Genomic DNA, 121,896 nt, shown 5'->3' on the forward strand with positions numbered 1-121,896 from the left:
AAACTCACTGTCAAGCTTATGCAAAGTACAGGATCAGGTTTATTCTTATTTACAATTTTGATACCTTTTCATCACGGATTTTTTAGGGATCAATTTTGACTTTTTAAAAAATATTGTGTCTTCATCCAGTCAGGCTCTGATAACAAAATATCTTAGACTGGTGACTTACAGACAATAAAGGTGTATTTCTTAGAGTTCTGGAGGCTGAGAAGTTCAAGAGCAAGGCGCTTGTGGATTTGGTATCTGGTGGGGGCCTGCTTCCTCACAGGTCACTGTTTTATCACTGTATCCTCACAGAGCAGAGTAGGGAAAGGAACTCTTTTGGTCTCTTTTACAAGGACACTAATCCCATTCATGAGTGCTCTTCCTCCTAACCACCGCTCCATTTCCTCTGATCCTTGGGGGTCAGGATTTCAGCACACACATTTGGGAAGGGGGAATATACATATTCATTCATTGCTATTTAAATATTATTTGATTTTTATTTATTGCATTAAAATATTATTTATTTCAATTTATCTTGATGACAAGTCTTTGACATCCCCTTAAATTTTGTGCCTGAAGCAAGTGACTCACTTTTCTTATAGTATTTCTGGCCCTATGCCAGCTTGCAAGGCCTTCTCTAGTTCACTGCCACCTGCAATCCATTATTTTGCCTGTTTTGTACTGCATGAGCTGAGCAGTTGGCCACTGAGGCCACTGACCAGTTGGCCATGTGTCTCTGGTCCTCTTCTGGAGGCCACTGAGCAGTTGGCCATGTGTCTCTGGTCCTCTTTCAGTAAATGTGTCCCAACCCTCATAGATGCATGTCATGAAAATGATGACTGAGGTTGAGCTCAACTTTTGCCCCACATGTCACTTCCCTACTGAGTGTCTGATGCCTCTGGGAGGGGAATGACTGATTTAGGGCAAATAATTGGGATAACACTTCTTGGTTTAGGGCTTTGTGTGAACAGGGTTAAATTTGAACTGGAGATTCAGTAGCATCCCAGCAACCCTCTCTTCTTCCTCCTCCTCCTTTCTTTTTTTTAATTTAATTTAATTTAATTTTTGAGATGGAGTCTCGCTGTGTCACCCAGCCTGGAGTGCAGTGGCACGGCCTCCCAGGTTCATGCCATTCTGCTGCCTCAGCCTCCTGAGTAACTGGAACTATAGGCGCCCGCCACCATGCCTGGCTAATTTTTGTATTTTTAGTAGAGACGGGGTTTCACCGTGTTAGCCAGGATGGTCTCGATCTCCTGAGCTCGTGATCCCCCCACCTCGGCCTTCCAAAGTGCTGGGATTACAGGCGTGAGCCACCACACCTGGCTCTTCCTCCTCCTTCTTTCTAAATCCCACAGGCAACCTCCCTCATGGTCTCAATAACTTTGAATCTTTCATTTCATTATTATTTCATTTAACAATAATCACCACTGTTACTGAACACTTAACATATGCTCAAAAGAACATAGCCAGGAAGGTATGAAATCTTCATTTAAGCTCAAGACACCTGGCCATGGCAAATTGATTACAAACCCTGACCCTCAGTTCAGCCTACTGCATTCAAACTGCATTCAAAATCTAATTTGACCATTTTCAAACTAGGTGACTTTGGGGAAATTGCTTAAGCCTCCCTAAGCCTCACTTCCTGTATTACTCCGATGTCATACTGCTGTAAAGAACTGTCTGAAACTGGGTAGTTTATACAGGAAAGAGGTTTAATTGACCTAGTTCTGCATGGCTGGGGAGTCCTTGGGAAACTTACAATCATGGAGGAAGGCAAAAAGGAAGCAAGGCACCTTCTTCACAAGGCAGCAGGAAGGAGTAAGTGCCAATCAAAGGGGGAAGAGCCCCTTATGAAACCACCAGATCTTGTGGAAACTCATTATCACAAGAACAGCATGGGGGAAACCACTCCCATGATTCAATTATCTCCATCTGGTCTTTCCTTTAACACGAGGAGATTATAAGGATCATGGGGATTACAATTCAAGATGAGATTTGGGTGGGGACACAAAGCCTAACCCTCTCTCTCTCCCTTCCCCTCCCCTCCCCTCCCTCCCCTCCCCTCCCTCCCTCCCTCCCTCCCTCTCTCTCTCTCTCTCTCTCTCTCTCTCTCTCTCTCTCTTTCTTTCTTTCTTTCTCTTTCTTTCTAGACAGGGTCTGTATTAGACAGGGTTTTCTAAAGGGACATAACTAATGGGATATCTACATATATATATCTATGTATCTATATTTGAGTTTATTAAGTATTAACTCACATTATCACAAGGTCCCATAGTAGGCTGTCTACAGGCTGAGGAGCAAGAAGAGCCAGCCTGAGTTCGAAAACTGAAGAACTTGGAGTCTGATGTTCAAGGGCAGGAAGCATCCAGCACAGGAGAAAGATGTAGGCTGGGAGGCTAGGCCAGTTTCTCTCTTTTTTCATTTTTCTGCCTGCTTATATTCTAGCCATGCTGGCAGCTGATTAGATTGTGCCCACCCAGATAAAGGGTGGGTCTGCCTTTCCAGCCCACTGACTCAAATGTTAATCTCCTTTGGCAACACCCTCACAAACCCACCCAGGTAATACTTTGTATCCTTCAATCCAATCAAGTTGACACTCTGTATTAACCATCACAAGTCCACCCCTTGTCAACTTGAACCCATACACATCTTCTGAGGTCATACATAATCTTCAAATGAAGACAATAATAAGGTCATAATTACACCTAACATAATAAAACTATCCTTTGTACAACCAGAAACACACCAATCCCCAAACCAAATCCTATTGCATAATGTTAACAATACTTAAATGCCGATGTGAAGTCAACAAATGTATGTCACTTGATAAAGGAGAAAGGAAATAGAATGAAGATACTATCTTAGTACAAATGTCTACATATGCAAACATGTTTTTAACAAAAGAAGGAGGAAATACTCATATGACAATCACAGTTCTCGTTTCTGCAGCTGGTTGTGTGGTCGTAGCTGCTATTGATGACTACCTTCTTCTACTACCCATTCTGTATTCCCTTTGCCTTCAGCAAGCACCTCAGCAGGTCATAGTTTTTTCCCAGGTGGAGTGACCCAAACCTTCATTCCTGAAGGGTCTGGGTCATTTGTAGTCCTGCCTGGATTGGGCTGTTGTAGTTTCCCATTGACTGTAATCACAGGGCGTGGTAATACTAAGAGATGCCCTAATGGATCTCCTGTATTCCAAGCGTACTGTTCCTTACCTCTGCTGTGGAGTGGTAGACTGATTTCATCTTGATAGTCTGGGTCAATCACCCCAGTCAACACTGTAACTCCCTTCTTAGCCTGTTGACTTAAAGGTAGGAGGAGTCCAAAGTGTCCATGTGGCAATCTTAACTTCCAGTTTAATGGCATTGTTGTTGTGTGTGTCTCCTGGTGGCAGTGTTCCTGCCTCTGGAACTAAGAGCTCTAGGCCAGTAGAATGAAATGTTGTGGGAACAGGAAGCAAAAATTTTGCTAGTGGATCTCTAGGGGTGATGGTGAGTGGTGCCATCTTTACTTCCACTCCTTGATTCCTAGAACCATGAATCCTGGCTATGGGAGAAACAGTACCCTATATTGGACACTGATTCAGAGCATACACAGCCTTCTGGAGGACTTTGCCCCAGCCCTGCCAAGTATTGTCACCTAGTTGGCATTGTAATTGTGACTTCAATAGGCCATTCCACTGTTCTAACAATCCAACTGCTTCAGGATGATGGGGAACATGGTAAGACCAGTGAATTCCATAAGCAAGAGCCCACTGCTACACTTCTTTAACTGTGAAGTAAAAGTGCCTTGGTCAGAGGCAATGCTGTGTGGAATACCATGACAATGGATAAAGCATTCCGTGAGTCCATGGATGGTAGTCTTGGCAGAAGCATTATATGCAGCATAGGCAAACACATAACCAGAGTAAGCATGTATTCCAGTGAGGACCAACTCTGCCATGTCCATGATGGAAGAGGTCTAATATAATTAACCTACCACCAGGTAGCTTGCTGATCACCCCAAGGAATGGTGCCATATCAAGGGCTCAGTGTTAGTCTCTGCTCCTGGCAAACTGGGCACTCAACAGTGGCTCTAGCCAGGTCAGCCTTGATAAGTGGAAGTCCATGTTGCTAAGCCCATGCGTAACTTCCATCCCTGCCACGATGGCCACTTTGTTCACAGGCCCATTGGGCAATGACAGGGGTGGCTGGGGAAACAGGCTGAGTGGTATCCACAGAATGGGTCATCCTATCCACTTGGTTATTAAAATCCTCCTCTGCTGAGGTCACCTGTTGGTGAGCACTCACATGGGATGCAAATATCTTTATAGTTTTTGACCACTCAGAGAGGTCCATCCACATACCTCTTCCCCAAATTCCTTTGTCACCGATTTTCCAATCATGTTTCTTCCAACTCCCTGACCATCCAGCCAAACTATTGGCTACAGCTCACGAATCAGTATGTAACCGCTCATCTGGCCATTTCTCATTCCATGCAAAGTGCACAACTAGGTGCACTGCTCAAAGTTCTGCCCACTGGGAAGATTTCACATCACCGCTGTCCTTTAGAAATGTCCTAGAAAGGGACTATAGTGCTGCAGCTGTCCACTTTTGGGTGGTGCCTGCATAATGTGCAGAAACATCTGTGAACTAGGCCCTAGTCTTCTCTTCCTCTGTCAACTTATCATAGGGAACTCCCCCCCTTGAGGCCATAGGTGCAGGCTGGGGGAGAGAAGGCAGGGTGGCAGGAGTGAAGACCATGGACATTTGAGCCACTTCCTCATGTAACTCACTTGTGCCTTCAGGACTTGCTCAAGCCCGATCACACATATACTACTTCCATTTGATGATGGAATACTGCTGTGCACAACCCACTTTATGGCTAGGTGGGTCAGAAAGCACCCAGTTCATGACGGGCAGTTCAGGTCGCATGGGGACTTGATGATCCATAGTCAAACATTCAGTTTCCACCAAAGCCCAGTAACAGGACAAGAGCTATCTCTCAAAAGGAGAGTAGTTATCTGCAGAAGATGGCAGGGCCTTGCTCCAAAATCCAAGAGGCTTCTGCGTGATTCACCTATGAGGGCCTGCCAAAGCCTCCAAACAGCATCCCTATCTGCCACTGACACTCAAGCACCATTGGATCGGCTGGGTCATATGCCCTAAGTGGCAAAGCAGCTTGCACAGCAGCCTGGCCTTCTAGAGCCTTCTCCTGTTCTGGAACCCACTTAAAACTGGTAGCCTTTCAGGTTACTTGATAAATGGGGCAGAGTAGGTGACCCTTCAGAGAATCAGACTCAACCCCAGAACAGAAAGGGCCTTAAAAATCATTTCATTCTTTATTATACAGTGTGTGATCTGAGGCCCAACAGCATGAATATTACCTGGGAGCTTGTCAGAAATGCAGAATCTGAGACTCTACCCAGCCCTATAGAATCAGAATCTGCATTTTAACAAGATTCCAGTCGGTCGAAGTGGCTCATGCCTATAATTTCAGCACTTTGGGAGGCCGAGCAGGAGGATCACTTGAGGCCAGGAGTTCAAGACCAGCCTGGGCAACATAGAGAGGTCCTCTCTCTCTCTCTCTCTCTCTCTCTCTCTCTCTCTCTCTCTCTCTCTATATATATATATATATATATATATATATATATATATTTATATTTATTTATTTATTTATAAAATTAGCTGGGCCTAGTGTTGCACACCTGTAGCCCTCCCTAGTTGGGAGGCTAAGGTAAGAGGTTCGCTTGAGACTAGCAGTTCAAGCCACAGTGAGTTATGATTGCGCCACTGTACTCCAGCCTGGATGACAGCGGGAGATCCTATCTCTAAAAATAAATCAATAAAATAAAACAGAAACAAGCTCTCCAGGTGGTTTGGGGCACCCTTACAGCATGAGAAGCACTGATCTGTCCTGATTCTCTCCTTGTCTCCCCTCCCAAGTTCAACACCTCCCTCGCCTCTCTTGTTGCACTGCTCCTTCCCTTGGTGCCACCATCTCGCCTCTCTCATTGCACTGCCCCTTCCCTTGGTGCCAACATCTTGCCTCTCTCGTTGTGCTGCCCCTTCCCTTGGTGCCACCATCTCGCCTCTTTCGTTGTGTTGCCCTTCCCTTGGTGCCACCATCTCGCCTCTCTCGTTGCGCTGCTCCTTCCCTTGGTGCCACCATCTCGCCTCTCTTTTCACGCTGCCCCTTCCCTTCGGTGCCACCAGCTAGCACTCTTTTTTCTCTCACTCTCCCTCTGACACCCCCATGGGACAGAGGAATGGGCAATTCAATGCCACCCTTTTGAAAAGTTACTCACCTTCCAATCCAGGCTCTGAAGACACTCCTGCCTCGCCTCACATTCTGGATGTCCCCAGTCCATTGGGCTTGGCTCTGACTTGGACAGGGACAGTGAGAACTTTTGTGGAACTGTATTTGCCAACTTCCGCATGAGTAGGGGCTTGTTTCTGGTGAGCCCCAGAGGAAGCTGTTATTGACATAGGTGATGGGAGGTCTGGGGCTAGGCATAGAGAGGAAGCTCGGTGAACCAAACTGCTGGGAGAGCTGAGTGACAACAGAACAGGGCCTTTGACCAATGTCACATCAGCCAATCCCCAAATCTGTCAACAGAGACCCAGTGGATACTATCAGAAAGACCAAGAGGTGAATCATGTAGAATGATTATTTCAGAGTTTGCAAAACTCAAGTTGCTGTTTGCTCTATTTCTCTGTATATAAGTTAAAGTTCAACTTCGTTGAAAGTAGCGAATGTTTTTTGAGCTCCTACTGTATGCTGGGCTGTGTGCAGGGTTGAAGAAGTGATGGTCCCTGCCTTCTTGTTCACAAATGGAGAGGGAGACATTTGCCAATAACTGAAACTGAAGAGGGCCTAACTGGAGCTGTGGAGTAGACACAGAGATGGTGGGAGTGATGGATCCAGCATGAGGGAGGGTAGCAGATGCCCCGGCTGTCAACCCAAAAGCCATGGGTCTTGCTTCTTTCTCATTAACATCATTCTAATTTTGTCCAGGTATTGGGTTATCATGGGTTTCAAGGGAGTTGGAGCTTATGTAATTTTGGCAAGCTTAACAGGTCAATGTAGAAGGGGAGGATTTTAACTTTTTTCAAAACATATCACTACTGGACGTAATTATATTCTTTTGTCATCTCTTTATGTCTTTTTAAAATCTGTCTCCTCCTATTGGAACAGAAGACCCTTGACAGCAGGAATTCTGCCTGCTTTGTTCAGGGCTGTTCCCGTAACACTTGGGGAACAACTTCTGGCATGTGGTCTGACATTCACATGAAATATGTAGACCAACCCAGTCAGGCAACTCATTTCAATTCAGCAAATAGTTACTGATTTTCTTTTGTGTGCCAGACCCTGTGTTGGGCCATGGGGACCTGGTGAACAGATACAGATATGAGAAAACAAACGTAAAACTAGCAAAAATGCAAAGGTAAACAGAAAGTAAAGTAAACAGAAAGTAAAATTTCTGGCCTTTCTGCTATAGAGTGAAGAAAAATGACTAAAATCAAGTAAAACCAACCCATATGATTTGACTGACAATAAAATGTTTACCATCACATGGTGCAGCTGTTTTTTTCAGGAACATAATGTCACTCATTCATGAGTGACACATGCTGTGGATATGTGTTACCTCTTCCTAGTGGACCACAATTGCCTGTAGTCTGTTTGTTTTGTAATAATTGTAGCCAAGTCAATCCCCAATTAAGTTATGGTAGGTTCAAACAAACAAACAAACAAAACAAAACACAAGCTTCTATAAGAGTGATGAGTGTTACAGGGTGACAGGATTCAGGGAGCTCAAACTAGAAGGATTTAACCCAGTGCACACTTTAGACTTCAAGGTGTCAGGAAAGGTCTCCTTGAGGCATGAAGGAGGAGTAGAAGTTATGCAGAAAAACGGAGGTGGAATTGGCAGGAGGAAGAGCATTGCAAGCAGAGGAGCCAACATGCAGACACTGAAGAAAGAGGACACAGAGTAAATTCCAGGGCACGAGAGATGGTCAGAGTTGCAGGAGAACAGAGAGTGAGGGAAGGTGGGTGAAATGAGAATGATGTAGAAAGTAGAGTCAAAGTGGGTCACATGGGTAGAGCTGGCAGAGACAGAAGGGAAAGTAGACTGGGGGCATGAACTGGGCAGAGTCCAGACAGGGTCAGATGACTATGGAGGCTGCAAAGAGGTGAAGGGCAGTGCTGAGTGCTGGGCACTGCAGTCCCTTGTGCATGACCAGTACCTGCAGGGATGATGACCCCCATGGGCGTCCTGGCCCCAGGCCCACTGCTGAATGAGTGGTGTGAATCCACTCTAAGCGAAAGAACATTGGCAGTAGAGTCTCACTGACCCCAGTAGTACCACTGGCAGGAACCTCTGGGGCTGAACTCATGGTGGTGGGCAGAGAAGAGGTACTTTGAAGCACAGCTCTAGGAGCTGAGTCAGCATCACTGTGTGGCATTGAAAAAAAGTGCTGCATTTATTTCTCATTGTTTTATTGATGTGTGCTCTTAATTTTAATTAAAATACTAGGAGGGAAATGTCTGAGACCTTTCCTGGGGCAGCCCTGAATTTAGCTCCGTTGATAGGGCTATGGAGACAGCAACTCTGTCTTCCTTTCCTCAGTCTCACCAGACCCATATTTCTCCAGAAATACTTTGAGCTTGTCAACTTAAATAACAAACACAGAGAGGCTTTCTAAAAGAAAATGATATTTATTTTGGAATACAGCATTGCGATGGGAATATGCATGCACAGTTAACTATATGCGTATTCAGGGAGGTAAAGGAAAACAAGTGTTTTTAAAGGAATAAATAAGGAGGATTCTGTAATTGTTTTGAAATAATTATCCTTGGCTACAAAGATCAATAACAAGGATGATGCCAGCTCAAGGTTGGACAGGCAGTTGCTGGGCAGATGTCCTTGCAGAAGTATTATTTTTTGTGTGTAAGGTTGAGATGGCCTTCGTTCAAGGTTGTGGTTCTTGTAGTCTCTTTTGTCATCAGGCATATAAGCATGAGAATCTGCTCTTCACGGCCTTCCTGGAGTCTATATGTCAAGGTTTTCTTAACATTGGTGACTCCATTTTGATTCTGACAACTTTAACTCTAGCAGGATTTGCCATTTTAACTCAACTCAGTAAGCATTTCTTGAGGCCCCACTATGTCAAAGTGCTAGATACTGAGGGGGTTATGAAGATGAATGAGACTGTCTTGGCTCAAGAGACTGGCACCTTAGTTAGGGAGAGGTATGGAAACAACAAATCTGGTACAGGGAGGAATAAGTGGACGCTCTCTCTCATGGAGTTCAAATAAAGTGTCCAGGATAAATGGGGGAAATGGAACCTGGGGCAGGAAAGGTTTCACTGAGGGGTGACCCTTATACTAAGCTTTGCAGGCTCATGTTGTCATGATAGGAGGGTAAGAGAGTTCCAGCAGAGGAAACAGTTTACACAAGGGTCTACAGGAGTAAATCCCAGTTACTGAAGCGTGGGGGATGGAAAATAATTTTTTCTTCAGCTGTCTCAACTTATTAGTTGGAATGGAAATTATAAGAACAGACAGATCAGTAAGAGAAAAAAAGGAGTGTATTAACATACATATCCCATATATATGGGAGACATCCAGAGATGAGCAATTCTCAAAAAGGTGAGAATCCCAGCTTATATAGCATCTTCAACCAAGAACAGTACATTTTTAGAGAAGTGACAAGATGAAGGAAAAGAATTTTGAGTCTCTAGGGTCAGTAAATTGTGGGAAGGCAAATAAATGTGGGAAAAACTAGTTGGGAAAGCTTGTGAATGTAAATTTCTCTGGTACCATCTCTGGGCTGATAAGGGTCTATGATACTGTGAAATACATATTTGGTCTTGCCCTGTCATACAACTTCTAAAACCCTTGGAATCTCCAAAGTACGCTAAGGAACTGACTGTTGGCTGGTCACTGGAAAGACAAAGGGAGGATGAGATGGTTGGAACCTTCAGCCCCACTCTCAACCTCTAAGGAGGGAACAAGGGCTGAAGGTTAAGTTGACTACCAATGGCCAATGATGCAATCAATCATATCTACATAATGAAGCTCCTGTCAAAACCCAAAAAGACTGGGTTCAGTGAACTTCCAGAGGTTCCTGAAGGGTGGCACGCCTGGAGCTTCCCCCATACCTCATCTTACACATCCATCTCTTCATCTGAGTCCTTTTTCTATGATCAACCGGTAAATGTAACTCTTTCCTTGATTTCTGTGAGCTGCTCTAGCAAATTCATCAAACCGAAGGTGGGGGTCTTAGGATCCCCAATTTATAGCTGGTTGCTCAGAAGCACAGTCAAAACAACCTGGTGCTTGCAGTCAGCAATGGAAGTGGGCGGATGTCTTGTGGGACTGAGTCCTCAACCAGTGTGATGTGATACTATCTCTAGGTAGATAGTGTCAGAGTTGAAGTGAATTAGAGGATACCCAGCTGCAGCCTGCTGCAAAATTGATTGTTTACTTGGTGTGTGGGTAGAAATCCCCACTTATCTAGTGTCAGAAGTCACTCATCTAGTGAGAATATAGTGGGAGAAACAGAGCTTGTTTTTTCTACTCAGGGTACAAAGTCGTCTTTAGTGGTTAATGTTTATTCTCCCTGGTGGGGTTGGAGGGAGTTAGCTTTTGTCTTCAAAAATCTATGTTCTGCTTTTAGGCAAATAGAGGAAGGGCAGAGAGCTTTCCTACATTTTCTTCTTAATTGCCTTCAGCTCAACAATCCTTCATATTTTGGGATGGCATATTCCAGTCTCCCATAGAAACCCATAGTGGACACCTGGGGGGATGCAGCTTGAGAAGTAGCAGAGGCCCCATGGCAATGGCTTTACATGCCAGGCTCGAGAGTTAAAATCCCCTCAGGAGGCACTAGGGATCCATGGTGGACTTCGTAGGAGAGAGTGACATGGTCTGATATGTGCTACATAATGATAATCTTTCCGGCAGTGCAAAGGGAGAATTGCAGAGGCAAGAATTTGGAAATGTAAGGATTAGGGTGGGGGCTGGCAAATAATAATTTTGGAATCTAGGCAAGATTTTAGAAAGGAGGAGTGGGTCTGGAAAAGAAAGATTAGCACAAGGTATAAAAGAGAGCAGTATTATCAATCCATCTGAAATAAATTTTACAAATAGTGTAATGAACCTACTCTTAATAATTTCAGAAATTATAAGTGTAATATTCAGAAATTATAAGTGCAATATACAGAAGAAGAAGAAAGAAAGCTATTTACAATAACAAAGTATGCATTTCAATGTGAAGTAGTCAGATATTTTCACCCATACTAAAATCATCATAAGAGTGACAACTGCAAATACAACGTGATATAATGTAGGATATTTTATGTGGCATTTCGAATACCTTGAGAGACATCACCATGTACGATGTGGTTTTTCTGAAATGTTGACAAGTCTGAAATGTGGAGGAGCAAAGATGGAGAGAATGAAGGAGACACCAGGTGCCCTGAAGGCAAGGTGAGAAAGCAGGAGGGGTTTAAGATGCAGAGAGGAAAGCGTGGCCTCCCCAGAGCAGGGAGCTCGAGAGTGGAGGGTTAGGTGGGGAGGCCCTAATGCCAGTGAGAGCATGCAGGTAAACGTTGGTTCAGGTTATTGGGTTCAGGCTGCCCAGTGGGTCTCTCTGTGTAGCGCTCAGGAACTTTCTGGAAACCCATGAGCTCCCACAGCATCCAATGTGGCAGAGAGCTTGAGGAAAACGAAGACTGAGATGAGGCCACTGACATTTAACAACAAAGAAATATGGTAGCTCAGGACTTTGAAAAAGCTGAGAAAGTGGAGTTGTGAGGAATGAAGCTAGAACACACAAAAAGAAAACCTTACATTAATGAAGTACAAGCAGCAGGTTTTTACAACCAGGATTGCAGTAACAGACTTTCTCCTTGACCTAACCTGTGTTAGGCTCTCTAAGGTCTTGTCTCAACAAGGCTTCAACTGCAGGCTTCAGTGACTGTCCTTGTGGGGCCTGCATCACCCAGTTTTAGCAAGAATCCTCCTAAGTCAGTTTAGGAAGAACTCTTCACCCTTGATATCTGATCACCCTCAATATCTGGTCAAATTCCTCATCCCCTAGGGATACACCTGATCCACCTGGCCTGCCTTGAGCAAGAATCCTGTTAGGTCAGTTTATTTATCTTTTGAGACAAGATCTTGCTCTGTCACCCAGGCTGGAATACAGTGGTCCAATCACTGCTCACTGCAGCCTCCACCTCCCAGGCTCAAATGATCCTTCCTCTCACATCAGCCCCCCAAGCAGCTAGGACTACAGGCACACACCACCACAACTGGCTAAGTTGTGAATTTTTGTAGAGACATGGTTTTGCCATGTTGCCCAGGCTGGTCTCAAATTCCTGGTCCCAAATGATCCACCTGCCTTGACCTCCCAAAGTGCTGGGATTACAGGAGCGAGCCACCGCGCCTGGCCCCTGTTAGGTCAGTTTGGCAAGAATTCCCCTGCCTTGCTGTCTCCTCTTAGTAATTTTCTATCTACCACCCTCCTCCCCACTCTGCTCCTTGGCTGTAAATTCCCACGTGCCATGGCTGTATTCAGAATTGAGACCAGTTCTATACTGAGGTCTTTTTTCTTCTACTGTAATTGTTCTTCAGTAAAATCTATTTTCACCGCTTTAACTACCGTCAGGCTCTGGATTTCCTCAGGCTCTGGATTTCCTTAGATTTCCTTGTAAGGACTGGAGAGTAGAAAATGAGTGTGGGTACTGTGTGTGTGTGTGGTGGGGGCAGGGGGAGGGAGACTAATGGGGATATGGAGTAGGGTAGATGCGGATGAATTACAATGCATTTGACGTGAGTTCTAGTTACAAAATCTGTTGAATTAATAGAAAACCATATGAAGGTTTTGTTGTTGTTTTCTTAGGAAATTTAAGAGGCACCTAGCCCAGCGCTCCTGGATCACGCCACAGGCACTTTGTCACTTGTCATTTGAATCCAGGCGTTGGGTTGGCCTTTCAGTAAAACAAGAGGTAACTTACTTAGAGAACGTGTTGGAAATGTGATTATTGTTTTCCAATGACCAGGCCAAAGGATCACCTGTGGTCATTGCGAGGGCCAGGACTAGCTGGATTTCCTAGGCCGACTAAGAATTCCTAAGCCTAGCTGGGAAGGTGACCACTTCCACCTTTAAACATGGAGTTTGCAACTTAGCTCATACCCGCCAATCAGATAGTAAAGAGAGCTCACTAAAATGCTAATTAGTGAAAAACAGGAGATAAAGAAATAGCCAATCATCTATTGCCTGAGAGCACAACGGGAGGGACAATGATCGGGATTTACACCCAGGCATTCTATCAGGATATAAACCCAAAGTGCCGGCAACCCCTTTGGGTCCCCTCCCTTTGTATGGGAGCTCTGTTTTCACTCTATTAAATCTTGCAACTGCACTCTTCTGGTCCATGCTTGTTATGGCTGGAACTGAGCTTTCACTTGCCGTCCACCACTGCTGTTTGCAGCAGTCGCAGACCTGCCTCTGACTTCCATCCCTCCAGATCCGGCAGGGTGTCCGCTGTGCTCCTGATCCAGTGAGGTGCCCATTGCCGCTCCGGATAGGGGTAAAGGCTTGCCATTGTTCCTGCAGGGCTAAGTGCCTGGGTTCATCCTAATCGAGCTGAACACTGGTCACTGGGTTCCATGGTTCTTTTCTGTGACCCACGGCTTCTAATAGAGCTATAACACTCACTGCATGGCCCAAGATTCCATTCCTTGGAATATGTGAGGCCAAGAACCGCAAGTCAGAGAACACGAGGCTTGCCACCATCTTGGAAGCAGCAGCCGCCATCTTGGGAGCGCTGGGAGCAAGGATCCCCTGGTAACAATTGGAGTTTTCTCTCCTTGAGGAGGTGACGGACAAATCACAGGTTACCATTTCTCCATTTAGACATGGGAAAAGGACAATGTGATTTTTTAAAAAGATTACTCATGGGCACCAGGCAGCAATGCATGTAGGTTTTAGTTGTGAAATTAAAATATTTAGAGCCTGATCCCCAGACCTCATTCAGGCGGCACAGCCCCTCTGCCCCTCTTTCCCAGCCCGCAGCAGAAAAATTCACCTAATCCCATTTTACCTCCCTGACTTGCTGTGCTTATTATGTTACCTTTCTCCTATTCACCAAATTGTTTAGCACAACTGAATCAGGCTGACATTTTGATAATAAACTCCAGGACTAGTGGAGTTTTCAAATTTGGTGTCTCTTTCCCTAATACGGTTTTCATTGATCCCGAGAGTTGCTGGAGCAGTCGAGGCTTTTTTATAATTCCCAGGCAGAGACTCAGATATTCTTCTGAGTGGGTGTGCAAGATCACTCTCTTTGTGCAAAGATGGCTTAGATTTATTCACAGCTTCCTCTCCTGCAATAGCTCAGGAAGCATAAATGGGTTGGGGGTTGGGGCGTGTGTTGAATGAAAATGTTTTGTAATTTCAAAGCAACCAAACAGAATAGATCCTTCAGAATGGTTTTATTTTCTGTGGCAACATAGTTGTGGGCATGAAATCTCTTTCTCTTCCTTAACTTGCATCTGTAGCCTTTTGCATTACCTCATCACTAGCAGAAAATAGGATTTTTCACCTGCAGATGGTGAAGAGAGAAGAGGCTAGCCTAAACGTTAGGTAGAAATTACTTGTCAAGTTTGATCACTTCACAGAAAATCCAAATCCCCTTTGAAAAGGCACAGTTGATACTCAGAGATTAGCGGGGATGTCCTTATAGATCCATTGTTTGGCTAAATTGTCTGCATATGCAGCATGTTTGCTAAATGAGTGATACATTTGCATCTAAATGGTCCATAAATAATTTGATTCTGCTCCAGACAGTGCAATAAACAAGCCCCCTCCTCCTGTTGGGCTTATGAGATGTGCGAGTGTGGACTCTGCTATGGCTTTGACTGTGCTATTATTTGACAAGGCACTGGGGAAGGAGTACATGAATCTATTAACGAGAACCAACTTCCATTATGAGCTGAGATTTGAGTGAGCAGGCAGAGAAATCTTTCATAATGTGCTGCTTTGGCCTCCAGCTCTCTGGGCAAAAAAAAAAAAATTTAAGGTAATAAATAAGAGCAAAAGCTTGGCCATGAAGCCCAACACCCCTCTCTGTGCTGCTGCCACTGTAACAATTTGCATGTTGGGGAAGGAAGGTGTGAGGTGTTAATTACCATCTGCCTGCTGCTTTTTTATAAGTGCATTGATTACCCATTCCTCCCAACCAGTGGCACCATGGTGAGTATTTATAGTACACATGTGAATGTGGGGCCCATGATCTACATTTGAGTTGATCCTTTGAGGGCTTTAGCTACTCTGCCGGCATGGCCAGGTATGAGGATCACGCAGCTCTCTCCTTCTATGTTCAAACAGATGAGTTCCAGCTCTTAATTTGGAAGGCTGGAAATTGAACAATGGCATCGACAGTTGTCAGTTTCCATGTGCAGTTATGTGATGCCTGTTATGTCAAAACTGTGACTTTTTATAGCCTCCTTTCATGAGATTTGTGATGTTCTGTTCTTTTAAAAGGCTCCAGTGGGACAGTATACCTTGATTTAAGAAAGTTCAATATATTAAATCCAGTTTCACAGGAAAGAAATATAGGAGAATGGTTATTCACTTTGCAAAAGAATTCACAATGGGATTCTTAAAGTGATAAATATTATATGTGGCACTTAGCATGTGATTTAGTTCATTGTTTCGGGAATGTGTCTATGGGCAAAAGGCTGTCGACTTAGAGAGTTCAGGTGCTTCTTACTTCAGGTGCTTCAGCCTTTGTTCCCCAGCTCATGCTGGCATGAGGACAGTCAAGTACTCAGGTAAAACTCCCAGTGGTAGTTGCCTCTAATCCCCAGTTTTATTCCTGAAACTCCAAGTTTCTAATATTTTACTGTGGCAGATAGCATAAATTGGCTCACTTAACCCAGGTTCCAGTGCCCTTTTAATTTGCCTGCCTGAGCTAGAGTGCCTAAAGGCTGACATCCATATTCCCCAGTTTCCCTGGCATTTAAGAATCCTCATATGATTTAGAGACTTAATCTTCTGGCAGGCATAGCTGGTTCTTCTGGGGCAGCTGGGGTAGAGTTTCTGCCCCTAGAGTTCAGTCTCTCGCATCAAGGTGCCAAGCAGCAGAAAGCAGCAGCAGTGGCATTTCTGCTGGAATAGCTCTGTGCTATAGCTGGGTGTTTCCTCTGGCTGCTTTGCCCCTGGCTGTCACTCTCTAGCCTTTCTGTGGTCACAACAAAGGGAACTTTCTCTCCATCCTCTGAAGGTTGGATAATTGAGTCTGTTGACATAAACTGACAATAGGCAGATTAACAGGAGAAAAGGCATACAAATTTATTAATATGCAAACACATGGGAGTCACACAAAATATGAAACTCAAAGAAGGGCCAGATTAAAGCTTACATGCCTGCTTCCTAGGGTAGAGGGAAGTGGGGAGTGTAGGCAATTTTAGAGGAAGAGTGAATAGTCTCCAGGGGATAAGATAGGCCTGAAAAACAAATAATAGCCTGGGACAAAGTTCTTCTGGGCTAGTGGGGAGGTGGTGACAAGTTGTGGGAAGGTGAGGGGCAGAACTGCACTGGGAACAAAGGTTGTCTTACAATGAAGATAAAATTTCTCAGGTACTATCCCTCACAAGAATAGATTAAAAGTCTGTCTGGGCAGGGGTGTGGTGATGACCTTTGTTTTCATCTTTGGTGATTAACTCTCCCTGGTTAATAAGATTTCAGGCAGGGATTAAAGACAATTGTATTTCTTTTGGAAAAACTTCCCTCAGTCAAATAACAAAACTTCAGAGAAAGACAGAGAGAGAGAGAGAGAGATCCCTTCCCTACCCTTGGGGGAAAAACAAGATAAGAGACTAATTCTGAAGCAGCTTCTAAGACCTTCCAATTTTCTTTAATTCAGAGTGCTTGGCATGTCAGAGCACCATATATTGGGGTACTGTTTTCTGAGCCCCAATGCTATAAATGACCTAATATTTTCTGATTGAACTAGCTAAAGTAGATTTTGTTGTTTGTAACTAAAAACCTTGACTGATATAACCTCCCTTTCTTGTGTGTCCTGGGCACTCAGACTCAGGACTACTGTACACAGTTGTGCAGATAGTGCACTGTACAATCCAGAGGCACCATTCACATATGCTTACCAACATTGCCTTATGAACTGCTGTCCTCTTGAAAGGCTGCTTTCTTTCTTTAAGTTCTTTTTTTGCTCCTACTGCCTTAGTTTGGGCCTCTATTTCCACGTGAGTGTGAAGGAAGAGATTTCTACAAAGATCACAATTCTTTCAGCCCACAAGACCTCCAAGAGATTAAGCTCTTTTGGGATATTGCTGCTTTTGTCCACATTCTTAGAACAAAATTTTTGAGGGGTTGGGTATATTAATCATTTATTTTATTTTCCATATTTTATGAGGCTTTGACATCTTGGGGCCTTGCAGACCTAGAGGGCATACTGCCCATCCCAGGGTTAGCTGATTGCTAGAGTGAGCAAACAGTTTACCTGAGAGCATGTATTTAGTATACAAACCAACCAATTCGGAGTTCACACCCTCACCATCTTTACTTTATCTGCTCCTGCAGGCTGTCCCCCTGCCCTAAATCGCCTCAGGGCCAGGAACCAGAAAAATAGAGCTCACCCCATAGCTTAGAGCCTGCCAAAGTTATTGAAACTATCCAATCCTCAGCCTGCTCGGCTGCTAACTCTGTTTCACCCATGCCTTCTGTGAAAACAACAGTAAAGGTTTCGCCCATGCTTTTTCCTCATCCTTCTGCTTCCTGATTGGCCTCGTTCTTCCCTGTGTGGCCCCACATGGTGTGACATGCCCCTTCCTCTTGGAAACTGTAAGTCATAAACTTTTCTTTTAAAAGAGGCCATCTCCATGCCTGTCATCTCACCACATAGTATCATATTCCAAAGTGTTTATCTCTTATCATGAATTGGATTTCCCGAGACAGAGCCCTGACATTTTGACTGTCTTCTGTCTCAGGAAATTTACTTGCAGGATTCCCCAGCAATGCCTTCCTCCTCGTTGCTATGATGCCTTCCTCCTCGTTGCTATGATAACTTCATCTGGATGTTAGGGACAGGTCCTGGGCCATCAGACTCAAAGCCTCTTTTATCATTGATTTCAGGGAACCTACGTGCTACCATATGAGTAAGATTCTGTAGCCTGCTCTACTCTTGTAGAATCTTGAATACAAATACATAGATTAAGTTTCCACAGTACTCTGACTTTATTCTTATATTTGGGGAAAAGCCCAGAATGCCTTTATAATTTGTAGTTACTTCACTCAATCCTTAAACCTTTAGGGAATTTCAGAGTGAAAAAGAACCCTAGGAATAACCTCATGAAGGTATTTTCTCTATTACTTTTTTTGTTATTCAGGGCCTTGCTATCCAAACGTCCCCTTAAATAAATTCCTTCTACCATTTCCTACAATTGATTATCCTGTTGCATCTGTTTGAACGTTAATTGCTGTAAGTTCTAATGCAGAGTTGACAAACCATAGCCCATGGGACAAATCCAGACTATGCCTGTTTTTGTAAATAAAGTTTTATTGGAACATAGCCACCTTCATTCATTTACATATTGTCTATGGCTGCTTTCACACTATAATAGCGGAGTTGAATAGTTGTGATAGAGGCTATATAGTCTGCAGAACCTAAAATATTTATTATCTGGCCCTTTACAGAAAACAGTTGCTGACCCCTGTTTTAGTGGATAAAATAGGCTGGTAATATTGGACATTATTTACAAGGTCTTCAGGGACAACCTCAAGTTCTTCCTTGATAAAGCATTCTTTAACTGTAATAGCTGCCATCAAGCTCCTTCTCAAACCACATCAGTTAGAATCTTAATCATTTCATTAACTCTTCGTTATATAAGGCTGTGTGTTGCTGCTGGGAGACAATTGTCCATGAATCTCATGTTTCTACGTGTCTAGACATGAGCAATCAATTGCTCCAGAGCTATCTTTTCAGGAATGTTTGTATAAGCACGGAAACAGTGATTCACTGAGGAACAAATTTATTTATCTGAGAATAGTAAAGATAGAAGTATTCCCTCCTCAGAGAGATTTGCTTATATTCCAGGGTAATAAAAATAGTTTCTTTCTCCACAGCATAAGATGCAGGCTTGCTTGCAGCCCCATATAAGATCAGGGTTTCTTTCGTAGTCTCAGGATTTTTGTGCTGTCTGTAATGCCCATCCACTGCATGTGCAGGCAGCACCCAGACCTTGTTTTGTTGTCTTGTTGGAACTGGAGCTCTGCGAACCTGCACCAAAATGTTTCTGTTGCTAAATCAGTAAGTGTTTAAATACATTTGTGCTCATTTTCTGCTTACTGGCCTAATCTATGGAAGTGTGCAAACCAGCCCAACTATTGCTACTTGGCTGCTGCTCAGGAACTGATGGACCACTTGATAGTTGCTTGATGCAGGTATAAATGCATTTGTTTTGTCTCCTCAAGTGCACTGAGAAGCTCCTTTAGGGAAGGGACCAATCTTCTCTTTTCTTTGGATCCTCCAGCAAGCCCAACATCCAGTAGGCGTTCAGTAATGTTTTGTTGCTCAAGGATACATCCTGTCCTGAAATTCTCTTCTTAATAGTGCACAAAGACTTGGAACTACTTTCTAAATTGCCATGGCTTCCCTCTGCACAAGTGTCCATGTTATCCGAAACTCTGGGATCTAAAGCTATCCTGGCCTTGTTAAGACTTAGAGTCAAGTTCCACCTCACCAGTGATCACACAGAAAACAGGCTTATAGCATTTCAGTCTTGTGGCTAGAGGTAATTGGCCACACACTTAGCTCCCCAGGTTAGGGGCAGAGTTGGCAAGCAGGGGGAACTCTCCCTTTTGCTGCTTGCTTCAGATAGCCACTTATGCCCACAATGAAACCAATGCATTTTGTGGACATTGTTCTCCTAGGTTGGCCACATTCCACAAATAAAAATAGAGGACGTCCAGTTAAATCTGAATTTCAGATAAATATTGAATGCTTTTTTAGTATAAATATGTCCCAAATATTTAATGGGCTATATTTATACTAAGTTTTGTTATCATTGTTTATCTAAAATTTAAATTTAACTAGGTGTCCTTTATTTTACCATGGAAGCTTATTCTCTGCCCTCTTTCCTCTAGAGCCCATTCCTCAACTGTGCCTCATCCTCAGATCTGGCCACTTCTCTAAACTCTCTCCTGTGATCATGGGGTTTTTGTTTGTTTTGAGATGGAGTCTCGCCCTGTCACCCAGGCTGGAGTGCAGTGGCGCGATCTTGGCTGACAGCAACGTCTGCCTCCAAGGGTCAAGCGATTCTCCTGCCTTAGCCTCCATGCCCAGCTAATTTTTGTATTTTTAGTAGAGACGGGGTTTCACCATATTGGCCAGGCTGGTCTTGAACTCCTGACCTCAGGTTATCTGTCTGCTTCGGCTTCCCAAAGGGCTGAGATTATAGGTGTGAGCCACCGCGCCTGGCCATGGTCATGGGTTTTTTATTCTTTTTTTTCAATAGAGCACCTTTCCTGGTTGGTGAAGGTGCAGAGCTGGATGTTTAGGAAATACGCACAGCCTTTCAGGAGAGCTTTCTTGAGTTTTGCTGATTGGCCTAGATTTTGTCGCTGTTTGTAGGACCGTGAGGTGGATGGTGAGCTCACCTTGGAATGGCCTGGAAGCATTTCAGTTTTGGGGTGATTGCTTTTCTGTTTGTGTTTCATTTTTTAAATCTGTAATTCCCAGAGTTGTTTGCAAAGTCAGATCTAAAAATCAAGACATGTCTACCTCCTGTGTACTAATGGAAGTTGATTTGGAATCAAGGAAGAGGCAGAGAGAATGGAAGATTCAATTACTTCCTAAATGGGTGGTAATCAAAGCCCCCAACTTTGATACTTAATATATGCTTTTCCCATTGGCCCCCTTGCAGAGCGTGCACAGAGTCTATCTTGTCTACCTCTAGGCTAATAAGGAACTAGTTCAGGGATTTCCTTCTCCCTCACCCTGTAGGCAAGGCTTATGTGGGGCTTAGCTCTGAGCTGCCAGAGAAAGAGGTCTGAAAATTCCCACTCCCCTCGGAGGGCCCTGAAATGGTGGCCCCCTGCTCAGGCGGCCAGGGGAGATTTGCAGGATGAATAAATGCCTCCCCAGGGATTTGCTAGGTAACTCCCTGTCAAGGCTGGGAGCAGAGATTTAAATATGAATTACCATCCCAACCAGGCAGGGATTTATCGAATGAGCCCCTTTTTGTGCTCACGGGAAGATTTACACAGCCACCTCATCAGCACCAAGCTGTGGGGACTGTGACTGTGTGACACTCAGCAGTGGGACTGCACCACATTGGCCTCACAGCCAGCTCCAGTCCATCTGTCACACTGATGAGGTCCTGTGTCTGGATCTGCCAGGACGACCTCCCCTTGCTCCTCTGTCCCTTTCGCCTTCCCCTCCTATATCCAAATGACAGAAGTCTAGTGTTCCCTCTAGCACCGGGTAACAGGGACCTCCTACCTAATACTACTCTGCTATCTTCTCTGGACTCTATTTAAGATTTTCTTGCTTCTCCATCAGAATGCAACTGTGGCCATTTCCAGTCACTTTCCTGCCTTCCTCTCTCTTGCAGAAGCACCAGCTCTCTTCTTCAGGTGACTTTACCTACTTCTTTGATCCTTGTGGACGCTTGTCTCACCAGACGCCTGGCTCTAAATTTAAGAACCTAACGTTCATCCAAATACCCCCAGCAGAATCTCTCAAGGGAGGCTATTAAAAATCAGAATGCTGGCCTCCACTTGGACCTCCTGAATCAGCATCTCTAGTTCTGGGGCTCAGAAATCGAGTTCTCCAAGTAATTCTCAAGCACACTGACATTTGAAAACCAAAACCCTGGATCCCAGGGTTGGGGTTGGGCTGGGTTTCTCTTCCCCTGCTTCGTTTCAGGAGGGCCACTTTCTCCCTTCGTTCAGGGAAATCTCTCTCTCCAGCACTCAGCAATCATGGTGCAGGTCTTTGAGGGTATTTTGAGGGAAGAGGTGAATATCTAAGACACTATAGGGGTGCAGAATGGCCCCAAGAAAGGACTTGGCCTGAATAGTATGCTGCCTCGTGAATATTCATGCTGGCCATGCGGTCAGTTTTGATCACTCAGATCAATTCAAGGCATTTGCTATAACCCTTTGTGAGAGCAGGAAACAGGTCTTGGGAGTAAGGAGGCAGGGAAGAAGATTGAGGTTAAAGTGAATTGACAGGCAATAGGATTAGAACTCTGCTCAATCCTGATCTTGCCAGTAACTAACAGTGGCCTGAAATTAAAGAATTAAACCATGAAGGCTGCCTTGACAACTGATCTGATAGGCCCAGAAGTAAATTTCAGGGGCAGCGTTGTCAGGCAGAGGCAGGGAAGAGCAAAGATAAGGGACCCTGGGGTGCTTGGAGTGGGAGGGAAGCCCTGTCTCTTTCTTTACAATCCAGCAAGAGGCTTTGGTGTCTCCACTCAGGGCAGTGCCATATGCTGGAATAGTTTCGGGGGCAGGTTAGTTGCCAGGGCTTCAATTCACCTCTGGTAGCACTTTCTTCCTTACATTCAATTATGACTTTAAAATGGAGGCAGAAAAGAACAGGGGAGGAAGATAATGAAGCACAAGTCAAATGTGGCAGCTGGCAACTTCCTGATAATTGCACTTTCCCTCGTAGCATTTCATTTCTATTCCTTCATGCTGCACAACAGCTTGTGGAAGGAAAAGAAACCCGTCACAGAAACAACTCCAAAGGGTCAAAGGAAACAATATCAAATGCAATTTAATGACATTTTCTATGAGAGACAGGGCAGAGATGAAGTAGCAGTTCGAGTTTGTTCAAATTATTGTCTTTAACATTATAAGAAAGCCTAGAAAATTATATCTACACTAATTCAGGGCAAGTAAAATGCTTCTCAGTTTCCTTTCTCTTTCTTATCTCAATACCCTAAAAGAAAAGATTGAAAAAGGTTGAGGAGTATTTATAGTATAGCGGCCAAGGTGAAATACTTTCAGAAAATATTGGAAAAGACTAATTCTAACTCAGGTGGGTAGTTCATGTGATGACCTGATTTGGGGGGAAATTAATGTTTGCCTATACTCGATCTCTTGGATCTCCTTTCAGTGAAGGTTTTCTTCAGCTGACTATTTTCCAGGTGAACACAATGGGGAACTCACCAACTCTTGAAGAAAATCTTATGATTTTCTTCATAAAAAAAAAATTCTGAAATTTAACAATCTGACTAGGAGATGCCACTAATGATGCTATTTGCAGCTGAAAATCAAAGTCTAACTCTTTGGGGTCCCACCCACGATCTCTTCCCCTTTCCCTTAGAAATGCATCCACGTAGGAACTTAGCAGCCCTCACTTCTCCATCTCTTCCGCTGAAACCACTGGGATCAGAGTAACTGATGCACTATTGACCTTGAAGATTCTGCCTGCTTCAAGGGACTTAGCTGGGAGTTTCCAGTGACTCTTGTCCTGGTGGAAACTGTGCCCTGGATTTAGAAAGAGTATTGGTCTGGGTAGGCTATGGATTGTGAACAGGGTCCTCACTGGGTTGCAATAAAGTGAAGTAGCCAAGTAGGAAAGTAAGGCCCTGGGCCCTGTTCTTCATGTGATGTTCCTTGGCTCATTATGTTTTCTGTCCCTCAGCGTCATGCTTTACGGGGGTCCCACTTTTGTGGTAATGCATCTTATGTGGTGTTTGACACCACTGCTTACTGTGTCTCTTGAATGGTGGATAATTCCAATTTCTAATTTCAAAGTAAAACATTTCTTTAGATTAGGTTTTGGCCAGCATGTAAGAAAGAGCTAGGGAGGCTGACCTGTAAGAACAAGTAACAAGAAATTTGAGCTTTATAGAGCTGGTTTTCCTTTTTGGATTGGGATAGCCAATAGGCTGAGTTTGCAGAGCCCAATTTTTCCATGAAAGCCACCAAATAGAACTTTCCACACTAACAGCAATAGGGAAGTGTCCGGCGGGAGAGCAGAGGGTGCTCTTTGGCAGAAAATGCTCTTGAAGCTGCTTAAGCCTCAGAGTCCCTTCTCCAGAAGAGTTTGTGTTTTCCCAACAATTTGCTGTTCCGCTGACTTGGCTATCATTTATGCCCTTGTCAGTATGGCCTTCCAGGGCCTTGCTTCTCCTTCCAAAGCCCCCTCTCCCACCCTGCTGTGCTCATCAGTAATGTCTAGGCAGTGGTATTAAGTCAGCCCTCTGTGTCCACAGGTTCCACACCTGTGGATTCCACCAACTGTGAATCAAAAATATTCAGGAAAATAAAAAGAAATAATACAACAATAAGAAATAATGCAGTATGAAAACTATTGACATAGTATTTACATTGTATTAGGTATTGTAAGTACTCTAGAGGTGATTTAAAGCATATGGGAGGATTGCGTAGGTTATATGCAAATACTATGCCGTTTTATATAAGGGACTTGAGCATCTTCAGATTTTGGTGTCCACGAGATTCCTGGAACCAATCCCCCAAGGATACTGAGGGATGATTGTACTGTTAAGTGGTTAACAACTGGCTTTCTAGGGAGAAAAATCCCTATCTAGTTGCATTTGCTAATTTCCATGGTGTGAATACTTCCACCATGGCTAATTTCAAGCAATCACCATGGCGTCACTCAATGTGGAGCTGGAAGATGCAGTGCAGCATATTATTATATCGTATGTTCATCGTGCAGATGTGATAGATGTAAATAACCCCCGGAGCATAGAGGATAAAAAGAGTAGTGAAATAATTAGGAAGTGATCAGTTTTAAGTACTTTCAACCTTTGCTTTAAATATAATTTATTTAATTGTAAATGTATATCATTTTTAATACTGACTGTACTTAAATAACAATCAGCTTACAAAATTCCTGAAAGATTAACAACCAGAATGCAAGCCAACTCTAGTACTCCACTAGGTCTTGGGCTGAAAAAAGAAGGAGAAAAAGGAGAGCTGAAAGGCCATATCGAGTATGAAAGCACTAAAAGGCCTCTATGCCATTCACACTTTATGACTCGGTCCATCTGAGCGTTGGGTCCATATGTTTATAGAAATGACATGGTTGCTGTTGGTCAGAAGCCATACGTGCCCGGTCCCAGGCCCAGCTCTGCCATTTGCTAGCTGGGTGACCTTAAGCAAGTTGGCTAAATTCTCTTAGCTTACGTTTCCCACCCGTAACATGAGTACATAAAGAGCACCTGCTTGCTAAGGTTGTTATGGGGATTACATGAGCTACTATATTCAAAGTACGTAGCCTACTGGATCATATAGAAAAGCCTCAATAAGTGGTAGCCATGAGTACTATTATGATTACTATGCTGATCTAGTCCTAAAATGTCCAGAGTAGCCACAGCTAGTGATGGGGTACACCAGGTACAGATTCATGCAGATACTGATTGTTAAAGACAATCTTCATGTGGCCTGACCTCCATTTGGGCATCAACCATGTATGTAGGCTCAGCCTCAAGGGGAGGAATGCTCCTCTCTCCACACCTCCTGAAAAAACCTCTGGCAGATGCCTGAAGTTCAGATACTGGTAACTGTTAAGTGCTGCTGTCTCTCGAGGCCTTCTTTTAAAAGGTAATTACTCCTTAGAGAGTGAGTCATTAACTAGCACCTTGGTGTGAATGAGGCAACCAGATCCCAGGGTTCTGTGCAGGGACTCCTGGGACTCTAAGATGAGAAACCTGGGTGTGGGCAAAGGGATTCAGAAAGGGCTTGGCACACTGAAACCTCCATATGCAGCCCACCCACTTCCTGGGCCCCCTGCTTCCAGGTGGACTAGTGCTTTTTTTTTTTTTCTAAAGAGATAGGGTCTCACTCTATTGCCCAGGCTGGAGTTACAAGTGGTGCAGTCACAGCTCACTGTGTCCTCAACCTCCTGGGCTCAAGCCATCCCCCTGCCTTGGCCTCCAGAGTAGTTAAGACTACAGGCTTGTGTCACTATGCCCAACTGATTTTTTTATTTTTTGTAGAAATGAAGACTTGCTATATTGCCCAGGCTGGTCTCAAACTCCTGAGCTCAAACAATCCTCCTGCCTTGGCCTCCCAAAGTGCTGGGATTATGGATGTGAGCCACCATGCCTGGCCTAGTTCTTAAAGCAGAGATGCTTCTAAAAGCAAATCCACTCCAGTCTTTCTCTCCCTGCTCCCTCAACCATTCCAGGACCAAGACTCAGTTGATTCTCAGGTCCTCAGTCCACTGGTGAGCTGGCAAGATTGCTGAATATTTCGGGTCAGTCTTGAAGTAAGCTTTAAGAACACCAAGTTTGCAGTCAGTTGATCTGGGTTTTGGTTGTGGTCTAACCACTTGATGTGTGAGCTTGAAAAGATCACTTCATGTCTTAGAACCTCTATTCTGTTAGTATATTGAGGATGCTAATGAGGATTAACCTGAGACTCAAATGAAAGAGCCGTTCAGAAACTATGAAGCTCAAATACAAACTGCTGTTACTATTTTCTAGTCCCGATTCTTGGTTGCTAGTTTGCTCCTTCTTCTCCAATTCTTCACATATGGACATGGAAAGGCCTTTGGGGGAGCACCATAGCTGGAAGAGAATAATACATTTCCCATGCTTTGTCCTAAAGGTTTCTAGGAACCAACATAGGAGTTCCCATCTGGGATCACTTATTCATAATACAGTCTTGTGTGCAGTGAAAATAACCTGAAGTCATTCCCAGTGTGGCTCAGGTAACTTGGCACAACCAGAAGGCAAAGGTGATGTCTGCCGGAGCCCTAAGGCCCTGTGAATGTTAGTTATATGCTTGGTGAGGTTTTGTTTGTTGATCTGGAGCACCTGTGATGCTACACAAATGCTTTCAAAGTGGTTGAGTCTCAAAAACCAGGAGAGGACCTGTGGCTTCTAAAGGCATCAGACTTACAGCCAAGGGGGTCTTAGGTTCTGGGAAGGGGATTGGGGATGCAGTGAGAAGGAAGACAGCCAGTCTCTCCACGCGCAGACGGACCAGCCGCAGGTATTCTTGAGCATCTGTGTGATTGGGGGGGAGTGGCTGGTGCCCTGGCAGAGCATCTGAGCGCTCAGAGAACGAGCAGGCCCCAATCCTTTCCTTGCGACTGCAGCATCTGACATGCACCTCCATCTGTGGTGATGTTTTTTGCCCCTCTCAGGGCTCTGATGGAATGCAGTCTCTGCCCCAGGGGCCCAGCGATTACTGCGTGACCAGAGCAGCCTCTGTTATTAAATCTCCTATTGACTGGCACCACCCTTCTGGTGCGTGGGGTGTAAGTTGGCAGCAAAAGTGGCTGCCATTAACCCAGTTGTTGGGGGAAGGGTGTTCTGTTTCAGGATCAATTATTTTTGGTGGAGAAAAGATTGCAGATGGCCAGCCAGGGCAATCTGCCTGAAACTTAAGTAGTCACTTGGAGGCCCGCCAGGACCCAGCTGAGGGGGTGAGGTGCAGGAACAGGGCATGGAGAGTAATGTCTGGTTGGCCAGAGCTCCACTGGGCTGTCATGAGGATGTGCTGGGGATGGGTGCCTGGCTTCTGCAGTGTCTGGAGAGCAGCCAGAGGGGAGGGACAAATGCGATAAAAAGGAGCTAGAAGAGGTCCTACTGGGAAGGCTTAAAGGTGTCCAACTTAGAAAAGACAAAGTTGACTAAATATGCTGACTTTCTTCAAATACACGAGAGACTTCTACAAGAAGATGTTGATGACTTGTTCTGACAACCAAATAAGAGAAAGCAGCCTGCGCAGAGGCAGTATGGATCTCCGACACTGTGTCATTCACACTGCAACAGGTGCTGAACACAGACTTGAGCCGTGGTCACATCTGTGTGCTGAATGGGACGATAGGAGCATTTTAGAAAGTGAGGAAAGGGAAGAGAGCCTCTCAGGTTTGTAAGTGATGGCCAGCCTGCCAGGTCAGAGATCCTGGGTGCCGCCCTCTGAGTTCTTTGCATTTGAGGCTGAGTCCTGGTTCTGCTTTTTGCATGATATGAAAGAACTGCACCCTAGGGAGGAACTGATGGATTTTATAACGTGATAATAAAACCCTCTGAGGAGGGAGTGCCCTCTCAGAGATGGGAGATTAATTTTATATTCTCTTTTTCCTGTTACTTTTCATCCCCACCCCCTCTTGCCTATTCTTTTCTACTACTTGCTCAACAGAGGGCAAAGGGGTTTTTAAGAAAGCACCAAAAATCTGAGGACTTTGATTCCAGAGCAGGAGAAGATGGCACAGCCTGGGAACAAGGTGACAAGAGCCCGTCACAGGAAGGTGGGCCTCTGACCACTCTCCTGAACCCCAGCATCAACCTGAGCACTCAGCACACAATGACACCTCTAACCCAGTCTCCAGCCCTGCGGTGGAGACACGATCTCCTCATGCCCGGGTAGCTCAGCTTTGACCTTGAGATTCCTGGGAAGGTGTCAGAGTCATGTCTGGTTGGTCTGAAATGTGATCCATCTCTGAGCTGGGCCTATTCCCCAACCTGCTGAACGCACAGGTTCAGATTTAGCTTGCTCTGAAATAGACTGAAAAGAGAAACAAGAAATGATTCTCACACTAAGCCTCCTTTCAACCCCAACAGTCTGCTTGATGGTGTTTTGATCCTTTCGAATGCAGCGGAGAAAGGAATTGGAGGTGACAGGAAAAAACTATTCTGATTAAATCTTACAAACGTTCCATAAAATAACACCAACAAGACAGGACAAACGTCACACCAAGATCTTAAATTACAGGATGTTTACATAATATAATGCCCATGGCAGACAAAAACTAAATCCCACAAAGTACCTGAGACAAAATGAAATAAAATAAAATAAATAAAGTAAAATAAAATAGAAAAGAAAGGAAGGAGAAGAATAAAAAGGAGTCTGGAGTCCTGGCATTGAGAGGTCCGAGGTGTTTCCTAGGGAGGCTGTGTGGGGAGCATCCGTGGCTCCTGGCCTCACATTTCAGCTTCTGAGGGTCGGACCTCTGTCGCGGTGATGGCAATCCCAATGGCAAGGCTGCCATTGTCAGAGAAGAGCTGTGCCAGCGAGGTGTTGAGGACGAGGCAGTCCCCGTCCGTAATCACTGAGTCCACGCACTCAAGGACAGACCGGGGGGTGGCCTCCCACTTGAGGCGCCGATGGTTTCTGTTGAGCTCCAGGCGATAGGTGAAGCAGTCGGCCTGGGTGGGGGTTCCAATCAGCATCATGGTGGCAAAGAACTGGGGGTGACCTTCATGCCTCTCCTGTTTCCTCAGCACTAACAGAAAGTGGTGGCCGAGGCAGGAGTGCATGATTATCCAATCAGCCGGCGCGGGGAGGTGCATGTCCGTGGCCAGGAAGACGATCTCAGCTCCCTGGAGGATGTCAACACTATGGATCTGCCGCAGGTGGGGCACCACCACCTCCAGGTGGCCTTCCCACTGGCAGGAGAACAAGGGACACATGCACAGGCATGGCGTCACCGGGGCGGTGTGCAGCCCCACCTCCTGGTGGTGAAGGTGGTGGGGGTGGGCGTGGTGGTGGAGGTGGTGGTGGTGGCGGTGGTGGCAGTGGTGGTGGGAGAGATGGTGAGGGTGGAAGCTGCCTTGCTCTGGAGCGTTCTGAGTGACGGCGCGCCGACTGGACACATACTGTAAGGAAAGAGAAGAACGTCAGTGCCGGGGTGAGGCCCATTTCTCCCTGGCCGCCACTCCCCTGATGTTCAAAGTGTTAAAAGCAGATCCTCCAGTGCAGGCTGAGAAAGATTCATTTCTTAAACAACAACAAGAAAAAAAAAAAAGGCAGAGCGGGCACCTTGGGGTTGGGGGGTGTTGAGATTCTGAAAACTCAGTCCAAGAAAATGCAGTATTTATGCCTTTCTGGTTCTTTAATAAGATACACAAGCAAATGGGCAATTTCCTCCTCAAGTAACATGCAGTAGGATGGTCATCAATCATAAAGAACAAAGACAGCTTTTTTTTTTTTTTCTTTTTTGATATTGTTGATATTTTTGTGCAGGCAATGGAGGTCAATATATTTTTTTTCTATTTTGTCATAGTTATTAATTTTAGAACAAAATTTACATAATGCCCATTTGTCCTTCTAGTGTAGCCATGGATTGATCTGTCTTGGGCGCCCTTCTCCTGCATCCTAAGGCATCTGGTGGGATGCAGAGCTGACTGTGTGCAATGGGACTACCATCCCTAAGGAGAGAGTCCCCGCTGTGACTCCTGAGACCGCCGCACCAGGCACACATCTACCCCATTTCCAGCTCTCTGCCCCAGAGCAGCTTCCCAGAGCCTCATCACCAGGCAGCCTCCACCTGGAGAATCCCCTCACCTTCTGTTCATCATGGCGGTGTGCCCACAAGTGCCCCCCCAAAACACCAAGAGCTGTGAGGACACCTTCTGATCAGGTGTCTGTGAACATTTATTGAGCATCTGCTGTGGCCAGGCCCTTGCAGGGATACAGCTGTGAGCACAACAGATACTGTGTCTCTTGGTGTGGGTAGCACAGACATTATTACACTTATAATTAATGACAGTTTTGACAGAGGTCCTCCATGTGACATGAAGACCGTGATTCATATTTTTCAGTTGAAGAAAGCGGCTTCAGTAATAAGGTGACAGAGCCTGCAAAACTGGTAAGTGAAAGACTGGGATTCATTTTCACGCCCCCTGACTCAGAACACAGGAGCACACCCCCATCCAGTGAGGCCTGCCTTCAGCTCCCTCCTCCGTTTCCGGAGTCCTTCTTTTCTGTAATTAACCTGCATGATCTAGGTCGCACAGGGGAGGTGGCAGCTCTGCAGTGAGCTCCAGACACGAGTCGCTCACCTTGCAGCCGTTTCCTAGGCTGTCCTCAGGTAGGGAGTGTCCCTTCTGCCCTAGCTCTCCAAATGCTTTCTGGACTTCAGATGCCTTTGGGCATTTGCTTCCTCACCCTGCTTCAGTTCATTCCCAAAGAACAGAGGACAGGGGTGAAGGTCCCCAGCCACTGCTGCCGCCAGAGTTTCTGTCTCCGCTGACTCCTTGTGGCTCAAGCCAGCTAGCTTCCTTTCTTTAGGGCATTCAGGACACACATACACGTACATACATGCACAGTCATGCACGAAATACACATGCATGCATGCGCACACATGCTCAGGACACATGTGCACACACACACACCCCCCCCACACGGTGCACCGGGATTGTCACCCTAGTGATGGAGGTGACCTGGAGGAGGCGGGGGCAAGGTCAGCTATCCTCTCCGGTTGTTAGTTCCATCTGCTGGCTTCTGCATTTTTCCCCCAGAAGTGTGTTCTACAGGGGCTCTTCCAGTAGCGCCTGTCCTGTCCTGGATGGGAGCTGCTGGGCAGTCTGCTGTCCTCCATCCTGCAACTCCACCTGGTTCCCCTTCCCCAAGGGGAACAGTGTGTCTTCAGCTATGAAGGAACAAGCTGTGTTCCAAAATCCTGCTAGCGATGAGTCTGGCTTACCCCTCAGTGTTAAGTATGGGGAAGGAAACTAACTAATATGTAGCATCTCTAAGTGTCAGCTGCTATGGAAAGGAGGTATTTTTTAAATAATTATTTCATTTAATTTTTCACAGAAAAGATCGATTTCCTTATTAAAAAATAAAAATCTGGCCTTTGTCCCCACCTGCCTGCTGGTGGCATGGGCCATTTAGTGACTGGGTTGGGGGGGTTTCTCCCCTCTCCTGGGATCATGCAGGAAGTCCAGGACCCACATCTTCCATCAGCCAGGATCAGGACCCTCCCATGGACCTTCCCACTGTCTGCAGGCCTGGTAGGCAGGCAACTTCTCCTGTACTCAAGAGGACCTGGTCTTGGGCTCTCATGAAAAACCCAGATGGTGTCCCTCTTCCAGTCTCCGAGAAGGCCCCTCTCTCCCAGTCTTTACAACAATCAACAGAGAAACATTTTATGTTTGTCTTACAGATGAACAAACAGAGACACAGAGAGACAGTCAGTGGCCCAAGTCACACAGCTCATAAGGGCTGCAGCTGGGAACAGGGCCCAGATCAGTTAACGGTGACAGATCGTAGACTGGGAAGATCACAGGCTGGAGGTCAAAAGACTAATCTGTTTCACTGTTTACGTGGCCAGCAGCCTTCAGTCAGTTCTCTTATTGGCAAAATATTTATCTCAAGGGCATGTTAGAAGATCAAATGAGAGCATCCCTGTAAAACGGCGTTACAAACTTTATCAAGTGTTACCTCGAGAGGGCATTTCCATTTAGATGTGGTTTTGGGTGAAGACTTGACAGCCCTCCACTGCAGTCTCTGCCTGCCTGTCTCCATTCTGATCAACTCACTTTCACACATGAACAGCAATCTGGGCTGAGCACAGGCCACCACAAAACCTGGAGAACCCAGTCTCACACTTGGCCTGGGACCGCCAGTCCCAGCGCTGACCTGTGAGGACAGATAGAATGTCCTGAAATCCCCATTTACAAATAACCTCTGGGCTTTCCCCTATTCTTTGCCATTTCTCCATATTCTTCCTCAGATCTATTTTCCATCTTCTCTGTCCTGACCTGGTCAGCGAATGTCAGAGATGGGAGGTCAAAGTAGTAGGGAGGGAGTGGGAAGAAATACCTGGATCTTCCTCTCTCCCCCTGCCAGTGCCTTCCACTGGTGAAACCCATGCAGAAACCTACCAGCAAAGGGAGTCCAGCAGGTGCACTCAGCAAAGGTTGGCTCCCTTTGAAAGTGGTACTGGGTCAGGCAGATGGGTGAAGATGGGTGAATGGAGATATTTGCACTTGCAATATCTTGCAGCATCTTATGTGATGCTGCTGGTTTGAACAGGCTGGGGCTCTTGGGCTGAGTTCTGATGGGGCTTATGGCAGGGGAAGAGACAGAGATGTCTTATAATTCATTAAGCCATTCAGCATACACGTACACACCACCCATCATGTGCGAGGGGCTGAGAATACTGAACAGAATAAGCTCCTTGTTCCTGCCTCACTAGCTCACTGTGATTGTGTGAAAGCAATGCAGAAATGCAGGGTACGCCAGGGGCTCTGAGAGCACCAAGTAGGGGAGGCAGCTGTTCTAGCCAGTGTGAGGTGACATTTAAACTAATTGAAGCGTGAAGGGTGAATTCTCTAGCAGAATAGGCAAAGGGCTCACCGACAGGGAAAACAGCAGGTTTGAAGGAGCTGGGTATGAAAGAACATGGATGTTCAATAAGTGACAAGAAGTCCCAAGTGGCTGATAGGGAATCCGGTGGAGATGGAGAGGAGATGTTGGGTCATCATGCCCAGGCCTTGTAAGCCAAGCTGAGGCTCTGAGATGGCACCCAGTGCACGGTGGATATTAGCAGGACTATCCAAGAGACCCAGCTATGTGCGTTAGGGAGCTCCTGTGGGTAGCACGATGCCCCCTACGCCCAGCAGCACAGCCTGCTCTAAGCTGCTGCTCAGAATGGGGCCAGCAGCAAGACCCAACCCTTATCTAACCAGCAGACCCCAGCAACAGTCATTCCCCTGGACTCTCCCAATGCTTCCTTGTGGCTTCATCTTCCACTAGCTTTTTGTTTTTTAATTGCTGCCATGTTACAAAGCAGCCAAGGGTATAATCCAAAGAGCCTGAAGTGAATAACTATGCAAATAAAGTGGAACGTGATACACTTATTGAGACCTGTGTACTTGCTGTGCCCTGGGAAGGCGCTCAGAATAAACGCAGCCTTAATTTTTTATTTCTTCCTGCTCCATCTTCTGATGCAAAATATGTTTCATTTAAACGATCCTCGGGTGAGTGAGGTCACAGGGCTGCTGGCAGGGAGAAGGGATTCGTTTAATTGGCAAAATGCTAATTGTTTCAGAATATGAATTCCAATCTTCCCATCTAATACAGTGGATGTGTGAGTAATTACTTTCCTTCACTAAACTGTTAATGCAACATTAGCGATTACACTAATTAAAACTAATGAACTCTTACAGACTGATAAACCCCTCAGTCAGTCAGTGGATGCCTTTCTTCCATTGGCTGTGTTTAACTTCCCATTTGGAAGAGAGATCTTGAATTAACCTTTAGAATAATGCGCAAAATTGGGTTTAGCAATGTTAGGCTTTATAGGCTGGGGATAATACTTTCTCTATGCATTAGTGAGACCATTTCCACTGAGGGTGTAATTGAATTTAAAAACACATTCCTTAATTTGATCAGCCACACTCCCATGGTTGGTAATGGCCCTCCAAATCCTGGCTTCTGAAGGCGAAAACTGCCTCTGGAATACCCCATGACCCTTTCTGTGGCCTCTGCTCCTTGGGGTCAGCAAACTCACTTAGAGGATTGCTTTTCCTTTCCACTTGCTTCCAGGAACATTGCCATGCATTTTAGCTGAAAGAGACTTTTGCCCCCAATTCTACGTGGCAGGCACTTGCTTCGAGTTTGCTCATTCCCTTATTTGTGAATATTAATTAACTGAAGTTTTTAGTCCTGGGTGAAGTGGGGAAGGCAGCAATGCTATCGATGCATTTCACACAAAGCGAGAATGAGCAGGTTGGGGTGGAGGGTAGGCATCAGGGTACTGAGGTAAAGTCCACGTCTGAGCCAAGCTGGGAGTCAGGTCTGCTAGGAAGGGAGAACTGACTGCTCCAGGACTGTGCCCTGCACACAAAACTCAGGAGGACTCTAGATGCTTCCAAACAGGTAAGAAATAAGTTAAGCCAAGAGAGAAAACAACCGTAAGACTTCTACCACATGGGACAGGAACATCTTAATTAGAAAATGTATCTTATACTCCTCCTCCATACCAGATTCAGCTCTTGCTATGTAGATGGAGGAGATCTTCATGCGGACAGTAGGAGCATCTCTGCAATTTCCTTTAAAATACTTTAGTATAGAGAATGTGATATAAATCTATAAATCAATCTATCTGTCTATCTATCTATCTATCTATCTATCTATTTATCTATCTATCTATCTATATTTTGAGACAGAGTCTCACTCTGTCACCCGGGCTGGAATGCAGCGACATGATCTCGGGTCACTGTAACCTCCACCTCCTAGGTTCAAGTGATTCTCCTGCCTCAGTTTCCTGAGTAGCTGGGATTACAGGTGCCTGCCACCATACCTGGCTAATTTTTGTATTTTTAGTAGAGACGGGGTTTCACCATGTTGGCCAGGCTGCTCTCGAAGTCTTGACTTCAAGTGATCTGCCTGTCTCAACTTCACAAAGTGTTGGGATTACAGGCATAAGCCACCACATCCGGCCTAAACCGTACGCATTTTTAAACTATACTCTAGGGCCTGTCAATTCCTGAATCGGGAATTCAAACATCAAGGTAATCACCTAACATTGTATTGGAAAAGTCCATATCTGAGATAATGACTGCAATGGCCTCAATTAGTATCCATATTTCAGATTCACATCAGATGCTGCTAGTTAACACTTCCACAAATGTTTTGGTTGGTGAAATTAGTAGTTTGTTAATCAGCATAATAGATGCTAGAAGTGGGCTCTAGTTGAGGAAATTAGTGGTTTTCGAGCTGTAAAGATGAGTTAAAATAGTGCAGAGAGATTTCTCACTTTATGAATGGGTCTTGAAAGCTGGTTCCCTAAATATCCTGTGTCCAGCTGCTGAGTCAGGACTTCTGGTGCTCTGATGCCACTTCTTAACTGTATTGGCATCTTGCCTCTGAAATACCACTGCACACACATTTTCTTTACTGGTGATCAAAATTATGTAACTTGAGTGTGGAGACATTGCTTAATACACACAGAAGCCTTGAGTCTTGACCTATCTCTGCCATTGTTTAGCTAGAAAAGAGGCTAATAGGCTGTGGCTTTGAAAAGATGACAACTTTGTGAACAAAATTATTTAAAACCAAGACCTATGGGTCCATGCAGATGAAAAGGGTCCATACAGATGTCTTCATAGACACTGGTCCCATGATCTCAAAAGCCTCCTGACCAAGCTGGTCTTCTTATAAACACATTTGCCAGTCACATGGGAAGGAATAAATGGATGACACTGAAGAAAAAAATACATCTCTGAGATCCCAGGGCCCTTTAGTTTCCAGATCCTTAACCTTGGCTGGCAAGCATTAGCTGATTTATCCATGAATATTTTCCTGCTTGCTGAGTGCCTTCAGGACAGGGACTAATTGTTCGTGTGTCCTTACTGCTAGTACAGTGCCCGACATGCGATGTATGCTTGCCACATATTCATAGCACAGATCAATGCATTAGTAACAGCTTCCAATATGAAGATCACACTGGTTCTGTCCTTTATATCATTCAGGTGTGCCAGCGACTGTCCCACCTGGCATTGTCTGAGACAATCAGGTGCTGTAAGACAGGAATGCTGCCTCCCTACCTGACTTGTGAAGTAGTTAAGCAGCAGTTAAGGTCTGTCCACACAACTCACTACTTATTTCAACTTGCACTGAAAATCACTAGTTGTGGCCAGGTGCAGAGGCTCATGTCTGTAGTCCCAGCACTTTGGGAGGCTGAGATGGGCGGATCACTTGAGCCCAGGAATTTGAGATCAGCCTGAGCAACATGACCTCGTCTCTACAAAAAATACAAAAATTAGCCAGGCAGCTGTGGTCCCAGCTACTCAGAGACTGAGGTGGGAGGATCAGGTTAGCCCAGAAGGTTGAGGCTGCAGTGAGCTGAGATCATGCCACTGCACTCCAGCCTGAGCATGGAGTGAGACCCTGTCTCAAAGAAAAAAAAAGAAAAACAAAAAAAGAAAATCACTAATTGGTAGCCTTTTCTCCTCAACTAGGTTGGAAGTCATTGAGGGCAGAGGTTGTATTAAGTCTGCCCAGTGTTTAGTGCAGTGATGGACTTGCATTGTCTGACACGTAGTAGACTCTCAATAAATGTTAGGTTAGTGCAAAAGTAATTGCGGTCTTTGCCACTACTTTTAATACATGCTGCTTGAATGAATAAATGATTCATAAACAGATCCCTGTTTTGGACCATATCAGTGGAAAGGCTGTTTGTCTTCAGTCAGAGGCTCTGTCCCCTACCCTTCCATTTCAGGTGCTATAGAAATACGGTGTGTGTGTGTCCGTGTGGACAAGTGTCCATGACTGTGAGCTCCTCAGGAAGGTGCCCTGGCAGCTCCTCACCCAGAATCCAACAGTGATGGGACACAGAAGCTGCATTTGACCCTGACCAAGAGGAGGGTACTGACACATGCCCAGCTGCCAGTGTGAGAAGTATGATAAAAACTTTGAAGAAGAAATTTCTCCTGCCAGAGAGGTACTTGCTTTGCTTTTACTTTTTACTGAGATTACTTGATGCCTCAGGCATTTACTTTTTCAGTAATGAATTGCTTCTCCCAATTTAGGAAGGACAGATTGCTGGGTTAACTCAGCCAATCAATCTGGCCACCTCCCAGATTGCTCTAGGCCCATGTTCCCCTCCTGCACCTTGGCAGGACCCCTGACCTAAAAAGGCTGGATGCCTTCCCACTTCCTTATCCATTTTCTGTCAATAATCACCAGGATGTAACTTTAACCCAACCAAAGATTACCGTAGCTCCTCCAGCTGTCCCTACCCATGAGATGAAGAGCTAATGGGTTGTACCCACACAGAACCCCAGAGCCCACCCTCTAGACCACACTCCGCATAAGTGGGATGCTGGAATTCCCTACCCAGTGTCTCTAAGTCAGCTTCCTGCAGCCTGTGCTCTTTCTGGGATCCATCTTCTGGAAGGCAGACCATTAGATGTGGGAGATATGGCCAATGGGTGATGATTTCGGGGGTGGGGGTATAAGCAGAGCTTGAATGTGTGGGCTGGGGTGTTCGCTTGCCTTTGTAAGAGACTCATCAAAACCCAGGATGAAGCCGGGTTAGAAAGAAAGTGAGACAGGTTGCCACCTGGGAGCTGCCGCCATGCGACTCATTATGAAGGTATAATTTTATTTTTTTTTGAGATGGAGTTTCGCTCTTGTCCCCCAGGCTGGAGTGCAATGGCATAATCTTGGCTCCTTGCAACCTTTACCTCCTGGGTTCATGCAATTCTCCTGCCTCAACCTCCCAAGTAGCTGGGATTACAGACAGGTGCCACCATGCCCGGCTAAGTTTTGTATTTTTAGTAGAGACGGGATTTCACCATGTTGGCCAGGCTGGTCTCGAACTACTGGCCTCAAGTGATCCGCCTGCCTCGGCCTCCCAAAGCGCTATGATTATAGGCATGAGCCACCATGCCTGGCCATGAAGGTATAATTATTAAGGTAGGAGGACAGAATGTATTTTGAGAGTCTCATACCTTGTTTTTTCCTTTTTGAGTATTTATATAGACAGTATGTGGACCACCATGTGTACTTTTGCCTCCCATCTTGCAAATCTTGGGGGCAGGCTTGCAGTCAAACCACAAAGAGGAATGTTGCCCTGTCTCTATTCTTTGGCTCTGCTTTTCATCTGTGGGGTTTTGAGTATGCTAATGAATCTAATCAATCTTGTAGATGAAAGACTTTTTCGTCAAAGCAACTTTTTGTGTAGTTAGACTTTCATATCCGTAATTGGCAAGTGAAACCTGGGGCCTGCGTGAGCAGTTTAAAGGTTAACCTTTTTATTACCCAAAGCCACATTAACTATGAGCCTTTCTTTAGGATGACTTTAGAACTACAGCAGTGACTGGACACCATGTCCAGAGATTGTCCCGCCAATCTGGATACCCTCAGATTGTGGGCAAGACTGTTGCTCACACTGTTGTGGCTGGAGTCAGTGCCGTGACCTTTGAGAGGAGGCAGGTTGCTGCAAATGGTTACACATGCAAATGCAAACTGCAGAAGCAGATGTGTTAGCAGGTTACAAGTGGGCAGAGGTGTGTCCTGGGTGGCCCGAAACAATCTGATACCTCCAGGCCACATGCCATCCTTGTTTCTCTGAGTTCTTCAAAAATGTCATGACCAGGAACTCCACAGTTTCAGCTCTCTCTGCCAGAACTCTCTTGCCCTCTGTGTTCCCTATCCCCAGATTAAGTTATGTTCATCCTTCAGGGGTTCCTTATTCTGACTAGGACAGGTCTGTATGTTGCATGCTCCCTTAAAACATGCAACAAACTTGTTCAACATCTAGTCTTCCTGCTAGACCACAACAAGGGCTCCAGGTGGGTGAGTACTGTATTTCTTCCCCACTGTATCTGAAGTATCAGCACAGTGATTGGAACATGGTAGGTACCCAGTAAGTATGTGGGGAGAGCATGAATAAATGACTCCTCCCCGTTGACCTGTTACCCTAACACAATTCAACCACTTCTCACCATCTGACAGCACTCACCCTCATTGCTTCTCTGGGCTACACAATAGCCTTCTAACTAGTTATGATAGGTTAGAAGACTGCCCTCAAAAGATGTGTTCACATCCTAATCCCCAGAACCTGTGAATGTGACCTTATTTGCAAAAATTGTCTTTATAGATGTAACTAAGTTAAAGACTTTGAGATGAGATCATTGTGGATTGTTCAGCTGGGCCCTAAATCCAAGGACAGTGTTCTTAGAAAAGACAGAAGAGAAGAAGACACAGACGAAGAGGAGAAGGCCATGCAAAGATGGAGGTAGAGATTGGAGTGATGTGGCTGCAAGCCAAGGAACACCTGGACCCACCGGAACTGGAAGAAGCAAGGAGAAATTCTTCCCTAGCACCTTCAGAAGCTGTGTGGCCCTCCTGACACTTTTTTTTTCTGAGATACAGTCTACTCTGTCGCCCAGGCTGGAGTGCAGTGGTGTGACCTCGGCTCACTGCATCCTCCGCCTCCTGGGTTCAAGTGATTCTCCTGCCTTAGCCTCCCGAGTAGCTGGGACTACAGGCACTGTAGACTGGGAATGGCCTTGCTATCAGGAAATACTGAGTCTACACACAAATGGATGTAGCCTATAGGTCCTTCCGAGGATGATTATCAACTCTATACCCATGTGCTAATACCAGAGATACAAAGGACATTGTATAGTGCTTAGTCCAGAGCAAGAAGGCATAAGCAGTAGATGTGGTTTGGCTGTGTCCCCACCCCACCCCCGCCGCCAAATCTCATCTTGAATTGTAGCTCCCATAATCCCCACATGTTGTGAGAGGGACCTGGTGGGAGGTAATTGAATCATGGGAATGGGTTTTTACCATGCTATTCTTGTGATAGCGAATAAGTCTCATGAGATCCGATAGTTTTATAAAGGGCAGTTCCCCTCCACACACTCTCTTGCCTGCCACCATGTAAGACGTGCCTCTGCTCCTCCCTCACCTTCTGCCTCGATTGTGAGGCTTCCCCAGTCATGTGAAACTGAGTCCATTAAACCTCTTTTTCTTTATAAATTACCCAGTGTCAGGTGTGTCTTTATTAGCAGTGAGAGAATGAACTAATATACACATCTAGCTGATTGAGGTGTAAGCTAAGGAAATGCACTCTCCATAATTTCTAGGATCATGTATGAATAAGATTAAATCATAAAAACACTAATGTCCTTCCATGTCTCCCTTGAGGCCTTCTAGCAATTCTCACCAGGACCATGTTTTTTTTTTTTTTGTTTTTTTGTTTTTTTGTTTTTAAATCTTGCTAAGCAAGTTTCTAAGATTAGTCATTATAGGTCACTGTGTCTCTCCTTTTTAAAAAAATGTTATTTTGATCTTTCCATAGATAACCAGTAGTTGTTTAGAATGAGAGCTCATCTTAAAAAATCTTCCTTTTGAATACAGCTAATTTATTTATTCCAAACATGACTCAAACCAATAAGCCTTTCATGGAGAGACCCAGAGGTAATTTTCCCATTGAAAACACTATGGCATTCCCAGAGTGGGTACAGAAGATGTGAGCCCCATGATCCAAGAAGCTCACTCCCAGAGATACACAAAGAAACCGAGAGACCCTTGTTGCCACAAGCATTTAAAGATGATGTTTATGTGAACAGCATCTCCGTCACCCACATTCCTCATGGCACCGTGTGGGATGTCACAGACCTGCTAATGTGTGACACCAAGCAGGTGATACTAGTATGAGAGTTTCCCAGCACTCAGCAGGCAACAGAGGTTGAGATAACAAATGCCTCTGTATAGACTGGGGCCTGTTTATTAAGATAAACTCCCCTGACAGCTTGGCATGGTCACATAAAGAGTATACTGCTTGTACATTTGTGCCTTGAGTTCCTAGCCTGTCAGGGCTAGCTGCTTGGCACAAGCTGACGCTTTGCACCCCTTCATCTCTGATGCAGGAGTCTCATGTCTTCTACCAGCATCCATGAAACTGTAGCAGGTCACCCTGTGAGCTTGCAAATAGGGGGGTAAGATCTGAGCCCCTTCACAGTTATAATCAATACCTGACAGATATGAGCATTATGTGATCAGAAAACATGCACACGAATGTTTACAGCAGCACTAATTCATAATAACCAAAATCTAACAGTCACCTAAATGTTCTTCTAATGGGTAAATTGTGATATATCTACACAATGGAATATCATGCTACTATAAAAAAAGAATGAGCTACTGCTATACCCAACAACATGGATCTCAAAAACATGTTGAATTTTTTAAAAAGCTAGACACAGAAGAGTACGTGTTTAAGAATTTTGTTCGAAGTTCAAAAACGTAAAACTGATCTATAGTGACAGAGCTTGAACAGTGGTTATCTTTGTGCATGGACATATTGACTTGGTGGGATCTGAGGGAGCCCCTGAGGGCTGCATATGTTATAATTTGTGGTCTGGGTGGGTGGTGGCTCTGTGGATATGTATATATGTATTTATATATATATGTGTAAAAATCCATCAAGGAATACACTTAAGATCTGTGTACTTCACTGCATGCTATACATCGAAAAACAAAATAGAATGAAAGAAAGAGACACAGAGAATGGATGTAAGTGGCCGTTGCCTTCAGGTCAGTGTTAAATGGACATATTTCATGGGACTCAAGAACCCTAGGGAGTCTTTTCTTTCATTATTTCACTTGTTCATTTGGCCCGTCTGTAGGTCTGGTTGCATCAGGTTGCCTGTGATACCAGTAGCTAGGGGGATTGGAGGATGGAGATGAGAGTCAGATCAGGGACGGGCCCAGGGAGCATAAGCTCCCCGGCTTAGAAATGCAGGGTCATGGCTGACACTCCCAGGGAGACACAGGACCTGGAAACCAGAAGATAAGGTGCTGAAGGTGTTCATGCCATGCCTGGAGTGGCACAGGCCTTGCCCTTTGGTCCTAGAGGCAGAAAGCTCCTCTCTGAGATTAGACTCAGGGGCTATGGACCGACACTAGTGCCATGGCCTGGTTGTAGTGTCACAGGAGGTGCACGCTGACTTTGTGTAAATGCCTTGCTGAATGAATGGCTCCTCCTCTCTGCAATGTGGCTCTCCTCACCCCAAACTGAGGGACACAGCAGCCACAAAAAGCTGCTGACAGCTCCAAGTAAATCCCCTTAAGCGAGGTGGGGGCAGGTGTTTTATTGACTCTCAATCTTTGCCAGTAGCTGGGAACATATTTAATAAAAATCTTAGGCTTGGGGGGCAGGGATGGGAAGGCAGAAGGGAGAATTCCTGCCCCCAGGGCTTGGGAGGCTGGCAGGCTGGCCAGTCCCTAATAATTCATTCATCCAATATTCATCTTTGGGTTATTATAGTCACTGAGTATCTCTAAGGAACAAGTTTATTAGTGTCTGCTAAGATAATTAGCCTAATCTACTTCAAGGCAATTCTAATAGTCTCCATGTAGGATTTTTTTTTTTTTTTTTTTTTTTTTTAACACAATTCACCATGACTACATTTCAACATTGGTTCTATTTTGTTCACATTTCCCCCATTGGAGGTATTCAGTTGCTACAAGAGTGCCATGCTCTCCAATTAGCCCAAGGGGAAGGAGATTAAGTCCCCAGGCTCTAGCTCAGCCTTCTCCCAGACCAGGTTTGCTCCAGCCTGCGTAATGCCTGCAGCTTGGGTGACCTCTAGGATCATCCTGAAGGCTGGACTTTCTTCCTCTCTGTCTGCATTTCCCCATCCTCTAAGGGGATATTGTAGAAGGGAAGGTACATACATAGCTTCAACGGATCCAAAGCACTTGATTTTCTGTCCTGCACTTGGAGAAATCTCTCATAACTTCCCTTGCAGCTACACAGGCCGCGAAACTCTCCATTCGTGAGTCTGCGGAGAGGGTTAGACCAACAATTCTGAAACGCCGTGCAGGGTGCACGCAAATCACCTGGGCATCCTGTTAAAATGCACACTCTGATGCAGCAGGTCTGGCATGGGGTTGAGGTTCTGCATTTCTAACCAGCTCTCAAGGATGTCAGAGCTGCTAGGTCACAGACCTCACTGTGAAGGGCAAGCAGCTAGATCCACTCATCCTTGCCCACTGCCATTATGCCGGGCATCCTTCTTCCTTCACAAAAGCCCTAACATCCCTTTAGGAATCCAATAGCATATTCTTAATAACCTCAGACATCTCTTTCTAACACTGATTCCTTAACAACAAATCCCTGCAGGGTCCATAGTTACTTTCATGATGGCGGTAATAGGGCTGCCCTATTCCAGGGAGGGAACACCTTGATTTGTTAGTCATGCAGTGTCCCCTTGCAGACAGCTTGGTAACACAGGACTTCACTAGGGGCAGAGGGGAAGCAGAGCTGCGAGGAAATTCTTAAGCAGAAAATGGGAAGTTTATCTTCTTTCTTTTAACAGTATTTAAATTCATTTGTTAAGAGAGAACTTCACTTTAATAAATAAATTCTCCATTTTTATGGCTACTCGTAATTCCCTACTATTTAGTTTAATTGGGTTTTCATGTTTAGAATTTAGAAGCAGCTTCCTCTTTTTTAGTTTTAAATGGTAATACATAAACAAATAAATATCACGCTTTTCAGCAGGGCCCATTGATTTCCATCCCATTCTGCTGTTACACAGTAAATCCATTCATTCAATCAATCACACAACAAATACAAATTCATCACTCACTATGTGCAATGGGAGATGATGGGTATAAAATGGTGAACAGAGCACATGGTGAGTGATGAATTTGTATTTGTTGTGTGATTTGTTGCGTCCCTATCCTCAGAGAGCTTCCTTTTCTAGTAGGGGGAGGAATTGCTTCCGGGAGTCAGGACAGGCTTTGTAGGGGAACGTTCAGGATGGTATCCTGTCCAGTGTCTTGGAGAGGTCTTTTAATGTAATCAAATGTGAGGTAATTTAGACTACCAATCACATGGAGCCAACTGGTATTTAGTTAAATTGTCTTGAACTTCCCACTGGAACTGTCCAGATGAGGCAATGCTTTAACTGTAACCAGTCTAATCATGGCTTTGCTCACTTTGGCACTGGCCCTATAGAAGCTCTCCCTGCAGTCACCTCCAGCAAAGCCCCGAACCACTTTTGGTTTGGAGCTTCCTGATTCAGGAATTGCTGTGTGCACAAATACATTTTGAAAAATTATGATGTACCAAAGTTTATCTTTCAACTGGTCCAAGTGCAAATTGTCCTATCTTCTTCCATGATTCTTATTTTGGTGACTAATTCTTCTGGAAGACAAATTGGTGATGGCACTAAAGCCTTCCTCTGTAAACACGGAAATGACAAGTCCTCCATCCCAGATCTACTAATGTACCAGCCTCACGACAAGTAGTCAGAATGAACCAGGGCCTCTTCAGTTCCTCCCCACTGCCAGAACTCTGAGTTTCCACAGCACTAGATCCTGGCCAAGCACTTAACAGTAATTCCCTGGGTAATCTTCACAAGTCTTTATAGACAGGCCTCAGGATGAAACTTCAATTTCCCTGCATTGACTAAGACAGTGAATTGAGGCATAAAGAGACAGATGGGGTTGGGGCAGGGGCACGTGGCATGAAGGTGCATGACAAATGGAGATATGGGTCCAGGTCTTCCACTCCTTACATGACCAAGGATAGTTCCTTTCACTTTTTTCAGACCTTAATTTCCATGTCGATAGAATAAGAACGATGATATCTGCCTCCCTCCTGGATAATAGGAAGAATGCGTTAAAATGTGTTTTAAATGGTGAGATCCATTTGGAAGAAAGTATCATATGGATGCAAATCATGGAAGAGCGTGCTTGAAATACGGAATGGTTCTGACAGACACCTGCTGAGTGTCTGTTCTAAGCACATCACATGCCTCATCTCACTTAATCCTCATGTGACCTCCAGGAGGTGGGCATCATTATCACAAGCAGTTTGTACCCAGGGACACTGGAGTGCAGGATGGAGGAAGGTCTTTCCCAAGGACTGGGGGTTGGTGGTAGGGGAGGTGGGCTTTGATTCTCCAGATTCTGGCTGCAGAGTGTGGGTGCTGTGCCCCAGGCTTCCCGCTCCTCTCCCTGCAAGCAGCCAGCACTCAATTATCCCCATGTGGATTATCTGCAGCTCATATTTCATTTCATTCCAAGCTGACTTTTCCCTGCCAACCAGCTCAGCTCATTTAGTTGGCAGGGGAGCTCAGGGAGTTAGAACTAATCCTAATATTAAGTAAAGAGCAAAGCATAATTAGGAAGATAAATCTTCTAGGGGGAAAATGTATGTAACATATTCCAAAGTCAAGCATGGGTGATTTTTTCCATCTTCTAGATGATCCACATCACTGTTCTCTTTTTCTCTTTCTAGCACAGATAACTATGGGTTGATGACATATTGTTTTTAAACTTAATTTTTTCTGATTAGGCGATCATGTATTCTCACAAAATATTTAGAATATTCTGCATAGTATAAAGAAGAGACTACAAAACCCTCAGAATAGCACCATCCTGATAGTACCACTGTTAACATTTTGGCGTGTTCTTTTTTTCAATGCTATTTTCGACATAAATGACTAAATATTGCACTTGTAGTCTTGTAAACTGTTTTGTTTTTTTTTTTCTACTTGATATCTTGTGGAACAATACGCATCAAGAGATGTAGCTGAACACCATTATTTTTAGTGGCTCCATTGGCCTTGGAGAACTCATATGAATGTAGCATAATTGGTTTTATTCAAACCTAGCTAAGAGAGACACAATTGCTTCATGCATCCAATTATTTATTTGTTCATTGATTCAGCAAACCTGCCAGATATTGTGGATGAAAAGAAAAATAAAATGTAGTTCAGAGCCTCAAAGAATTTGCTGTCTTTTCTCAGAGTCACTACATCAATTTCTTTTGGGCCCAATCTCTTGACCTCTGCTGCCCGCCCCCGACCTTCCTTGTTCGCATGGCCCAAAAAGCAGCTTGCTTTGTTGCTGGAAGCAGCCAGGCGTTATTCGCTGACCCTCCCCCACTTCCAATCCCTTCCTTTTTTGCCTCTGGGTTTAACAGTGGCATAAAACTAATTTATAGCTCTTGCTAGGAAGAGGACAAATTTTCATCCCAGCCCATCATGCGAAAAGCACTAGTACAAATGAATAATTGTTGACCCATGCTACCTATTAGAGATTGTGCTTGGGCCACCTCGTTTGTTGTTTTAACACAAGAAATTAAGGGCCCTGGCAAGGGCTTCCATAGGAACTGAATTGGTAATGAGATAGAACATCGTCTTTGTGGGCGACCTCTCCTAGCGCCATGTTCACAAGAGAGACAGGGATAAAACCTCACTTCCACAATGATCCCATGAGAAGGGTAGACTCTACCTGTGTCCACCTTTGATTTTAGGCTCAGGGTCATGTTCTACCAGGATCCTTATCCATCAGCATATGTCTGTGGAGCAACTAGAATATACTGGACACTGTGTGAAGTGATGGGGGGTGCATGGCTATATACGTTGCTATTTTGGCCTCCGGGAGCTCACCAGCGCCTGACATCTGTGAAGCCATATGCTTTTGCAATATACGCATGCATGGAGTGAGGCAGGGTATGTTCTCCCTCTGTACCAAATGGTTTGAGTTGCAGGGAAAGGTTTGTGTTGGGGGTGACACTTGAAGTGGGTCAGAAACAATAGAGGAACTCTGGATAGTGGAGGGATGAGAGGCAAGCACTCCTGGAAGAAGGAGGACATCCCCAAATGCAGGGAGGACCTGTGCTTTCCATGGACTGATGAGGCCTTGACAGAACAAGGAGAAACGAGGCTAAGTAAGGAAGGTGCAATCAGATCATAGAGAGCTTTGAAAGCAAGAGGAGAGTAAGAAGGACAGAAGGTGTTTCACAACACTTGATTGGTTCCATGTCCTGGATATGTGACCATGACTTGCAGGCTGTATTGAATATGATATGTTTTACAATATTAGGGACTAAAAATTACAGTGAAAATGTGTGTGTATACAGCCTTTCACACAGCTGGGTGTCAACATATATTTAATAACATGTTGCATTATTCCTATGCCATCTCTCTGGTCAAGAACTATTACCTTGAACCATCATTTCAGCATTTTACAAAGTGTTTTCACACCTAGTACCTCATGTAAATTTGAATATAGGTAAGGTCAAGAGCTTTGGTTACCTGGGCAATAACATCTGCTGGCTGATATTCTGCATGCTCCAGGCATTGGTCTAGGCAAGCGGATGAAGTGATCAAGGGGCAGCAGGGCTGGGTTTTGATGGAAATCCTGCCTGTCCATGCTTATTCACTGGAGGACATGGGTAGCAGGAAGGGAAAATGCCCTTTCTGGAAACCATGATATTACACAGGAGAATCAACTGGAAGACTGTTACAGAGTAAAAAAGTTTGGGGCCAGGCATGGTGGCTCACTCCTGTAAAATCCCAGCACTTTGGGAGGCCAAGGCAGCGGATCACTCGAGGTCAGGATTTTGAGACCAGCCTGGCCAACATGGTGAAACCCCATCTCTACTAAAAATACAAAAATTAGCTGGGCATGGTTGCGGGTGCCTATAATCCCAGCTAGTCAGGAAGTTGAGGCAGGAGAATTGCTTGAACCTGGGAGAAGGAGGTTGCAGTGAGCCGAGATCACGCCATTGCACTCCAGCTTGGGTGACAAGAGCAAAACTCTGTCTCAAAAAAAAAAAAAAAAAAAAAAGCAACTGCAGGCTTGAAAGCCTGCTTGGCAGGGTGTGGGCAGGAGTGCCTTAATCTTTTCAGCAGTTTGAAAGGGAGTCCTGCATTTTGTATAGCTCTGTCTTAGGTCACAGGTGCATGCGCAGCAAGTGATCAGGTAGTCCCTATTCAAATGCCTAAAGCTGGAGTATATGGATTTAGTTTTATTCATTCATTCATTCATTCATTCATTCATTCATTCATTCATTCATTCATTTGTCAAACTTTATCAGCCCTCTTTCATGTGCCAGATCCTGGTGACAAAATGATAAATAATACCCAGTGTCTGTCCCCAAAAGAAAGTACAGTCTAATGGGGGTTGGCTGGAAAATAGACAACTACAAGAAATGTGTGATAAATGCTATGATAGAAATAAGCCCAGGGAGCTGTGGGACCACAGAGGAAAGACAATGAGAAAACTCTGGCCAAGGAAGGTCTCACGGAGGAGGTGGTAAGTGAGCTGGGTTTTGAAGGATGAATGGGAATTATCTTGGGAAAGGACCATTTATAGGGAGAAGGAAAGAACATTCAGGTAGACAAAAAGCAAGGACATGTACAATTCAGCAGCCCTGAAAGCTACAAATAGTTCAGTAATCCTGGAAGGTCAAGGTAGTTGAGGTCTAGGTAAGTGCGAATGATGAGAAATTACACAGAAGAGGCCCCTGAGCTGTGTATAAGGAGTTTGAGTCTTGTCATCAAAGCTTTGGTGAGCCACTCATGGATTCTAAGGGGGATATGGACAAGAAAACCCCTAATAAAAAATTCCAGGTAGGTGGGGTAAGATGTAAAAAATGATATAAGGATAGTAGCAGTTACAAAATCCATATTCTGGGCCGGGCGTGGTGGCTTAAGCCTGTAATCCCAGCACTTTGGGAGGCCGAGACGGGTGGATCATGAGGTCAGGAGATTGAGAACATCCTGGCTAACACGGTGAAACCCTGTCTCTACTAAAAAATACAAAAAAACTAGCCAGGTGAGGTGGCAGGCACCTGTCCCAGCTACTTGGGAGGCTGAGGCAGGAGAATGACGTGAACCCGGGAGGCGGAGCTTGCAGTGAGCTGAGATCTGGCCACTGCACTCCAGCCTGGGCGACAGAGCGAGACTCCGTCTCAAAAAGAAAAAAACCAAAATCCATATTTTTATCCAATTACCTACAATCAATTTGTAGAGATACATACGATTGTACACTGAAAGCACACTGATTTCTAAAAAGTAAACTGTGATTGGAATTTTTACAAAAAATAATTATTTTACATATTATATTTTAAAAAATAAAAGCTATAAATTATTTAGGCAAGTTTGTTGTTACTGTTAATTCTGTCAATATATTTAATATTAACATATTGTTATTACTACATGCTACAACATAGATAAACCTTGAGAACATTACGTTAAGTCAAAGGAGTCAGTGGCAAAAGACCACATATTTTATAATTCTATTTATATGAAATGCATAGAATAGGGAAATCCATAGATACAGAAAGAAGATGGGTTGCCAAGGGTTGGAGGGAGGGGAGAGTGGGAGTGGTTGCTAACAAATATGGGATTTCTTTTGGGGTGATGAAAATATTCTAAAATTAGATAGTGGAAATGGTAGTGCAACTCCATGAATATACTAAAATCAATTGAATTATATCCTTTAAAAGGTATGTGATACCTCAAAATATTAAAAGCCATCTATGACAAACCCACAGCCAACATTACACTGAAGGGGCAAAAGCTGGAATCATTCTCCTTAAGAACTGAAGCACGACAAGGATGGCCACTCTCACTATTCCTATTCGACATAGTATTGGAAGTCCAAGCCAGAGCAACCAGGCAAGAGAAGGAAATAAAAGGTATCCAAACAGGAAAACAATTAGTCCAATTATCTCCCTTCGTTGATGACATAATTATATACCTAGAAAACCCTAAAGGCTCCACCAAAAGGATCCTAGAGATGATAAATGACCTCAGTAAAGTTTTAGGATACAAAATCAATGTACAAAAATTGGTAGCATTTTACACACCAATAATGTTCAAGCTGGGTCAAATCAAGAACTCAATCCCATTTATAATACACAAACACATGCACACACACACACACACACACACACACACACACACACACAATGCTTTGGAATACATCTAACCAAGTAAGTGAAAGATCTCTACAAGGAGAACTACAAAACACTGCTGAAAGAAATCATAGAGGATACAAAACAAAAAGAAAAGCTTCCTATGCCCAATATTGTTAAAATGGCCATACTGCCCAAAGCCATTTACAGATTCAATGCTATTTCTATAAAACTATCAACATTATCTTTCACAGAATTAGAAAAAACTATTCTAAAATTTATATGGAACCAAAAAAAGCGTGCAAATAGCAGAAACAATATTAAGCAAAAAGAAGAAAGTTGGAGGCATCACACTACCTAACTTCAAACTACACCACAAGGCTACAGTAACCAAAACAGCATGATAGTAGTATACAAACAGACTATAGACCAATGCAACAGGATAGAGAACCCAAAAATAAAGCTGCACAATTACAATCATCTGATCTTTGAAAAAGTTGACAAAACAAGCAATGGGAAAAGGACTCCCTATTCAATAAATTGTGCCCGGATAATTAGTCAGCTACATGCAGAAGAATGAAAATGGATCTCTACTTTTCACCATATATAAAAATTAACTCAAGATGATTAAAAACTGAAATGTAAGACCTCAAACTATAAAAATCTTAGAAGAAAACTAGGACATACCATTCTGGACATTGGCCTTGGCAAAGAATTTATGACTAAGTCCCTAAAAGCAATTGCAACAAAAACAGAAATTGACAAGTAGGACCTAATTAAACTAAAGAGCTTCTGCACAGCAAAAGAAACTATCAACAGGCTAAACAGACAGTTTGCAGAATGGGAGAAAGTATTTGCAAACTATGCATCTGACAACAGTCTAATGTCCAGAATCTATAGGAAACCTAATTCAACAAACAAACCAAATAACCCCATTAAAAAAATGGGCAAAGGACATGACAGACACTTCTCAAAAGAAGACATACATGTGACATACAAATATATGAAAAAATCATCAACATCATTAATCATCAGAGAAATGCAAATTAAAACCACAATGAGATGCCATTCGCCCCCATCAGAATGGCTATTAAAAAGACAAAAAATAACATGTTGATGAGGTTGTGAAGAAAAGGAACACTTATATACTGTTGGTGGAAATGTAAATTAGTTCAGCCACTGTGGAAAGCAGTTTGGAGATTTCTCAAAGAATTTAAAACAGAACTACCATTCAACCCAGCAGTTCCATTATGGGGCATATATGCAAAGGAAAAGACATTGTTCTACCAAAAAGATACACATACTCATATTTTCATCACAGCACTCCTCCCAATAGCAAAGACATGGAATCAACCCAGGTGCCCACCAGTGGTGGACTGGATAAAGAAAATGTGGCACATATACACCATGGAATACTACACAGCCATAAAAAAGAATGAAATTATATCCTTTGCAGCAACACGGATGGAGCCGGAGGCCATGATACTAAGCAAACTAATGCAGGAACAGAAAACCAAATACCACATGTTATCACTTAAAACTGGGAGCTAAACGTTGAGTACACATGGATATAAAGACGGGACCAATAGACACTGGGGACTATGAGAGTGGGGAGGGTGGAAGGAGGACAAGGGTTGAAAAAGTATCTATTGGGTACTATGCTCACTACCTGGATGACAGAATTATTCGTATACCAAACCTTAGTGACATGCAATTTACCCATGTAATGAACCTGCACATTTACCCCCTAAACTTAAAAGTTGAAGAAAATAAATAAAAATGTAAAGGTATGTGAATTGTATTTCAATAAAACTGTTATAAGAATAGTAAAAGACAGAAACTTCCTTAACAAGTAGACTGACATTTTTAATGGGTACACTCTGGAAGCGTCACTGAAATCAGAACAAACCATGAATGTTCACTATATTACTGTTATTTAGCATTCCACAGGAAGTAGCCAATGCAATTTGATGGGAAAAAAGAAATAAAAGGTATAAAAATTTGGAAATGAGAGAACCAACTAGAAAAAAATCATAAAATTTGAAGAATTCAGTAAAGCACAAATTTAGTAAATACAAATCCATAATTATCATACATTCAAATAAGAAGTATCTGTTCATATTAAAAATAATACCTTGGAATAAATTATATAGGAAACAGTCATAGGCTATAAGGAAAAAACGTAAAATGCTAATGAAGAACACTAAGAAAGAATTGAATAAATAAAAATATCATCTATTCAATAGGATGGTTCACTGTTACAAATATGTTGACATTCCCTAAAATTAACAAGATTGTAATAAATACACCAGAATACTAAAAAAACTCAAGTAATTTAAAAAGTTTATATGAAAAAATAAATGTGCAATTATAGTCAGATTGCTGACAAATAAATAGTTATGAAGGAGACTATTCGATAAAGTTGTAAAACATAGAATAAAGCTACAGTATTAAAACATGGTGATTCGAGTGCATGAGAAAACAAAGCAGATTGATAGAATAGCACAGAGACCCAAATACATATAGTTCTGTTTATTAGATTTAGTAGAGCAGGATGTTTAGCACTGTATATTATTAGAGAAAACAAATCCCCCCACCCTCCTACTGAGTTTTAAAATCTGCATCCCCATTCGTCTAGAGGGGCATAGAAGCAAGAGAGAACTTAGGGTCCTAGAGAAGACTCAGTGTGTGAAAAAGTCAGGACACAGCAGCAATTTGCTGTGACCCATGACTGGACACCAGATGGCAGCAAGGACTCTCAGTGGGTGTCAGTACGGCTAGATGACAACAGCTAGAAAGAATGCCCTCCAAATCCAATCATTGACATTATATATGCCCAGTAGTGTATTAACTCACAAGAGCTAATTGTTGAAGTTTTAGAAATTTTGTGAGCTGATAGTTAAACACAGCCATTGTTAAAATTAAACAAACAGAATTAAATAACTTATATTAACAACCCAGGTAGTAAATACTCAAAGCTCATTACTTCCTAAATATTTTATTATATTTTGCTATGAAATATGTTCTTGAGGTTGCTTACATATCTGCAGATCTGTATTGTGTCTATAAGGTGGAAATACTAAAAACCTCTTCCCAACTTCATGTACAGTGATGTTGTGTTGGTAGCTTAAAATTAGTCATGGTGGGAATATTTACACCATGGAAATTGGCAAATGCTATAAATCAGGGCTTGATTTTCTATTTTGTTGATTTTCTAGGATAGACTGAAGAAAGTGATGAAGAAAATGTTAATAAGGGCAAACTAAACCTAAAAGTGTCCTGGTATATAGGTGTTACTTTGTGTTAAATAGCACAAAAAATTATGGAAATAGTCTTTGAGTATCCTAAAACTACTATCCAACTCAGCAAAGAAATAGTTCATGTCACTGAGCAGTTAGTGATAATCTGACATTTATCTTTGTTGTTTCACTTTTATCTTGTTAACATAAAAGAAAACATCAACCAACATTCATATTTAAGTCACACACATTCATCAATGACATGGTGACTTTTTCCATGAACTGGATAGCCAACAGAGTCTAATTTTGTCAAACGATGGCTGCATTGTAACTGTAGGTTGGCTACGGGTACAAGAGTTTAACAAAACCAATAAACACATTCTGTGTGGTTACATGAAACTTAAAATAAAGAATATTGTGTATTTTGTTATTTAAAAATTGTATTGCACATACTTTATATCAGTAAAATTTATAATAAACTTAAGTCCTTATGTACATGCATACTTTTCTTATCTACCAGAACATTACTTCATAGGCCCCTCAAAACTTGAACTCAACACTGGGCAGAGTAGGGAATCTCCATCGTGGTTAAAATTAAGATTCCATTCTTGATGGAATGGGAACCCAGAATATATATTAAATTCAGTTATAGAGAAAAGAATGTTATATTTATTGCACATCTCAAATTATGAATATGCTTAAGACTTGTACCCATTTCGCATCTGATAAGGCAAAGCAAACCTAACAGTAAACCTAACAGCTAAACAAGGAGGCTCTGAGGCCTCCGTTTTCACCTTCGGCAGTGCGTCCCACACAGTGAGTGAGTGGGCTTCCAACCCTATTGTAACAATATTGATGATCTCTGCCTGGTCCTGACTCATAAAAGAAGTTGATGTGGGTCAATGACTCCTGAAGTGGACATAAATCCTGAGACTGCCCTGCATAACCTCTGAACTTGCAGTGGCTGCTGCCTTAGGGTAATTGGCTGAGCCTCTAGGACTTAAGGTGGGGAGAATGCGTGTGTTGGGGGCTTCGCAGAACTGAAATCTTTAAATGGACTCTATAATTTTTGTTCCACCCTTAAGGCTACACCAGAAATTTATAGACTGTGGTTTGGAAATCATTACACGTGCTAGACATGTTTTTTGTGTCCACAAATCTGCAGAATCAGAATCTCTGGACATTGTAACAGACGCCCCAGACAATTCGCATATGTCGATCAGAGACTGAGAGGCCGGGCCTCATGGAGGAATTGCCAGGGCAGAATGGTCTGCTTTGCTACCATAAGGAAAGTTTCCATTAAGAATATCAATAATTTGGGCCTTCTTTCTCTAGCCTGGCTGAGACTGAAATCAGAAATTACTGGGCTGGAAAGTCCCCAAACTGCTTACCCAAGAAGTCCCTACCTTCATTCTGATACTGTAAAATCTTTACAAGATATAGCTTTTTAAAAAAGCAAAGTAAAACTTACATGCATAATATGATTTAATGCTCTTATAAAACATACAATCAAATGTATTGCACTTAAAAAATTACTGAAAGCAAAAGTGCCAGATAATGGTGGTTGTCTCTGGGTGGAATTATAGGCAGTTTTTTTCTTAGTGGTTTTCCATATTTTACAAATGCCTGTACAGAATAACTACTACTTTTATAACTTAAAAACTAAATGTTGTTTTAAGAATAATGTAGTCAAGGGGGAGACATAAAACAAAACGAACAAAGCAAAAGCAACACCAAACCAAAAAATCCGCTTCTGTTTAGAACTACTTTCAGTGGCCCAGGCAGAAGACTGTCAGGTTGCCATGGGCTCCCTGGTCGAGCTAGTCCTGAGTCACAGCTCCCAAAGTTCCTAAAGCAGCCCAGAGTCCTGGGGCAGCGACCTGAAGGCACAGCCCAACAAAGGTGGCTTAGACAACAGGGCCCGCAGCCAACATTCTGGACCCTGAACTCTCCATCCTCCTGCAGGAGACACCAGCCTCCTCAGGGTGCTCAATCCCACCTTGACTACCCGAAGGAGATCGAAGACGAGTGGCCCAGTCCTATCCGTCATGCACTGGGACACTCCATCATGGCTAGTCAGCTGAATGGAGGGATGAAGTCCCGTTCAGCACCAGTGCCTGGGTGAGGAATGGTCTGCACCAGAAGCTCACATATATCTTGACTCTTGTGTGTGTGGTTGTCAGGCTGCTATCGTGCTGCTGCAAACCACTCTGGATACTTAAAATCCAGGAGGTATTTTGCAAACTCTGCTACCAGCAGCTGGTGTTTGGTGGCTTATATGTGGGAGTATTGATGTGTTCTGGAATTGGAGCCAATCACCCTCTGGAAACAGAAAAATGCAGTGACAGGGACTCATGTAGATTGGAATTTTGTCCCAGTGCATTTGCCTGAGGCTGGTTGGTTTCTCCTCTCCTGAGCTTAGAGTCAGAGACAAAGACATTGAGAAACAAGGTATTGCAGTATGAGTGTGACTGATGGGGGTCTAGAATTCATACTCTTAAGAATGTTTCATTTGAACAAATTCTACTGCTAAAATTCGGCTCTGCATTGTCGCTACTGGTCAGGTATGGATGACTCTAGAGATAGAAGAGGTAAACATCTCCTGCTTTTCTGGTTCATTGTTTCCGTGGATCTTTTAGTGAGAAGGAGCGTCTGCATGCCTGGGGCCTGGAAATGCCTGGGGTGAACTTTGCAGAAAGCAGGAACAAAGCAAGAAGGAAAGAGAATGTACTGCTTGCATACCCATATCTGTTGGTTGGCTTCCATGGACATATGGTTGAAGGATTGTTCTGGTATGACTGAGAGAGGCAAAATAGGACAGAGATTAAGAGAATGAGCTTTGGAACCATAAGGCTGAGTCCTGGTTCAGCTGTTCATTTGCTGTGCAACCTGGGCAAAGTTACTTAACCTCTCAGAGTGTCATTTGTAAAATCAGAACAATAATAGGGTGATTTCAAGAATTAAAAAGAATTTCATTTAAAACTTTGGCACATTGCCTGGGACACAGTAGTTGGTAACCAGTATTGGTGTGGTGATGGTAATGATGGTGATGACTCCTCTCCTTTGAGCTTAGTGAGGCAGTACTAGTTGGAGAGGGTGAGAGGTGGTGATGTTGGTACTCTGGCCATGGTGAGGGCAATGAACACTTCCCAACAGAAATGAACGTTTTTAGGCTAACTACACTTTGAGAACTCTGTAATTAATCTTTGTTGATATGTAATAGAACATTTTGAAAGGGTACTTTTTTTGAGACACGGTCTTGTTCTGTTGCCTGAAAGAGTACTTTTTTTTGAGACATGGTCTTGCTCTGTTCCCTAGGCTGGAATGCAGTGGTATGATCAAGGCTCACTGCATCCTTGACCTCCTGGGCTAAAGCAATCCTCCATCCTCAGCCTCCCAAGTAGCTGGGACTACAGGGGCATGCCACCACACCCAGCTAATTTTTGTATTTGGTAAAGCGCTTCTAATGAAACTCATGGATGATATTTTCTTTACATCTCAGGAAACCACTTCAGGATCCTAGTGTTCTGAAGTCAGAGTTCAGGGCAGGAGATAGTCACCTTCATGGTCACTCACTTTATCTTTCCAAGTATGCCTCAGTCAGGCTTCTTCATTTTTGCCTCTTGGGTGCATTCACCTCTACTGACCTAGGGACTGGAGGTCATTTTAGAGACAGTCTACCAAAGGGAAAGCAATTCTGTCTCTGAAGAACCAGACAACTTTCAGCCTGGTTCCGTTATGAGAAGGGTTCTGGTCTGGGCATGCTCTGCTACTGGAATCCCATGGGAAGGCTCCCTCTGAACTTTCAGAGCCTCCAGTCACACTCTCCCCGATGCACACCTGTTAGTCCAATGCCATTCACCAAAAGGATGCCTCCCAGCACCGGTGGAGATGGAGCAGAAACAAGTGAGTCATGTTTGGAGTGGACCCGGGGAATTCTGCAGAAGAACTTCCAGAGGATGCCCACGCTGCCTGATGCAGACATGGCCTGAGGGCTGATGATGTAGGTCCAAGTGTGCTCCTATGTCCCATGCTTTCCAGTTTTCAAGGACATTCACTGATGCCATCTGGTTTCATCCTCACCCAAACCCCAGAAAAGGAGACAGACAAGCCCTGTGAGTCCATTTTATAGACAAGGAGACAGAATCAGAAGGTTACGTGACTGTTCCAAGGTCCCAGGCTAGGACACAGCCAGCAGAGGCTGAGATGTGGTCCAATTGCCAGGTCATCCTTTTTTTCTTTTCATTCGAAAGAGGTTAAAAAATAGTGCCTGCTAAAGAGCTTTCCCTATGGACTCAAGGAACATTATTAATAGCATCCCATTAATCCTCACATTCATTCAGGAGCAGCAGGTGGCTAAGATTATAATGATTATAATGATTGCTATCATGACACAGAATTACTAGGACCTCGGGGTACAGCTTGCTTAATGCCATGCTTTCCTGTGATGCATATGGGTGCATAAATATATAACGTACACACACACACACACACACACACTCACACTCCAAATAGCAACCAGGTAAGGAAGCTTTCGCTAAGTGTTGAAAATGAAACCTGAGATCCCAGCATGACTAAACAGGAATTTCTTAGGATTTTTTGTTGCACTAGTGACATAAAAGGCTTTGCAGATAAAACACACTAGGGAAGTTAAGACAATTGGAGAAAGTTTTGCGTATCTTCACATGCTCAAATGCAGGAAGCAAATAAAGGTGCTAGTCTCCTCCTGGGCTGGAAATGTGAGGCCGTGTCTTCCCAGGAGAAGGAAGCCAGTGTATTGAAGCCCATCCAGGCCTTCTGGGCTCCCATCTGGATGGCAGGGAAGTGAGGGGGTGTCCTGTCCTGGCTGTCTGCACTGTTCACACTTAGAAGGCGATTGCCTGGACCCAGCGGGAACATGGTGAGCCTATGTCAGTACTGACTCCTGGACCCGGTGGGAACATGGCGAGCCTGTGTCAGTACTGAGTCCTGACACCAGCTGCACTCAGCTCTTTCAGTCTGTGATGCTGTCATGCAGTTGAAATAAGGAGAGAGAGAGGATGGGAAAGAGGCTCTTTGGCCTCCCCAGAGCAAAGATAGCAAAAGGAAAAGCCCAAGACTTGGTGAGAGGGAGCCTGGAGAATGTTGTCACTAGGGCTCTGCCCCCTTGGCCAGCTTGGTGACCACAAGCCCTTTTGCCCAGCATTACAGAGTCATTCATTCTTTCATTTATCATCCATCTTAGTCAGTTTGGGCTACTGTAACAGAATATAGGCTCAGGGGCTTAAGCAACAGACACTCATAGGTTGTTGCAAAAGTAATTGCAGTTTCTGCCATTTAAAAGTATGTTAAAATACTCAATTGCTTTTGCACCAACCTAATATTTCACAGTTCTGGAGGCAAGGAAGTCCATCACCAAGGTTCTGGGAGATCTGGTGTCTGGTGAGGGCCTGTTTCCGAGTTTGCAGACAGCTGCCTTTTTGTTGTATCCTCACATGGCAGAGAGAGGGAGGAAGAGAAAGATCTAGGTTCTTTCTCTTCTTATAAGGACACTAATATCATCATAAGGGTTCTACCCTCATGACCTCATCTAAACCCAACTACCTCCCAAAGCCCCACTTCTTAAAAACATTCCACTGGGGGTTAGGATTTCAATATATGAATCTTGGGGTGATACAAAAATACAGTCCATAACACTCATGCATCTATTCAAGAAGTGTTTTTGAAGTATAGTCCCCAGGGAACAGACAGTTCAATGGGAGAAACTGACAAGCAAGTTGGCAATTACATTACTCAGGAAAAGTGCCACGGCGTGGTGTAGGCACTCGGTATCAGGAGATATTTAGCAGGAAAGCCAACGCCATCTCGGGGAATCATGGAAGGCTTCTTAGAAGTGACCTCTGGGAGGATGAGCAAGAGCTGGGCAGGCAAAGAGGAACAAGGGGAGCAGGCTTGCAGCCAAAGAGACAGCGCATGTGAGGTGCTGCCGTCCTAAGTAAGCTTCATTCTCTCTCACCAGTCTAGCTTCTCAGCCCCTCCCCACAACCCCACACTGCTCAGGTCTTTCTGGGCTGCTGGGGAAGTCACGAGTTTATTTGCCCCCAGAGTTCTAGTATTAGGTTAGTGCAAAAGTAATTGTGGGTTTTGCCATTACTTTTTTTTTTTTTTTTTTTTGAGACAGAGTCTCGCTCTGTTGCCTAGGCTGCAGTGCAGTGGCGCTATCTCGCACTTCCAGGTTCAAGCAATTCTCCAGCCTCAGCCTCCAGAGTAGCTGGGATTATAGGTGTGTGCCACCATGCCCAGCTAATTTTTAAATTTTTAGTAGAGATGAGGTTTCACCACATTGACCCGGCTGGTCTTAAACTCTTGATGTCAAGTGATCTGCCTGCCTTGGCCTCCCAAAGTGCTGGGATTACAGGTGTGAGCCACCACGCCCGGCCTACCATTACTTTTAAATGACAGAAACTGCAATTACTTTTGCACCAACCTAACAGACCTTCATTTTTTTTTTTTTTTAAATCAACCATTTCAAACAATTCCAGCTCTTGCTAGAGAGGGGTATTTCATCTTTCTGGAAGTGAAGGTTAATTTTCTGTGTCAACTTGGCTGGGCCATGGTACCCAGATAATTGGTCAAGTGCTAGGTTAAATGTTGCCGTGACGGTGCTTTTTAGATGAGGTGAACATTTAAGTCAGTAAGACTCTGAGTAAGGCAGATGGCCCTCCATAAAGTGGGCCGGCCTCATCCAAGCAGTTGAAGGCTGAAGAGAAAACAGACTGAGGTCTCCCGAGGAAAGAGGAATTCTGCCTACCGACTGCCTTCAGGCTCTGGCTGTAGCATTAGCTCTTCCCTGGGTGTCCAGTCTGCCTGCCTGCCTGTCCTGCAGACTTTGAACTTACCAGCCTCACATGAGCCAATTTCTTAAAATAAATCTCTCTCTCTATATGTGTGTGTGCATAGGTATGTATGTGTGTATATAGACATCCTATTCATTCTGGTCTCTGGAGAACCATGACAAATACAATGCATAAACCCAGGTCCCTTTAGGTTGCTGGACTCATCTGAAAGCATTACATCTCATCCACTAGGAAAGACCATGCTTCCCGGATCTTCCTGATGATACAGTTGTTCACTCCATGATGTGAGAGGGCCGGGTAGGAAAACACAAAACAAAATTTCATTCCTGCCCCAGCCTGAAATAAGACTCAAGTCTAGATACGTGGATTAACTTCCTAGAATTCAGTTTCTTTATCTGCCACACAGCCGACAGAGGCTGGTAAGGTGACATGGCAGTATGGAGCATCCTCACAACAAAAATCACAGCAAATTGTATTATAATGTATTTCAGGAGCCAAGGCCCACATGAAGCACGTGCTGTGTCTATCTCATTTAATGCTTATAGCGAAGCCACGAGTTACAGAACATCATCACCCATTCTACAGGTGAGGAAACCGAGGCACAGAGAAATGTAGCTGCCATGCTCAGGCGCACACGGGCAGATGGAGGTACGATTGGAGCCCCAGGCAGCTGGCCTGGGCCCCTCTGCTTCACTGCTCTGTGAGGCCTGATTGAGACCTGAAGGAGCTGACATCAAAGCTGCATCCTTGCTGATGCGTCTGTTTTGTGCCACTGTGTTGTGCAACTCCAGGAGCCCTTGCCTCTATTCACAAGGACTGCAAAGAATGGTGCCCTGCAGAGAATGGTACCCTCAAGGCCCTGTTTTCACAGCCTTTTCATCTTAGGATCCTGATGACTGAACTGGAATAAAGACATGAAGTGAGGTTTATCCAGAAAAACACAGCAATATCCCAGCCAAAGAAGACAGGGTGTTTATAGCCACTTATTTCTACTAACATATGGACTGGAAAATAACATGCATCTATTTTTAAAAGCCTTGTTATAAATTACAACAGCTGAGTTATGAACCCTGAGGAATGGCATTCATTCAAATGTAAATGTCAACATAGTGCTCACAACTTCAGCCCCTCGGGCGTGCCCCGCAACCACACTTCCCCCAGATAGAGGCTCACTGCGCTGTGCGCCTTGGCTGCCTTGCTGCTGCGCTCAGGCTGCCCTCTGACATCACCCACATTCAGCAAGGGTCTCTTCTCTTCACTCTGGGCAGCATTTAACTGCCCCTCACCTGCTCCAAGACAGCCAATCCAGTGTGACAGCTCAGAGTACGATGGCCGTGGGGAGAGAGGGACCATGGTAACTACACGTGCCTAAGGTTAGTAGCAATGAACAGTAGTAATGACAATAATATACAGAGTGATTATTGCCAACCAGGTTATTATTTCACTGAACCAGGTACTATTATTTCATTGACAAAAGCCTGTACTAGGTAATGATTAGAAATTTGCACTAGGCAATGGGATGCATCCTGCAGCCTGTTTCCTCTCCTTACTAGCTAATGCCTTAATTTCCACCTGGGTAAAATAGGAATAATAATATCACTGGCCTTTTAGTATTACTGTGAGGATTTAATGAGTTAATTTGTTAAAAGCACTTAAACTAGTGCCTGGATAATTGTAAACATACACACAGACACACAGAGTCATGCACTGCATAATAGTGTTTAGGCTGTAAACAAGGGTGGTTCCATAAGATTATAATACTGCATTTTACTGTATCTTTTCTATGTTTAGATATTTTTAGATACACAAATACCGTTGTTACAATTGCCTACAGTATTCAATATAGTCACATGCCGTGCAGGTTTGTAACCCAGGAGGAATAGGCTATACCATATAGCCTAGGTGTGGAGTAGGCTAGACCATCTAGGTCTGTGTGAGTGAAATCTGTGATGTTCACACAATGACAAAATTGCCTCAGAATGTATTTCTGTAAACAACACACAATTTTAGATGCACAAAGTCTTTGCAGATGTGATTAAATTAAGGATTTTGAGATGTGGAGATATCCTGGATTCTATCCGGGTGGGCCCCACATGCCATCACAAGTGTCCTTATATGAGGGAGGCAGAGGGACCTTTCAAGAGGGACCTACAGAAGAGAAAGCAATGTGAAGACAGAGCAGAGAAAGATGTGAGGATGCTGGCCTCAAAGACTGGAGTGATGCAACCACAAGGCAAAGAATGCCAGCAGCCACCCAAAGCTGGAAGACGCAAAAGATGAATCTCTCTTAGAGCTTATAGAGAGAGAGAACATATATACATGTATTTTACTCTTCCCAGCAATCCCATGAGGCAGACAACATTGCTATTCCCATTTTAGAGATGAAAATCTGATCTGAGGTCTGTCAGAGCCCTGAACCTATCCTCTTACTCGCTGTGCCCTTTTGCTGTCTATTGTATGTGTGAGGAGAGACCACCTGCCTGTTATCCACATTGCAGAAGGTACAGTAGGGGCCCAGCCTGCATTCTTTTTGTATTCAGTGATGCCTTCCTACTGCAAGTTCCTGCAACTCTGTGCCCTAGAGGCAGCCATTGACAAATGATGAAGAGAAATTGGAGGAAAATATCCAGATGCTTCCTCTTGAGCAGGACGACTCTGAGGTATCCTACATCACCTCCCAGGGTCCCCAGGGAGACTGCAGCCCACTTGGCTGCAGTGGTAACTTGCTTGAGCATGCACCTTGCATGACTTTCTTTCTCTCTGTATCTCACGTTCTCATTCCCCTACTGGTGTTTCTTCAGGTCACCTTCCAAATAAACTACTTGTGTTCATGTCCTTGTTTCAGGGTCTCTTCCTGGAAGAACTCAAGCCAAGACACCTACACATAGATATGTATATTTGCTATTTTCATGCATCTAGTTAGGTTAAATAATGACTTCTAAAGAGATCATTGTTTCTCCCTATGGCTGCTGTAGTAAATTACTGCAAACTTGGTGGTGTAAAACAACAGAAATTTATGCTCTCGGAGTTTTGAAGGCTGAAAGTCTGAAATCATTATCACTGGGCCAGAATCAAGGCATCAGCAGAACTATGCTCCCTCCAGAGGCTCTAGGGGAGAATCATTCCTCTTCCAGCTTCTGGTGGCAGCTGGCATTCCTTGGCTTGTGGCTGCATCACTGCAATTTCAAGGCCAGCCTCTTCAAATCTTTCTCTGTTCTGTCTTCACATCACCTTCTCTTCTATGTGCCTGTGTCAGATCTCCCTCTTGTAAGAGCGGTTGTGATGGCATTGAGGGCCCACCCAGATCATCCAAGATATTCTCACCATATCTAGATGGTTCACTTAGTCATATCTACAAACACTTTGCCACACAAGGTCACATTCACAAGTTGCTGGGATTAGGAGGTGGACAGCAGTGGGGACCATCAAGAGTTTACCATGATGAGATAGTCATTCATGCAAAACAATTTCACTCTTAATCCTTTTCATGTGCTAGGGTGTTAGGGGTATGGAGATGAATAAAAGGCAGTCCTTGTCCCTTAGGTGCTCATATTCTAATGGAGAGATGGACAAGGAAACCCACCTTTACAGGGTGCTGGCTAAATGCTGACCCGGAGCCATTGAAGAAGGCTTTGGCTGCAGTGTGCATGCGATGGCTCAGAGCACCAGGACCAGCTTCTGACCATGCACAACACAGAGAAAGGAAGAGAGGCCAGTGTAGAAAGTCAAAAGAGCCTGATCCCAGATGGCCCTGTGCTGTCCCCAAACCATCAGGGACCACTTGCCTCCAGATTGCTTTCATATAGCAACATAATGAGTTTTACGTGAGTCATTGTTTTTGGTTGTTTTGTTGGGTTGTTATTTGCTGCTAGACTTTACTTCTAACAGACACAGGATGGGAAGAGCGCTTAAGGAAAAAAGGAAGAACAGTGTGCACCCATTCACAGAGCCAGGAGGCAGCCATGGCCTTGGGCTGCACAGTGTTGGGCATGGCTGGGTGGATGGACAGGAAGGAGTGGTGGTCGCTGAGGAAGAGTCAGATCATTATGGCCTCTACAAGAAACCAATAACTGTAAATTAAGAAAAAAATAGCAAAGAGGAAATCAGACTTTGGAAAATTAGAAAAAGGAGGTTGTGGTGGAAATCGGTATTCAGGAGGAATATAATTATTGTGTGGCCACACAACGTGGGCTTTAGAAATAGCTTCTGATTGCTCTGTGCTTATAGGTAAAATGAGCCCTGCATGTCGGAGGGCTGGCTCTGGCTGCCTTGGCTGTGCCCACCTCAGGGGCAGGGTCTCCAGGGCTGTGACTTAGATGGACGTCACTCCGGGGACCTGGTCTCTTTCCTCAAAGCCCCAAACCCACTTCCAGGGCCTGCAGGGCTTCTGCCCTCCTGTCTGGGTCTATTTGTGCTTCTATAACAGAATGCCAGAGGCTGGGTCATTTCTAAAGAACAGAAAGGGGTTCCTCACAGTTCTGGAAGCTGGGAAGTCAGCAGGTTCAGTAGTGTGGTGAGGGCTGCAGTCTGCTTCCGAGATGGTGCCTCACTGCTGCATCCTCCGAGGAAAGGAGCACTGTGTCCTCACATAGCAGGAGGAAGAAGGGCAAGAGAGCCGAATGCTGTGTGAAGCCTCCTTTATAAGGGCCTTAATCCCATTCGGGGGGAAGAATCCGCATGACCTCTGTGTCTCTTAAAGGCCCCACCTCTTAATACCATCACATTGGCCACTAGGTGTCAACCCCTGAATTTAGGAGGGGACACATTCAAACCACAGCACCTCCCCAGATGGTTCACAGCACCACGAGCGAACCCCTAAGCCAACAGGTGGTCAAGAAGCTCTGTTGACCACATGAAGCTTTGATGAGTGGGCCAGGATACCATGCAGGTGAACCTCCTGTGGTAGGGATGGAGCCAGAAATGGGACAAGAAGGGACTGGGCTGCAGGCCAGGGGCTGCATCTCCTCACACCACTACGTGCTGGTGAGGTGAATCTAGGGATTGTGGAATCTAGGGATTGTGATTGGAACCTGGTCTTCCTGATTGTTTAAGGCCTATGTTTGTAAAGGTAGAAGGGGAGAACATATTTTGTTTAAGAGTTTGTTCACTTGATTTCTACTTCTGAAGTGTGCAGACATATGGTATGGTGTGGGTGAAAGAGCTAGGCACTTTCAGAGGACTATTGAGCAGCAGCAATCCCTCCAGCCCTCCTCCCACCACCCCAGCCCTCCTTTTCCACCAGCCTCCGAAATCCCTTCCCGGAGCAAAAAGACTCTGCCTGGATGCTTCTGCAAGTTGCTGGGTTACCTGAGGCTTCTCTTTCCCCTCGTCCCCCAGGTTCTGGGGCCCTTAGAACTTACTGGCCTTACCAGGGAACCAGGCAGCTCCTGGGGCTTGCTTCCTGCTGTGTTACTGTCTTTCCGGTTTCCGGGAGGCTGATGCCTGCCCTCTGCACGTAATATTCTCTCTTCCAGGAATTTCCCCACCTCCCTCCTCCACAGACTCTGTCCTGCCAAGGTCTGTTGTTTCCTTCTCTGTGTTTCCCTCTGTCCTTTCTGCATATATATGAGTACCATTTTGGGTTGAATAGTCTCCCAAAAAGATGTTCAGGCTCTCAACCCCAGTACCTGTGAACCTGTGAATGTGACCTTATTTGAAGATAGGGTCTTTACAGATGATCAAATGAAGATGAGGTCATTAGGGTGGGTCCTAATCTAATACGACTGGTGTCTTTGTAAAAAGTGGAGTTTGGAGGCAGAGACAGACATCAACACATAGGAAAGATGACGTGGACACAAGGATAATGCCACCTACAAGCCACGGAATGCCCAAGGCTGCCAGAAGGCAGGAGAAAGGCCTGGGACAAATTCTCCCTCACAGCCTAGAAGGAAGCAGCCCTGCCGACACCTTGACTGTGAGACAATCAATTCCCGTTATTCAAGCCACCTAATTCATGGTACTTTGTTGTAGCAGCTCTAGGACTCAAATACAGGTACTAGTCACCCAATCACACTGTCACATGAATTTGATTTCTTGTCTCCCCAGCAAAGCCATCAGTTCTTACGGGCCTGAATCTATTGCCCCGTGGCCCAATAGAGTGCCTGACACATAGTAGGCCATCAAAAAATTTGCTGTCATAAAAATAATTAGACTTCAAGGTGGAAAATCACCATAGAGAATTTTAACCATTGTCCTAATTAACTGTAACAAAGATGCTAATTATGAGCAAGTGTTATGCAAATGACTCTGCGGCCCTCTTAATTATATCATTACCTAGATATGGCCCCTAGGAAATAACTGTGCTCAATTCTTGGGTTGAAAATCAATGAGAGTGGGGCCAAAAGGCAGTCAAGAGACAGTTTGTTGCTCAGCAAGTTGGGTAGGAAGAGAGAACAAGAACAAATGTTCACTGTGAAATATCTGGAGGTTCTTTTTCACGTGCCCAGTTGATCTCTGCTTCTTGTCTTTCAGCACCACCCTCCACAGAGCAGGGGTAGGGGCCTGAGTACCAGCCAGGAGTGATTTATGAGGGTTATCAGTGGCCGTTGTAGGGAATGCTTCACATCTGTGTGTCCCCAGCAGGACTACACACCTTTGCTCTTGTGACATGTGTCCCCGGCTGCAAGTGATACATGGACCCAGGGTGTCTCGGAGAAATCTGACTCCTTGGCACTCCCAGTCCAAACTCCCCAGCATCAACCCTGAGACTCGCTTAGCTGGTGTAACTGGGAGATTTTCTGAAGACATTGGGGTCTCAATGCGGACCTATATGGTGTCCCACTGCCATGATTCGGGAACAGAGAACGGAAAAATTGCTGTCTTTCTGGCATGTGATTTGGGAACTTGTTCTTCAGCTCCAATATAATTTTCTTAGAGGTGAACATGTTTTCTTAGCAATCATTCATTATTTTTTCCAAGTATAGGAAGATAGTATATTGGACCATTTGAAAATAGACTGAGCTGAGAGGACTTGTAAAATAATTAAACTGCATTTGAATTTGAGTATTTTCTGATCTAAGCTCCAGTTACAAATTTACTAACTTGAGTGATCAATGCTGTGAAAAAGTGAGCTAACATTTTCATTATCAAATATATATATATGTGTGTGTGTGTGTGTATATATATATATGACTAGGGAACAGGCAAAAATGGTATTAATAATGATTGCCTCTGGGTGGTAGGATTATAGGTGATTTTATTTTCTTATATTTTTGATTTCCTAATTTTGAAAATGAACACTTATTTTTTATATCATCAGAAAAATGTTACTTGCAAAGGACTTGAAATCCTCAGCATAGGTGACACGTGTTTGCTGTTTGGGAGCTGGGTGTGCCGCAGGCCTGGAAGACAGAAACTCATCCTTGTCCTGAAATGGAGCTGGTTTTAAAGTGCGGTGTTCTTGCACTTCACCGCCTGCCCCAGGGCCTCCCTCCCCAGCCTAAAAAGTGAGCCCCCTGAGGCTCTTTTTATTTTCTTTCTTAATGAGGAAATGAAGAACAAAGGCCATGAAGTCGTCCCAAGGTCTGTCCTTGCGTCACGCTGGAGAGAGGCAAGCACTTTAGGAGTTCTTTGAATCCCTCCCTCTCCAGACAGAAAGCTTCTCCTTAGATCTAACCTGTCCCTTCTGCTCCAGATTAAAGCTGTTAGCTCTTATTTGAACCTTAGTAGAAGGGGGGCATCCTATTCCGTAATAGTCCTGGGTCTGCTTGAATAATAAAATAATTACAACTCGTATTCTCATGACACGTTAGAGTGGTGGTTTCTTAACTGTAACGGCACAATCGAACTGCCTGGGGAGCGTTTACCGAAGACCACTGCCTGGCCCAACCCTAGAGTGCTGACTTAATCGGTCTGGGGTGGGCGCCTACAGCTGGAGTTTTGTAAAAGCTCCCCAGGCAATTCTAATATGCAGCCAGAGCTGAGAACTGCTGCTTCTGAGTTTTTAAAGCACGTGTGCACTATGTCAGCTGATCCTCAGAACCGCTATAGGCAAGGCGAGTCTGCCCTATTTTCCCAGGCAGGTCTTTTTATAGCATTACTTCAGAAACCTTAAATCTTAGTCTACTTCTGGAGTTTTTCCAATTTTCTTTTTCTTTGTGAAAGCTACCGTTGATATGCCTTTCAGCTTTAAAACTCTCCAGTTATCTGAATGTAAACTCTCAGCCCTAGAGAACTCTGTGTATTCTGTGATTCTCCAAGCACTTGAAAGATTTTGGTCTCAAAACTGCTATCCAAAGACACCAGGAAGCCCGTCCTGCTTCTCATCACCCAGCACTATCCTACCCTCTCTTTAAGACAGGGTCAAAAGATACAAAGGCCTTCAGGGCCAGCAGACACTGTGCAAGTGTTAATCTGGTGGTTTAGTCCTATAGGGCTGACAGTATAGGGAGTGGTGCTGACGGTGCCTGTCAAAGATCCGGGCTGTAACCTGTGTGACTTTGGGCAAATTACTTACTGGCTCTGAGCCTCAGCTCTCTCCTCTGTAGTAACATTGGGACTATATTTTTTACAAATATTATTTTTAGATTCAAGGGTACATGTGCAGGCTTATTACATGGGTGTATTGAGTGACGTTGGGGTTTGGGTTTCTAGTAAACCCATCACCCAAACAGTGAACATAGCACCCAGTAGTCTACATTGTAGGCGTTACAAAGGTCAAATATCCATTCTCATCTGTTTCATCTTCACTACTCTATAATTAGGGCAATTTTTATATCCCATTTTACATACTAGGCAAATCTGACTTAGGTTTAAGTGAACTTCAGTTTAAGTTAAAAAATTATACAAGTAAAAACTGGCAGAACTTGGTTCTGAAGTCAATTTCTTTTAGTGCCAAACCCTTTATTTGTCCCGCAATGCCATATCGAATTCCCTAAGAGTGTCAGTAACGTTAGCTGCCTCAAAGGGTTATAAGTCAGATAGAATGTAGTCAGGCCAACAGCAGGCACAGGACCTGATCCTTGCTGCTGTCGATAAAGCACTGCTATTAACAAAAGCAATAACAGAATACCCAAAGTGGTCTGGGGTAGCCTCCATACCCCTCACCTGTCACTGGCCATTTTCTTCCCTTTGTAAGCTGGAAGGCTCTGGGCCTGAGCTCATCTAATGCAGGCAGAGTATCTGGGGTTGAGACCCAAGTTTCAGCCCTTCACCTTGGTTTAAAGCTCCCTAGATGATTCTAACATGCAGGTGGAGTTGAAAACCACTGCTGGAAAAGAGACCAGTGCTAAATGTCTTTGGACCTCCAGACACATAGAGCCTGGCACAGAAAGAATGTGTTGTGGTATAATTTGTTAAAGCAGCACATCAGAATTGGAAAATCCAGGTTTAAATCTCTATCGCTTATCAGAGAAGGGGACTTATTTGCTCTGAGCCTTATTCCTCATTTATTAAAAAACAAAAACCAAAAAAGAAGGCATCCTCTACTCTGCAGGGCTGTGCTGAGAAGTGACAGAGAACCAACGCGTGTGCTGATGTGTTCACTGCTGTGAGTGCTAAAGCGGTGTGCAAACGTACGGCAGCATGACGGGATCCTAGGTGCTTAATACATATTTATCGATTTCCACGAGATCTTACTTACCCATCTTTTCTTCACCCTTAAACATGGAGCTGGGGGAAATAAATAAGAAATATAATTGCACCTCACACTTCAGGACTCCCTAGGCATCTTGCATTAATAGGTCTCTTCAGCTTTCCTCTAAGTGCTAATAATTCCTGGGCGTTTTGATGGGAGTACTTTCTCCCAAAGATAAATTGACCCCAGCTAAGAGCCAAGCTCCTGGCCAAATCTCATTACAATCAGCCTTGATGGCAGACAGGATTCAGAATGTAACAGAATTAGAGCTTTTAAATCATTATCTCGACTCTGGGAGCATTCCGTTAACAGATGGGAATGTGGGTGATGGAGAAAAGACCTCACACCATACTCTTCCCCGGAAAACAGATTTCCCCCAAGCCAGGAGCGCAGCCCCCAGCCCTGCCTGGGGCGTGTGCTCAGTGTCACCTTGGAGGGAGTGACATCTGAACTGACCTTTTCACAGCTTTGTGAAGTAGTCCTCCTGAGGATCCACTTTTCCCAGCTCACTTTTCTGCAGAAGGTAACCATAGGGAAAAATGTAAAACGCTGTGTCTCTTAGGAAACAACTTGGTGAGCAAGAAGTTCCTTGGGACAATACTTGCTGTCGCTGCTTTCCTGAGCTCTGAGCAGCTTCCTCAGCTGTTCATTCATTCAATAGCATCATTGCACACCTACAGTAGGTAAGGTACCTGCCGATGCAGGCCGGGTCACACTTCTGCTTTCCACTTATCTCCCAGATCAGCTCTGTGCTTCCCACCTGCTAGCCTTTTCTGTGGTGAGTCCTCTTGATTTCTTTTCTGGATTTTGCCACAGCCTTTAACAGGTCTCCAGCCACCTCTCCCCTAGGTGGTCCTTGAGCTTAACACTCTGATGATGCCTTTCCTGTTCACTCTCCTCCCAGAGAGTTTCTGAGGATCTAGGGCAGGGTCCCTTCTCAAAGATTTCCTGTGTCTGGGCCCTCATATCACACATGCTCTGGCTACAACCTCTGTGCCTGTGACATTTCTCCGTCTTGTAGGATGGCCCTTCCCCAGCTCCCTCGCTTCCTAGGCCTTGTTCTCTGAGTTACAGCTTTCCTCCAAAGACTCCCTCCCCTGACCATGAAGACCAAAACCCAAGTCTCTCAGCATTCAAAGATCTCTGCCTTCCTCCCCTGACCCTCAACACCCCAGCCCTCTGTCTTTGTTTCCTGGTTTCTCCTTAGCCTCTTTCTGGAAGGCATTTTCCGTTGAGCCTCGTACGGCTGGTTCTGTGCATGTTCTTTTCATTCAAATGTGAGTTCATGTGACATTTTTTTAAAGAAAGCTTTCCTGGATGACTCAGTCCATAGAAGCTTGTTTTAATTCTCTGTAAAGCATTTAACATTACTTGATGTATTTATTTACTTACTATTATTTTCTTCTTCTCTGGACTGGATTGTAAACCCTGTGAGATCAGACCTGTTTATGTCATTCACTAATACATCTTCAGAGTCTAGGATGATGCTTGGCACATAGTAGGTGCTAAATAAACATTTAAATGGATGGATGGATGGATGAGTGGGTGGGTGGGTGGATGGATGGATGGATGGATGGATGGATGGATGGATGAGTGGGTGGGTGGGTGGGTGGGTGGATGGATGGATCAATCAATAGCCTTCTCTGCAAGCGCTCCTTGCACTCTCGAGGCTTTATTATTTATTACACTCTATGCTTTATCTTATCACTTGCCTCCTGTCATGTTGCAGCCTTTATCACATTAATAGCTCAATCATAGCTCCTAGCATAGTAGACATGTTAAACATATTTCTTCAAATTGAACATGAAAATCTCTAGGAGTTTAGAGTCCAGGAGGGAAGGTAGGGCATGTTCAGAAAGATCTAAACTCTATGTGTGAGTTGTGGATGCCCTAAAATAAAGAGATAATGTGAGGGCTGAGGGCTGTGGGTTGCAGAGGCTGGCACCCCTCCAACATTCTGGGGTGACAAACATCTCCAGATTGATGCCCAGACCAACCCTGACCTGGGGATCCCCTAGGACTGTCTCTGGGAGATGCACACATTAACTGTGATGAACTCAGCGGGCTAGATTAGTCTCTTGAGTAAACCATGGTTTTAATGGCCTGCCCACCACCAGTTCCTTTTTTCTTCATGGTGAACAGCTCTTTAGTTTCATTCATGGCAGCTAAGTGGCCACTCTTAGGTCTGAGCCAATCACTATTCTTTGTTTTCCTGGCCCTTCTTGACAATTCTGGTGCCTGTGTGACTGACCCAGCTCTGGTCTGTGAAACTTAAGAGCTGTCTTTTGGAGGACAGGATCCTGAGAAAGCTTTTGCTTCTCTAATAAAATGAAACAGTGTCACTCTTTCCCCTTCCATTTGTCTTGAATGCAGTCGAGACTCTGGAGCTGCAGCCAGTGTCTCGCAAATACGAGGCGGCGAATGCGAAGGAAAGGGCAAGAGAAGAGCAGACAGGCCAATCCTGACATTCTGAGCACCTGGACTCATGCTAGACACCATCTACCCCCGGGCTGTGATTTGTAAGAAAAACAAACCACTACTTGTTCAAGCCACAGTTATTTGACCATTCTGCTGTTTATAACTGATTTTATTTCTAACTAATATGGAACTCTACAGACATGTCCAGTCCAGGCCTGGAGCCAGTCCAGGAGGTCACAGAGTTCTCAGAGGGGGTTGGGAAAGTTCCAAACAGCTGCAAATGAACCCTAGAGCTGGATTCCTTTCCTCCCTCAGTGTAGGTGGTTTGCTCCCAGGACAGACTTGTGAGTCCCATAGGCTTCAGGAGATACTTCATTCAACTCCTCGCTACATCAGGCTCTGATTAATTCAGTCAAAGCAGTCACCAGGGTAGCCTTGTGTCCAGACTACATGATACCAAAGCCACGTTCCCCTTCCAGGCGCCTGCCACCTCTACCGATAAAGCTTTTAATTTTATCTTTCCAGCCAACCTCGGTTCTTCCTTCCTCTCTGCTTCCATAATTCTTTGTAGCATCTCCACTCAAGACTGGCTTCATGGACATCCAATCTGTGCAGTTCCAACAGTGCCCCAATTTAATGCACTACTGTCACTGTTGTGAAATTCTTACATTTTAGCAAGGAGGCCCACTTTTCACTTTTCACTGGGCCCCACGAATTAGGTAGCCCGTCCCACGTCCGCTAATGGACTTTGCAACTTACGGCCATGTCTTAGCTCCTCTGAACCTCAGTTTTCTCATCTGTGAAATGAGAATAATAATAACTGCTGTGCTGGGTTGTTGGGAGGACTAAATGAGATATCATAAGCAAAGCATCCCCCCCATGACTGGCCTATGGGAGTGCTGTGCAGGTTTCTTCTCCTGGCCTTCTCCTCTTGAGTATTTAACCCTGACTGGTTCATACCCTTCCGTGGCTGAAGTTCATGGTCCTGATGCCTCATTTAGAGATGAACTAGCTAAACTCTTTGAGGGGCGTGGTGATCTTTATTCCAATGATCTTCGCCCCGATGGTGCCTGTCCTTAGCAGGCACCAAGTAAAGGTTTGACAAATGAACGAATGCTACTCTGAAAGCTGCTAGGATTCTGTGTCGTAGCCCACTTCTTCTTTTGAAGTTGCATTTTGGGAACAGCAAAATTTAACCACAGTATAATAAGGAAGGCATAATTCACTATTTTGTGAGACTCAAAAACTGCTATCCCAGCTCATCTAATGAAAGATAGTCTAAATTTCCTCTCAATCCAGGCTGAGCTTCCATGTGGAATTAGATGACAGCCAGGACATTTCCATAAGAAATCAAATGCAGCCTGATGAAGCCTCTTTTGGGGGGCCCGAGGTGAAGTCCATGACAATAAAGGTCTCTTTCAATAAGTCATTTTCAACAGTGTGCTCTGGTTTCCTCTAGGATTGAATTCCGGTCTTATTGTCATGCCTGATGGTGAAGGGGAAACCTGCTTACCGTGCAGAAAAGTCAGCATCTGGACCCATATGTGGTTTAAAAGGAATCAGTCAGTGAAAACAAGTGGTACTGACAGAATAGTTAGAAGGGAGGAGAGTTTTGAACAGAATTAACTCTGTTTTTCCTTTTTTTTTTTTTTTTGCAGAAAAACTGCATTTAAAAAAATCCACCCTTTTCAAAGTTTCAAAGCATTTTAATAAGCAATACCTTACATAACTAATTTAATAATAGTTAATCTAGAATGACCTCTGATTGAGCACCAAGACCTTTCATCAGCACCACAGCGCTGTGAGGTAGATGTGTTGATTTTACTCACTTTGCCATGGAGTAAATTGAGGTTTCAAAGGATCAGTAACTTGGCTCAAGGGCAGAGCTAGCAAAAGTCAGCAAGCTGACTGACTCCAGAAACTGCTTGTGTGTAAAATGCATTAATCTTACCTGTGCAGCTTGGTGAATTTCAACATATGCATGACCCAGTAACCACCACCCAGATCAAGGTATAGAACGTGGCTGGGTGCAGTGGCTCATGCCTATAAACCCAGCACTTTGGGAGGCTGAGGTGGGAGGATTGCTTGAGCCCAGGAGTTCGAGACCAGCCTGGGCAACATAGCAAGACCTCATCTCTGCAAATAATAATAATAAAAAAATTATCTGGGCATGGTGGTGTCAACCTTTAGTCCCAGCTACTTGGGAGGCTACAGTTGGAGGATTGCTTGAGCCCAAAAGGTCAAGGCTGCAGTGAGCCATAATCACACCACTGCACTCCAGCCTGGGCAACAAAGCAAGACTCTGTCTCAAAAGATACAGAACACTTGCTACATCCTAGAAGGTTTTCTCATGCCGCTTCCCAGGCAGACCCACGCTCCCACCTCCAGAGATAACCCCTGTTCTGACATCTATCTCCATCAATTAGTTTGAGGCAAAACAGTCTTGCTGGTTTCCCTTTCTGTATTTTTTTTCCCTCTGAGAAGACCAAGCATTGCTTCTAATTTCTAATAAATCTCACTCCTATTTAGCGCAGCAATTATCTTGTTTTTAGAGGCACTTGGGTTCGAGGCCATGATGAACCACACCCCAGGAGCCTTCTGTCCCAGGGTGCAGTTTTCCTGTCTGGCTGCGGTGCAGGCCTGCCTCTAACATTTGCGAGACCCTGAGCAAGGGTCACAGAAAGAAGCATGAACCATTTGTCTAAATGTTTCAGAGTTACACACTAAGCCAATAGGCTGTTAAATACAGTCCATTTTTCTTCCTATCTTGATAAATGAACATCTTCATAACACGAGAAAGCCAGGTTTGAATTAGAGGGCTCGGACTCCTTAGAGTTCTGGAATATGTCCTTTGGACAGAGTCAGCTGCAGCTCCAGGGGCAGCCACCTGCTTCTCTTCCCATCCCTGGCTCCATCCCACACCTGATGTATGTGGCCACCTGAGCCTGTACATCTAAGTTCTGTCTGAAGTCTCCATAAAAAGTGAGCCTGGATACCTGTCAGGGGCATGCATGCTGGTGGCACTGTGCACTCTTGGGAGGAGGACAGACCTACAGAAGACAAGCAAGCCCAGGGCACCCAGAGAGAGGCCTAGCAAGGGAAATGTGAGCTACAAGTGGGGACATTCAGGGGGGACTGCACATTCGTCAAGGCGTGGGGTGGGGGCACAGCCCGAGGCAGGCCAGGTGGGTCCTGCAGAGCTTAGGGTGCACACCTGTCTGGCCTAAGGGTGGTTTTACAGCACTGAGGTCATTTCTCTCAATCAAGAGGCAACTTGCTTCATTTCCAAATTCACTCTGAAGAGCTGGGGTTGGTTAAAGCCCTCTTCACTGGTGCTTACCATCTGCTGGGCATTGAGGCATGGAGATGAACTAAACTTGCTCCCAGCTCTTCAGGGCCTCAGTCTAATGGGAGAACTCAGCTGGGTAGCAGTTTTACACCATGTTAGAGACAGACATAGGAGGTTTGAGGAAGGGCTCCCAGCAGGAGAGGACCTCTGAGTGGCCCTGGAAGGTAAGAAAGTACTAACCAAAAAGGCAGAGGAGGGCGTTTTGGGGAGAGAGCACAGAATGAGTTAAGAATGGTCTATGTTGGTGGGGCATGGTAGCTCACACCTGCAATCCCAGAACTCTGGGAGGCTGAGGCAGACCGATCACCTGAGGCTAGGAGCTTGAGACTAGCCTGGCCAACATGGCGAAACCCCGTCTCTACTAAAAATACAAAATTTGGCCGGGCATGGTGGTGCATGCCTGTAGTTCCAGCTACTTGGGAGGCTGAGGCAAGAGAATCGTTTGAACCCAGGAGGTGGAGGTTGCAGTGAGCCGAGATCGGGCCACTGCATTAGAGCCTGGGAGACAGAGCGAGACTCTGCCTCAAAAAAAAAAAAAAAAAAAAAAAAAGAATGGTCTCTGTAATGAGCCTTGAGCCTTCCAGCGGTGAGAAGGTCTGATCAGTGACGAGGGGGTGCCAGCAGAGGCCAGTGTATGCACCAACAGGAACACAGATTTTATTACCTCCAGGAACTGGGGGAGGCACTGAGGCTTTCAGCAGAAGGGGGTCATGTGCAAATCGATATTTGTAGACCACAACTCTGGCACTGATATGGAGTAGAAAATAATCGGGGAAGGAGTTAATGAAGGTCTGCTATGCATTCACTCAGTAGATACTTGTTGAGGCCCTCCAATATGCCAGGCACTGGTCTAGACTGGGGAAGCTACGGTGGGCAAGGCAGAAATAGTACCTCCTCTCAAGCAGTTTATACTCTAATCAGAAGGCAGGGACACCACAGAAACATAAAGCAATGAAGACATCACACTGTTTCAGACAGCCGTGAGTGCTGTGGGTAATGGATAATGGGGTAAAGAGGAAGGAGGGGACATGAGAGAGAAGACGGAACAGCTCATTCCTTCATGTGTCTCTTCACCCAACAGGTATGTATTTATTGAGGGCCTACTATGGGCAGTGTCTCCATAGTGGAGAGATGAAACCAAAACTCTGTTTTCACAGCATTCATGTCTCATGCAGGAGTCAGACACCATTCAGATATCCCACTGCTAAGCTGCATATTCTGGAGTGAAGGAGCATGGGTCCTTGAGAGCATACAGCCAAGGAACCCCACCTTGGTTGGGTGGCCTGAGAAGACGGACTTTGGGAAGGTGGGAGAGCATTTCCAACCCAGCAGTGGGAGGGCCAGATGAGCGCTAGGGAGAGCCAGCTGGAACTGCCTAGGGAGGAGGGAAGAGAGGTGTGGGGTGCGGCCACCCAGGTGGGCAAGGGTCCCGCCATGCCCAACTCTGCCTGGGGACTTGGCCTTTTTCTTTTGTTTGTTTTGATTTAAGCCAAGTATATATATTTTTTATTGTGGTAAAACATATCTAAAATAAAATCTTCCATTTTAGCCATGTGTAAGTGTACAATTCAGTGGCATTAATTATATTCACAATGTGTGTGACCGTCGCCACTATCTATTTTCAGAGCCTTTCCTCACCCCAGAGAGACACTGTGGCCGTGACGCAGGAACTCCTTGTTTCCAATTCCCCCATCCCTGGTAGCCGCTAATCTACTTTCTGTCTCTATGGACTTGCCTACTTGAGAAATTTCATGTAAATGGAATCATCTAATATTTGTCCTTTTGGGTCTGGCTTATTTCGTTGAACATAATGTTTTCAGGATTTACTCATGTGGGATGTCAGAATGCCATTCCTTTTTGTGGCTGAATAATATCCCAATCTATGTATCTGCCACATTTGTTTATTGATTCCTCTGTTGATGGACACTTGGGCGGTTTCCACCTCTTGGCTATTGTGAATAATGCTGCAATAAACATCCATTTGACTTTTTATTTTCAATTCTTTTGGGTATATGCCCCAAAGTATAATTCTAGGTCATATGGTAATTCTATGTTAAATTTTTTCGAGGAAGCTTCATACTGTTTTTTTATAGCAGCTGCACCATTTTACATTCTTACCAGCAAGGCACAAGGGTTTCAGTTCCCCCACATCTTGCTATTTTTCTGTTGACTTTGATTTATCTTAAAAGCATCAGGTCTAAATCCTCTCTCAGAACGTACTCTGATCATCCAAGTCCTGTTGGCAATCTGAAGACTCTTTATTTTGTGGTGGGACTTTGATGCATGTGCCTTCTGGGTAGTTGAAAGAATTCAGGGAAATTCTGTTCAGCATCCCTATTGCCAACAACAGCCAGAAAGCAGAGACAGAGGTGGGGGGAACTGGATAGGAACTGGGAAACAGGTGACAAATTTGGGACCTCACCCATGAGGTACCCATTATAGTGGGCATCTTCTAAGGATTCTTTTCTTTTCTCCATTACAGCACCACTCTCCACAGTAGGTGTCAATAAATATATGCTCGTAGTAGGTGCTCAATAAATAAACACTTGAATGAAAAAGCTACTCCCGCTTCTTTTCCTCATTTCTCCTCCCTCATCCATGATCCAGGTCTGACAAGGGCATCGCTGAAGGTCAGACATCTTAGACTCTCTTAGAGTGAAGCAACTCCCTCCCAGGGCCCTTAGGCTATTGTGTAGCTGGACCCAGTCAACCACCCTGGGTCTTTTTTGGTACTGACCAACTGCTTGCCATGACAGTTATTCTACATGGCGCTCATAGTGTGTGTAAGAAATTACACACACACGTGCGTGCGCAAACATACACACACACACACACACACACACACACACGGCAGTCCTTTTCAGAACAAGGCAGGGCTAAGCACACAAATAAAAGGAATAGAAAGAGGGTGGTTCATCCAAATGATACTGTCTGTGCACATTGTGATTTAAAGATTGCAGAGCACCTTGTCAGATATTTTCTCATTTGATCCTCGCGATAAACCATTGCAATTGGCAAGGTAAGTGCTGCTATCCATTCCGGTTTTGCAACAGGGGGACAGACTCAGAAAGGGGACGTGACCTGCGGAAGGTCAGAGCTGGTAAGCGTCAGGGACAGGTCTGATTCCATGCCCAGAGCTGGCTCCCTCTCCCTACCATGGTGATGACTCACCCTGGCCTGCTTGCCCCCAGCCTGCTCAGGGCCTCCAGGAGGAGCTCAGCCAGGCTTTTAACAATCAATCAAGAGTTTTCCCGAGGCGTCTGCACAGACTTTTGGCTAGTCTTCTCAGAAGCTGTTCTTGCAAAATGCTTTCTTATTTTTTGCCCAACCAATACTGAGGTCAAAAAGGAACAACAACAAAAAAAAAAAAAAAAAAAGGGAAAAAAAAGCTCTTCCATTCTGTACCATTCAGCCTGGCAAAGCCCATCTCATTCCCGGAATTCTAATTGGAAACTGCCTTCTGTTCTCATTAGTTTGGGTTGTAGCAGTCATTACATTCCAAATAATTAATCCCTGAATGCCAATTTCTTACTAGAATTAGCCTGGACTCAACAACTGGTTTTCTTAGCAGCAAAGCTGAAGCAATTATTCCTAGCTTTTGTAACTAAACATGCTGTGCTTGACACTTTACAATGTTTTTATCATCATTGAGTTATCAACATTTATCTCTATCGGGGGAAAGAAAAGGCTGTCCAATTGTGAAGGCCCAGCAATCACACAGAGCTGCTTACTGACATGGATGGGCTCCCTGGGGCTTTCTCTTTTTGCTTGGAAAAAAGGGAGAGTATCCTCTGGGCCTCAAATTTCACTGAAATTCAGAAGTGAGCACCTTCTGAGACTAAGGAATAGGAAACCAACGGGAAGATGCAGCAGAGAGGCCTCAGGTTCCAGGGCAGTGCTCCCTGGGAGCTCAGGGTCCATGGCTGGTGGGCAGCATCCCGGTCCTCTTGGAGGCTGTCCCGTTGGGCTTCCAGCTCAGTGTCTGTGGGACATGACACCTCCCCCCCAAAGCTGGGCCACCCAGAGTCAGGCCCGCGAACCGACCTACTCTGGGCCAGAAGAGGGGTGCTGACCGTCTTGTGCCGGTCCCTAATCTTACGCCTTCTGGAGGTGATGCAGGAGAAACTCCTGAGTTCACAATCCTGACTCCACCACTTGCTGCTGTGTGGCTTTGGACTCATTGCTAAGCCTCTCTGGACCTCAGATCCCTCATCTATATAATCATAGCTCTATTTCACAGGGTTATTTGAGGATCAAATAAGTTAATATTAGTAATTAGAACAGTGTGTGCCTAACACATAGTAAGTGCTTTATAAGTGTGTGTTTAAAGACAAGTAAATAGAAACTTTTCTTTAATTATTAAAGGGCCTTTTCCTGTTCTTTTGTTCCCTTCAGCAGGTGTGAGAGGCCACAAGATAGACTAGAAAGGCAGAAAGAGGAAGATTGATTCTTTCCCACCACCTCCCAAACCACAGAACTCCCTGATTTATTTGAATATACCCACAAACAAATCTCAAACCCATTGTTCAAAAAAGTCGACCTTTGGTATTATTGTGATAGTGACTATTTCTGAGGCTCTCCAAAAATGAAACTTAAAGTATTTCTCAATAGCATGTCGAGAACTAGTCTTCAGATTACCAACTACTAATCAGTCAAAGTTAGAGCAGCTACAATCCAGTAAATGGAAGCCGGACACACTAGATTCTTTTCTCTCCTTTCACTGCATCAGCATCAGGACCTATGAACTAAGGGTTCCCTTCTCACATCTAGTAATGATAATAATAACAACAACAATAGTAATAATAGCAGCTAACATCTGTATAGCATTTATTCTGTGCCAAGCACTTTATTATATTCACTCATTTAGTCCTCAGAACAACCAGTGGAGGCAGGCAGTTATTATTACCCCATTTTACAGATAAGAAAACTGAGGTCCCCAAAAAGCTAAAACTCATGTCCAAAGTCACATGGCTGGCAGCTGTAGAGGCAGTAGCTGAACCCAGGTAGTGTGACTCCAGAGACCAGCACTTAGCATTAAGCTAAACCTTCTATATCTTCGACCCCAGCTGTGAGCTCAGACCCAGTCTGGCTCAGAAACTTAACACTCTGCACAGGCTGGAGGGATCTGCGGGGCTTGGGACCAAGTCTCACTGCTCCTCAGGCTCTGGTCTTGCACATGGCAGCTCTCTGAATATCATGTTTCTGCCTTAGAGCACGCCTTGGGAGACGCCTGATTCTTTCCCTGTTCTTCAGCCTCTGTATTGATAACATGCTTAGTTTTCCCACTTCCTTGCCTTGTTCTTGCAGTTCTTAGCCTTTATTTATTAATTAGACCTACATCTACTATGCACCCACTATACAAGCCAGTCATTTATACCAGGCCTGGGTATACAGAGCCCTTGGGGAACTCATCATCTGATAGGGACACGGATATGAAAGTAAATGCCTAGAGCAGAGAGTCTGAGCTTTGTGCTTAAAATCAGTGAGAACCAGTGAGGCAGATAGAGGGGGTCAAGGGTTATCAGGAAAGGCTTCACAGAGGAGAAGGCGAGACTAGGTCTTGAAAAGTCCTGCCAGGTTACTTTATTATAAAGACACAAGCACGCATATGGTCATTGCAGCACTATTTATAATAGCAAAGACATGGAATCCATCTAAATGCCCATTAGTGATAGACTGGGTAAAGAACATGTAGAGCATATACACCACGGAATACAATGCAGCTATAAAAAGGAACAAGATCATGTCCTTTGCAGGGATATAGATGGAGTTGGAAGCCATTATCCTCAGCAAACTAATGCAGGAATAGAAAACCAAATACAGCGTGTTTTCACTTATAAGTGGGAGCTGATTATTGATGAGAACACATGGACACATGGCAGGGGAGAACAACACACACAGGTCACCTGTGAGGGGATGGGGGAGGGAGAGCTTCAGGAAGAATAGCTAATGGATGCTGAGTTTACTACCTGGGTGATGGGATGATCTGTGCAGTAAACCAACATGGGACACATTTCCCTATGAAACAAACCTTCATACCCTGCACGTGTACCCCAAACTTAAAAGTTGAAAAAAAGAAATCCTGCCTCAGTCAATAACCTTGTGGCTGTGACCCTGCTTCCTGTTCCTGGACATTCCTGGATGTCCCATTGCCTGTAATATTTGCCAGTGGTCACTTTTTACACACCACATCCTGCCTGCTTGGGCATACCCACGTGACCTCAGAGAGTAAAAGAGAATTGCATTTGTCGTCTTTATTTTATCATTGGTTAGTGGTAAATGTGTAGACATCTGCCACTCTAGTGCCAGCCCCATGTTTCCCACTGAAGCTTCATGTCTAGCTGGATTTGTGTCCCCTAGGGACACCATAACAGTGGCCCTCGTCTTCTCAGCTTCATGTGGAGAAAACATCTTCCCAGCTCTCCCTTTTCTACTCCCAAATCTTTTGGAGAGATCCAGGGGGCAAAGGAGGAAACCAAACTTATTAATTCTACACTCCAGCAATAAAATAAGACTCAGAGAATTTAAGAGACTCATCTGGTGACTTTGGATTCGTTCATAGAGTCATCACTCATTTTGAAAATGTGTCCCTTCTCTGCATGTCAAGGCTCACTTCCTTTCCTAATTTCAAACTGTTTCTCATTCCCAGAGGTTCTTCTCTAACTCACTCATCAAATAATGTGAGGAGCTTTTTGGGGACTTCCTTATTTAAATTTGAAGAAGAATGAAAAAAAGGAAGGAAAGGAGGAAGGAGAGAGAAAGAGAGGGAAAGAAAAATAAAGAGAAAGGAAGAAAGAGAAAGACAAGAAGGAAGGAAGGAAAGAAGGAAGGAAGGAAGGGAGGGAGGAAGGGAGGGAGGGAGGGAGGGAGGGAGGGAGGGAGAGAGGGAGGAAGGGAGGGAAGAAGGAATGCATACAGGCCAAAAGAAATCAATGTTTATGAAAGCACTACTGTGTGCCAGGCTCTGGTCTGGGTGCTTTTGCTTATATTTACCATATTAATTCTTCTTTAGCTTCACATTGTATGTATTATTATAGGCAAGGTAAACGAAGCTCAAGGTGATGAAGTAACTTGCCAAGGATCTCATAGATATGAATATTAGAACTAAATTTGAAGCCACATCCTAGTCCAAAGTCCGTGATGTTTCCAACACATTGATAAGTGTTTAAAATACCTCTGTGGACTTTTCTTTTCTATTAAATTTCTGCCACCCACGATAAATGGGTTAAACTCATAAAATTAACCTGTTTGCATTCTCCATTTTATGTCTATTGTATTCACCACATCACCCACATTTTGGTGTAAATTGCCTCAAACTTTTTCAAAAACAGGCAGCCTGTAAATCAGTTCAATTGTAAAGACTCATCTTTGCACACCAAGGTCACCTTGGAGGGAGGTAAAGGGCAAGTGTCATCTTCTCATCTGACAGATTCAGTAGCCAAGGTTAAGCGACTTGCTCAAGACCACACAAGGAAGCAAGCCAGAACTGCAAATGAAAGCTTAGCCTCTTGATTCTGAGTAAACCTCCTTGGCCAAGTCTTTTCAAGGAGTGGGTGGTAAGTGCCTGGGAGCTCGCCTCTCTGTTTCTAATTTCTCTCCGATTCTTGGAGAGCAGCGCGTTTCTGGCACTTGCTTCAGTAAGCACACTGAGAAGGGTCCAACTGGCATTTATTTAATTACCATAAACAGATGTAGCACTTTGGCTTCAATGAAGCAGCTTCTTGATGTGCTCATCAGCCCTCCTGCTTACAGGGAGGCTCGCACAGGGCACGGGGGTGGCAGAGAACAGTCAGGTTCCTGCAGTGCCAGCGCCTGCCCCAGTGCCCCCAGGCCACCACCCTGGGGGACACTGTGACAAGCAGACATCATGGAGGACAGGGAATTGTGACGATGGCACATGTCTGAGGCCTTTCCTCAGGTTTCCTTTTCATTCCTTCCATTCCAGTCTCTCCTGTGAGCCTTCTGCACCCCTTGGTGACTGTTCCCAGATATCAGTGCTGTTTAATGAGGTGGCTCTGAGACCTCCTTTGGTGATTTTCCCTCCTTGGCCCCTGCCTGAGTGTTTTCCTCCCGCTTTCTAGGGTCAATGTGGACACAGTGCCTCCTTTCTCTGGCTTTCGACCTGGACACACGGCTTGGAGGCATCATCCTGCTTTCCTTCCAGACACCCACCTCTCACCCTGATGCCTCCTTCACTCGGTTCTTCTCACAGCAGTATTTGAAAAAGAAAATGTTGGAAGGGCATAAGGGGAAGCATTTACCAGAAACCAAGGTAGAAGCTGAGTTAAATTAGGTAGGAAATGGTCATTAAAATTTCGTTCCTCTTTGATTTTAGAAAAAAAAAATTTAGTTATAGAGTATGACTGCTAACGAGAAAGGAAATTTCGAAAGGCCTGTGGATCTCTTAGAGAACAGGTGTTACATGCTAAAAGCCACGTTCTCTTAAAGGCCATTTTTGCTTTGTATAAATAGACTTCTTTTTTTTTTTTTTTTTAGAGAAAAAGCAGCCTGTTTCGTAGTATGTGGATACTTCGAGAGCATTTGCATTTCCAATGTGGTCAGCCAGCTTCCACTGTTAGATAATGACAAGACAATCATATGGCCCAGATTTGGAGACCAGTCCCAGTTTCAGACATTTTTGTCCACCTGTTACACCAGATAACTCATTTCTTAAAAAAACATGGTCATAGAGCACAAACTTCCTTTCCTACAGGATAATTTTGAATTGGGCATTTACATAAAGTTGTGGCAAAGATTTTCCAGAAACATTGTATACAAATCATAATTTTTAGGCTGGGTGCAGTGGCTCACGCCTGTAATCCCAGCACTTTGGGAGGCCAAGACATGCAGATCATGAGGTCAGGAGATCGAGACCATCCTGGCTAACATGGTGGAACTCCGTCTCTACTAAAAATACAAAAATTAGCCCGGTGTGGTGGCACCTGCCTGTAATCCCAGCTACTCAGGAGGCTGAGGGAAGAGAATCAGTTGAACCCAGGAGGTGAAGGTTGCAGTGAGCCGAGATCGCGCCACTGCACTCCAGTCTGGGCAACAGAGCGAGACTCCGTCTCAAAAAACAAACAAACAAAAATCATAATTTTTACCAAGCCTGAATTTGGAGGGCTTAGCTCTTTGTAGAAGTGTCCAGACAACCAATTCTATGATCAGGAAGGAGCGCTAGCTCAACATCAAGGTTAAAAACAAGAGCTAGGCCGGGTGCTGTGGCTGACGCCTGTAATCCCAGCACTTTGGGAGGCCGAGGTGGGTGGATCCCCTGAGGTAAGGAGTTCAAGACCAGCCTTGCCAACATGGTGAAATCCCATCTCTGCCAAAAATACAAAAATTAGCTGGGAGTGGTGGTGTGCACCTGTAATCCCAGCTACTTGGGAGGCTGAGGCGTGAGATTCACTTGAACCCAGGAGGCGGAGGTTGCCGTGAGTGGAGATCGTACCACTCCCCTCCAGCCTGGGTGGCAGAGGGAAACTCTGGCTCAAAAACAAACAAACAAACAAACAAAACCACGAGCTAAACTCTGCTACTCATGGAATGGGTTCTGGAGAGGTTACTTCATCTCTCTGTGCCTCAGCTTCCTTATGTGTAAACTGGAAATAGACTAATGAATTATCCTGAGGATTTTTTAAAAGGCAATTCAGGTAAATCACTTAGTACAGTGCTTGACACTTAGTAAGTGCTCAATAAATGTTAGGCAGTTAAAAAATATACAGTCTCAATTTGGGTTCCCCAAAAACAGAGCCCGAGATAAGAATTTGGATACACTGGTAAATTTGGGAGGTTATTCCAGCAAGCAGGAGGAAGGGAACAAGTCGCTGCTGCAGGCCACAGGAACTCCATCCCACCAGGCAGCATAGAGAAGCACAGAGGATGCTACCAGGATGGCCCACCCAGAGCCGGAGCATCTCTGTGTGTGTTTATACACACAGAATGAATAAGACAGGGTCCTGGCTCAGCGTTTTAAAGCGAAATATACTCAATATTAATCCTAAGGCCAAGCATGTCGGCTCAGTTGTTTGTCGTGAAAAGTAACTCTGAGGGATGACATATCAAGACATGCTTTAAAGCACAGAATTTTAATTTTTTAAAAAGGTTCTGCCACAAAGAGCTGGGTGACATTGAGTAAGCTTTTCAACCTTTTTCTGTTTTGATATTCTGTATAACAGAGAATGATAATAATATACTACTTCCCAGTGATGATTAAATGTAATAGCACTTAACATAGTTCCTCGATGTAGCATTTTGTGGTTATTATCATTATTGTTTTTATTGTGTGCGTAACTAATACAGTAGAAAACTATTGTCAGGGTTTCAGGATGTGTAGCCGCCTTGGCCTAGTATAAGTCATCATACATCCCTAAAGTACACAGCGGGAACCCAAAGTTCCAAGTGGCCACTTGCCCTGGACTCCCTGGCATATCTTGGCAGAGTCGTAGCAGTTAGATCCGAGGGGCCATGAAGTCTGGTTATGAAGCTGGCAGGTGGCAAGGCTTGCTGACCAGTCTCTTGTAAAATCTGTGTTACTGATCTGCATTTGGTTTCATCTCTGTGGGGCCTTCCTAATGCCAAGCTAACCCTGCCCTCCCTCTCCAAGCATGGGCTGCAGTGGCCCATCTCTTCTGCAGAAGATCATGTCCTTTTCATCCTGGGGAGCCAGGGTCTACCGTTTCCTTTCTCAGGCTACGCTCTCCTTGCTGGAGTGCTGGTGCCACAGCTGAAAACAGCTCTGCAATGTGCAGTTCCCTTCTTATCATGGATTTATTCTTGATTAAAAATACATTAAAGGACCAAGAAATGATTACAAGATATAGCATCTTGCAAGTAAAACTGACATTTCCAGTTAGACCACAATTCTAAATTATCCACAAAGACCCGGTTCTTCTGGTAAAAACATGATGTTTGTTTCTGATCTGTTTTCTGATGGTGCCATAGTCAAGTTGAATATGTAGTCTTTGGATCCGTCCTGCTGTTTGAAGGTCTGGGATGATGGCTGCAAGGGTTTGGTGACTTCACTTGGAGCCTCATCCCTGTCTCTCACTATATATTTGTGCCAGCACTAGAGACACGAGGAACATTTGCCTTTGTAATGCCCCACTGTTGTCCAGCTGGTTTATACCTTGGCAAGGTCCTGAGAACAAGACCCCTCTGGGAAGAGGTCCAACACTGTCATGGGGACATATTACAGAGTCAATGTCCTTAACCAAAGTGCCATCCCCAGCTCTGTTGGAACCTCATCAGTGGGAACCTGGGGCAAGTCACTTCATCCCCTTGAACCACATTTGTTAGACCGGGTCCTTGAACTAGAACATTATTCTGGCTCTCAGCTTAAACACTGTGCGCTTCAAAAGCATGGTCCTCAACAGGTATGTCATTTTACTGCTGTACCTTCCCCCTTCCCTCCAACATACAGTTGGAGTAAAAGTTTGGTCACCCAAACTTAGGCAAAGGAACTTGGGTCACATTTCGTGCACCAGGTAACATCTCTGCGGGACTCATCTACTAGTAATGATGATAACTACTGTTAATGGAGTAATTATAACATGCCAGGTGCTGTGCTGAACACTTTATGTAAATCGTATGTATATTTTTTGAGACAGTGTCTTGCACTGCTACCCAGGCTGGAGGGCAGTGGTGCAATCATGGCTCACCACAGCCTGGACCTCCTGGGCTCAAGCGATCATCCCACCTCAGTTTCTCCACACTGAATAGCTGACACTACAGGTGTGGGCCGTCATGCTCTGCTAATATTTATATTTTTGGAGACATGAGGTCTCACTATGTTGCCCAGGCTGGTCTCAAACCCCTGGGCTTAAGAATCCTTCTGCCTCAGTCTCCCAAAGTGCTGGGATTATAGGCATGAACCACCGTGCCCGGACTGTACATCATATTATTTAATCTTTACAACAACAACCATTTTATAGGGGAGGACATGCAGACTCTGGGAGGTCAAAGATATTATCCAAGGAATGAAACATTGGATTCAAACCCAGATCTAACTCCAAAACTCATACTTTAGGTCCTCAGCTAAAACATTTCTCTTCTTTCCCAACACCACTTTCTCCACTTACCTCTTTCCTGAGGCTGGTTGGTTACAGACTGGGTGGGGAAGAAGGGTCTTGTTTATCTCTATTTGTTCTTCCACTGTGCTGGGGGCCAGTTTTCCCCACCCACTGGGCTTTGAATTCTGTGATCTTACACTTCTATTCAGAGACCACTCAGGGCCCACACAGGGGAGCATCTCAGAATTGCCATTATTTCTGTGTGTGTGTGTGTGTGTGTGTGTGTGTGTGTGTGTGTGTGTAGAAACTCAAGTTGGAGTGTAGGGAACTCAGTCCTAGGGCTTAGCTCATTAATGTTTAATTTTCTGATGACAGTGGGATCTAGGAGTTCTGTCTTGCCCTTCCTTGATTCCAGAGGCTGCAGCCTGGACTGAGCATCATCCCCCTTGTCATCCATGCCCCGCTCAGAGGGAAGCTATGTCCTCAAGGTGCAGCGAACTGCAGGGCAGAGAGAAAATGTACAACCTCACAGGGACATGCAATTTCTGCCTCCATCTGTCTCTCTACCCTGCTGAATCTCAGAGTGGTGTCACTGAGCCTGCAGATATATACCCTTCAAATCAGACACCCCTCACAGAGCCACCTACCCACGTGCTTACTCGAGCCTCTGCTAATGAAAAGAAGGAATGCATAAGTCATGAGGGGCACGTTTTCAGGATGAGCAGAGAAGGGGATTTATTTGCGTGGCTCCCGGCTCTGTGAATGACAGGCCCCAGCTCGTTCAGCTCCTGTCCCACTGCAGGCATGAGTGTCTTCCTGAGACCCAGCCTGTCTTCCAGGCTCAGAGCCCAACGGGGTTCCATGCTTTCTTTGAAGCTAAACATTAAGGACAAATCTGACTTTCACATGAGGCAAAAAATTGTTCTATTCACAATTCTCTTCAAGGCCAAAGATAACTCACAAAATACCAAGAAACAGCAAGCAGCAAAGTTTGCAGAGAGGAAGGGAAGGTGGAGAAAGACAGCCAGGTGGGGCGTGTGGGGAGTCACAGCCAGCTTTGAGTAGCTGCTTTCATCATAATGACCATGCTAACAATTGGTGCCGGTCATAATCCCAAAAGATGCAATCACAGACATCATAATCCTGAAAGTTGAAATCCCCAAAGATCAAAATCCCTAAAGTCTAAAATCCTGAAAAATCTCATTCCCAAAAGATTAAAATCCCAAATGTTAAAATTCTGAAAGTCAAAATCTGGAGAAAGGATTCGTACATTTAGGTTGTGTGCAGGATAACTGCACCATGTTAGTTGTATCGTGTTAGGCAGAACGATTACCTTGTTATTGTCTTATGCGGAAATTAAGTATGATTTAAGGAGATGCGTATGGGGGCTAAGTTGTGGACTTGTGAACTAAATTTTAGGTGTCAAGTTGACTGAATTTAAAAATACATAGAAATCTAGTAAAGCATTATGTTGGGTGTTTCTGTGAGGGTTAGATTTCTGTGGAGGGAGGTTAGTGTGTGAGTATGAGTGGGTTATCTGGGGAAGAGCTGCTCTCAGTGTTGGTGGGCACCATCTCATTGGCTGATGGCTGGGAGAAACAAATACAGAAAACAAATCGATCTCTCTCTGAGAGCCAGGACAGATGTTTCTTCTGCTGCCTTGGACATCAGAACCCCAAGCTCACCAGCCTTTGGACTCCAGGACTTACACCAGCAAGCACATTTAAATGAGAGTTAACCATTGGCTTCCCTGGTTCTAAAGCCTTCGGACTTGGAGTGAGCCATGCTACCGGCATCCCAGGGTCTCCAGCGTGCAGATGGGCATGTCGTGGGACTACTAAGCAGTCATAATCGTGTGAGCCAATTTCCCTAATAAATCCCCTCCCATATATCCATATACCCACTTATCTTATTGGTTCTAGCTCTCTGGAGAACCCTAATACAGATTTGGTACTGGGGAAGCCAAATATCATTCATTCTTATACATTCCTTACAACACAGTGGAAGAGATCTGTGAAATTGACCCCTCACAAAAATGCTGTGATAAGTTAAGTGTATGAAGCTATTTAATGGTGAAAGATAAAAGTTTAAAAGCTAATTACATTGGTGCTATGATAGCAGAAAATCACTTAATTGCAATGGCCCAGCAATAACCAAACTTTCAAGTGGACAGCATACACTTATACAATTTGTAGACCACAACCACTCTCTAAATACAAGTGCGGCGACTATTCTGAAGATTCTAGAAGAAGTGAAAATGCAGGTGAAAGATACAAAAAAAACTCCCCTGCCAAATTATTTAATCATGTACTACTTCTGCCCTTTCACACATAGTGCCAATACACTATGCTATGTATTTAATCTTTGTATTGTCTCCAATAATAGATGTATACATTGTGTAAAGACTTTTAGAGAGTTCTCTTTTGTTTTGTGGATTTTTTTTTTTTCCTGCAAATTTGACTCCAGGAAAGTGCATTATCACAATGTTGACCTTGTGTGTAGGCATTGTGCGTGTGTGTAAAAACGCTGAAACTTCCTCAGTGAATAAACAGCTGTCCTTTCTGTACATCTGCATTTGTGAAAGATACAATTTCTTGAGATCTCGGCGGTACAGAAAGATACAATTTCTGTACATCTGCATTTGTGAAAGATACAATTTCTTGAGATCACATGCAATGGTGACTCGCTGGTTTTTGAGCCATCCATCAAAAGATTTACGTTGTCCATCACAGTGTTTCAGATGGCCACAGTTACAAAGCTGGGTGCACACAATTACCAACCATAGTAATATGCATTTATACATTTCCCTCTTGATCTAGTTCTTTATGAATATAGTTTGTCTGTTTATAACTTATCCCCATGCTACAGTTGTTAGTATATCTGAGTGTTTATGCTTGCAAAAATATGTATGTTACTACTGCCTCTTTTATGGTGTTAAGTGGCCTATAAAACACTCTGTTGTATTTTGTATGTTTCTCTTAAAAATGTAAATAAAGGTCTTAAAATTTAAAGGATTTTTTTTCCATAGTTATATTTTTGGGACTTTCATCTTTCCCAATTTCAACATTCAGATTGTGTCTTTCAAAATTATGGCCCAAACTCATAGAAGGGGTGAGGGATTAAGGAAGGATGATGACTTAGAAGCTCTAATTTGTGAAGAAAATGTGGCTCTGGTAAAGGGGAGATGGGAAGGTGTGTGGTGCAGCCCAGGGTGTCATGCTGCTGGCCCCGGGAGGGGAGATAGCGTACAGGAAGGGGACTCTTGCAAGTTTTCGCTCTCACACCATGCACCTGGAGGAAGGGACTTTTAGCTTAGCATAATTTGAAGGCAACCTGGGGCAGTGTAGGAATATAGATCTGATGTTAGATGACCTAACTTCTTTTTTTTTTTTTTTTTTTTTTTTTGAGATGGAGTTTCGCTCTTGTTGCCCAGGCTGGAGTACAGTGGCACGATCTCGGCTCACTGCAACCTCCACCTCCCGGGTTCAAGTGATTCTCCTGCCTCAGCCTCCCAAGTAGCTGGGACTACAGGTGCCCGCCACTACGCCCAGTTAATTTTTGTATTTTTAGTAGAGACCGGGTTTTACCATGTTGGCCAGGTTGATCTCAAACTCCTGACCTAAGGTGATCCACCTGCCTCGGCCTCCCAAGTGCTGGGATTATTGGTGTGAGCCACCGCACCCGACCTAGAAGACTTAACTTCTAGTCTCAATTTTGTCAGTAAGGTCTCCATTCTTTGGGTTGATTCCTTCCACTGCACATTTCGTGTCTAACCAGGTCACTGTTTCCCTTTGGAGGAACAGAGCTAGTGGATGAAGATGACTTTGCTAAGGGTAAGAGATCTCCACAGACAGTTAATTTTTTTTCTTGTTAATTGCTAGGAAAATAATCCATCTTACCCCAGGGAAGCCATCCAAATGACTCAGACCTCTCTGCGGATTTCAAAGAAAGCTTTCAGTATCTATTTTCTAATTTTCCCAAACAGTCCCTGCAGGTTGAGGGATCACGGTGAAGAGAATTCCACCAAATTTGCTTCGAGGCTGCTGGATATATGTAGTACAGAGGTAATCGGCTCACCTCATCATAGCCGCCAGCTTCAGCCTCCCCTACAACTCAATCACTGGCACACGGCTAACCAAATTACTGCTCCGGGCTCTGGGCCTCCCCATTATGTGACTCAGGAGCCTCATTTGCAATCACTATTAACCAGAAAAGCCTCACGACTGCTCTGAGCCCACAGAGTGGAGTGTCATACAATATTCACAGAAACCCATGGGCCGGAAGAGGCTGCAAAGCCTCTTCCGTTATTCCGGCTGCAAAGCCTTTAGAATAACGCTCGCACAGTGACCCCCACCAGCTTGGGGTCCCCTTCCTTACCCTTTCTCCAGCCCCTCTGGCAAAGTGACTCCAGGCTGGACAGAGAAAGAAGACTGTGAAATGCCGAGAGCTCTGGGAATGGGACCGTCAGAGGTGACGGTGTGGAGAGGAACTGAGTAACCCACATACCAGCTATTAAACAATCTTGTAGGAAGCCTTTAACTGCTTTAAAGTAGGTGTTCATGCAGAACACTCCAAAGGCCACCTCTAAATCTCTAAAGACAATGCTCAGGTCTTTACCTCTCATTCAGCTGCCTGCTGTGCTGCGTGAAACAGAGTTAGCAAAGCCCGGTGCAGCACGGGATTTCCAAAGATTATCCCATAAATGGCAAAGGCGGGCACACATCTCACATCTCTCCTTTCCTGGTCCTGCCTCCTCCTCTTCCTTACAGCTCCCACCCTCCCCACTGCCACTCAATACACATTTATCCACGCAGGTTGGTCTTAGAATGAAAGGCACATGGATGCATCAACAAATGGTACTGAAGTACCCTAGCTTTAGATTTCATATCTGTCAGGCACTTAAAGCCACGATTGTCCCATATGCCCCTCCCATTCCATGTGTTCGTGTGTGTGTGTGTGCACGTGTGTGTTTCTGTTGTAACCCAAGGTTAATGGGGTTGTCTGGGGTGGTGCAGGCACAGTGTGGAGGTATCAGAGAGGGCCTCATGGAACTTTGCCAGACAGCATTTTGCTATTCTTCTTTCAGAAACTTGTTTATCAAAGGCTGTGGTTAAGAGGAGGAAGCCACTCAGCCAGCCTCAGCCTAGCTACTGCCTGCTTGGGAAGTGCTCATGACCGACACCAGAAGGGCTCTGGCTAGCACTACAGAGCCTTCTCTGGAAAAACCTGGGCACAGGGACTGACCGATCCTCCCCTCAAAGGGCACCTCTGCAGATGGTGCAAAACAAGGCAGGGCCGCCCAGGGCAGGGCACTGTAGAAGCAGCTAGTGCCAGTGGGAGTGGAGCCAGGAGAGGAAGGCTTTCTTCGTTTAGAAACAAGCAAAGGACAGGAGGGAGAGAGGAGTGCTGAATCAGGACCAGGAGCAGGCATCCTCATGAGCGCCAGCCTGAAGCCTGCTCGCCACATTTCAATAACCACTGTGAATGAGGAAGCAGAGGGCAGCCGGCCAAGAGAGCTGGCTCCTTGACGGTCACTTTTCACAGGGTAGAAAGAAGTGTGGGCACCGTTTGGAACCCTAATCTGTGCAAGTGGTCCTCAGAGACAGAGACAGAGACTGAGGGAAAAGGTCTTGTTTGTACTCCACGGCCTGGCACTCAGTGAAAGCTGAGGTCTCTTATGTTCAAGGCTGGCTACTCTAAATGTCCCTTTTAATTAGGGTGAGCTTCAGGGGTGTAATGGCTTTAACCAGAGGATCTGATGTCCCCGGGAAGGCTCTGCCTTCCATTTAGAAGGAAAGGCATCAGCTTGCTTGAAGGAATCCCAGGTTACTGAGTAATCACCATAATAAGATTGAGAATGAAGGTGACCTATAGAAGCATGGCAAATACACAATTTTCTTTGCTTTGTAAGCGAATTTTGATTATAACTCAGCACTTGCCTCAGGTTCTAAAATGCTGTTGGTTCGAATTCTCAGGAAAGTCCAGGAAAGGATAAAACACATAAATGCTTCCACAAAGAAAAACACAAGCTTCCCAGCCCTCTTTGTAGCTACACGCAACCCAGAAAATTGAAAGCAAGGTTGTAGTCTCTCTGTCCTTGGTCACCATTTCATGTACTGGCCTGTCATACAAAGTGTGGGGAAGCACAGCAGACCAATAGCCATGCTGGGTTAATATTGCCACAGAATTTTTTTTTCCTCTAAAAAAAAGGACATTCCTCCTCATTACATAGATCACAGCTTATTACATCCAAGGCATATTTCTGTGGTCTGTTTATGGAAATTAGTGTTTAGAAAGAGATTTTTTTTTGAGGTTACATGTGCTTTTTAATACAAGCAGTGGGGCAGTGACGCACCTATAGAGTTAGTCCTTTTAAAGCTCTGCAAATGACTATTAGCTCTTAGGTTTGAGAAGGGGGTACAACTTACCTGATGGGGCACCTGCACCCTCCAGGTCTCTCCCTACCTGGAGCCCTCTCCAAATCCTGTGTGCCTTATTCCACATCCTGGGGACATTAGCAGCACTCAACTTGCTTTATCTGAGGTGAAGTTTCTCTGAGCAAAAGTCCCTAAGTGTTTTTTTATGGGAAATGAAAAGCCAGATAAGCGTGTAAGTGAAAAAGTGAGCCCTGGCCTCTCAAAGCATGTCATCCATTTTTATGTTACTGATTATATGATTTCTAAATTGCCTGAATGTGTTAAGCGACAACTTTTGAATTTGCTATTGGAACTCTACAAATTATATATACAATAACATACATTATTTTTAGGGGAGAGTTATGAAACACCTCTGATACCTCTCTTCAGTCTCAAAAGCTGAGGCGGAGAAAGGGCAGATGTTCATAAGCCCATTTAAAAGGTGAGGAAGGGAAGGCTCAAAGAGGTGCAGGAGGGGTTCAATTTCACACAGCTGGCCAGAGCTGACTCAAGGCCTCCAACCCTAACTCTGAACTCCTGGGTCAGGGTGGCAAGATGACTTGTCAATATCCAGGCAGACATCATTGAGAAATACACACAAGTGGTTTCCTCTGGCTCCACACAGAGACCTTAACACCTGGCTATTCTCCATCATCAGCTGCAGTCAATGAACCATATAAATTCAAACTTCAGAAATGCTAAAGTCTCATAAGCAATTTTTAAAGGTATTAAAATACAAAACAGAAGTAAACAAAATTTCTTGCCCCAGGGAACTAACTAATGCAAAGTGACAAAATAATGGAAGTTTGAATGCGGTCTCAAAAGTGGCCATAAAATGGAATTCAGAATTATGTTTTAATGTGTATGCTATCTACTTGCTTTGCCAAGGGTGACTGGTGTGAATTCTTATTTATAAAACTAAATTATACAAGAAGAGAAATCGTGGAATGAGAGGAAACAGCTCGCAAGCAAGAGCAGGTGTGAACAGTTGCATGCGATGGTATTGGTCACAGCTGGGGTACCAGAGAGCGTCAGATCCTAGGTCAGGTGCACCATAGGGGTCCCAGGACAGTCCATCGCTCCTCCACCAGGACTGGCCTTGGCATGCAGCCCCAGCAGCTCCAGGCAGCTGTCTTTCCGCGGAACTTCTAGGAGTGGGGGTACCCATCAGCGCTGACCTGCGGCGCTCCAGCTGAGGATAGTCTGACCGTGGGAGTTTATAAAGTAATGGACAACAGGCAGTGCCCTTCCTCCCCAACAGCAGTGGTCAGAGGGACAGATCTATCCTCACAGAGACTGTCGGGCACGGGCGCTGCAGACATGGCCCCTCCCCCCGGCACTCAGTCCTGTCTGCCTTACACAGGAGGACAGGAAAGGAACTTCCAACGGGTCCACCTTTTATGTTAGGAGAGAGGCAAGGTGCTGAGTTTCCCATCCGGGGAGTTCAGCTTCACCGTCTCCCCAGCCCCCACTCCGCTGACTTCCCCTCCTCCCTATCACTAGCCAGTGGCCCAGCGTTCCTTTCCCGGTCAGTCTTGGCTGTGATGTTTAGCGGCTCTGCCGGACCCCATATTTTGTCTGGTCTCTAAAAGGGCACTGACCTGAGGGTGCAAATGCAGAGGCCGCGGGGCAGCTAGGCAGCCACGAGGAACCCAGCACCCAGCTGCCTAGGGAGCTCCAGGCAGCCGCGGCAGCAGCTCGGAGCTGATTACATTATTACACAATCCAGGCAAATCCTGCTCCAGTACAAGAAGCGCATCTAACCAGCAGGAAGGATATAAGCCAAAATCCTCCCGACACCACACACACACACACACACACACACACACGAGTCTGAGGACAAGGACAAACACTTTGCAGAAAGAACCCTCCCCCAACCCCACCAACCTCCAGGTCCCTGTTTCAGGATTCCTCACCCCGCAGTAGCGTCTAAAATCCTCGTGTTTGACCACCTTTCCCAACACATGGGACAGAGAGCAATTTGGCTAACTTCAAATCCTGTCTCCCGAGCACTTGCCCACAAATACTAGGGGGAGCGATAGGGACGCCCCCCTGTTCCCGCCACCACCCTCACTTCTGCCCCCCACGCCACTCTCGGGTTGACAGCGTCGGGGAAAGACACCAGACCATCAATCCAATTTTTCCTGCCAGTTGGGGAAACAACACTCGGTCACTAACAGCACCCAGCCACCTAGAGAGCGAGAGTGAGCCGAGGCAAACACGCCGGCTTCCAGACACAGTCCCAGCCCCCGCGACCCGGCTTTGCAAAGGGCTGCACGCGCTCGCCGGAGGGTCGCTGCCGCCTCCGAGAAACGACTTGAACCTGAGCCCGGTGAAGATAAAATGACACAGAGACTCACCTTTAGGTTGTGAGTGGGGTTGACGACACAGACAAGTTGCCCGGCAGCGGAGAAAACCCGTTTAGCTTTGTAGTGCTGAAATCGGAGATGAATGAGATCTAATACAGCCCCAAAACACTGGGTAAAGAAAAGCATCACAACTTTTGGGGGGTTGTTGGCCCGGGAAGGCAGCGGAGGAAGCTGTGAGTCCTTGGGCTCTGGAAGGAGCGCAGCCTCTGAGACACTCCGCGCCAGCCCGGCTTAGCGCGCCTTCATATTCATCATCAAAATAAGACGGTTAGAATCTTGCAGCAGTGAGGCGGCCAATCAAAAGGACAGAAATGTTATCCTTGAGGTGCAGAGACAGCCAATAACAAATGCCTTCCCTACCGAAACTCCCTGATGAATTGAGCCTGGCGGAGAATGTATTATTGAACATTACCATAGATCAGCACATTGCATTTATCTTGTGATTACAGCCAACCATACCTAATGCTGGGGAGATAGGCTGACAAAATTGATTGCTTAATGTGTCTCCATTTATTAATTGACTTAATTTAACATGAGAGCCTTTCTTAATGCCCTGGCAAGAACGTAAAGCGTTTAAGCCGCCAAATAGTACAACATCCCGCTCCAAAGTAGGCAGATGGATAACGCAGATCGTGGCTCGACTCACCAGAGCTGCTTGGGAGAAAATAAAATATTACTAGATTCTGATTCCAGATAAGGACTTGGCAGCAGCAAAAATGTGTATCTTTCAATCTTGCGTTCTGACTTTCTGCAATTTGGATTACAGCCCCTTGATAAATCTTACTCTCCACTCTTTATCAAAGAAAAGAATCCCTGACAAATGCATTTGGAGTTGAGGGGTGGAAGGAAGTATATATATATATATATACACACACACATATATATATATATATTTTTTCAAAATACTGTGATCACTGAAGTCTGAAAGTATTAAAGGATAAAAATGCACAGACTATGCTTCAAAAAATAATGAAATCCCTGATGCATGAATGCACACACACAGAAAAACCTACACTGAGAGGAAAGAGGCTTGTAAATCAGCAAAATAATTACAGATGCAGAGAACCTTTGCTTGTCATTCATTTGCATATTGGTGGGCAGCAAATTGCTAATTAACCACTAGATTGTTGGAGACATTAAAAGAGAGATTAAGGATGCACACACCACATTATTTACTTGTTTCTGCAAATGCTAGCAGCACATTTCTGTGCTGGCACAGGGAGAGGGGATTCCAGTCCTCACACTGCAAACCTGTCCTTGCTCCCCAGAACAGGGCTGGTGGGGGGACGGGAGGCCGCTGGTTCTTCAAGAAAGATTCCTAAGCAGTACTTGAAGGGCTTTGGGTTTTTCGGGACTAGCTCTGATGGTTTAGTCTTTGCAGCTGAAGCAGGGGAGTTGAGTGTATTGTGTTTTCCCTCTTCACTGGCTGTTTCTCTGTTGAGAAGTCAGGCCAGATCCAGGGCTGCCTGGAGCAGGATCAGCCCCCACTGTGAATTGTACCCTGTGAGTGTGAGCCCATTGCCCCCTCCCGCATGGTTCTTGTTCTGCTCTGGCTACAATGCTTGGGTTGTATTGTATGCAAAACATATGCACACGTGGAACACCTAGGTCTGTGACTTGGTCAGGCAATTAAACTAACAACAGAATAATATACAGGATAAAAATAATGCACAAGTTTGTTGATGCCAGGACAGAGCCCAGGTTGTTCATTTTAACTTGCATTTAACTTAAAACCAAACCAATGTTTTAAGAGACAAACTGAACACCAATTAAAAATGGAAACTTTGCACTTTTAAAATAACTACACTGGCACCAAACTAGAAGATGACAACATTTGAACTGATTAGAACCTCATCAATGTGATATTTTTATAGGACATGAGTCCCTGGAGCCACCTGTTACATGGCACCTAATAAGGGCTGCTGATCCACAAAACCAGAACCTGCTTTCTAAAGTTTGAATTGTCCAGAAAATAAGCTTTCAGCAGTTCACTGGGAAAACATTTAATATCCTTTCATTGGCTTACTTGTTTTAAAAACTAAAAGTGTGCAGGTACTCTTATAGATTCGTTAAATATATATTCATAATTCAGAAAGGTTCAAATTATTTTTACATCTTTAGCTGTAGTGGAACAATTGTGTTGATTTTTTGTTTTGTTTTTCTTCACTTTTTAAAAATGTATTGTTTCTGTCATCCATCCTGCTAGAAGTAAGTTCCATGAGAATGGGAATTTCTGATTTTTTTTTTTAAAGGTATTTTTAAAAATATAATCTTCTTCGTATTTCTTTTTTATTATTATTATTATACTTTAAGTTCTAGGGTACATGTGCACAACATGCAGGTTTGTTACATATGTATACATGTGCCATGTTGGTGTGCTGCACCCATTAACTCATCATTTACATTAGGTATATCTCCTAATGATATTTCTCTCCCCTCCCCCCACCCCATGACAGGCCCTGGTGTGTGATGTTCCCCTTCCTGTGTCCAAGTGTTCTCATTGTTCAATTTCCACCTATGAGTGAGAACATGTGGTGTTTGGTTTTCTGTCCCTGCAATAGTTTGCTCAGAAGGATTTTCAGCTTCATCCCTGTCCCTACAAAGGACATGAACTCATCCTTTTTTATGGCTGCATAGTATTCCATGGTGTATATGTGTCACATTTTCTTAATCCAGTCTGTCACTGATGGACATTTGGGTTGATTCCAAGTCTTTGCTATTGTGAATAGTGCTGCAATAAACATACATGTGCATGTGTCTTTATAGCAGCATGATTTATAATCTTTTGGGTATATACCCAGTAATGGGATGGCTGGGTCAAATGGTATTTCTAGTTCTAGATCCTTGAGGAGTCGCCACACTGTCTTCCACAATGGCTGAACCAGTCTATAGTCCCACCAAAGGTATAAAAAGTGTTCCTATTTCTCCACATCCTCTCCAGCACCTGTTGTTTCCTGACTTTTTAATGATCGCCATTCTAACTGGCATGAGATGGTGTCTCATTGTAGTTTTGATTTGCATTTCTCTGATGGCCAGTGATGATGTCTTCTTTTGAGAAGTGTCTGTTCATATCCATTGCCCAATTTTTTGATGGGGTTGTTTTTTTCTTGTAAATTTGTTTGAGTTCTTTGTAGATTCTGGATATTAGCCCTTTGTAGATGAGTAGATTGCAAAACTTTTCTCCCATTCTGTAGGTTGCCTGTTCACTCTGATGGTAGTTTTTGTTTTTTTTTTTTTTTTTTTTTTTTGTTTGTTTGTTTTTGCTGTGCAGAAGCTCTTTAGTTTAATTAGATCCCATTTGTCAATTTTGGCTTTTGTTGCCATTGTTTTGGTGTTTTAGATATGAAGTCCTTGCCCATGCCTATATCCTGAATGGTATTGCCTAGGTTTTCTTCTAGGGTTTTTATGGTTTTAGGTCTAACATTTAAGTCTTTAATCTATCTTGAATTAATTTTTGTATAAGATGTAAGGAAGGGATCCAGTTTCAGCTTTCTGCATATGGCTAGCCAGTTTTCCCAGCACGATTTATTGAATAGGGAATCCTTTTCCCATTTCTTTTTTTTGTCAGGTTGGTCAAAGATCAGATGGTTGTAGATGTGTGGTATTATTTCTGAGGGATCTATTCTGTTCCATTGGTCTACATCTCTGTTTTGGTACCAGTATCATGCTGTTTTGGTTACTGTAGCCTTGCAGTGTAGTTTGAAGTCAGGTAGCATGATGCCTCCAGCTTTGTTCTTTTGGCTTAGGATTGTCTTCGCAATGAGGGTTCTTTTTTGGTTCCATACAAACTTCAAAGTAGTTTTTTCCAATTCTGTGAAGAAAGTCATTGGTAGCTTGATGGGGATGGCATTAAATCTGTAAATTACCTTGGGCAGTATGGCCATTTTCATGATATCAATTCTTTCTATCCATGAGCATGGAATGTTCTTCCATTTATTTGTGTCCTCTTTTATTTCGTTGAGCAGTGGTTTGTAGTTCTTCTTGAAGAGGTCCTTCACATCCCTTGTAAGCTGGATTCCTAGGTATTTTATTCTCTTTGAAGCAATTGTGAATGGGAGTTCACTCATGATTTGGCTCTCTGTCTGTTATTGATGTATAAGAATGCTTGTGATTTTTGCACATTGATTTTGTATCCTGAGACTTTGCTGAAGTTGCTTATCAGCTTAAGGAGATTTTGGGCTGAGACAATGGGGTTTTCTAAATATACAGTCATGTCATCTGCAAACAGGGACAATTTGACTTCCTTTTTTCCTAATCGAATACCCTTTATTTCTTTCTCCTGCCTGATTGTCCTGGCCAGAACTTCCAACACTATGTTGAATAGGAGTGGTGAGAGAGGGCATCCCTGTCTTGTGCCAGTTTTCAAAGGGAATGCTTCCAGTTTTTGCCCATTCAGTATGATACTGGCTGTGGGTTTGTCATAAGTAGCTCTTATTATTCTGAGATACGTCCTATCAATACCTAATTTATTGAGAGTTTTTAGCATGAAAGGCTGTCGAATTTTGTCAAAGGCTTTGAAAAGGTATTTTTAAAATAAAACGAATGTACACAAAATGAGGATGCCATCCAATAGGTCAAAGATCTAAAACTTTGTGTTGATAATCTCATGCTTGTGCTTAAGATATAAAAATCAATGCTCCTTTAATTTTATCTTGATTTTCAAGAAATTAAAGACCTAATGTTTTTAGAGTAGTTTTAGGTTCACAGCAAAATTGAGAGAAAAGTACAGAAATACCTCATTTCTCCCCACCCCCACACCTGCACTGCCTCCCCTATTATCAACACCCCCCACTACAGGAGTGTATTTGTTACAATTAATGAACCTACACTGACGCATCACCACCATCCAGAGTTCATAGCTTATACTAGGGTTCACTTTTGGTGTTGTACATTCTACGGGTTTGAACAAATGCAAAATGACCCAAATCCATTGTTAGAGTATCACACAGAGTATTTTCACTGCTCTAAATATCCTCTGTGCTCTGTTTATTTATCCCTTCCCACCCACCTCCTCCAGCTCTTGGCAACCACTGATCTTTATGCTGTCTATGCCATAGTTTTTCCTTTTTCAAAATGTCATGTAATTGGAACCATGTAGTATGTAGTCTTTTTGAACTGGCTTCTTTCACTTAGTAACATGCATTTAATATCCATGTCTATTCATGACTTGATAGCTCATATGTTTTTAACACTGAGTAATGTCCCATTGGGTGACCACAGTTTGTTTATCTGTTCATCTACTGAAGGATATCTTGGTTACGTTCAAGTTTTAAGTTAATTTTTGTGAATTGTGTAAGATCTGTGTCTAGATTCCTTTTTAAAATCTGCATAGAGATGTCCAGTTTCAGCACCATTTGTTGAAAAATTGTTAGATTTACAACTATGTCTTCTTGGGTGCTAATGTAAATAGTATTGTGTAATTTCAAATTCTACTTGGTCATTGTTTACTTATAGGAAACAAATTGACTTTTATGTATTAATCTTGTATTTTACACCTTTGTTATGATCATTTATTAGTTTGAAGTTTTTTGTTGATTCTTTTGAGTTTTCTACATAATCATGTCATCTGTAAAGAAAGGTAGTTTTATTTCTTTTTTCTCAATCTGTATACATTTTATTTCCTTTTCTTGTCTTATTGCATTAGCTAGAACTTCCAGTACAATATTGAAAAGAGATGGTGAGAGAGGACATCCTTGCCTTGTTCTTGATCTTAGTGGGAAAGCTTCTATTTTCTCACCATTAAATATGATATTGGCTGTAGGTTTATTGTAGTTATTATTTATCAAGTTAATGAAGTTTCCTTCTGCTCCTAGTTTACTGAGAGTTTTTATTGTGAATGGGTGTTGGATTTTGTCAAATGCTTTTTCTACATCTATTAATATGATCATGTGATTTTAATTCTTTAACCTGTTGATGTAATTAATTACATTAATTGACTTTTAAATGTTGAACCAGCTTTGTGTACCTGGAGCAAACCCATTATTATATTGCTTTCTTCCTTTATTATAACCTCAGCCAGTTATCTTAACCTCACCAAGGCTCAATTTCCACAACTATAACATGGGAATAACAGACATTTATTTCTTTTTCAGGGTCATTGTGAAGACTAAGATGATATATTTGGAAGTACCAGCATACTGCCTGATTTGAAGCAGCCTCCCAATACTTGCTTCTACTGAGTATCTTTGGCAGATGGGTGATTATTTGGCAATATGGGGTTTTTTTTTCCCTGTACCCTGAAATATTTTTCCCCACTGATATCTACCCTACTACCCAGAGTCAAGCAAGCAGAGGGCATGATAAAAGAGGGCATGATAAAAGCATTTTGTCAAATACTTTTTCTACATCTATTAATATGATCATGTGATTTTATTTCTTTAGCCTGTTGATGTAATTAATTATATTAATTACATTAATTGACTTTTAAATGTTGAACCAGCCTTGTGTACCTGGAGGAAACCCATTATTATACTGCCTTTTTCCTTTACTGTATCCTCATCCAGTTATCTTAACCTCACCAAGGCTCAATTCCCACAACTATGACATGGGAATAATAGACATTTATTTCTATTATAATAGAAATAAACCTTTTCTAAGTACAATATACTAAGGGCAAATGTTCCTGATATTACCCAGAGACCAGAACTGGGAAGGTGAAGCCTGAAGGGCTACAGAGTGCCGATCCATATCAGTCATGAGACTAGCAGCACACACCTGCTACTACTGATTCTTTCCCTGGCTTCAGACTTGAGCCCTAGCTCTAACTCTATACCCCAAAACTGGCTTCTGTCACTCTATTTTAGAATATGAACTACATCAATCTCTTCCTAGAGACAGTCTTAACAATAATCATTCATTGGGCAATGTTTAGAACTTACCCTAATAATAAATGTTCATGATTAATGTCCCAAAATAGGGTGGCACAAACTAGCCTTGAGGTGGAGATTTGGAGCTATGTTCACTTCTTACTACCAAGCTGGCTCCTTTGCAAGAGACACACCAATCCTCTCATGCTACCCATGAAGGCTAGAACATACCCTTCTTTTTTATGGCAACCAAATTTACATTTTATCTGTACTAGAAAGTGTCTGGAATTAACAATCAGACAAATTTGGATTCAAACCCTGAATTGTTACTTACTGTTACTTTGGGCAAATTAGTTAACCTTATTTATGCTTAGTTTTGTTGTCTGTAAAACAAAGCTATTAGTTTCATTAAAGTGTAATTTAAAAGATTAAATGAGTAACTAGAGAAAAAATGACCAGCCAAATGCCTAGTTTTTATGATAAAAGTAGCAATGAGAAGCTATCATCATCATCATCATCATCATCATCATCATCATCATCATCGTCATCATCACCTTCTTATCAAAAACATATTTGCGTAAATAACACAAAGTACCAGTGAGGTTGTGGAACACCAAAACTCTCATATATGGTTAGAAGCCACTTTGGAAAACCATTAGGTATCATCTACTAACATTAAACATATATATATATTCTATGACCCAGAAATTCTACTCTCCATACACAAACAACAGAGATGTGATCATGTCCTCACCAAAAGATATGCACTAGGATTTTCATAGCAACATATTCATAAGAGTTAAAAACTAGAAATAACCTGAATGTCTATCAGCAATAACATGAATACATTATATTATTTTTCCTCTGTTAAATACTACGTAGAAATGAAAAAGAATGAACTATTGCTGCACGCAACAATGTAATAACACAAATGGATCTCATAGAAATAAGTTTCAGGTAGAAAAGTCAGACACAAAAGAATATGTATATGTGATTCCATCTATGGGAAGTTCAAGGACAAGGTGACCTATAGTGTGAGAAATCAGGGGAGTGGTAACCTAGGCAAGGAGGGACAGCTGAAGGGCATGTGAGGGGGGCTTGTAGAAAGCTGGTACTATTCTGTCTTGATCTATGTCCTAGTTTCATGAATGTTATGGATTGTATTGTTTCTCCCCAAAAATTCATGCTGAAGCCCTAACCCCCAGTACCTCGGAATGTGACTTTATTGGGAAATAGGGTCTTTACAGAGATAATCAAATTGAGATGAGGTCATTAGGGTGGGACATAATCCAATATGACTGGTGTCTTTATATAAAGGAAAAATGTGGGCAGAGGCATGCATATAAGAGAGCACGGCCTGTGAACACGAAGGCACAGAGTGGCGCAACGCATCCACAAGCCAAAGAGGGCCAGTGATGACCAGCAAACTACTAGCAGGTGGGAGAGAGGCATAAAAAGGACCCTGTAACCCTCAGAAGAAACTAACCCTCCTGATGCCTTGATCTTGGACTTCTGGCCTCCAGAACTGTGAAACAATAAATTTCTGTTACCCAAGCCATACAGTTTGTGGCACTTTGTTATGGAAGCCTTAGCAAACGGATACAATAAGTATGTCCATTTCATGGAAATTCATCAGGCTGTGAACGAATGATCAGTGCACTTTTCTGTACATAACATCAATGGCCTCGATAACACTAAAATAACTAGTGAATGAGCAAATAATTGAATATTGAAATAGTGAATTATTTCATAAAGGTTTTAAAAAATCTATTGAAGTAATCACAACGGGAAATACTTGATTACATAAAATATTAAACTCTGTATGTCAAAATAATGTCTAACAAAATGGAAAAGTAAAATATTGAGGATATAGGTGCAACAAGTATGAGAAAAGATTTACATTTCTAATGAAGAACTCTTGTACATGCATAGACAAAGAATATAAACAGAGTAGAGATTGGGAGGCCGAGACGGGTGGATCACGAGGTCAGGAGATCGAGACCATCCTGGCTAACCCGGTGAAACCCCGTCTCTACTGAAAAATACAAAAAAACTAGCCAGGCGAGGTGGCGGGCACCTGTGGTCCCAGCTACTCGGGAGGCTGAGGCAGGAGAATGGCGTAAACCCGGCAGGCGGAGCTTGCAGTGAGCTGACATCCGGCCACTACACTCCAGCCTGGGCGACAGAGCGAGACTCCGTCTCAAAATAAATAAATGAATAAATAAATAAACACATAAATAAATAAATAGAGTACAGAGAAGAAGTAATAAAAAGATGAGTAAGTAGGGAGTGATGAGGTCAACAAGATGGTAAAATAGGAGGTCCCCGCCCTCCATCCACCTCCAACTGAACCACCATCCACAGATAAAAATAGCTATAGGAGAGCTCCAGAATCCAGCTGTACATGTTAAATACGTACAGACTTTTGTATCTCAATCATACCTCAATAAAGTGGCCTTAAAAATAAAAATTAATCCAGAATCCAGCTGTACACATTAAATATGTACAGATTTTTGTATCTCAATCATATCTCAATAAAGTGGTCTTAGAAATAAAAATTAATATGAAAATAAAAAAGTTCACTAGAACAAGAAATCAAAGAAATGAAAATTAAAACAAGACAACATTCTACCTTTTAAGTCAGCACTTTATATTTTTACTATTATTAAATATATGAAAACATATTTTAATATTAAAATTATTAAAACGATATAATTATTTAAAATATTATATTATATATAATATATATGTGGTATATATTATGTTATATATCCAAGGGCGGGTCTATAGCGGTTATCCTATGATCATGCTACCATTGTATTAAGTGTATGTTGGAGGAGCATGTATATATCCAGTGCTGATGAATCTGCTATGAGGCTGACATTCTCTTCTGCTAGTGGCAAGAGTAATAAAAACAAACATTTAAATACTTGTCATATGTCAAGAACTATACTAAATACTTGGCCTATGTATTCAAGTACATATGTAGTCAAATATCTTATTTTTTTGTTTACACAAAACCATAAGTAACATTTGTCTCATTTCCAGACAAGGAAGCTATGGCTCAGGAAAATTAAGTAACTTGCCCAGGGTCATTCAACTAGTAATTTGTAAAGGTAGGATTTGAGCCCAGACCTTGCTGATGACAGATACCGAGTTGTACTACCTCTGAGAATATAAACTTATTGCACCTTTTCCTTGAAAACAATTTGACAATATGCATAAACAGCCTAAAATGGTTCCTAATTTTTTTTTTTTTTTTTTGAGACAGAGTCTCACTCTGGTGCCCAGGCTGGGGTGCAGCAGCATGATCTTGGCTCGCTGCAGCTTCTGCCTCCCGGGTTCAAGTGGTTCTCCTGCCTCAGCCTCCTGAGTAGCTGGGACTTTAGCCGGACCATGGCCGGCTAAATTTTGTATTTTTTTGAGAGATGGGATTTTACCATGTTGGTCAGGTTTGTTTAAAATTCCTGACCTCAAGTTATCTGCCCACCTCAGCCTCCCAAAGTGCTGGGATTACAGACTTGAGTCACTGTGCCTGGCTGGTTCATAAACTTTGACCTACTAACTAAATTTCTAGAAATCTGTTCTTATGATATAATCAGAAATTTCAACAAAGATTTAAGTACAAGGGTGTTTGCTGTTGTATCATTTATACTACTGGGGGAAAAAAAAAACAGAGAGAGACTATATGTCCACAATAGAAGCAGACTTAAAAGTATTTAAGGTGTATCTATCCACAATACAGAAAAAATTATAGCTATAAAAATATGTTTCTGTAAAAAATGTAGAAAGACATATACATAACACTATTCACTGAAACACTATTTATAATGATAAAAGACTAGGAACCTCCAGAATATGCCTCCATAGGGGACTGGTTGAATAACTATATACATCTCCACAATGGTGACCATTAGCCATAGAAGAAACAATGATCTCCAAATACTACTATGGAATGAATTCAGGTTATACTGGTAAATAAAGAAAGAAATATGAAGAATAGTGTGGATAATGTGCAAATGTTTATCTTCGAATGAGGGATACGTGTTTATTTGAATAGCTATTTATGTATTTAGAAAAGAAGAATAAATGAAAAACTGGAAACAAAGTTAATATACAGGAGGGAAAGGAAGAGGGCAGAGGGTGCAGAAATGAAGCCAGACTTCTCTGAATATACCTTGTTCTACAGTTTGGCTTTGAAACCTCGAAATTATTTTACAAAATTTCTAAACAAGAAATTCCTCAAAATTGCTCTCGACAAAACCTCGTCAAAAGCAAAATAAATCAACCGTTTTTCAGGTTGGTGGCATAGGCACATAGAACAATTTTAACTGAATTTAGACATAGCAATTTGACTAGAAGTCCTTAGTAAGATACAGCCTAGGGACAAAAACAAATGCAAAAATTTTAACTACTTTCGGTAATTATATTGTTGGTAGTAGTGTTTGGGTAGTTTAAAAATATATCTTCACCTTCAAAAGGTAAAACCAAATTCCCCTTTCCTTGAAACTGAGCCAGACATAGGGACTTCCTTCTAATAAAAAGTATGAAAATGATGTTGGACTTCTGAGGCTAGATTGTCAAAGGAATTGCAGTTTCCCTCTTGTTCTCCAGGATGGCTTACTCTGAGACCGGCCCTCGTGCCATGAGGACATTTCATTAACCCTCTGGAGAGGCCTATTTGGAAAGGAACTAATATCTCCCTACCAACAGCCAGTACCAACTTGCCAGCCACGTAATGAGACACCTTGGAAACAGACCCCAAAGTCTTGGTCAAGCCTTACATAACTGTAGTCCTGGCCAAATCTTTTAGTGCAACTTTATGAGAGCTGCCCAGCTGAGCTGCTCTCAAATTTCTAACCTACAGACACTGTGACAGAATAAATGTTTAGTGTTGCTTTAAACCACTAAGTTTCAGGGTAACTTTTCTCCAAGGGTAATTTGTCATGCATCAATAGATACCTAATAAAGAGTTTGCACCAGAAATAGAGTGTTTCCATAACTAAACCTAAGATTGAGTAGTGGCTTTGGAATTGGGTAGTGGGTAGGAGTTGGGAATATTAATGAAAACATAAAGGACCTTGAAAAGGCTTTTAGTGGAAGCCCAAGGTTGAGAGGAGTTTATTCTGGAGAGGCTTGTGGTTGTGTTTAATCTGAGTAGGCTACAATAAGAATCATAGGAGATCTGCAGCCATAAAAAAGAATGAGTTCATGTCCTTGCAGGGACATGGATGGAGCTGGAAACTATCATTCTCAGCAAACTAACACAGGAACAAAAAAACCAACACCACATGTTCTCACTCATAAGTGGGAGTCGAGCAATGAGAACACATGGACACAGGGAGGGGAACATCACACACTGGGGCCTGTCAAGGGGTTGGGGGCAAGGGTAGGGAGAGCATTAGGACAAATACCTAATGCATGTGTGGTTTAAAACCTAGATGACAGGTTGATAGGTGCAGCAAACCACCATGGCCCATTATATCTATGTAACAAACCTGCACATTCTGCATGTGTATCCCAGAACTTAAAGTAAAATTAAAAAAAAATTTTTTTAAAGGAAAATAAAGACTTCCAAAAAAAAAAAAAGAATAACAGGAGATCCATGAAGTTTTTAAGAGAAGTAAATTGGCAGAAATGTCAGGAGCTTGGACTGAAAGCTTGCATAATCCATATAAAATTGAAAGAGGCCTTTGAACCCTCAAGTTTCTACCGGCAAGAAGCAAGATCAGAAAACTATTCAGCAGAGAACATAGGCTACCTTTCATGGAAAAGAATGAATGACCTAATGGGTAGAACCAAGGGCTCAGATATGGGAGCTGGGAGCTATGGAAACTCATTCTCAGGTCTTGTGTTCTAATTAAGGAACTTCCAACATTTGCCCTGATGGATTTCAGAATTGCTGTGGGTCAGGGACTCCTGCAGCCTCTGCCTCCTGGGTTCAAGTGGTTCTCCTGCCTCCTGTGTCTCCTGGTCTCTCCTGTTTTGAACGGGGTGAGTCTATAGCAGTCATCCTGTGTTTGTGCTACGATTGTATTAAGTGTATGTTGGAGAGCAGGTGGCAGATAACTTTTCTCTTTAGATCACAGGTCCTCAGATTGTGAGAAACTGTACTCAAGGAGCTGAATTCAAGGAAGTTGAGGAGTCTCTGCCATGCTTGGATCTGACTTAGATAACAAGATCCTAGACTGTGAGGTGGTGCTGTAAAGGAATAAGATTTTGGGGATCTTTGGAAGTGGTGTGTGTATATTGCATGTGGGAGAAATGTAAGTAAGTTGCAGCCAGAGGGTAGGAAGAAATAGGTCTGCAAATTCTTTAACATTCCCCTTTCAACAGGAAGAGATGAATTCCTTCCCTTTGAAAGTAAGCCAGACATAATGACTCACTTATAACAACAGAAAGTGATAGACACAAAAATGTGTGATTTCTGAAGCTAGACAATCAAAGGCATTGCCACTTACATCTTGCTCCCTAGGATCACTTACTCTGGGGGAAGCCAGACATCATGCTATAAGGACCCTTTTGCAGCTGTGTAAGAGGCCATGTGAAGGGCAGCCGACGTCTTCTGTCAATGCCAGCATCAACTCAGCATCAACTCACCAGCCATGTGAATATGCCCCGGTGGGAGCAGATCTCCCAGCACCAGTCAAGCTTTCAGATGACTGCGGCTCTGGCCAATATTTTATCTGCAGTCTTATGAGAGACCTTGTTCCAGAGTCATGCAGCCTTATGACTTAGGGATGTATGGAAACTGTAATATAATTAGTGTTTGTCTTTGTGGCAAGTCACCAAGTTTTGGAGTAATTTGATGTGTGTGTACTGTTGATGAAGCAAATGAGTAATTATGTTGGTGTCATTGAAAGAAAGAAGTTACAGGTATAAGATGCATGAAGTGAGAAATACATATACTGTAGTCTTGAATTTGAATTGCAATGATTGCAGTGATGTATTTTATGTTAAGGAGGTGGAGGAGGTGGAGCAGAGGTAAAGGAGATGGAGGAGAAGGAGAAGAGAAAAAGGGAGGGAAAGGGGAAGGAAAAAGGGAAGGAGGAGAAGGAGAAGAAGATATGTTACTTAGTTCTGTCTACTGAAAAGACTTTTAAAAATGAGTACTGTAGGGCCAGGCATGGTGTCTCACACCTGTAATCCCAGCTCACACCTGTAATCTGGGAGGCTGAGGTGGGGTGGATCTTTGAGCTCAGGAGTTTGAGACCAGCCTGGGCAGCACGGCGAAACCCCATCTCTACCAAAAATAAAGAAAACTAGATGGACGTGGTGGTGTATGACTGTAGTCCTAGGTACTCAGGACACTGAGTTAGGAGGATCGCTTGATCCTGGAAGGCGGAGGTTGCAGTGAGTGGAGACCGTGTCATTGTACACTGCACTCATACCTGGGTGACAGAGTGAGACCCTGTCTCAAAAAAAAAAAAAAGAACACAGATTGTGGTTTCCATGTAAATTTTCCCAACAACAAACAAACTAGTTATCTTTGAAGAAGTGGCTAGTTCTAGGTGTCTGGAGCAGAACATGTACTAGATGAGCCTGGAGCATCCCATCACCACAGAAAGTAAGGAAGCAATTTAAAAAGACAAGGGAAAAAATACTAGGGTCTTGTGAAAGACTCAGAAGTGATCATGAAGAGGTTCTTACTTGCTGAAGATGGGACAATTTTGGAGCATCATTAAAATGACAGCTGCAATGGATTAAAACACATCAAACATGTTTAAGTCCTTGTATTCATAATGATACTTAAAACCTAGCTTGCTTTGGATTATGTGTGGCACTTAATTCATTCATTGTTTTGATAACTGGCAAACAAAGGGAATAAATTGAGCATTTATCCTGCCTTTCTTGTATGAACGGCTCCTTAGTATAATCAAATCATTAGTGAGAAGTTTTCTCTTGCAGCAGCATTCCAGTTAATAAATGAAGAAATAATGGTCAGATGAGAATACTTTTTGAGATTCCTAATGAAATAGTGGTTCTGGGCAGTGACCCTCAATGGCTGCTGACCACACAGAGACAGACAACCAGGTACCGTGTGTCTCCCGGGAAACTTATCATCCCACTTATAAAGTATGCTTGCCAAAGTACCAAATGTGAATCTGATCCAACCTTTAGATTTAGTTACCATTTTTTAGCAAGTATAGGGGACAGAGGAACATTAGCAATGACAGCATGAAAATCCAACTAGCAAAATCCAGATTGTAAGGAACCCTACGGGAAGACTGACCCACTTTTTTAACAAATAAGGAACACATTGCAAAGAGAGAGAGATGGGGAGGGAAGAGAAAGAAATCATGTTTACATGATCTTCATAATGTGCAAAAAAGTCCAACATATATTAAGTTAGGAAAATTAGGATATAAAATTGTATTTATAAAAAAGTTCATCTTTTTTAAAAAAGAAGTATGCTGTACAGTATGAAAGAAAAAAATACAAATGTAGTAACAGTCATTGTCTTCAGGTAGCAGGATTATTGGCAATTTAAAAAAATTATTTTTAAAATCTGTTTTAAGAAGCAAATATTATTTTTGTAATCACGGTATTATATCCCTTTTCTAATAAGGAGAAATAGATAACTCGGTTTTAAAAAATCAGTAAGAATCATACAATTTTAAAACACTCTTTTTTTCACATGATGGCCCATCTATGCTTTCATCCATTGAGATTCTATTTTCTACAAGAAAATTGACTAATCCCATTGGATTGTCATGTGTCGATGGGTCCCGTCTCCCTGGTAACAGGCATGTATTTTACCAGGGGTCTTGTGGGAAAGATCTGAATCCGAGGGAATGAATCAGGGCTCACCTTCTGGCTCTGAGATGGGAATGAGAAGTTCAGTTAGCCCTCATAGAACTGTTCAGGACGGTCAGCAGCTGAGCTAGGAAGTCTGATTTTTGGTAGATAACAAGCAAAGGAGGCAAACAGCCTCCACACAGCCCGGTTGGGTACAGATGGTCCACGAGCAACAAGTTTATTCTGTAACGTTGCCAAGGCAACAGCAGCTGCTTCTGGCAACAAGGAAGGCGGTGGGAGGGGGAAACTGTGGGAATAAAGAGGCAGATGATTCTGTAAATTTTTCCTAGGGAAATGGGAAAGAATATGATAAAACAGCAAACACTTTCTGGGTGAGCCTACTCCCCAGCGCTTGATGTGTCAACAATGAAAGGCAAATGGTGTTTTTCATATTATAATCCTCCTAGAACCGAATGGGAGCCTAGGGGCTCTTGTCATGTTGTCATTTTCCCTTCCACGTCTCCAAACAGTGGTGGACAGGCTTCCTTACAGCTTTATCCCCTTGAGTGCTACAACACATTGATGTTTCTCTGTGACAGTTGCCGCGGCATCTATTCACATGGTTGAAAGATGCTTATTATGCTTTTACTTTGCCTGGACTTGAGAGGGAAGAAGAGAGGAAAGAAATAGCATTGGTCTTCCTCCTCCTCCTCCTCCTCCTCCTCCTCCTTCTCTCCTCCCCTTCTCCTCCTTCTCTCCTCCCCTTGGCTCTTGCCTACAAATCTTTCTACCTGCAAAGGAAGAGGATGAAGTCAGAAGAAAGCGGCAGCAAGGAGGGAGCGAGAGATTATGAGAGGGTGCTAAAGAAATTTCACCCAAAGGAGAGAGTAGCCAACAGGATCCCCTCCAGAAGGCAGCCCTGAGACGGCCACTGGGAACCTGTGAAGCTGGGTCAAGGGCTCTCTAGGCAGGGCAGAGGCCAGTTCTACCTGTAACAGGCCCTAGAGAAGGATCAGAGCTGGGCAAGAAGAGAGAGACATGGAAACAATCAGTGTGGAGAGGCTGAGCATCTAAATATTCCTACACTGGAGAAACAGAGTCCTAACACAGATATTGAGGTTACATGCAGCTTTTCACAATGAAAAGAATACCCTAATAAGAATCCTTGTATATGTATTTTGTTTTCTTGTCTGTAATTTTTTAAGATAAATTTCTTAGAGTAGAATCGCTAGGTACATACACATTTTTGAAGCATTTGCTATATATTTTCAAAGTGTATTCCAGGAATATTGTTCTGAGTCTCCCTCGGAACCTCATTTAGTGTGTTCAGAACCTGAAAGAGTCTTTGGGTGGTTTTCACTCACTCACAAGTAAGAGCATTTAGAGTCCTGCTGGTGCCCAGTTGGGACTGAATATGTTTTCAAATGCCAAACCACTTTACAGCAAGGCAGGATGGCATAGGGAACAAAACCTGAACTTGGGAATCAGGCAAGTCAAGGGAACCTGAATCTGAACCCTGAGCTCAGAGCTGTTCATAGTCACACATATGAGGCTAGAGGCAGGGAGCCCACCCGCTGGGGTCTTTCCGCTTCTATAGACAGGGGGAGCTGAGGCCATCCTCGTGGTGTTGGGCAGTGACTTAGGTGCGGTGTCTGGGACATTGCTAGGATTATCATTCTCACTGGAGCAGAGGAAGGAATGGAATTCACCTGTGCTTGCTTCCTGGACTTAAAAGTAAGTTTAGGTGAGGTAAAACCCTGACCAGGATGCTCTGTTACAAATTGGCACTGGACCTGTGTTAGGTATCTTCAGAGAAATAGAACCAACAGATAGATGGATAGAGAAGGGTTTGTGGGGAGAAAGAGAGAGAGAGTTAAGGAATTGGCTCATGCAGTTGTGGAGGCTGGCAAGTGCAAAATCTGCAGATGGGGCTGGCAGGCTAGAAACCTAGGGAACAGCCAATTATGTGGTTCAAGTCCGAAGGCTGTCTGTAGGCCAAATTCCCTCTTCTTCAAGGGAGATTAGTCTTTTTCTACTAGGGCCTTCAACTGACTGGATGAGGCCCATCCACATTAAAGAGGATAATCTGCTTTACTCAAAGTCTACTGATGTTAATCTCATAAAGAAAAATACTTTCACAGAAACATCTAGACTGGTGTTTGACCAAATATCTGGGTACTGGCCAGGTTGACACTTAAAAATAACCATCACAGGGCCCCATAAAGCACTGTCTAAACATCAAAAATTCTCATCTCACATAAACCCTCTGTGAAGTCAGTAACCGTGACCCTAATAACTCACTCACACAATGAATAGGGTCCTATTGATGTCGTTAATGGCATAGAGTAGTTGGGGCCAGACCTTAGATTTTCTTTATTTGTGCTTCCTTAGGAGGAAATAAAACAAAGGACAACAAAAGTTTGATACCGAGAATAATGTCAAAAAGGCAACTTCTTCCACAGATTTGGGGGTTCATAGATATTCATGCCAATATCTTACATATTAAATGAAAAAGGAAGATATCTAAAGGGACCACTGGACTCGGGACCAGAGTCTCCCCCTCCACTCTGCCATTAGGCCAGCCGTAGTGAAGTAGACCATCAGACCTACGCTGAATACAGTAGCAGGAAGATTTGCTTCAGTCATCTACATAAAAGTGCATGAGTTTTTATTGTACTTGAATCTGGAAAAGGATTGAAAGCCGAGAGCTTGCTGGGGTGATTTGATTTTCTTAGAAGGGTGATACTCTGTAAACTCAAGGTATTGCTTCCTTTTAAGACAGAAAAAAAGGAAAGAGAACTGAGCCCTGAATCTCTGAGGATGACACCTTGCTCTTTTCTCTCTTTGTTTCTCTGGAGCAAAATTTCACCAGGTCCTGACAGCCCATCTCAGTTATTCCCCCAGTTTATGGCTGCTTGCCCATCTTTCTTTGTTTGGTGCACATGAGAGGTGCAGAGCACTTTCTGTAACCTGCTGTCAGAAAAGCCGCATGTCCTGGTTGGAAGTCCAAGGGCAAAGATGATACCCAGCATTTTAAAAGGTGCCTCTCGTGGGTCTAGGGAAAGAGGTTCTCTTAGACTCTGTTGCTAAAAGTGTAAATGAGAACAATATTCCTGGAATACACTTTGAAAATATATAGCAAGTGCTTCAAAAATGTGTATGTACCTAGCAATTCTACTCTAAGAAATTTATCCTAGAAAAAATGATGGACAAGAAAGCAAAATATATATACAAGGATACTCATTAGAGTATTCTTTTAATTGTGGAAAGCTGCAAGCAACCTAAATGCCCAATAATATGCAGGATTGAATAAATGAATGACAATTCATCTTGAGAATAGAATATTATATAACCGTTAAAAATGATAAAATGATGATATACAAGTGTGTGTCTGCTTGCAGGCAGAATTCCTGCAGATAGGAATATAATGAATGTATGTATATATACATTAAATCAAGTTTAGCCTAAAGCTGCCTCCTTACATATTTTAAATTCAGCCTAAAGGTTTTTCTCTACATAGTGAACTATAACCTATATGGGGTTGTAAACAGACTGCAACTTACTTTTGTGTCAATCACCAACTTTTAGCCAATCAAAAAAGGGGGCCAACTATTCAAACCATGTTCAAATAAGGCAAACACCAAGCCATAAGCAGTCTGGCTGTTTCTGTACATCACTTCAGTTTTCTGTCTGTCACTTTTCTTTTTCCATCCATAAATCTTCCACTGTGGGGCTGCACTAGAGTCTCCCTGAGCTCACTCTGGCTCAGGAGGCTGCCCAATTCATGAATTGTTCTGTGCTCAGTTAAACTCTGTTGAATTTAATTTGGCTAAGGTTTTTCTGTTAACATTTATATGCAAAGGAAATTAGGTCATAAAATACTATATATAAAAATAATTTCATTAAAACCCACACACAGGTTTTGATTGATATATACCAAAATATTTAGAATGACTTTCTCTGGCTAGTAGAAATTTGGCTGGTTGTTTTTATCTTTTTCCTTATCTGTATTTTTAATTTTTCTCCATTGAATTTACTCTTATGTGTATGTTTTAAAAAATAGGGGAAAGTGCTTTTCTTTTCTTTTTTCTTTTTTTTTTTTTTTGTTTTTCTGAGACAGAGTCTCACTCTGTCGCCCAGGCTAGAGTGCAGTGGCATGATCTCGGCTCACCGCAACCTCCGCTTCCCTGGTTCAAGAGATTCTCCTGCCTCAGCCTCCTGAGTAGCTGGAATTACAGGTGCATGCCACCACACCAAGCTAATTTTTGTATTTTTAGTAGAGACGGGGTTTCACCATGTTGGTCAGGCTGGTCTCAAACTCCTGACCTCGCGATCTGGCCACCTTGGCCTCCCAAAGTGAAAGTGCTTTTCTTAGGTATTAATTGCTTGCTGTCCTATGACCTCCTTTCTCTGATTAGAAGGGCAGATGCTAGGTTTCCTTGAGGTCCGTGAGGGCATCCAGGGAGGAAAATTGTTCTCAGCATTATCTGTTATTTTTCACCTCCTGCTGGCATTTTAGCATCAACGTTGATGGTAACCTCTCAGATTGGTTTTCCTTGTCTTTTGTAAAAAAGAAAATGCTCACAGATACCAGTACCAGACAGCTCCTTGTAAAGAGTCTGGATCACCTACTATAGTGAGTGAAGGCAGCCGGTTAATTCTAGGAGAGGCCCTGCCACCATGTTGTCATAAAAACAGCATCTCTTTGAGATTTGTTAACCTAAATTCATCAAGAAGGTTCTGGGGCTAATGACAAAAAAAAAAAAAAAAAAAAAAAAAAAAAAAGTCAGTAATATAAACAAAGGTAGTACTGAGAAACTGTGTGTGTGTACGCGCGCGTGCACACGCGGGCATGTGTGCATGTTTCAGTGAGGACAGTTGATTTCTTTTCCTCCTCTTTGCAGACCCTGAGACCTGATATTTTTAGTGTATGTAATGGCAGGGCTTGAAATGATGCTATTTCTTGATAATGCTGGGACATTTCACCTTGAGTGCTCATAGAATAGATAAGCTAGAAAACAGCCAGCACTTTTTCAGATTGGACACTGCAGAAATGTCAGCATATAATCGCGTTACCCTGTTCCTTTCTTGGACTGCTGACTTGTAATCAGAGATTTAGTCTCCTGACTGCACAAATGTTAAGAGTACTTGAAGTAGTCTCAGACTTTTAGAACCTGAGACACAAAGCAGAGGGCCAAAAGTCACTGTTTCTTAAACAGTGAGTTCAGGTGGGGGCAGGAGGGGGTTGAGGTGGGGGGCAACACATTGGCCATACACCTGCAGTGTCAGATCAGCTTCAGGACCTGGTGGTCAGCATTCTCATGGGCTCCTTCCTTCTTCCATCATCACACAACAATGGAGATGGCAGGTTTCTTCTCTCGCCACATCTCTATCACCTTGGAGCACCTGCTAGCTTTCCCATGCAACTCTCTCAGGACATTGACCTTATCCTGCCTTGTGCTGAAGTGATATATAAATTCTTTTAAGACTCTTACTAGATTGAAAGTTCCCTGAGGGCACCAACAATTTCTAAATTGGCTTGGCATGAATGATATACAGCACCTAGCAGATATCTAGTTAAACAGAGAATCATTGCACGAATGAATGAGCATTCATTCATTCATGAGTGCTCATTCATGAGCGGAATGAGCAGGCGCTCAAAATCCACACACTTCCATCAACAGAGAGAACAAGAAGTTGGACCTCTTTAAGAGAAACAAAAGCTAACTTTCCACGCTCCTAATGGTTCGGTGGTAGTGTGCGATTCTCCCTTGTTAAGGAAGGCGTTGTCTCTGACATCATAGCTTTGATGCTTTCTTACTCTTCCCCTCACAGCAGAAAAGGTGGACTTAGCAATGGAATCAAAAAAGCTCAGTATTCAAGGACCGGTTCTCCATCTGGGATCCTGCCTAATCAATTTCTCTTTGCACACCACTGCTAACAAGCTGCCTGGAGGTGGAGCAGCCTTAGTTTTTCCACTCACATTCCATTAAATAGATTCATAAAATCAGTTAATAGGTATTTATTATTCAATGATTATAGGCTCAACACCGAGAGGTAAAATACTAGTATTTATAGAATTTGGGACCAGCATGAAAGTAAAGTAGTTTGTCATAGGCTACAAGGAATAGTATAGATCATTTAATTTACCCCTTTCTGCAGAAAAGACTACAACCACCATTCCAAGGCCTCATCACCAACCTCTCCTCCTCCCTGTGCTTCTCTTCCTTCTCCTCCTCTACCTCCTTCTCTCCCTCAGTTCTTCTTGATCCTTTTCTCCTTTTCTTTCTTCTTCCCCTTCTCCTCCTCCCTCCTCCCCCTCCTTTTCTCCCCCTCCCTTTCTCCTTCAATCATCAGCCACAACCTTTGCCACAGGCCCTGTGTTACAGGGTACTATGCTAAGTGTGTAAAATGAATACAGAGAACTGTTAGATTAATTTGTGTGTGACCTTGGAACTGTTTTACACTGTGGACTGAAATAGAGACCGTGTCTTCCATGTCTAAATGACACTCTAGTACTTTGTTGCTACTCTGAAGGTCATGCTAACAATAGTAATAGAACGCACCACAATTTACCGGCCCCAAGCCCGTTTTCCTCTCCCAGGACCCAAAGGAACATGGCCAAAGGCCAGCTCTGAGTGTTTCTATTAAAAGTGGCCATGGCATTCCTGGTAGAGGCTCCTGGGAGAGTGCCTCCTCCTTGCATTCCTTCAAGAAGTGTGAGCTCTGCAAGTCCTCACACGCATCCACCGTTCCTCTACTCGCCGTTGCCCCATAGTTCATTCTGCAGTAAAGGAACTCCATCCTCCCTGCTTCAGATTTAAACGCAGCCTCACACATTGTACCAATCACCGGGCCAAACCCTCCAGGAGTCATAAGGAAGAAAAAAGATGCTTCAAAAAATGAGTTATACATGGCAATGGATTCATACGCTTTATGTAGCTCCTAGTTCCCTTCCGTTATGTTAATTCTTCCAACTCGATAACCAAATTTCCTTCCCCACCCACCACACACATTTTCTTTTTATCCTGGTGAAGAAGCTGATTAATGCTGAAGTCAGAATCCATCTAATTTTGCCATGATCTAAGAACCCAAGGCGATTGGCCTGAAGCTGCCAGGGACTATCTGAAGCCCACGTGAAAACCACCACCATGGTTTCAGCAGACTCTACTGGGGCTCCAAGGAGGCTGGTGGTTATGTGCTAGTTCTGTATTTAGGAGTTTTCTTGTGGCTGCACATCCTGGACAAATGCCAAAGTCATAATATAATCTATAATGGGTTATCCTAATATTTCCTCTTCGATCTGTCGCAACCTGCCTTTGCCCTGCCCCAGGGAGGTGCTGCCTCAGCCTGTTGGCATTACTCTCTCACAGTGTGTCCTGATTGTGTGCTTATTTATTATTCGATTATTAGAGTTATTGGATGTGCTCAGGGCTTATTACCCTCCAGGTACATTTACAGGTAGGACAGGAGAAAGCCACAGCAGCTTCATCTCCATGTTTATCAATATGTGTGCTCCTATGGTGAAACATTGTCTTTGTTTAATAAAGCTTTGATGGCGTACTTCTCAGACTTGGGTTTTCCCTTTAGGGGGCTACCTAAAATGTATATTTGAGCCCTCTCTATCCAGTAGGTGAGAAACAGGCATTACTATTCAGGAGACTGGGCTAAGAGCCAATAGCCACGGCTGTTGGGGAGAAGGCCCCGAGAGCTAAAAGCGCCACCCTGAAAAGGAATAGCTGGTTCCTGATTATGCCAACATTTGTGTTTCCTTTAGTTTCTGGTCTTTCTCTCTGAAACTTGTTCTTTCTCTAATTTATGAAAACACACACACACCCCTGCAATATTGCAGTCCTATCCACAACACAAAGCATTAAACAGTTTTCCGGGGTGAAGGGAATGCGTCTCGTGTCATCTCAGCAGATCCTCCTTCGTGAACACTTTTGGAGGACAGAATGCTCCTAATTTTCTACATTACTTGTACCCTGATGCAAAATTAAGGCTCTGAGTATATTCAGGCCAACTGCCCCTGGAGACTGTCTTCTCCCCTACATAAAAGGTGACAAAAGATTTGTAGTTTTGACTTGGTTACCCCTGTAAGAATTTTTTTTTTTTTTTTTTTTGCTTTAAAAAGATTTGTAGAGAGCCAATAATGTTGCAGAAAGCCTCCTTCCTACTTAGGAAGAGAAATACTGCAGTGAAAGGAATTTGAGAACCCAGATTTTATGACTCTGGCTAGGAATTTTCAGCGACTATGGAGAAAATAGAGAAGTGCGAGAGTGCTGTCATTTCTTCTTCCTCATTTTCTCCCATTGCTGCCCTTGTCCTACCAAAACCCACTCATACAATGAGGCCGGACTCTGGCAGCCCTGCCCTCGCTGCAGAGACCATCTGGAGTCCAGATGATCTCCTTGCCTCCTGGCAGCTCACACCAAAGGTTCTGACCCTCTCCACCAGCCGGGATTTGTCAGAATGACACGTGGTACTCTACCTCCTTCTGGTTGAGTGTGGGAACTGGGTAGCAGTTAACTCTGACCCTTCCTGGAGGGTAACACCTGGATGCGCCATCCACTTACCTTCTCAAAGCTTCAGTAGAGTGCGTCCCAAAGTACTCAGAAGCAGCCAGAGCCTCCCCTCCTCCAGTCACACCCTGAAGAAGGGTTTGAGACCAACCAAGGGCAGAGGCCATCTGATATAGCCCATGTGGGGCTTTGCTAGATGAGCCAGGGGGCCTGGAAATAGCACCCCACAGGCTCTCGCCCTGGCCTAGCTGGGTTCTGGAGGCTGTGTGGAAGTCACCATTTGCCGAACTTGCCCCTTCACCCCAGAACACTGTTCATGCCTCTTTGCTTGTACTGTCCTATTGAATAGGACGTATATTCAGTTCTGAACTTGGGAGTGTCCAGGAAAGCCAGAGGGCAGCAAGGCTTTTACTCCAGGGATCCTGAAAGGCATGAGACCATCCAAGCAGGTACCTGGTCTTTCTGATGTGGCTGGCTTGTTCTACCTTGGATCATTCTCAACCTTAAAAGCAATGCTAAGCCAGGCTCAGTGGCTCATGCCTGTAATCCTAACACTTTGGGAGGCCGAGGCAGGAGAATCTCTTGAGGCTAAGAGGTAAAGACCAGCCTGGGCAACAAATTGAGATCCCATCACTGCCAAAAAAAACCAACAAGCCAATAAGCCAAGCATGGTGGTACATGCCTATAGTCCCAACTGCTTGGAAGGTTGGGGCAGGAAGATTCTTGATCCCAGGAGGTCGAGGCTGTTGTGAACCAAGATAATGCCACTGCCCTCCAGCCTGGGCAACAGAGCGAGACATCGCTTTAAAAAAAATGCTACAGCTGAATCACTGGAGAGGAATGTTCTGAGTAATCTAGGCACTGAAGGATTGTCTATTGTTCGCCCGTTGTCTACTGATTGTTTCTATTGCCACCCTGTTATCTGGCCAGCGAGCCGCCCTTCCATCCACAAGCCATACCTTGGACATACTTTGCCAGCCACAACAGGACAGCACTGAAGAACAAAGTGCTCTTCACGGGATGCACTCTCCCAGCTCCATTTTCATCTCAACATTCCTTGTCTTTTGGGTGCGCCTGCTACAGTTCTCACTCCTGCTGCCTCTGCAAATAGTTTCTGTTGCTTATTTCCTGATGATATACTTTGTCTCTTGGCAATACTGTTATTCCACCCCAGAAACACAGCACCTAAACCGTTGCATAGGGTCTTTTTTTCTTCTTCTTCAACTGTTTGAAAAAGATGATAAGGGCATCTGAATCTGCAATACAATAACCAGCAGCCACTTATTGGACGAGCTTCCTGGGGAAAAGCTCTGCTGTTGAAATGCAAATACCGGATCAAAACAGGTGAATCCCTTCTGAGAATAAGGGCTGCCCGTGGTAACTGGGCTTCACCAAGTATTTTGAATTGCCTTTCTGAGCTAAGCAAGGAGGAATAGTGGTATTTATCATTAGTCTAAAGCAGTGTTCTTAAATTATACTTTGTAATCCATTAGTGGGTTCTGAAATCAGCTTAGTAGTTTATAACTAGCATTTTAAAAGGGGAACAAATAGAATAGGATTAAAATATGAGTGTACTTCTTATAATAAAGGTACTTTTCTTTGTGAAATTTTCATTTTAGTGTATCCACATACACACAGATATATGAATGTGTGTATTAGAGTAAGACATACCGTGTATTTCTGTTTATTTTTTAAACATTTTTTTTT

General features: G+C 43.8%; 1 protein-coding gene and 1 long non-coding RNA gene across 2 annotated transcripts; one reads left to right on the forward strand and one right to left on the reverse strand.

Annotated features, from left to right (window-relative positions):
- Window positions 1-24,770: 24,770 nt before the first annotated feature.
- SIAH3 (siah E3 ubiquitin protein ligase family member 3) lies at window positions 24,771-98,170 on the reverse strand. Its single transcript, XM_003913841.4, has 2 exons — window positions 96,114-98,170; window positions 24,771-29,592 (listed from the first exon to the last, which is right to left on the reverse strand). Exons 1-2 carry the CDS (start codon window positions 96,246-96,248, stop codon window positions 28,918-28,920), a joined length of 810 nt encoding a protein of 269 aa, XP_003913890.1. The 5' UTR covers window positions 96,249-98,170; the 3' UTR covers window positions 24,771-28,917.
- On the forward strand, window positions 29,274-37,031 carry LOC103879223. Its single transcript, XR_004178696.1, has 3 exons — window positions 29,274-29,349; window positions 30,538-30,584; window positions 36,948-37,031. It is a non-coding gene; the product is annotated as an uncharacterized LOC103879223 (long non-coding RNA).
- Window positions 98,171-121,896: the final 23,726 nt, after the last annotated feature.

Source organism: Papio anubis, chromosome 15 (assembly GCF_008728515.1).
Source record: "Papio anubis isolate 15944 chromosome 15, Panubis1.0, whole genome shotgun sequence".
Classification (NCBI taxonomy): domain Eukaryota; kingdom Metazoa; phylum Chordata; class Mammalia; order Primates; family Cercopithecidae; genus Papio; species Papio anubis.

Bases quoted from the DNA above. Each gene is read 5' to 3' on its own strand.
- SIAH3 (XM_003913841.4), bottom strand. From the start codon at position 96,248: ATGCTTTTCTTTACCCAGTGTTTTGGGGCTGTATTAGATCTCATTCAT. The intron at 29,593-96,113 runs GTGAGTCTCTGT...CTTTCCTTACAG, and splicing joins ACCCCACTCACAACCTAAAG to TATGTGTCCAGTCGGCGCGC.